Below are 144,179 nucleotides of genomic sequence, written 5' to 3'. Positions count from 1 at the left end.
ACTTTTGGAGATGAACGTCGTAATTCCGACGGCAGTGCCAATATACGCACCACCTCCATTCAGGATCATGATTCTGATCACCGCCCCGTCGGGATCAGGAGATCTTGTCAGAGGCAGCAGTCCGTCCCCCGACAGTCAAGGATCTGACTGCCTGCATCGTTATGCGACGGTTGGTCCGAAGGGCTGTCTGTCAGTGGAACTGCCACCAACAGCCTGTCAGTGGCTGTCCCACTGGCATCGAAATAATGCCCAGAGTACTTATTCTCCCAGTAAGCTACCTCTCTTGATGTTAAGTTTGCATCTTATTGTCAGCCTGGTAAACTGACCTACCGTCAGATCAGTCCCATTGTAAGAGATTATTGACAAACTGGAAAGAAAGAAGTTCAAAAACTAAAACGAACATAAAGCTGAGACTTCAGATATGGAAGAAGAATTTTTAACAGCACTCCTGTTTCTTAAAGAACAAGCTCCTCAAGAATAGGGTCTCAACAGAGCTCTCTTCTCATTATGTCCCCTCTCCCATGTGTTCTTCCCCCCACTTCCCTTTTCCGGTTCATCGCACGTGATCTTGAATTTCCCCTATCAGGATGCAGTACCATAAAGATAAATGTATGCGTACGAGTGTGGAAATCTTATAAACATTTCCGTAAATTGATGTCACTTCAAACTTACTTAACAAATGTGCCTTCCTAAGTCGAAGAACATTTGCCACCATGTTAGAATATAGCGTTTTCACAACAACATCTTTTGCATTAGATATCCAGTCAATAAAGAGAGGTTTGGAGGAGTTTTAAAAGTTAATATTCTCATTAACTCCTTCGATGCGTGTGACGGAGCGGTTCCGTCATGCGCGTCAGTCGCGCTGTGCGGATGACGGAACCGGTCCGTCACGGCCCCGCCCGCGCACGAACCCTTCAGCACAGCGCGGTAATCCGCGCCGCGCTGAAGGGGTTAAGGGATTAGTCGATATTTTTGTTTCTTTTATTCAGTTTAGTCAGATCAGATCAATTACAGAAATAATCAAAAAGATTGGTTAGTACAGGCATTAAAAATAACAGTATTTACCAATCAGAATATAGTCCCCATTCTATTCTGAAGGACATATTCTAGCCGGCCAAGAATACCTAAAGAGTTCCTTCTGGAAAAGAGTAAGTAGAATTTTGAAGCAAAGTCAGATCACTAAGAAAAAGACTCAGCTGAGTACTACGGACAGTTGTAGTAGTAAATGTCTAAATCACTCTCAGCAATAGCTTATGGTATTTTAAGCTAGCACAACAAAGTGCTAAGGGGCAAGGCACAGTAGTAGTGCGTAAAATGCCTTGACTCTCTAGCTAGGAGCATGTACTATATAGAAATACCACTAAGACTGTTGCAAAAACAGATGAATATGTCATCATCATCCAATGGAGAAAGATCTGCTAATGGTGTGTCGTCTTCGTACTCGATTCCCATGGTCAACGTCCATATTGATATGAAGTTATTCAGCGGTGGCTACAAAGTAATTACAAAAAGTTACATCTACGAAGGTTCTCACAGGAACTGTTTGCAAGCCTACTCTATTAGCTGTATGGTGTCCCATTGTGTAACAATAAGCTGCTCTATGGAATGTAACATTTGAATTCTGGTATGTCCTGGTTAGATCATGAAATGTAAGCTGCACTAGGCATTTTCTCTTTATAAATACGTTTTTTCATTATGAATATGAGGCAAAGAAAACAATCTAAATACAATGAATTCATATGGTGCGAGAAGAAGAGAAATAAATTTTGCATGAAACAGCACATTTCACAAAAAGGTCAGGCTCTATAATTCAGTTATAACGTTAAATCACTATTTATGAAAGGCATTTATTTTTCTTAAGGGATAGGGAAGACTAAAATAATAGTGTGGCCTAGCAGTTGGAGAACAATAGTAATCTAACCATTGTGAAAATGTAAGCAGCATTTCCATTTGTGTACGGTTGATAATAGCACATTTTCTAACTTCTTCTTTACTATGCATTTCTAAGTTAACGTTTTAACACATTTCTGTGGTGCATTTATTCATGAATATTCAGCATTCCTCAGGGGCATCCAGAAACAGGGCATTTGCACGATACCAGCCATGAGTGGGGATAGCTGCAGAGTTAGCAGACAAGCTGTTGATTGTCTGCATGCAATTTTTTTTTTTGCAGAGTTTTTATATAGCACGAACTTTACCCGAATCGGGTATCAGAGCGCTTTACATAACACCAGTTACTTACACACATTCAGTTTTGGTTCGCCGTCATTGCCGAGACTCGAACCCAGTTCCTCAGATTCCGCCCTAGCCGTTAGGTCAATTCCTCATGTTGCTACTTTTACAATAAAGTGTTATGTGTAACGCACTCTAGATCTCTGTAATATCAAGTACATGGAATATAGAGCAAAGCAGCATCTTATTTCAACTACAGTCCAGGGTAAAATTATCTTTCTAGCCTAAAAGGTCCCCAGTATACTCTCCTATTTAACAAGCAACTCAAAGTCAAAACGAAGGAATGATACTCGGAGACACTACACAAAACACTTAAATACATGCAGGATAACCGAGTCAACCTTAATATATTTGAGAAGGCTCACAATGCTTCTTTGTAATTTGCTCGCAAACTGAGGCCATTCATGTTTTAATTAACTATTTGCTCATATGAGTAAAGTACTCCACACTGTATGCTGACCTCTGTAGGGAAAAGACGACCGCTTGGACTAAATCTGTCTCCGTGAGAGCCGTTTGATTTCTCGTACTTGGCCCTCAGGCCAGGAATCCTCGTACGTGCTTTTGTACTTTTCTTGTCTTAAATAATGTGATTTTGCAGACAGAAATCCTTTTAATCGAATTACAAATCAATAACGTATTAAGTTTTTTGGGACACTATTAATCACAGCATTGGATGCTGACCTAAGAGGCCAGATTTCTGCAGCTTCTTGCATCTTCCAATTGCAGGTAATAACTTTCAGCTAAATATCTCTTATTTATCTGCCAATAATGTTTGCTTGGAAAATGTCTGGACATTGTATTCCTGGCACAGAAAAGCTTGAATCAATCAACAGTTGTCTTACATCGCAAAGCGGATAAAACAACATTATTCACAGTAAAAATGGGGTGCATTGTAAAAATAAAACAATCCCCTCTTGTTTGAAATGATCAAAAGCAATATTGTGTAACTGCAAGAAAATGTTCACAATTGGAAAACTTTAGGTAGAATTTTAGTATTGGTACAAGTGATTTTAGGAAGCTACATGCAGATCAAATGCAGTGAAACATGGATGATGCAAATTTGCAGACCGTTTCTCTTGGTAACATTGTGGGATTGTATGAGAAACTTCACAAAAGTCTGCTAATATTTTGAAAAAAACATGACATGGAATAGTTTCCGTATATGGGCCTATGGGTGGGGGCGTGATTTAGCAAATGGTGGTTATGTGAGACAGAATTGTGAGCCAAATAAGTAAAACTCCCCACTGTTTTTTTTCTTCACTTTTTGTTAATAGAAAACACATTCACAAATAAAATGTATGATGGAGAATTTTCCTGCTGTTTTCTCAGTTTTTATTGTAAAAAAAGTTTTAAACTTTGGAATTTCAGAAAGTACAAAATACATTTAGAGCACACACATTTGGATATTATTAAAGACCATTTTGATTTGAAACAAACAGATAATGAATTGAAAAGGTATTTAATACTAAACTTTATCAACCATCAATCCAAATTCTTTATTTGGTCAAATTATTGACCATAAAAGCAGATATAAAAATATACATACAACATACAAAAACTAATCATCAAAAAACAATTGAAAATGATACTTAAAAAGTGATTACTAAACGGTTCTCTGCCACAGCGAGTGGATACAGAGAAACATGGTTATGTTATTCAAAAAATCTCATTTGTAGCGTAAATTATTTATATACCTTTAGAAAAGGAAATTTAAAACTAATTTAAGCAAAAAGCAAGACTCAGTCATGATCAATTAGCATACATCTTCCTTAAATCTTCCTTAATTCTAAAGTAGAAACAGTAAAATCAAAAAACGCATGGAGTTTAGGTTCTGAATATAGTTCAACCCTTCTTTATGTGATCTAAAACAGATGGCCCGTAAAAATAAAACGTTATCAAGTACCTTTGCTTACAAAGGTGGCAAGAAAGTTAAAGAACTGATAAGAGAAAAATATATCTAAAAAAAATAACAAACAAGTAGCAGTAGGAAACAAAGATTGGCAACCCTAATAAGTGTGGCGTTGTCTGCCAGCCTTTTGGAAATTCTTGTTTTGTCATGGCTTTTGCAAACGTTTATTCTTCAGAAAGCTGCCTAGTGTTCTTCATGAATAAACAGTGAATAAAATCAACAAAAGTTTTCGGTTTCAAAAAAGTGCACATTACCATAGCACCCCCTGGATCTTATGGGAACTATTTTGTGTGGATGTCCTCACTGTGAAAGGGACCCAATGCAAATGAATGATGGACAGAATGCTGAACAAATCAAACATTCACCCCCAGCCAAGACATCTGAGTTAAATCCATTGTTCTTTTGCTCACCATGCCACCTTATTTTGGACCCATCCATATGCAAATCAGTCTTGACGCTCCTCCTCATGGGAACAGTCCAGCCCAAACTGCCAAGCCAGGTCCTCCCTGGACCGGAAACAAGAATCCTAGGCCTGGACTGCTCACATGGGGAGTAGGGTCAAGTCTAATTTGTATATGGCTGGGTCCAATCTGGGGTGGCGAGGTGAACAGAAAAACAGTGGATTAAACTCAGATCTTTGACTGGGGATGACTGTTTGATTTGTTTAGCATTCCGTCCATCATTTGTTCCTTTTGATTGTGTTGCCCTAACTGGTAAGGATATGCCCAGAAGTGGGTCTCGTGCTCACTGTGCCACTGGATTCAAGATAGTGATAGAGCAGAGATTACATCAAAATTATTTTATAACAAATAAATGATTTATGACCACTTCTGTGAAAAACCACAGCAAACGTGTGCAAATTACAGAATATGAAAATGACTCAAATATATGGAGTATAGTTAGTGTATCGTAAAAGCATGCCGAAGTAAGATAGATATAAGACGTATGTTATTCTTTTAACTAATATAGATGTGATTTTAATAATGAAATTATATCCTACTCATTTACATGTGTTAGAAAATTGTAGGAGGGAAAAATCTCACATTATGGATTTTATTGCTAATCATTCCGATATTCATGTATGAGTGTGAAAACTAAACAACATGAAGTAGCATGGTTATCATGTGAAAATTAATGAAAATTATATTTCATATAATAACGTGGGCACCAAAAATTTAAAACGAAACGTAGGTGTTCCACAAACATATTAAACTGTGTCTTCATGAAACCTTTTTAGCATGTATCTTACATATGTATTAGTAGAATAACATATAAATGTAAAAGTTTAGAGAAATTATTAGTTATATGTACATGTTGATACCTACAAAATTTATGAGTACCTAATACTTACCTGTATTAATTTCAACCATACTGAAATGATTAATAATCTATTAATGATATATTTGAAATTATATGCTTCATTTCCCTTTTAATGTGTAATTCATAATTAACATGAATTTGTCATATATTAGCTCAAATTCATGTAGACCTCATTCTTTCAGTGAAGTCATCGACTGGAATTACCAAACCATATGAGAACTTTTCGCTGTATTGCCAGTAGCCTTGAAATAATAATGTTTTCCTTTGACATCTCCTGTCCTGAGAAGTGCACTTGCTACAATTTTTGCTACTGTCTGGGAAAGTGCCCTATCAAACTCTTATGCTTTTTTTCCTATATGTGCTACTGTTCAATGTGTTGCATGGTTGAATAACTTAAGGAACTGCGTAATCGATCCACCTGTTTTTCCCGATGTGTGCCCTTTTTACTGCTGCATCATGCTCATCCTATACGGACTAACCAATCAACTGAGTGATCTGACAAATTGAAAGGATGTCAGGAAGTGTCACCCAGGAAACTGACAGAGTATAGTTGCCTATCTTAAGAGATATTGGACGTGCTGTCTACCTGGATTGCCTTTTGTTCCTAGAGCAGAATTGATCCTTAAGGAGTGACGAGTCACTGTCTTGTTGCTGTGACTCTTGCTTTTACGGCGGCAGACTAAGACAGAGTACTGTCTTGACGGACTGAACTGGCTACTTGGAACTTTGCTGAACTCTCCTAAGAATTTTTAAGGGAGACTCACCTGGCTGCCTGTTCAAGGCTGAGCGAGTTTGCCCCACCTACTCACCTTATATTCCTTGAGTCTAGAAGCTTTGGTATATTTTCATTAAATCTTTTACTAGTTGAATTTTAATCTGAATGCTAAATACATTTGAATGTAAATGAGTTTTTCTTTTATCTGATAAACTAAAATGTACTACTTGATCTGACTCTGCTGATCCGATTTCATCAATACTTGTGAGGAAGCATTATTCCTGGATCCCCCTATGACTAGAGACAATTACGAGAGAGGAGCTTCTAATTCTGATGCTATTGTTTCTCTTAACTATAAGTGAGTTCTTGGGTTGTATTATCCTTCCTCGCCTCCATTTCTTTAGGAGATTTGGGTTTGTGATGTCCATATTTTATATCTATGGCAATTGTTAGAGATTCATCTACATGAATTTAATTACGAGTTTGTAGATACTGTTATCCTATTCCAGGTCCTCTTTGGGTAACTGTTCATTCCCTGAATGTCCAACCCTTTCAGCACATAGCTAGAGCCATCGGAGGACCAATTATTGGTAAGAGAGTAAAGAGTAATAAAAAGGGTCCGGTAAACGCTACAGCACTTGCATGGCTGATGAGGGGTGATACCCTGAAACTTTTCCCAGGATGCTTGTATTCAGTCCAGTGAGGACCTGTACTGGCGCTTTGGGCTGCACTGTTCCCATGGGGAGCAGGGTCAAGACTGATTTCCTTATGACTAGATCCTAAATTGGGGTGGTGAGCAAATAAACAATGGATTAAACTCAGATCTGTGACTTGGGGTGAATGTTTGGTTTGTTCAGCATCCCGTCCATCATTTGTTCTTTTTGCTTTTGTTGCCCTAAGTGGGAAGGGTATGACCAGACATGGGTCCTGTGCTCACTGTACCGCTGGATTAAAGCTAGCCTGGCTGATGAGGGGTGATACTTTGAAACCGGTCCCAGGATGCTGAAGACTGATTTGCATATGGCTGGGCCCAAACTGGCGTGGCGTGATGAGCTAAAAACAATGGATTAAACTCAGACCTGGGACTGTGGTGAATGTTTAATGTGTTAAGCATTCCATCCATTATTTATACTTTTTGCTCACTGTGAATGGGATCCATGCCATAACTCACTGTGTTGCAGACAATGGCTGAATTGGTCTGATGCATTGGCCTTTGATGCATGCTTAAGTGGGTTGGAGAAAGTGTAAATGACAATAACCACAGACAAATGGATGAAGAGTGGTAGAAACCCCTTTAAGTATCCATGTCATTCAAATACACTTAGTAAAACCAAAAGATCTTGGCTGACAGATACCTAAAATAGCAAATTGTTCTGACATTGGCAGTCAACCTCTTTCAAGAAAGAAAGAAAGAAAGAAACAATCAAACAAAGAAGGAAATGAATACAAGTGTTCTAAGTGCTGCAAATTCAACATGATATAAATGCTGATTTTACTCCTGAGCATTGTTTAATAAAGAACTATGGGTGAAATTGAGTCCAGGAAAATCGCATTCTCAAGAATTGACCACTTATGAATTCACAGGTATAATATTGTAGCTTTTTGCTTTTGCACTGCATCCATAGCAATAAGAGAAGAACTTAATACACAACAGTTTCAAATGGATGCAACCTGTTATGCTGTGAAATGCTAGCACTCAGATAAACAAAAGATATAACAAAAGGAATTTACAACAGCATTGGAAGGCGACGGGAACTGATGTGGCCTGTACTCTCACCTGGTAGGTACTATTCTTCTCTCACCTCTTGCTCTAAGCACAAGAGCAACACTAAAGTAAAAAAAAAAGTAAAACTCAAAACACTGGCACTGAAGGGAAATACACCAGCCGCCGATCCGTTGCTTGATGCTGTATACTGTAGTGGGCAGAAGCTAAATCTGACTGACAAAAAAACAGACCAATGAATGAAGAGAGGTTGCTTAAACCTCCTTTAAGTAAGTACATCATACATATAATTTTAGTAAAATCAAAAGGTCTTGGCTAAACTAATCCTAACAAGGACATGTTTTCATGCTCGAATTATGCACAGTGTTTCACAGTAAATAATGGAAACATAGTTATACAAGCAGGAACAAGAGAACATTTAAAAACATCCAGCTACCAGATATTTTCTATATCACATGCCCTTGCTGGTTTCAAAATGTAGACAAGGCAACCAGAAATGGCAGAAATCTCAAATGCCAAAAAGTGTTGCCCTGAATGCAGAAGTAACTGCTGTTTAAAATACTCAAAAACAATAACAGCAATCCATTTGTAACTAAATGATCCCACTATTAAACAAATTAATGTTCTGAATCTTGACTCACTAATACTCAAAATCCAGCAGGGACAGGGACAAAATCCTTTGACAGTGCAAAATTTACTCCAGAAAAGCGAAATGTATTGCATCCACATGGATTCATCAAAATGATTTTCACAGCTTAGCACTGCACTAAATGTAAAGAACATCCTACATAAGAGTCGATGCCACATAACCTATGGACTGGAAAAATGCATACCTTCTGGGCAACAAATTGTTTATTTAAATGTTGCAAGCAGATTCTGACTACAAAGAGGAGAACACCAAATTTTGACAATCAGGAACAGTTTAAGTTTAATTAAACAATAACGGCCGTTGCCGGGCATAGCAGCCACATCTCTTACAGTTGTGTGCTGAAATTCAACTTGTATTCAGTACATGCCTTGCTTAATACTGTGCAGCGGGTGCAATAAACATAAACTCACCCCCATTTGGGCAGGAAATACTGGCAGAATAGACCATAAATTATGTGTTAGATGTTTGATGTCAACCTGATTGAAGGGATCTAGAAGAGACCATAAATACCAACTGGAGGTCACATTCTGAGGTGGTGCAGGTGGCCAGGTGTGTCGTGCTTGTGTGTAATCTAGGGTGATGTTTACTATTAGGCATTGTTTAGGCTTTATCTGATGAGTGCAACTGGCCGGTTGCTCTGGTATCATGTCCTTGGGCTGAATGCAGGCCCTTTGCTGATCCTTTGTTTGTGTTTATGAGTTTGTGAATCTTTCTTGTTTCTTAGGCATTACATCCTTGGGCCATGTGTGATTTACTGCTGCAATCCTCCAGGTGTGTTTGAGGCTGTTCCATATCTGGTGTTTCATTCACATAAAGTGCTAATGGTGGACAGACGGTAGCTATGTTATGGTGATCTGATAATGGGTGACTGAAACTGTAACAAGTGTTTTATTGTGAATTTGGGTAGTGCAGATAACAGTTGCTCTGTGGTGTTCTCGAGTCATAAAAATGGGACCATTTTATAAGTCAATCTCATGCAAACACAAACCAAGAACACCCCACCTCAATGCACAGGACTTGTGAGAAAGTGAAGATTTCAGATACTTTTGATTTTGAGGTTTCAATTAATTCATATGCTAACCATGACTATGCTATTTAATATCTTTATGCATACTAATTGTTTCGAATTAAAACAGTAACTTTATTTAATCACATTGAAATATCTCTCAATGAAGACTTGTGCATGGAGATTGCAATGGGTGTTTACACTTTTTTGCACTGTTGAGTAACTATTTTTAGATTTCCCCTACATATTGTTACCAATTCTTTAAAATATACATGCAGTGAGCTTTGGCTGCACACAGAGAAATGTTACCCTCTCCACTGATGCCATTGGCTATGTGGTGTATCATTCTGCCTTCCGTAAATGCTTCTATTGGAATCCATGAGGGACTATTTTTCACGTGAAAAGTAAACTCAGTCACCATACTATTTGTTTCATTCAGTTCTTTATATTCTGTATGTTTACACACCACTGGCGAAGCCAATAAGACAGGTTTTAATGTAATTAACTGCATTTGTGCATTCAGTATAAACCTTGTTATACTAACAAAGCACTTCCAGCAAAACCCAGGCAACATGGTTAATCCCTGATCTAGTCCCTCTTGAAAGGTAATGTTACAAACTAGAAAGAAAGTGGTGCATCACACAGTAACAATGACAAAGAAGACCTACTGAGTTGCTATTACTACTTATCATAAGGCGATCAAATCAGCTAAAATGGCATTCTATGCCAATAAGATCAGGTCTACAAAACACTATTTTATGGAGGTTTTTGCAGCTATTCAAACCATGACAAATCCTGTGGGTAGCCAGTAGTTGCAATACTCACTAGACATGTGAGATATGTAGCAACCTTTTTCAAAACTCTAGTTGACCCACAACGTATGCTCTTGTGACAAGGATTTGCCATGCCTAAGAGAGTTCACACCAAATATAGAGAATGATCTTTGCACACTACTGAAAAAATGCAATTCCATCACCAGTAATCTAGTCAGTTGTTTCATTCAATCTGTGGCCCTACCCAGCTCGACAACTAGAATGGTATCTCCCATCGTGAAGAAGACCTATGCAGACCCTAGCAATTCTTCAAACTACAGGTCTATTTCTTTACTACCTGCTCCAACTAAGTTACTCGAAGTGCATGTAAACCTTCAGCTCTCCACTTTCCACTTTCCTTAAGTGTAATCTCATTCTGGACCCTTCACAGTTTGGCTTCTTTGCTGCTCACAGCATGGAATCCATACTTCTAACGACCTTGGAATAACTCAGACAGATCTTGGATGCTGGTGATACAGCCTCCCTTATCCTTTTGGATCTATCTGCAGTCTTCAACACCATATTTAATACCATTCTTATCCAATGCTTAACCAAGATTGTTGTTGAAGGACCTTCATTAATTTGGATGACCAATTTTCAAGCTAATGGGCAACAAGCATTCAGACTCCTCCCCCTTTGTGTCATGCCTGGTTTCCATATATTGTGGGTTGCCACAGGGGTCTTTCCTGAGCCACACACTCTTTAACACCTATAAGTCCTGACTTTGAGGTGCCGTCCTATGCTGATGACACACCATTTGTTGTGTCCTTGGTGGCTTGCAACCCCCACAGCCAACAGAGATTCAGGGGCTGTCTGGCTTCTGTTGCCACCTGTACAAATAAAAATCACTTCAAGATAAATTCCAATAAGACTGAAATGTTGATTCTGGGCAATAATCATCAAGCCTGGAACAGCCAATGGTGGCCATCAGAAGCTGGGTCTCCACCTTCACCAGTTGAAGTGGTCTAAAATCTGTTTTGTCAAGTTTGACACCCACTTTTATTTTAAACATTACAACAATACTGTCCCTTCAACTTGCTTTGGACTATTGAAAAATGCTTTGCAAATAGCTTCTCTTGCTACCTTTATCGGCAAATAAATGGTGATCCATGGTTTCATTACTTCCAGGTTGGATTACTCCAATTCTCTGAAAATTACCTTATAAACTTACTAGTAAGCTCCAGTTGGTTCACACTGCGGCTGCCAGGCTCCTCCTTAATCTCCCCATGGGTACTGCAATATACTCCACACTAAAATAACTGTATTGGCTTCCTATTGCCAAGAGGATAACATGTACAACTTTGATGCACATTAATAGAGCTGTTCATCTTTCTGTCTTGTGAACCTTCAGAACCTGTTCAAGCTCTTTGTTCCAGCTAGAGAACTGAGGTCTGCCTGCTCCTTCCGCACAGTCCACCCCAAAATCTTTGGCTGATGACTGACCGTCCAAGTTTTCTGAAACATCTTACCACATGGCTCTTTCAAACAAACACTGATTTAGTGCTTCCTGCCCTTGGCCATTTCCATAATAAATATTACAGTGCACAAACCTAGAGCCAGCATTTTTCAAAGTGGGCATTCCCTCATAGAAATGAGTGTTTGACTCACTGAAAATGAAGAAACACATATTGCTAATCATCCCAGCTATGGAACTGTTAACTGACATGCATGGTTTGTAAAAATGGGAAATTTTCCAGCTACATGTGATAGCCAGTGTTATCTTTTTTCCTCTCATTATATATGGACACCACTGCTTACCATTGCCTTGTCTAGAGTGTCCTAGATGGAAAATCGTGGAGAAGAAATTAGAAATGAGAAAGCTGCATCCTCCCATAGGACACTGAAAGATGCCTAGGTTGGCAGCCAGGATAAGGAAGGAGCTGAGTGACTGGAGGAATTGTTGTGGAACGTAGGGTGTTGGAGTGAATGTTTGATGGAATTCCGCATGTGTTTTTCACACATGCCTTTGGAAATCCGTCATTTGAACAAATGTGTCTTTAGCACGCATTTGTTCTGCACGCAAGTCGTTTCAACCACTTGCCTTAAAGGGGTGCTTGAGATTGGAAAAGTTTAATTTACTATTTCCACTCCAGTCTGCGTAACAGTAGGGAAGGTGTTGAACTTTAATTACACACACCACTCCACCATTGCACCCCCATAAAGCAAGTGATTGTAACGACTTGTGCGCAGAACAACACTTGGTTCTTCGTTCTGTTGCCGGCACCGTGAATGACCCTCGATTTTCATTCTATTGTCAGCACTGTGAAGGCACACAGTGATTCCGGCTTCGTTCGATGTATTTATCAGGTGGATGATTGGAAGACATTTTAAAAGCAGCGGATTGGGAAAAAGCAGAAACTTTTGCGAGACATTATTTTAGACCAATTAGGCATGTTTCAATGTAGTTTTTAAAGGCTTTGATCATACATTAATGGTAGCCTTCAATCTTGTAATGAAATGGCGGTTCTCCAAGCGTAGTGAAATGAGAATCAAGATATCAGTAATGTCGTGGAGGCTAACATTATCCCGCCCTCTGCAACCCAGATGGGTAATGAGTGGAGGGATTAGGGTGCAAGTTATGTATATCTTTTATTAAAGTTATTAATATTTTTGGAATATTAAAAAAAGAATAGGATTGATGATTTCTTGGTTTTAGTTAAAGCAGATTAACAAGAAAATATTGCAAGCAAGATGGAAGATTACAAGAAGAACTGTGTTGCAGAGGAAGTTTCAGTTTTCTGCATTGAAAGAGGAAGAAAGTTGGGAGAAAGGAATAATTATGAACTAGTGTGTTCCAGTTCTTGTGCTTGTATCTATTGTGAGGTCTTTAAAGTGCTGCAAGAAAACCTCAGCCCAAGTTCACGATCCAGAATACCATACCCTCCCCAAACAACCCTTCTCGTCCCAAGAGACTCCGACAATGACATATGTAACCTCCTCCTATCTTATTCAGGTCCATTAGACAATAGCGAGCTTCCTCAGAATAGTATACAAACCATTCAAATTAATCCTTACAGAGAAGCCACTAACAACCACAGATCTATAAATAGCAAAAACCTCAAAAATATCAACATAGTGCAGACAGACCTCACACACTACACTAGCAAACTGAAGTGCGTACTTCTCAACTGCAGATCAGCAAGCAAACATGCGTCCGACATCTACAACCGCATCCTCTCACATGAGATGGACATTGTTATCCTTAATGAAACATGGCTAAATAGCTCCTCCTCACCTATCCTAGACCTATTGGTCCCTCCCAACTATGACATAATCTACTTAGACAGAGCCGTGAAACCGGATGGTGGGGTAGCATGCATTCACCAAAACACAATCTTGGTTAATCAAACAGACATCATCTCTTTATCTACCTGTGAATATCTTTGCATCAACATTACAAACAAAAACTGCATCAGCAGCAAACTACACATAATATATTACCCCCCTGGTGATAGGCTTCCATTCATGGAGTCATCTCCTCCAACGACAACCCACAAGTGGCGCAGATTTACCTAGGAGACTTCAACCTCCATTGGAACAAGACAAACGATCACGCTGTAAACTGTCTTAAATCCTTCCTATCAGATCATGATCTGACCCAACTCTGTGACAGTCCTACCCACAACAAGGGAGAAACACTGGACCTCATCATAGCCAAAATGAATAATGTCACATTAGATTCCATTATTCCCTGCGATTGGTCCGACCATCACATCATCTTCTTCTATGTCAATATTAAGGTGACCCTGAAAATATGTCAACCTATGAAAACAAAACAATGGAAAAGGAATACTCAAAATATTAACCCTATAGAATTAGCAAATCGATGCAACACTGACCTGATCCCCCAAGCAGGCATGGTAGACGTCCATGACCTCACAGAATTTCACAGACTTCTACAAATCCACTATTCTTGAAATACTTGACGTAACAGCCCCCCTTCAACAACAACAAAAATGTCCACTAAAATCTCTAAACCATGGTTCAACGAGAATCTGAACTCTGACCGACTCAAACTAAGAACAGCCGAAAGAATATGGAGATCGGCACCCTCTATGGAACACCTAAATCCCCTTAGAGCACTGAGGAATAGATACAACAGAAAAATCTTAAAGGCAAAGGCGGTCTTCTTTAGAACTCAACTGAACCAAGCCATCCACCGTCCCAAAAAACTATTTCTAGACCAACACCAATCGGGTTACCGCCAAGGACACAGCACTGAATCAGCACTCACCCACATTACGAATGACATTAAAAATGCTAGACCACAATGAATCGTGTCTTTTGATACTGCTTGATTTATCCTCCACTTTTGACACGGTTAAACATGACAACCTATTGTCCATACTGGAACAAAGGATGGGTTTATCTGGTCCAGTATTTCAATGGTTTACCTCTTTCCTAAACAACAGAACCCAAAGAATCAATATGAAGCAATCCCTCTCTCAACCCTCCATGGTCACCCTAGGAGTTCCACAGGGCTCTGCACTTTCACCCATCCTCTTCAACCCCTGGCAAACACGCTGAACTCTGCAAACATTCTATATCACATGTATGCAGACGACACACAATTGTATATGAAAATCTCCTCCCCTGATGATTTCATCTCTCTCAACAGCACTCTACATAACACTCAAAATTGGCTCACCGGCAACCACCTCATGCTCAACATCATCAAAACGGAATTCCTCCTGATCTCACTCCCCAACCACACATCAAAAATAGACTTCTGGCTGAAGCATCGAACAACCTTTAACTGCTCTCTTCACATCATTGACTCCGCTAAATCATTTGGAATCACCTTAGACAAACACCTGAATATGCAGGCACATATCGGTTATGCCACCAAAGGAGCTAATCATCAGATGAAAATCTTAAGGAAACTTAAACCCTTCCTCCCACCGGTCGACTTAAAAATGACGGTACAAGCCCTGGTGTTACCAAGATTAGATTACGGAAGCACCACTCTATGCGGACTTCCCAAATACAAGCTGGCCCCACTGAGGGCCTCCCTTAACGCCGCGGCCAAAAAAGAAACAACCACGTTTCCCCGACTTTAAAAGCACCGAACTGGCTACCTTACGAGGCAAGAATACAGATAAAGATCACCTGCATGATCCATAAAGCCCTTCACATCAAAATCCCCAGTTACTTAGCACAAAAGCTAGAGCTGTCTGAAGGTTGCAGACATTTGCGAAGCGCTAGCTTACTACTACTGAAACCACAAGCATGCCACAAAAAGAGAACAGGCTGCAGAGCCTTCTCAGGTATCGCACCGAAGATTTTGGAATTCATTACCACCAGATGTTCGCAGGATCCCTTCCTCCTCCTCCTTCAAAAAAGAAGTGAAAATACTTCTAATGAACAACTCACATCCTAAGGCTTTAAGTATCACGTTACTGGTTCTCTACATATGTTATCTTACCTACCACACTCTACCTGTCAATTGAATGTATTTATATTACACTCCACCTTCTAATGTATCTGAACAATGTTATGTAAAGCGCTCTGATACCCTCTTGGGTCATGTTTGTGCTATATAAAACTTTATAAATAAATAAATAAATGCTAGCCTCCAGTCTTGTAATGAAATTGAGGTAGAGGATATATTGAGAGTGGTATAGTGTAACAAATAGGGTAGTGAATTGGATATGCTGAATTTGAAGAAAAGTAATAAATATATCTATCCATAAGTACATGGAAGCTATGTAGGTGCATAAAGGAAGGAAGTATATGTAGATTAAAGATGCATTAAATAAACTCCAGCTTTCAAGTGTTGTTGTACTTAAAATTAATTGTATTTATTTGTTTATATATAAAAAATAAAATGTAGTAATTCAATAGTGAAGCGATTGTAAATAAATAGTTATGATAAAGGATGTACTTATTTATGCAGTCACTTATATACATGTTAAAAGATAGAATAATGTAACTATCAGTAATATGTACATTTGTTTTGCCGAACTAATGAATATAAATATTTTTTAAACATAATTCTTATACCCGTTTTTACAAAGCAATACACATATATAAGTACATATCTATAGTACAAATAAATGCTCATATAGAGAGGGAGATGATGAATATTTCTGTTTGTTTATGGTGCTTATGTGGGGAAGAGCCAATTCTTGAGTAGTTTTGTGAAGATAAGTGTGGGGATTCCTTTAAGATGGAACGTAAAGGATGTTGCTAGGATACAATGTTATTCTTGGAAGTGAGAGCTGGAGTGGAGAATCTGTTGGAGTAAGTGCTGGAGGTATCTGAACTTTCTACTACTAATAAAGACTATCAACACTACCTTTCCGTTGGATGGATCTTTACATTGGCGACGAGTGAAGAATTCTGCGCAGGGGGCAGACAGCAACTACCTCCACCCCTGGAAGAAATTGACATATCATTTCCTGATATGCACTTCGTATCTTCAAAAAAGAAAGAACCCACCGTTTCTCAACTGGTATGTACATTAATTTCTTGGAATTCATAATCTCAAGCTCATCCCTATATTGTGACCATATGGAACTTAAGTACTTCGCTTATGCAGATTGCAGAAATTGATGTGTATGCTGTGTCTGGCACCCAAGGAATATATCTAATACTTTCTTAAGTACTTCGCTTATGCTGATTGCAGAGATTGATGTGTACGCTGTGTCTGGCACCCAAGGAATATTTCTAATACTTTCTTAAGTACTTCGCTTATGCCGATTGCAGAGATTGATGTGTACGCTCTGTCTGGCATCCAAGGAACATAAGTTGTGACATTTTCTGCTCGTGGTACTTCAATTTCACATTTTGAGTTAGGGAAATAAAAAGAAAAAAAAGAAAAAAAGAAGAAGAAACGAGAATTCACGTCGTTACCGTTTCGAATGTTAATCTGCATCTTTCTAAAAATCGCCAGCTCACGCGATCTATCGCCTCATCGAAGCTTCAGTTCTTGAAGTATCGCGTATATACACACGAGAACACAGACTGTTTTTCTCAAATTGTGCTCAACCGTTCATAGAAAATACTCCTTTTGCGTGAATTGACGCACGTATTCGGTGCGTGGCGGCCATTTTAGGAAGTTGGGAAGGTTTCGGGTGTGCCCAATTTCCTAACAATACACGCACACGAAGCATTTGACAATCCATTGGTTAATGAGAGTTGAATATTATCCATTAACATGCGGTTAATTCTTTAATTTCATTTTGAAGGAAAACTGTGGAGGAGGAACAAATTGGTACCACCGACTAACCTGAGAGGCAAAATAATGAGCATAGCTCATGAAGGGCACTTAGGGAGAAACATGACCAAGAGACGAGTTTGTCAATCTTTCTGGTGGCCTGGGATGGACAGGGATATAGAAGAGGTTGTTAAGGAGTGTCATGCGTGTGCAAGAAGTGATAAAACAAAGGTTGTGAGGCAACCTCCACTGGCTTGTGTAGAATTTCCTAAACGTCCTTGGGGGAGATTAGCGATAGACTTCCTTGGTCCGATTTCTAAACTTGGCTCACGTGACAAATTTTTCATGGTTCTTGTAGATTATCACTCCAAATGGTTTGTTGTAGAATCCACTGACTGTGTGGATACAGAAAAAGTGATTGGATTCATGGAGAGGACATTTATAAATGAGGGAATACCTAAAATTCTTGTATCGGACAATGGAGTTCAACTGATCTCTAGAAGGATGAAAGATTTCCTCTGCAAATTGGGTATTGTCCATGAGAGGGTTGCTATGTTCAGGCCGCAGGCCAATGGTTTGGTTGAAAGAATTAACCGCATGTTAATGGATAATATTCAACTCTCATTAACCAATGGATTGTCATGGTCTGAGGAACTTAAGAAACTAGTGTGGTCGTATAGAGTAACACCACACTCAGTCACTGGGGTTTCTCCTTTTGCTTCTCTCAAGGGACGTGAGCCTGGTGTAAAGGAGGTTCCTGGTTGGCTTAAGGACAAAGAATGTGTGTGGGTTGACCGTGATGCAGTTAGAAACAGTGTGGTGAAACAACAAGAAAGTGCTGCGGAAAGGTATAACTTGAAGAAAGGAGTGAAGGATACTGACATAAAGGTTGCTGATTGGGTTGTTGTAAGAAGGGGTGGTATTGTTATCAAGGGGGAAAGTAAATTTGCCCAACCTGTGCAAGTGAAAACAGTTAAAAGGAATGTCCTTACTTTAACGGATGGATCTGCTTGGAGTGCCGGGAATGTTTCTAGGTGTCAAGCTCCTTGAGTGTATAAATGATCTGTACAGTTCTGCATACATTTATTATGATCTTTTGAATGGTTATGTTTTGTTTATGATTAATGTAATTTTCAAATAGCTATGTTATGTTTTGCATATCAATATATGTTTCATGTAGGGGGGAAGATATGTGGGGATTCCTATAAGATGAACGTAAAGAATGTTGCTAGGATACAATGATTTTCTTGGAAGTGAGAGCTGGAGTGGAGAATCTGTTGGAGTAAGTGCTGGAGGTATCTGAACTTTCTACTACTAATAAAGACTATCAACACTACCTTTGAGTTGGATGGATCTTTACAATAAGGTCGTCATCCGTGGATCTTATGTTGGGGATTAAAGAGTTCCATAGTTTGGCTTCTTGAACAGAGAAGGATGTGCCACCCATGTTTTTGTTCTTGTATCTTGGGATTTTGAGGTGAGATGCAATTCTAGAGCAGAAGGTCCTTTGTTGAATGTGTTTGGTGATTTTTTTCCTGATGAAGAGTGGTCCCATTCCATGTATCTCTTTGTAGGTGATACAAAGCAGCTTGAACGTGGATCTTCTGGCAACTGGTAACCAATGTAGGGTTTTCAAGGCAGGGGAGATGTGGTCTTGCACTTTTATATGTAAGAGTAGTCTTTCAGCCAAGTTCTGAATCTGTTGTAATCTTCTATAGGTCGTTAAATCTGATCCATGGTAGAGGCTACTGGCGTAATCTGGTGCAACCTATGTGGAAATTTAGCGTGCAAACTGAACATTATCTGCGCCATCTTGCCTCTCCCCAGCGCCACGCACAGCGAATCCACGGCCACCATTTTAGGCACCCCACTCTCTCCCCGCTCACCCTCGACCACCAGCGCTTTCCCCTGGCGCTGCAAGCATCCCCCGCGCGCCGGCCACCCCCACTCTCTCATACAGGCCATAAACCCTCTCCTTCTGCGCGACCCTGCTACGGAACCACTTCCAACCGACAACCCATACATGGTCATGCCTCTCCTTTGATAACCCCCTTCCTCTGCGCCCCATTGTCTGAACTGGTCCCAGGCCATCACCTAGCCCTGCGGATGCAGTTTACGGCCCCTACTGTAAGGGAAACACCCCACATCAAAGGGATTACAGTAGATCAAAGCCCCTACCCCCTGAGACCCGGCCAGTTGCACACACCCCCGGGAATTAGCGGAATTCCCTGCTGCGCGATAGCCATCTCCCACTGCGGGTAGGGTGGGAACTTCTACTGTATCTATGTGTGGGATCGGATCTGAGCCGGGGCTTCAGGGGATGTTCTTTCAGGCATCAAGGGAATCTCAAGAATGTACTATATGTAATAAAGCAATAAACCAGTGTATAAGAGACCAGGTCTCAGAGATGCAGTTAGAGCACCTCGTGACGATACCTTGCTGTCTGATCTGATGTGTTCTGCTCCGACGGAATAAAACTTTGTTTCCTGCCTTCCAGTCTCCGGCGCCTGCCTCTTTCATTGGTAAATTATCGAGTGGTATAAGAGGCGATTACCGCCGGGCAAATACTTGAAAGGTTATCGACTGAAACTGCCGCTACCATTTAACAATTGGCGCCCAACGTGGGGCCCATCAGCGACACGTGGATCCAGTGGGAGAGGTCCCGACGACAGAGTGAACGACTGCAACGATCGGGAGAGCTCCTGCCCAATAGACCCTCGTCTGGCAGCCGATCATCCGAACTTCACTGGTTCCGAGCAGACCTCTCTCGAGTGATCTACGGTCCTGACTGGGAACCATCAGGAGTGCCGCGGCAAATACGGAGAATAGAGGACGATCGGGCGCTGGAGGCGGAAGACGAGAAACTGTCCACGCGGTCCGGGTAAGGTCGTGAAATACGACAAAAGTGCGAAATAATTGATTGATTGTTTGAATACTAGTATTGCTCATTGATTGTGCTCATTGATTGTTCTCTTTGAGATATTCGCTGTCTACAAACGGGGAGGAGTAGAAATACTCTCTCTCTCTCCCTTTGCAGATAGTGAAGGGTAGGTAACGCAGACTTTTGTCCCCGTTGAAACCCGTCGTGCCTATCTTTATCTCCCCATTGATTGATTGATTGATTGTCCGAACACTAGTTGTTCGATATTGGTTCTTTGGAGGTATTCTCTGCTTACAAATAACGAAGAATAGAGATATTCTGTCTAGTCTTTGCAAGCAGTGAAAAGATAGGTAGTGCTGACTTTTGTCCCCGTTGAAACCCGTCATGCCTATCTTCTCCCCACTGATTGGTAGTTGGTTCTGCCCGGACCGCTTATTAGAGGTGAACCATCCGGCTCCACTGGAAGGCACCCCTAATAAGGACATGTTCACTAAATATGGACTAGTCGCCGTAGCTTATAGCAAGCTGTGGCATAAATATACCAAGAAGGACCCCGAAAGTCAGTGGCCACTGATGGGATCCTTCGACGACCGCAAGATAGAAGCGCTAGAAGTAGCTCTGCGTAGCAATAAGACGACGCCTACTATGCTTGACAGTATTGGCATGTGGCGCAAAGAAGCGACGCAACGGAAAAAGAGGGAAGAAGTAAAAGCAGAAAAGGAATTACGAAAGGCAGCTCACCTTGCCGCTAAAAAGTTAGAAGAAGACATAAAGGAGAGAAGGGAAACTAAACTAAGACAGGAGCCCGAAACCTCGGGCCAGTACGCTGTTAGGACCCCTTCTTTGCTCTACCCTGAGCTGTCCTCCAAGCAGCGAACAAATGACGAATTACTGTTAGGTCCCCCGATCATTTACATGCCCCCTCCATATGCACCCTCCCAATCGGTAGTGCAACACCCACAACCCCCGAACACGAGCGAAAGCAGTACAGGGGCCTCGGCCCTCACGGCCTCAGCGCCGGCTGAGCCTCTTGTACTGAACCCAATGTCGACTACAGCGCTAGACGACCTTGAGATGGGAAAGAAAGAGTCCACCAGAATGAATCGATTAACTAAGGATGAACGAGCAGGAATCGATAGGATAGTAGGGACGCTGGTGGAGCGAAAGGAAAGTGAGGAGTATATAACAGACGTGTATAGCTCGTATGCCGACAGCCGCAGACGACACTTTGTCGTACGGCTCTGTTATCACGCCCTGAATGCATATGAGGACAGATACCACGATAAAGGTCCCGAAGGCTTAACGGCTCTATATAGGAAGGTAGACATTGGGGAAGAAGGAGAGGGCGATATCACGAACCTCTTCACTCGTACACTCGAGGTCTACCGACACCTTAAAGAACATGGACAGACCACCAAAACAGAAACCCCCATAGCAACTAAACCCCAGGGAGGAAGGGCCGATGCCATGATGCCCATTAAAGAAGCTGCCCCCTACTGGGTCCCCCCACGGGGTCAGGGAACACACGACGACATCAATCACCAAGATGCGAAGGGAAGGGTTGTATATAACTGGGTCTACCAGCCGTGGGACCGGCAAGATATTTTGACCTTTAGAAAGACTCTACCCGACTTGAGAAAGAACCCGACTGCCTTCTACACTGAATTGGGTACGGCCTTAGGCTCAACGATAATGACGTTAGCAGATATCGACCTGTTCTTTGGGCTATGCCTGCCGGCTGATGTGTGGAAACAAATCCGGAAGGTTGACCACGCTGAGCCGTTCGGATATACCTGGGTACAATTCGATACCATAGATAAACAACGAGAACCAGGACAGAAACCCCCGAAAGCCATCTTAGAGCTCCCAGACAAGATTGTACAAAAGCTGAAGACTCTAATCCCAGAAAGAAAGGTAGACTGGTCGATAGTGACGGCTTGCCGCCAGAAACCCCAGGAAGATGTGTCTGAATACTTCTCCCGATTCGAGACTGTGTTTTCCGATTACAGTGGCCAAGACATGACCACCGCAACCGGACACCACCTCTTTGTCCAGAATTATGTAAAGGGTCTGTCTCAAGAAGTTTCCCAGAAGCTACAGACCAGCGAGAGCAGTTGGGCAGCCTCCAAACCCGCAGCAATTCTCCAGATGGCCCAATACTACGAAAACCAGAAGAACGAGAACGATAGGGCGTCAGAGAAGAAGAAAAAGGAATTAAAGGAGAGGGTGATGATAGCACAGTTGCAAGGGGTGACCATAGGAAGAGAACCCCCAAAAGAGAATTACCAACCAACCGCCCCTAGAAAGCTACCGCCTAGAGACCATACACCCACACCCTACAACGGACGGAGAGACTTAGATGGGAACCAATGTGCGTTCTGTAGAGGGTTCGGACACTGGAAATCCCAGTGCCCGGTCCTCCTGGAAATAAACAAGAATAGGGATCCCAGAGACGCAGCATATGACCCCAGAAATAGAGGACAGGGACGAGGGCACACGAACAACACCATCAACGACAGGCCAGGCAGACCAAACACCTTTGATCGCCCCCGCCAAAACCAGTGTCAGCAGTCCGACTATGAGAGCACTCATGACTTCGCATAGGACCGCCAGGGGCAAGGGAGGGATCCAGTCGAACTCCGTGTTGACCAGCAAGGTCCTTACGTCACCGCTAAGGTCTTGGGCACAAAATCTCCATTCCTGGTAGATACTGGGGCGACACGTAGTGCGTTATCTAAACGACTGATTCCTAGGGCACCCTTGTCTGGCTCGCACGTAACCTCAATAGGCTTTGACGGAACGCCCTCCACTAACCCCTTATCAGCGCCAATCTCCTTTGACTTAGAAGATAACACCACTGACACGACCTTTCTGCTCTCCTCCAACACCCCCGATGCTATTATGGGACTTGATTTGTTAAAACATTTTCGAGCCACTATCAGATGCTCCCCAGGCGGAGTTCGAGTCATCCTACACGATAACCCAGATCTGTCCAGACCCTGTCACACACGGCGTATGCTCTCTATAACCGATGCTGATATGTCCCTACTCGACACATTGCCTTCACATCTATGGGCTAAAACCGACTCAGATGTAGGGCGCATGGTGATCGACCCGGTACACATAACCGTCCGACCGGACGCAGTGCTCCCAAAGCTTCCACAGTATCGGATATCACCCGAGGGCGAGAAGGCATTGGTGGAAATCATCGAGTCCTTGGTCGAGGCAGGAGTGGTAGAAGAAGTAGTGAGTAATGTTTGCAACAGCCCCATCCTACCCATTGTAAAGAAGCAAGGCGAGGGGGATGAGAAAGCCTACCGTTTCATTGTTGACTTGCGAGAGGTTAACAAAGTAGTCATACCCCAGTACCCCGTAGTCTCAGACATCACCACCATCCTCACTCTGATCCCATCCACTGCCACCGTCTTTACTGTTATAGACCTCAAAAACGCATTCTTTTCCATTCCCATCCACCCAGACAGCCGCTACCTGTTCGGCTTCACTTTAAAAGCCCGTTCGTACAGATTCTGCAGGGCACCCCAAGGCTACACTGAGAGTCCCAGTATTTACAGCCAAGCCCTCAAGAGGCAACTGGATGCAGTCCAACTACCCGATGGAGTGGTATTGATACAGTACGTCGATGACATTCTTTTGGCGGCCGACACCACTCCTCTTGCCGTCACAGCCACCATTCACCTCCTCCGCTTCCTTGCGGAGAACGGTCACAAGGTCTCCAGAAAGAAATTGCAATTCTGCCAGCCCCAGGTAACTTATCTAGGCCACCTACTATCCAAAGACGGGAGGAAACTTACCCCTGACCGAATTCAAACCATCCTAGAAACCCCTGTTCCCAAAACTCAGAAGCAAGTACGATCCCTAGTGGGCCTCACCTCCTTTTGTCGACAGTGGTTGCCAAACTTCAGTCTCACCGTAAAGCCTCTGCTTTCCCTGCTGGCCAAGGATGTCCCCTTCCCCCTCCCCTGGACACCCGAATGCCAATCCTCCTTCAAAGAATTACGAGACGCCCTCTGCTCGGCCCCAGTCCTAGGAACCCCAGACTACACTAAACCTTTCTCCCTCTACACCCACGAAAGGGAGGGATGTGCGTTGTCTGTCCTAACCCAGTCCATAGGCCCTAAGCAACGCCCTTGTGCCTACTTCTCTGCCACTCTCGACCCCGTAGCCAGAGCCTTGCCCGCCTGCCTTCGAGCAGTAGCCGCCGCTGCTGTCTCTATCCGACAAAGTGAGGGGATTGTGCTCTCGAACCCCCTCACAGTATTGGTACCCCATGCTGTTGATACCCTCCTGAACCAAACCAAGACTCAACACCTGACTAGCGCACGACTGACTGGGTATGAACTGACTCTGCTTGCACCCCATATCACATTGAAACGATGCACCACTCTGAATCCAGCTACACTACTACCTCTCCCTGACACTGACCCCAATGCATCCCCTATACATGACTGCGTGACCCTCACCGATGAACAAACCAAGAGTAGGGTTGACCTCCGGGATACTGCCTTCCCGGACCCTGACGGAGAACTGTGGGTGGATGGCTCATGCATCAAGCTCCCCGATGGCACCACCTCAGCTGCCTATGCAGTCACCACAGCTCGAACAGTTGTTGAGACAGCCCGCATCACACAGCGATCCGCACAGGCGGCTGAACTAATTGCCCTCACACGAGCCTGCATCCTGGCGGCGGGGACGACCGCAAACATTTACACAGACAGTCAGTATGCCTTTGGGGTAGTTCACCACTTCGGACTCTTATGGAAAGAGAGGGGATTCTTGACTTCTCATGGCACACCCATCCTGCATGGAGATCTAGTCTCTGCCCTGACCGAAGCAGTCCTCCTCCCCACACGGCTAGCCGTGATCAAATGCCAGGCACATAAGAAGGTGACAGACATTATAGGTCAGGGAAATGCACTAGCTGACATTACTGCCCGAACCACAGCCGAGAATAGGTCCACGACCCGCATGTACGTGACCAGGTCACAAACTGAGAAATGGAAGGATGCTAGGGAAACGATTAGGGATATCCAACTAGCCAGCACACCACACGAATTAACCGAATGGGCCCGAGTAGGATTGAAGGACGATGACGGTTGTTGGCGAACTAAAGACTCGAACAAATGGTTGCTACCCGACTCATACTTGATCCCCATGCTGACCATGGCACACTCCCCCGCACACATAGGGTCTGCCCCCATGATCGAACTCATCTCCAAAGTCTGGCACAACGACAGAATACCAGACTCAGCCAAACGTCTGGTCCAACAATGCCTAGTATGCCTCCAACACAACCCTGGGAAAGGAACTGCTGTACCCCGGGGAGGGTTTGGGGTCCCCAATCACCCCTTTGAAGTCCTACAAATGGACTATGTCCAGCTAGAAAGGTGCCAAGGTTTGAAGTACGTACTTGTCGTTGTGTGTGCCTTCAGCAAGTGGGTGGAAGCCTACCCAACCCATGACAACACCGCTATGACTACCGCAAAAGTACTACTGAAGGAATTCTTCCCCCGATACGGCCTTTGTCGAATTTTGTGGAGCGACAACGGCCCCCACTTCGTAGCCGAAGTTATCCAACTCATCTTAAAAGGGTTGGGTGTAAAACAGAAGTTCCATGCGGTCTTCCATCCCCAATCTGCAGGCCTGGTTGAGCGACACAATGCCACATTGAAGCTTAAGATAGCAAAAATAGTCGCCACCACAGGGCTAAGATGGCCAGACGCCCTCCCACTAGCATTGCTATCAATGCGTTCCACCCCCACCAAACACCACTTAACCCCCTACGAGGTCGTCTTCGGGCGGCCCATGAACCTTTGGACTGCACCAAAACCATCATCCATCCACGACGTCCCGGACGTCCTCATGTCTGACTATTTGTATAACCTAACTAAGACGTTGTCTGTTATCCATCAGCAGGTGCTGCACGCCATTCCAGATGTTTCCAGGGGCCCGGGACACGACATCCAACCCGGTGACTTCGTCTTAGTGCGCAACTTCCAGCGCACCAAGAGTCTGGAGCCCCGGTGGACGGGCCCCCTGCAAGTCCTGATCACCACCCGAACAGCTCTTCGAGTGGAGGGGAAACGCAATTGGCTGCATGCACACCACTGCAAGAAGGTATCACCGACCCTGACAACCACGGACAACATCACCGCCCGAGAAGAACTTCTGGACAAAGACCGACCATCCCTGAGCCGCTGCCCGGATACAGAGACACTTGAATTGATTGAATATCCCGATCCCACTGTGCCATCCAAAGAAGGGTATAACTTGCGACGAAAGGAGAGGACTTCGGCTAAGCAGACCACAGGCTAAGTGGGAATCTCAGAGCGGTAGCCTAGTCACCTAAAAGGCCACCAGGAGAGAAACTAAGCAAAGTCTGTGGTTCTGCCCGTTACCGAGTCTCTCGAAGGTGATGGAAGCGCCCGACATGAAGGTGATGGAAGCGCCCGACACGAAGGTGATGGAAGCAACCGGACGTCCGAAGATCCACTACAGAAACCCAAAGACTGACCGAATGCACAGCTTAAAGACTATTGCACTTTTCATTACCCTTCTCTTTTGCCTTCTCCTCATGGTCACCTTCTGGATCATGGAGGAGAGCACACCCGCTCATAAGACATTGCTGACTACCGTTCAACCTACCACCACGAAAGAACACCATCTGATCTCACTTTCACCCCAACTCCGAGAAAGGCGTAAGGAATTCTGGAATAACTCTTTTGTGCAGTTACTCCACCAACACAATCTTGCCACTAACGCCACTAACTGCTGGATCTGTGGATTGCTACCACATGCCACTGGGCACTCAATCCCTTTCATCCCTTCACCTTTTTCTGTCCATGGTTCCTGCCTCGCCTGGCTGATCCTCCTGCAGGAGAGCTACAAGGACAATGCCACTTCCGGCAGAACCATGTCACACTTCTACCATGGGTTCTGGCTGAACAAAACTGGTAGAACTTCCGCCCTCTTCTGCCCTCTGAGATCGAACACTTCCTTTCACATGGACATCCCTGCCAAAGAACGAGTTGAAATGCAAGTGTTCAACAATCCAGCCAGACCCACCTTCTCTTACCTCCGAAAACGGACGGCCGCCACCCTAACAGTGGCCCTGTCCGTCATCAACATCACTGGATCTGTATGCCTCGAAGGCCTGGGGGCACAACTGGTGGGCCACAGCTCCTGCCTCATCACCCGGACATTGGATTCAGTTGACCCACCCTCCTTTGTTGCCTCCCCGAATATGTACTTCGTCTGTGGTACTAAGGCCTACACCTGGCTTCCAAAAGGTTGGGGAGGCACCTGCTACATCGCCTTTGTCCTTCCTCCAACGTATGTGGCTCCAGCAAACCATCACCGACAGAAACGGGCCAAAGACATTGTGCAGGCCGACTCCACCGGAGCACAGTTCATGGACGCAGTCAAAGGCCTTGTTCCACTCTGGGGTCCAATGGCAAACAGCCGTGCCATCCGCCACTTAACCCAGGCAGTCGAAACGGCAATGAACATTACAGCTGGCGCCCTCGCCAACAACACCGCTGAGCTTCAGGCCGTCCGCCTGGTGGCTCTCCAGAACCGCCTTGTTCTAGATGTGGTTCTGGCTGACCGCGGAGGAGCATGCCGCATCATTGGGTCCAGCTGTTGTACCTACATACCGGATAACTCACCCTCAGTCTACAAAGCAATTGAACACCTCCACAGACTGTCCACAGAGGTCCATCAAGAACAAGAGGAATGGTCACTGGGGAGTTGGTTTTGGGACACTATTAAAGGTTGGGGATGGAGGTTGTTTTCATTCATCCTCATACCAATCATGATACTATGTGGATGTTGCTTGGGGAATCAGTGTCTGCCACCTTTATGTTCGCTTTTTATGAACTGCATCTGCCCTAAGACTTTGGACTTTGAAACTGAGCGGATGAAAGCTCTGAACGAGGTGGAGGTACGGGGTATTATGGGGATAGATCCAAACTAGGCAAGCTGGCGAGACATGTTAAAAGGGAGGACTGTGGAAATTTAGCGTGCAAACTGAACATTATCTGCGCCATCTTGCCTCTCCCCAGCGCCACGCACAGCGAATGCACGGCCACCATTTTAGGCACCCCACTCTCTCCCCGCTCACCCTCGACCACCAGCGCTTTCCCCTGGCGCTGCAAGCATCCCCCGCGCGCCGGCCACCCCCGCTCTCTCATACAGGCCATAAACCCTCTCCTTCTGCGCGACCCTGCTACGGAACCACTTCCAACCGACAACCCATACATGGTCATGCCTCTCCTTTGATAACCCCCTTCCTCTGCGCCCCATTGTCTGAACTGGTCCCAGGCCATCACCTAGCCCTGCGGATGCAGTTTACGGCCCCTACTGTAAGGAAAACACCCCACATCAAAGGGATTACAGTAGATCAAAGCCCCTACCCCCTGAGACCCGGCCAGTTGCACACACCCCCGGGAATTAGCGGAATTCCCTGCTGCGCGATAGCCATCTCCCACTGCGGGTAGGGTGGGAACTTCTACTGTATCTATGTGTGGGATCGGATCTGAGCCGGGGCTTCAGGGGATGTTCTTTCAGGCATCAAGGGAATCTCAAGAATGTACTATATGTAATAAAGCAATAAACCAGTGTATAAGAGACCAGGTCTCAGAGATGCAGTTAGAGCACCTCGTGACGATACCTTGCTGTCTGATCTGATGTGTTCTGCTCCGACGGAATAAAACTTTGTTTCCTGCCTTCCAGTCTCCGGCGCCTGCCTCTTTCATTGGTAAATTATCGAGTGGTATAAGAGGCGATTACCGCCGGGCAAATACTTGAAAGGTTATCGACTGAAACTGCCGCTACCATTTAACACCTATTTTATTCTATTCTGTCAGGAAACAATTCCCCAGAATTTATGTGATGACACTGCTATTTCATTGATATCTGAAGCCAAATCAAGACACTTTTGCAGTTTTTGCAGTCCTGTCAAGGAGTTTCCTTGCTAAACTGTGATTCCACGGTCTTCTTGAACATCCTTACAAAGAGGTTAGGTTCTATGGTCGGGGATAGAACTTACCTCACAATACAACGCGGCTATGACCGCCATGCTGGACCAAGTAGCCCCCTCGAAACGGAAAAAAGCCAAGTCCCTAACATCAAGATCGTGGTTCAACACTGACCTTAACATGGAAAGAAGGCAACTAAGACCTGCAGAAAGAATTTGGCACAATAACCCTTCAACAACCCACCTTGAGCAACTCAAAAAGGAACGTAGGAACTGTAAAAAGCACATCATAAATGAAAAATCCACCTTCTTCTGTGGTGCACTCAAAAATGCTAAAAATCGCCCCAAAGAACTATTCAACATCATTAGACAACAAACATCCAAACCACCACCTTCTGCAATTCTGGCTTCCAAAGATCTTTGCAACAAATTTGCCAATTTCTTCAATGAAAAAATAACAAAGATCGAGCTCTCACTCAAAGACCACCTCCGTCCTCCCAATGAAGACCCGCTACTCTACAAAGGTGACATGATCCCACTCAGACAATCCACAAAAAACTGGATAACATTCAAACCCATCAATGAAGCCAAATTATTGAACGGACTACTGGATCCAAGCCTTCTTCTCACACAGAGGACCTCATCCCTGCCCACCTGGCTAAAAATCTCAAACTCTACCTAGTCCCACGCTGGTCGGAGATTATCAACAGCTCCCTGGAAACAAGAATCATGCCTGACTGCCTGAAAATCGGCCAGGTAACACCTTTACTGAAGAAAGCAGGCGCTGACGCAAGTGATCTCAACAACTACAGGCCTGTCTCCAATCTCCCATTCCTAGCAAAACTACTAGAAAAATGTGTTCTCCGTCAACTAACCCATCACATGGATATCAACCTTCTCCTCGACCCCCACCAATCGGGCTTCAGAAAAAGATGCTGCACAGAGACTGCCATCCTAAATGTCATTGACGACATCCATAAATCACTGGACATGGATCGCTGTTGTCTACTCTTACTCCTCAACCTTTCAGCGGCCTTTGATACGGTTGACCACAATCTACTCATCAACGTACTCAGTGAAAAGGTAGGAGCAGATGGGGTGGTCTTACAATGGTTCAGCTCCTTCCTGCAAAACCGCTCCCAAAGAATAAAAATCAGAGACTTTACGTCCGACCTACACCCTATAACCACAGGCGTCCCCCAAGGTTCAGTTCTCTCACCCGCACATCTACATGGAGCCACTCACCATCATCCTCCAAAAATCCAACATACCCTTCCACCTCTACGCCGATGACACCCAGATCTACCTCGAAACCTCCTCCATAGCGGACATGCAAAGACTCAATGACACCCTAATAGAAGTCCAAAACTGGCTGTCCCAAAAATATCTGAAACTTAACCAGGACAAAACGGAAATCCTCCTCATAGCTAACAAAGAACAGACCCCCCGAATCACGGAATGGATAAAATCTATTGATTCTCTCAACTGCTCTCTCATCCCGGCAGACTCCGTGCAGTCACTGGGAATAACTTTAGACCCCAACCTTGACATGATCAAGCACATCATAAACACTGCAAGATTTGCCTTCTTCAACTTAAAACTACTAAACAAAATCAAACCCTTCATCCCTCCAAATGACCTGAAGCAAGTCACACAATCCCTAGTGCTAGCCAGACTAGACTACGGGAACGCCACCCTCACAGGCACAGCTAAGCTACACCTTGCTCCTCTTAGATCTACCTTAACCCCTTCAGCGCGGCGCGGATTTCCCGCCACGCTGAAGGTTCTGAGCGCGGGCGGGGCCATGACGGAACGGTTCCGTCATAAGCACAGCCCAACCGACGTGCATGACGGAACCGTTCCGTCATGCGCGTCGAAGGGGTTAAATGCCGGAGCCAGAATGGTGACGGGGTAAAAAAATACGATCACATCTTCCCTACTCTCAAAGAGCTCAACTGGCTCCCAATAGAATTGCGTGCCAACTTCAGGACTGCCTGTCTCACCCACAAAGCTCTCCACACTGGCAAACCCTCCTATCTAGCCGCCAAACTCAACAAAGCGGGACAGACAAGAAATCTCAGGAGCACCAACACTATGCTACTCATCCCCCCGAAAACCCATAAACAAAAGACCTTATCTCGATCTTTCTCTGGAAATGCACCCAGAATTTGGAATGCCATCCCTGTACATATCAGGACTAACCCTTCCTTCAAAGAATTCAAATGCCAGCTCAAAGTGCTCTTCCTCAATTGAGCTCTCCCAAAATGACAGAGGTCCTACAATTTACCGATCCGACATCAACTGAGGATCCAGTCACAGACCAACTCCTTACAGCATCTTACTCTTACCCCACACATTACTCTCCCCGACTATTATCACCTCCACTGCTATTCTGCATTCGATTTATATATGACTTATACCGAGTAATGACCTATCTTTGAACACTCTTTTGTTTACTCAAATGTTATTCAACAAATGTTGTAAACCTCTCCGATACCTTCGGGTCTGGCTAGCGCTATATAAAACTCCGAAATAAATATCATTTATAAGGACGAAAAAGGGTTTATTACTGGTAGACATTTTAAAGAGTTGACATATTTCTTGTTCGTGATTTGGTTGATCGATCAGCAAGCTGTGAAAAAGATTCATTTGAAAATCTATACACTAGATGCTGCTAGAGTAGCGAGTAGCTTTATAACAGCTTTGCAGTCTCTAAACAGATTACCTACAGCTAGAAGTTTAATCAAAGATAATTTAATACATGTAATTAATATAGAGGGGGTGCTAGGCAGAGTTACCCCATCACCTATTTTCGTTCACTTATTCATTGAACCGCTGGTACAACTACTACAAAATGACTAATAAGTAGTGTCCTTTTACTGATTCACTGAAAGAATATCGAACACACAAATATCGTGTGGACAGAATATCGTGTCAAAAATATCGAAGACAAGAATATCGAGTAGGTAAGTGCAAATAGGTATAAATTTACTATTCTTAACTCCAGATCTACATACCTTGAAGATATATATATTGTCAAAGTACATATATGTGGAGTTATATATAGTAAACCTTTACTTACCCACAAGAAATGACCTTCACGATATTCTGGTCCTCGATATTTTTGACACACTATTCTGTCCCACGATATTTGTGTTTGTGATATTTTGTCCACACAACCCTTTTACTATCAGAGATTTAGGAATAAGGTAGCCCTGTCCACAGACAATCTTATTGTGTACACACATCTGGGGCATAATCACCTCCCCCACTCCCTTTAGCAGCTTGAGCAGGTGTGGGTGTTATGGGACAGTTATCTGTTACATGAAACATTTAAGTTGTTTATGGCTCCCTTAACAGGAGACCCTAGTCTGCAAGAAGCTTATAAATATGACGTTTTACAATGGAGGAAAAGGAGGCAGGAAAGGCTGGAGACATGTCAGATGAATTGGGAGACAACGGATGGATGAATGCAGAGATGGATGGTAGGATGGAGAGAGTAGAATGGATGTTGAGAAAAGGACTGATGGAGAGAAGGATGAATGGAGAGAATGATGAATAGCAAAGAAATAAGACTAATGGATGGAAGGAAAGAAGGGTGGTAAGCTGGTGGATGGATGGATGGAAAGAGAGAATGAATGATAGTGACACGGCTAGATGGGTAAATGGCAAGGAAGAAGGATAGGTGATAGATGAAATGGGAGAGAAGGAAAAAGACAGACGGATGGAGAGAAGGATGGATAATAAGGAAGATTGAGGGATGGATGGTTGGAAAAATACTGAAAGGGTGTAGAGAAGGAAGTACAAAAGACTGAAAGGAAGATGGAGAAAAGAAGAAAAGAAATTTAAGAGTTTCAGAATACCCTCAGAGGGGGTTATCTCATTAACAACTGCTGGGTTTGCTTGCCTCACCCAATCTCTCACAGATATTTGGGACATTGTTTTAAGTGGGGAATATTTTATTTTTCAGCCTACACTCAAAATTCCAGGCCTGACCTACACAGAGGACGATATTAATGAAATCCTCGCTGACCCCCCCTTACTGGCTGACTTTAATATATCCTAGACAATTGCACAAACCACTGACTGGGACAGACTTACTGAGCAGAAAAGGAACAGGATTCGCACCATTCTCCATGGTGTGATCCTGATCGAGTATCTGCGCAGATACAGCACCAAAAGGCCTACTTGTGACAAATGTCCCCAGGATCTTCCTGGAGGATCCCTCCTTCAGGAAGGACTGGACGCAAATAACATAGCATTGCAGAAGAGACTGGCTAGTCTTAATCATCAAAACAGCCAAGAGACTGTCTGATGCCATGCTCATTGAGATTCAAACTCCAGAAAGCAACTTCAAGACGACAATCATGTCGTTTAAAAAGAAACTGGACAAAACCAACAAAGAAATGACGGAGTATAAAGAATACTTGACCCAGTCCAAGATCACAAAATTCCAGAAAGATCTCAAAAGGTTCTCATATACCAAGGTCTACCCCAATGACAACTACACTGCTCCTAATAGGCAGGACACATCATCGGAGGCCTCAGGAGATGACACATCCCTCTCCAGCTGTTCCAGCAAAGGAAGCACTCAAAGAACAAAAGGCAGAGGAAGAGCACAAAGATGGAAACAACCATGGGATACATACCCCCACTGGGCCAGAACTACCGGCACCCCATGTACAATCACCCACCCCAAAACCCTTTCCTAGGATGGCACCCCCTATACCACCCAGGACCCCCAAACTATTTCCCGCAAAACCAAAGACCACCTCCTTTTTTAGGGAGAGGACTGAGATCAAGAGGAAGGAGAAGAGAACAACAGTGGGTGCACTCGGCAGAAGAAACAGGCCCGGTGAGTGCAAACACATGGAGCAAATCCAAAAAACCACAACCAGGACAAAGCAGACTGCGATAACAGATAGCATTCACCAGACACCCTCCCTGGTATTCAACCTATCAACGATCCCTTTAACATCCACGGAGGAACAAGTACTCAACAAGGGACTTCTCTTCCTTTGTCCCAACGACACGCCTTGACAAATTCCAGTTACACATAGAGCTTGCTGAATTCTTCCAGAAACTCAAGCTCAAAGCTTTTTTTGACCAACAGACATCTAGAGAACAAGCTCCTAATATCAATGAGACTGGTTTGAAATTGAAGTCCACATTCTGTCCCCCCCTTCTGGCCTCCCTGGAGAAATAGTGACATTTGAACAAGTAGTCTACAACCAGATAGAAGAAATCCAAGAACCAAGAACTTACAACAACTTCACTGCCAAAGATAGAGAGGCCGTGCGCAATCTCCAGAGCAACCCTAACATCATCATCAAACCTGCTGACAAGGGGGATGGCATAGTTATACAGACTAAAGCGGACTACACCAACGAATGCCGACGACTCCTCAGTGACGAGAAGAATTACAAATGACTCAGGGAAGAGGGACTCATCAATTCAATCATCTCCCTAGTGGAAACAGCGGAAGCCAGGAACCATATTTCCAAACAGAAAGCTGAGTATCTATGAGCAAAAAAATTAAGAACACCTTACTTTTACACAATGCCAAAAATCCATAAAGAGACCAGACCACCCTCAGGATGCCTCATCGTATCAGGGATATACTCCTTGCTGGAGCCCTTATCACGCTTTTGTGATTTCTACCTTAACGCCTTGGTAAAAAAATCTTCCACATATATCAAGGATAACAAGTACCTACTCAACCTTATCAAGGACATGAGTTTTGATTCTAACACACAACTCCTGGCAGGACTAGACATAGAAAGTCTTTACACCAGCTTGCCACAGGATGATACACTACGAGTCCTCGAACATATGCTGGAAGGCACCACATGGGAGTACACTACCCCCAGGGAATACATCCTACAATGTGCCACACTTGCCCTCAAAGATAATTATTTCAAGTTTGAGGGAGATTTTTTCCTCCAAGTGAATGGAACATCTATGGGCAGATCTTTTGCCCCGAGCGTTGCAGGATTGTAGGTATATCACTTTGAGACTACTCACATCCTGCCCATGACAAACCCCTTTAGTCCCAACATTAAGTTCTGGCGTTGTTACATCAACGACATTTTAATGATTTGGACAGGAACAGCAGACTCCCTAGCCACTTTCTTAACGTGGCTCTACAACTGGGATCCATACCTGAGATTCACTAGTTCGGAAAGCGCCACCAGCTTGGCCTTTCTGGATCTCACTATTTGAAGCCAAAGAGGGATCGCTACAAAATACAACATTCGACAAACCTGCAGCAAGGAAGTCCCTTTAGTCCCAATATGTGACACAGTATTGTGGTTGGTAGAACTTGCCTAGGGCACGTGTGCCCAGCCCCTTTTACTGTCAGGGTCACATGTCCTGTGATGCCTGTGCTGGATGGGGGTGGGGTGGGGTGTAAGCCAGCCCTCCCACTACAGGTGGTGCCGGCAGTGGAAGGGAAAACTGAGCTATACAATGCATACTTTTACCCAATTTTTTAGTGGGAACTCATCTTGGGTAAGGTGGGTTCGTAGTGACTGAAAGTCAAGGTGGGTATTACACCTGCATTTGGACAGATTTGATGCAAACAGTGGCTGGTGCCAGTGGTGTTGCCAGTGGTAGAAACTTTTGACCTTTGAGAATAATTTTGGCCACTGGCTTGTTGCTTTTATCAATTAAGGGCCTAATTTATGGGAATTTGGCATAGGGCAGTGCCGCAAGTGTTCTTGTTGCGCTGCCCCGTAGGGCAGTGCCGCAGGTCTTGTTGCACTGCCATATGCCAATGTGAATGGGCAGGAATGCATAATATTTATGAATTATATGGGGAATTTATGTCCTTTCCCCCTGTGCTGACCCACAATTTGCTGCCTAGCACCAATGCAGTCACCCTTGCAGCATTGTTTATGGGTGCCTGCATTCCATGCAGGATTGATTTGTGCAGGAAAGTGCACCCTCCTGCACAAAAACAATAACAAAATTAATTTTTCTCTTTCTATGTGTGTTGCAGAATGCCACACGCATGGAAAGAGGAAAAAACAAGGAGAAAGAAAATGATTTCACTTTGTTATACCTTCTCTGGGGAGGAGTAAGGTGTTGGCACTGCTCCAGGTTTACGTGACTGATTAAATCTGGGGCAGCATTTAAATCCATGGGTGTTGCATGGGAAAACCCACTGAAACGCCCATGGAACGACTCCCTGGTGCAGAGTAAGGCAATGCTGTGACTTGCACTGCCTTGCCTTACTCCCTATCTATAAAGCCATGCAAAGTGACTTTGCGTGGCCTCATAGATATGTGGCACAGAAAAAGTGACACTCCGTGGTGTAAGCATCTCATAAATAAGCCCCTAAGTATTTGTCTTTGCATCAAAAACTATGAGTGGGTACACACGAAAGCCCATGTACCATGCTTTGGGGGCCCCTTGACACAAAGTAGCATAAAGAATCACAGAATACCACTTTGCATTATTTTAGGGCTACTTTCCAGCACAAAACAATATTTGAGCTTGAAAATAAATTCCAAATCACCACTTTACGTCACTTTCTGTAAGTGCAAAGTGTCGATAAATGTGTCTCTCTTTGTTTCCATGCTCATTCTCTACAGCACCTGCTATTTATGAGAGGTAGAGCAAGTGCCCAAGACAGGAATGTTTTTAAGTAATGTGACTTTGCAGCGAGGTAAAGCTAATGTAATCAGGTTCAAACCGAAACCCTTGATTGGGGTTTGTAATATTTCCCTCCCATGGTGTCTCTCGCTCTGCATCACACCCAGTATCCATGTACCAGCCCCAAAGTATATGCTGGAGTGAGACATGCAAACAAATTCCCAATAATTATTATTTTGCCAGCAGTTTAAACGTCTTATTGAACCAAACTCTTTCAAATGGTGGAGACACTTCAGCAAATCAGGGACTTTTGTGATATCCATGTTAATTCAGCTTACATTTTGCCGGCATGTAGTTATTCAAATCTTTGATACTCAGTCCCTATGTCTTTTATAAACTCTAAAGCAGGTTCACTAAATTGCACCAACATGCTTTCTACTTTAAAGTTTAATTTTTAGGTGTTAATAATTTTCTTGAGATTAGTGCAGGCAAAATAAACATATAAATAATTGATATTGAGCATGTAATGGTAAGTCTGGTGAATAAACTGTTATTCTGCAGGATTCTGTGACCCATTCACACTAGTTAGAATCTTCGAATGAGCACACATAGGCATTGATATAGCTTTCTAACAGTGTCTTGAGAAACACGCCTTCTACACTCACCTTCTGTGGTTCCACAGGTGATCCTGGTAGCTACAAAGTGCATTGTTACACCAAAATGAGACCAGATATATCTTGGATTGTCTAAGGCTAGAGATACAATCCAACAATGCATCACTTCCATTTAGGCTGCAGGATGGTGCATGCAGGCTCCTTCTCAAGGCCAATCAAGAATGGGGCAGATTTGCTAAATTGTATTGCAGGCTTTCCATCCTTTGTGGAGGCAGAAGTACTGCCATTAGTATTCTATGGGCCACCGCACACTCACTGCCAGACTCCATGACTCCCGCATACAGGACACCTTCCTCACTTGCCGAACCCAAAGAATCAGACTCCCACCCTTCCTCTCTGAACACACGGAGATCAGCTGCGGAGTACCCCAAGGATCGTCTCTCAGCCCCACGTTCTTCAACATCTACATGGCCCCCACACCACCACTGTCAGACAGCATGGACTCAGCATAGAATACTACGTCAATGACACTAAGCTCCTCCTCTCCCTCACCAAGGAACCCGACACCACCAGGCTCAACTTCCAGGAAGGAATGAAAGACGTCACCTCCTGGATGATCAGCAGCTGCCTGAAGCTCAACTCGGAGAAGACAGAAGTCATTGTCCTCAGACCCATCCCCTCTGCATGGGACAACACCTGGTGGCCACCACCCTCGGCAACCCCCTCACACAAATGGACCATGCCCGCAACCTCCGCATCATACTCGACTCATCCCTCAGCATGACCCGACAGGTCAACGCAGTCTCCCCCACGTGCTTCAAGACCTTCAAATGGAATCCAGAAAGATTGCCACCCACACTCTCATAACCAGCAGACTGGACTACAGAAACACCCTCTATGCTGAAATCAACAAATCCCTGTTCCGAAAACTCCAGACAATCCAGAACAGTACCGCCAGACTCGTCCTCGGCCTCCCACGACAAGACCACATCACCCAGCACCTGCAAGACCTCCACTGGCTACCTGTCGAGAAGAGAGTGAACTTCAAGCTAATCACTCATGCCTACAAATCTCTCCACAACACCGAACTCCAATACCTCAATGGAGGTGTCTCCTTTTATGCACCCAAGCCTCCACTCCGCAGACCTAGCCCTGGCCAAAACCACTTGCATCCACCAATCCAGAAAGGGTAGAAGAGATGGAACGAACTCCTGCTCAGCTGTAGATGTTCCCCCACTTTGCATGCCTTCAAGAAGAGCCTCAAGGCCTGGCTCTTCAGGCAAGATGCTGCTGCTTAACTCTCCCCCTCAGTGCCTTGAGACCTTCATGGGTGAGCAGCACACTTCACAAATCCCTGATGGATTGATTGATGTGGAAAGATCAAAGCCCCCACAGATTGGGAACTTCACCTGCAGCCTGAAGGCCTAATCATGTACGTTCATTCACCAAAAAGTCAAGGGTAGTGGAAGTGACTTCACGCACCATTTTACCATAAAAATATCACAGGAAGTGAGATCATATGACATATGATGCCCAACTCTTCCTAGAAAGTGATGTCACATGACCTTAAACGGGATGATGCCACAGTAATTGTCATTGCTGAAGTTCCATAATACTGATGATTAATATAACACAACACTGACAAATGTGTGTTTTGGATACCAACTATATTCGGGTGCTGGCATGATGTTTGAAAATGGTTGAGATTAAGGCTTGCCTTGATTTATAGCAAACGAGTGGAGTGAGTCAGACCTCCACCAGCACGGCTCAACTGGGTTCTACCCCTAGACCATTTAGAAATAAATGGGGTCACATGGTGCATTTGGAGCACAGTTGTCACATAATTGTGCTAAAAACCCACAGGCTCTGAAAGGGTCCTCATTAAATATACAAGTCCTTTCACGGTCCGCAGAGTGTTAGAAATGGGGGTCGCTAGTTGGGTATGTTATGCACTCTGCCCAAATAGGAACCCTTCCTTCTAGTCAGGGTAACGGGGTCGCACAGCTAAGATAACCCCTGCTCACCCCCTTGGTAGCTTGGCATGAGCAGTCAGGCTTATCTCACAGGCAATGAGTAAAGCATTTGTACCTAAACACATGGTTACACAGTGAAAACACTACTAAATAGACACCACACCTGTTTAGAAAAATAGTCAATATTTATCTAATCAAAACAAGACCAAAACATCCAAACAAATCCAAAATACAGAACTTAAAATATCACTTTTAGAAAGATTACTGTAAAAATATAGCTCTTGGAAGACAATAGCTCCAACCGTGGCTATCTCAACATCAGGTCAGGTACAAATCCACACTACAGCACCGACCGTGAGGTAAGCTGGCCTTCCACGGAGTCACTTGGACCGTCAAAGTACCAGTACCTTTATGGTGATGAAAACAACAACATTGCTCGGCATCAGGGAGGTGAGGCGTTGTTGGTGCGTGGGCGGCATCAATTCCTTACTGTAACAGGGGAGGTGAGGCATTGGTTCCTTACTGCCACAAGGGAGGTAAAGCGTTGGTTCCTTACTGCTGTACAGGGGAGGTGAGGCATCCGTTTCTTACTGGTGCAGAAAAGGTGAAGCGTTGGTTCCTTACTGGTGCAGGGGAGATTAAGTGGGGTCAGTTGCTTACGATGGTGCGGTGTCGACGAGTTTGGGAGGTCACCCACGTCAGTAATTGACTCCACCATGATGCTTGTGATGCTCTGCTCTCAATAGGCATCGGGCCGGTGGGGTATCATCTCCTTGCGAGCAGTTCCCTCGGATTCGGTGCAGGCAGAGGCCTCAATGACAAAGTCTGTCGATAAGTTGCAAGCGTCGGAAGGCGTTGGGGCTACGTTGTAAGTCAGGCGGTGCGTCATGTTCTTTAGAAGCTGTGCCCTCTAATGGCATAGATGTTGCTTTTCTTGAGTTGCAGCACCAACCACGTGATTCTAAGGTCCCAGGAACTGGGTTTGGCACCACTTGGCAATCAGGGTTCCCAGCAGAGAAGCCCAGGAGCTCTTTAGCAAGATTCTGGTGAAGTCTGTGGGGTCCTGAAACTTCTTTACAGGAGTCTAGCACACACAAGCCCTTGGAGAACCTTGGAAATCAGGATTCAAGAAAGCAAAATCCAGTCCTTCCACTGGTCACAGTCAGAAGCAGCAACTGCAGGCCAGCCCAGCAAAGCAACACTGCAAAGGGGCAGTACTCCTCCTGACAGCTTTTCTTCGTGGAAGAGTCCTCAGTTCAGAAGTGTTCTAAAGGTCTGGGGATTTAGGTTAAATACTTATACCCCTTTTGGCCTTTGAAGTAGGCATTATTCAAAGGATTATCTTTGTAGTACACAAGTTCTTGTCCTGCCTGGTCTTGGCTCCAGACACCCTCAGGGGGCAGCATTATGAGAGGCCAGGCAACAGACCTATTGAAGTGTGTGTGAGAACTCCTCCCACCACTCTAGCCTAAGAAGGCCTATCAACCTGGTGATGGACCATCAGGATAATCAGGGCACACCACAACACACTTTGTGTGACAGCCTAGAGTGAAGCACAAACAGGCTCCTGTCAGTCTAAACCAGACATTGATTCCACAGTCAGACAGAGGCACAGAATGGTTAAACAATAAAATGCCCACTTTCTAAAAGTGGCATTTTCAAACACACAATTTAAAAGCCACCTTTAATAAAAGATGTGTTTTTAAATTCTGTGGTCAGGGAGCCCAACCTCCAAATCAATCTCTACCTTTTCCCAATTGTAACTTGCACTTGTAAGATGTTACAAGGCAGTTTCAGTGATAAGCTTTGGGAAGGCTAGTACTTGAAATAGTGAAAAATTAAATTGGCAGTATTACACTATTAGGGCATGTAGAACAAACCAGTACAAGCCCTACCTTTCATGTACAATGCACCCTGCCCATGAGGCTACCTTGGTCCTACCTTAGCGGTGTCTTGCATGTGGAAAAAGGAAAGGTATGGGCCTGGCAAGCTGGGACACTTGCAAGGTTGACATGGCAGTTTAGAACTACACTCACAGACACTGCAATGGCAAGTCAGGGTCAAGTTTACAGGGCTACTTATGTGGGTGGCACAACCAGTGCTGCAGACCCCCCATTAACATTTGATTTACAGGCCCTGGGCACACATAGTGCACTTTACTAGGGGCTTACCAGTAAATCAAATATGCCAATCCTGGATAATCAAATACAATCACATTTTACAAAGGGAGCACTTACAATTAAACACTGTACAGCAATGGTAAAGTGTGAAGAGTTCTAAAGCCAGCGAAAACGAAATGCAGCACACAGTTGAAAAACTGGTCAGAAGCAAAAAGACAGTGGAAAAACACATCAAAGATGCCAGGTCTTGGACAAAGGAATGTTCCCTCTAGTTATGTCTCCCAGTGTGTAGTAATGCCTTGCCCCCACATGAAACACGTCCACTTCCAGATCCAGCTCAACCCCAAAACTACGCTCCACGGAATACTCGCCTACAGACCTCCCGGACCCCACACCCCCTTCACCAATGTCATTGCCGACCACATCGCACCCCACGGCCTTGCCTCTATGGACTACATACTACGCAGAGACCTGAACTTCCACCTGGACAACCACAGCGATCTCAACACCACCTCCCTCCTGGAGAACCTCACCAACATTGGACTGAAGCAACTTGTCTCCATCCCCACTCACACAGCAGGACACACACTTGACCCCATCTTCACGAGAGGAAACAACATTTGTCTCAGGCACACCACGGAACTTCTCTGGACAGACAATCACTGCATCAATTTCTCCTTTACGAAACCCACCACACACATCATGCGGTAGCTGGAACAAAGTCTTTGAAGAACACCTCACCTCCGCCCTCACATGCACTCCTCCCCAACTTTGATGCCAACACTGTGACAAGCAACCTCCACCAATGGATCGCCAACTGCGTCAACACTCTTGCAGCCCTCCAGAACACCACAGGATGGCACAACAAGAAAGCCAACTGGTTCACCACGGATCTCCGAGAATCCAAGTGCGCCTGCCGATGACTGGAGAAGACATGGAGAAACAGAAAAACCCCGAAAGCACACTCTGCCTATAAAACAGCCATTACAGCACACCACCAACTCATCAAATCAGCAAAGAAAAACTACATCCAAGACAGATCCTCTCCAACATCCACAACTCCAAGGAACTCTTCGCCATCATGCAGAAATTCAACAAATCCAGCCACGAAACATCCGACGTCCCTCCCTCCCAAGACCTCTGCAACAAACTCAGCTCCTTCTTTCACCTCAAAATCAAGACACTTTACGACAACATCAATGACCAAGACCTCGGCACCGCCTCAACTTCCACCCCAAACGATGCCATCCAACAGACCCTTCTCACCTGAACCCATCTCACCACAGAAGACACCTTAAAGACAATGAAGAGCATCCACTCTGGAGCACAGTCTGACCCCTGCCCGCCGCACATCATCAACAGGGCTGCCACTTCCTTCGCACCCGAGCTACACCGAACTATCAACTACTGCCTCGAGACTGCCACATTCCCCTAGAACTGGAAGCGTGCCAAAGTGAACCCCCTCCTAAAGAAGTCCTCGGCAGACCCAAGAACTCAGGCCCAACTCACTGCTTCCTTTTGCCGCCAAAGTCATGGAAACGGCCGTCAATACCCAGCTAGCACACTTCATGCAACCCAACAGCTTCCTAGACACCTCTCAATCTGGATTCAGCAGCAACCACTGCACCAACCACAGCACCGAAACCACCCTCCTTGTCGCCACCAACGCCATCCGTGCCCTCCTTGACCAAGGCCACTTGGCAGCCCTCATCCTCCTGGACCTATTGCCACCCTTTGACACACCGTCTCCCACCACACACTAGCCACCAGACTCCACGACGCTGGCATCCGAGGAAACGCCTTAGACTGGATACGATCGTTCCTCTAAGGCAGAACACAGAGAATAAGACTCACGCCCTTCTTCTGAGACTCGACAGAGATCAGATGCGAAGTACCCCAAGGATCCTCCCTCAGCCCCACACTCTTCAATGTCTACATGGCCCCCCTCGCAACCAATGTCAGAAACTACAGGCTCTTCATCACCTCCTATGCCGAAGACACCCAGCTCATCCTCTCCCACACCAAGGAACCTGACATCACCAGGCGCAAAGTCCAAGAAGGGATGAAAGCCGGAGTGACCTGGATGAGCTACATCTGTCTGAGCTCAACTCGGAGAAAACATAAGTACTCATCCTCAGCTCCACCCCCTCCACATGAGATGACACCTGGTGGCCCCTGCTCATTGGAAATCCCCCCACCCCAATGGACCTTGAACACAACCCTGGCATCATACTCAACTCTTCACTCACCAAGAATCCCTAGATCAACGCCGTATCCTCTGAATGCTTCAACACCCTCCACATACTTCACAAGATGTTCAAGTGGCTCCCTACCAGCTCCAGGAAAACTGTCACCCACATACTCATCACCAGGAGACTGGACTACGGCAACACTATCTACGCTGTAATCAACAAAACACTCCTCCGTAAACTCCTGACCATCCAGAACCCCACAGCCAGACTTATCCTTGATATGCCAAGATACGATCACATCACCCAATACCTCTGTGACCTCCACTGGCTCCCCATCGAAAGAAGAATAACCTTCAAGCTGCTCACACACGCCTACAAAGCACTCCGCCACACCAGACCCCAATACCTCAACGGTTGACTCTCCTCCATGCCCCCAAGAGGAACCTCTGCTCAGCTGACCTCACCCTAGCCACCGTTCCTCATTTCTATAGGTCAGATCAAGTGAAAGATCCTTCTCCTACCTCACAGCCAGGACCTGGAAAGAACTTCCCCTTCACCTCCGACGAAGCCCGACACAGCACCAATTCAGAAAGGACCTCAAGACCTGGCTCTTCAAATGACTCCAATGGAGCTGCTCCTCCCACCCCCACTCAGTGCCTTGATACCCTCAGTGGTGAGTAGTGTGCTCTACAAAACCCTGATTGATTGATTGATTTAATGCAATGCTCATGCACACACTAAGTGGTGTGAACAACTGAGCCAAAATACAAATCACTGAGTGATACTACTACCAGTAATGGTACTATCCTCTGAGAACAGTGCAGCAAAACAGTTATTTCAAACTATTGTCTAATAAAAACGAGTATCTGAATAAATAAATATGATAATTACAGAGAATATGTGACAAAGCATGCTCTGAGCTACTGAGCCAGTCCATCAGTTACACAATTCAGAATGCCTTCCAGGTACCTTACAATAGGATTCTTGCGTTTACTGAGCTTAGACAAGGTGAGCCTGTAATGTATGCTATGCACATTCACCAATTTCTCACTCAACAGTATCTCTATCACACTGTTCTTCACTCACTGATTTATGAGTGTCTCATGTGCAGCACCTGTGTACTTGAAGTGTTGTAAGATCAGTTAATTATGCTTGTGAATTGTGACTGTCACTGTAAGGTTCCTGCTGGTTGACCAATGGGTGGCTTCTTGCTAAAATGTGTATTTACCTCTATATTGTTGTCTTAGCCATTTTAGCTCTTGTGTGATGAACACTCTTCTCACACACCCTCCACAAAAGTATTTGTGGGTAGCCACTTCCAGGATGGAGACGGAGGATCTGATGCATGTGGGACCTTGGAATGTCAAGGGCAGGACTGGAAACCAAATAAGCCCTAGCAAACAAGAATTATCAACCAAGTTCCACACTGCAGCAGGCAATGACTTGAATGGGGCTATAGGGCCCATCATAGTGTGCAACTAGCCCATCCACTCTAAAATCAGACTTCTAGACTAAAGCGCACAATAAAAATGCCAGACTGACAGAATGTCCAGTCCAGCCATAGGTATTTCACATGTGCCTAACCAATAGGCCTCAGCAATAAAATGCCCACTTTCTAAAAGTGGCATTTTCAAACACACAATTTAAAAGCCACCTTTAATAAAAGATGTGTTTTTAAATTCTGTGGTCAGGGAGCCCAACCTCCAAATCAATCTCTACCTTTTCCCAATTGTAACTTGCACTTGTAAGATGTTACAAGGCAGTTTCAGTGATAAGCTTTGGGAAGGCTAGTACTTGAAATAGTGAAAAATTAAATTGGCAGTATTACACTATTAGGGCATGTAGAACAAACCAGTACAAGCCCTACCTTTCATGTACAATGCACCCTGCCCATGAGGCTACCTTGGTCCTACCTTAGCGGTGTCTTGCATGTGGAAAAAGGAAAGGTATGGGCCTGGCAAGCTGGGACACTTGCAAGGTTGACATGGCAGTTTAGAACTACACTCACAGACACTGCAATGGCAAGTCAGGGTCAAGTTTACAGGGCTACTTATGTGGGTGGCACAACCAGTGCTGCAGACCCCCCATTAACATTTGATTTACAGGCCCTGGGCACACATAGTGCACTTTACTAGGGGCTTACCAGTAAATCAAATATGCCAATCCTGGATAATCAAATACAATCACATTTTACAAAGGGAGCACTTACAATTAAACACTGTACAGCAATGGTAAAGTGTGAAGAGTTCTAAAGCCAGCGAAAACGAAATGCAGCACACAGTTGAAAAACTGGTCAGAAGCAAAAAGACAGTGGAAAAACACATCAAAGATGCCAGGTCTTGGACAAAGGAATGTTCCCTCTAGTTATGTCTCCCAGTGTGTAGTAATGCCTTGCCCCCACATGAAACACGTCCACTTCCAGATCCAGCTCAACCCCAAAACTACGCTCCACGGAATACTCGCCTACAGACCTCCCGGACCCCACACCCCCTTCACCAATGTCATTGCCGACCACATCGCACCCCACGGCCTTGCCTCTATGGACTACATACTACGCAGAGACCTGAACTTCCACCTGGACAACCACAGCGATCTCAACACCACCTCCCTCCTGGAGAACCTCACCAACATTGGACTGAAGCAACTTGTCTCCATCCCCACTCACACAGCAGGACACACACTTGACCCCATCTTCACGAGAGGAAACAACATTTGTCTCAGGCACACCACGGAACTTCTCTGGACAGACAATCACTGCATCAATTTCTCCTTTACGAAACCCACCACACACATCATGCGGTAGCTGGAACAAAGTCTTTGAAGAACACCTCACCTCCGCCCTCACATGCACTCCTCCCCAACTTTGATGCCAACACTGTGACAAGCAACCTCCACCAATGGATCGCCAACTGCGTCAACACTCTTGCAGCCCTCCAGAACACCACAGGATGGCACAACAAGAAAGCCAACTGGTTCACCACGGATCTCCGAGAATCCAAGTGCGCCTGCCGATGACTGGAGAAGACATGGAGAAACAGAAAAACCCCGAAAGCACACTCTGCCTATAAAACAGCCATTACAGCACACCACCAACTCATCAAATCAGCAAAGAAAAACTACATCCAAGACAGATCCTCTCCAACATCCACAACTCCAAGGAACTCTTCGCCATCATGCAGAAATTCAACAAATCCAGCCACGAAACATCCGACGTCCCTCCCTCCCAAGACCTCTGCAACAAACTCAGCTCCTTCTTTCACCTCAAAATCAAGACACTTTACGACAACATCAATGACCAAGACCTCGGCACCGCCTCAACTTCCACCCCAAACGATGCCATCCAACAGACCCTTCTCACCTGAACCCATCTCACCACAGAAGACACCTTAAAGACAATGAAGAGCATCCACTCTGGAGCACAGTCTGACCCCTGCCCGCCGCACATCATCAACAGGGCTGCCACTTCCTTCGCACCCGAGCTACACCGAACTATCAACTACTGCCTCGAGACTGCCACATTCCCCTAGAACTGGAAGCGTGCCAAAGTGAACCCCCTCCTAAAGAAGTCCTCGGCAGACCCAAGAACTCAGGCCCAACTCACTGCTTCCTTTTGCCGCCAAAGTCATGGAAACGGCCGTCAATACCCAGCTAGCACACTTCATGCAACCCAACAGCTTCCTAGACACCTCTCAATCTGGATTCAGCAGCAACCACTGCACCAACCACAGCACCGAAACCACCCTCCTTGTCGCCACCAACGCCATCCGTGCCCTCCTTGACCAAGGCCACTTGGCAGCCCTCATCCTCCTGGACCTATTGCCACCCTTTGACACACCGTCTCCCACCACACACTAGCCACCAGACTCCACGACGCTGGCATCCGAGGAAACGCCTTAGACTGGATACGATCGTTCCTCTAAGGCAGAACACAGAGAATAAGACTCACGCCCTTCTTCTGAGACTCGACAGAGATCAGATGCGAAGTACCCCAAGGATCCTCCCTCAGCCCCACACTCTTCAATGTCTACATGGCCCCCCTCGCAACCAATGTCAGAAACTACAGGCTCTTCATCACCTCCTATGCCGAAGACACCCAGCTCATCCTCTCCCACACCAAGGAACCTGACATCACCAGGCGCAAAGTCCAAGAAGGGATGAAAGCCGGAGTGACCTGGATGAGCTACATCTGTCTGAGCTCAACTCGGAGAAAACATAAGTACTCATCCTCAGCTCCACCCCCTCCACATGAGATGACACCTGGTGGCCCCTGCTCATTGGAAATCCCCCCACCCCAATGGACCTTGAACACAACCCTGGCATCATACTCAACTCTTCACTCACCAAGAATCCCTAGATCAACGCCGTATCCTCTGAATGCTTCAACACCCTCCACATACTTCACAAGATGTTCAAGTGGCTCCCTACCAGCTCCAGGAAAACTGTCACCCACATACTCATCACCAGGAGACTGGACTACGGCAACACTATCTACGCTGTAATCAACAAAACACTCCTCCGTAAACTCCTGACCATCCAGAACCCCACAGCCAGACTTATCCTTGATATGCCAAGATACGATCACATCACCCAATACCTCTGTGACCTCCACTGGCTCCCCATCGAAAGAAGAATAACCTTCAAGCTGCTCACACACGCCTACAAAGCACTCCGCCACACCAGACCCCAATACCTCAACGGTTGACTCTCCTCCATGCCCCCAAGAGGAACCTCTGCTCAGCTGACCTCACCCTAGCCACCGTTCCTCATTTCTATAGGTCAGATCAAGTGAAAGATCCTTCTCCTACCTCACAGCCAGGACCTGGAAAGAACTTCCCCTTCACCTCCGACGAAGCCCGACACAGCACCAATTCAGAAAGGACCTCAAGACCTGGCTCTTCAAATGACTCCAATGGAGCTGCTCCTCCCACCCCCACTCAGTGCCTTGATACCCTCAGTGGTGAGTAGTGTGCTCTACAAAACCCTGATTGATTGATTGATTTAATGCAATGCTCATGCACACACTAAGTGGTGTGAACAACTGAGCCAAAATACAAATCACTGAGTGATACTACTACCAGTAATGGTACTATCCTCTGAGAACAGTGCAGCAAAACAGTTATTTCAAACTATTGTCTAATAAAAACGAGTATCTGAATAAATAAATATGATAATTACAGAGAATATGTGACAAAGCATGCTCTGAGCTACTGAGCCAGTCCATCAGTTACACAATTCAGAATGCCTTCCAGGTACCTTACAATAGGATTCTTGCGTTTACTGAGCTTAGACAAGGTGAGCCTGTAATGTATGCTATGCACATTCACCAATTTCTCACTCAACAGTATCTCTATCACACTGTTCTTCACTCACTGATTTATGAGTGTCTCATGTGCAGCACCTGTGTACTTGAAGTGTTGTAAGATCAGTTAATTATGCTTGTGAATTGTGACTGTCACTGTAAGGTTCCTGCTGGTTGACCAATGGGTGGCTTCTTGCTAAAATGTGTATTTACCTCTATATTGTTGTCTTAGCCATTTTAGCTCTTGTGTGATGAACACTCTTCTCACACACCCTCCACAAAAGTATTTGTGGGTAGCCACTTCCAGGATGGAGACGGAGGATCTGATGCATGTGGGACCTTGGAATGTCAAGGGCAGGACTGGAAACCAAATAAGCCCTAGCAAACAAGAATTATCAACCAAGTTCCACACTGCAGCAGGCAATGACTTGAATGGGGCTATAGGGCCCATCATAGTGTGCAACTAGCCCATCCACTCTAAAATCAGACTTCTAGACTAAAGCGCACAATAAAAATGCCAGACTGACAGAATGTCCAGTCCAGCCATAGGTATTTCACATGTGCCTAACCAATAGGCCTCAGCATAAAACTCAACTCTGCTAATGGAGTTTTCAGAATTCTGCAACTCCGTGTTCTGCTGAGAACGAGGAGTTACCAATAAACTCTACACTCTGCAAAGGAGCAGAGTTTTTTCCCATTGGCACACTCGTAATGTTATTTTGCATGCACTGGGAGTGTGAAAAGACTTACTGGGTACTCACGACTACCCATAATATCTTCTAGCTATACGGAAGTTCCCATGAGATTTTGCACCAGTTAACGTGGCCTTAGGCTGCACCAGTGACTTCTGGTTCTTCCTTTGCGTTGTAGACGAGCACGAGTGAATGCGATCAACCGCTGCTGCAACCTGGAGAAGATTCTTTCGTCAAAAAGCAGCTAAATCTCTTCAAAAAGATCATTTGGAGTTAAAAAACTTCTCAAATGGCCCATTCGACTTGTTTTTTTGTGTGCAAAGTCCTTTTTTTATTATACTTTTTTTCCAACAGGAATGAAGTGTCCCAAAGACTCTAACTTCCGGTCCCTGTCCAGGAGGCTCCTTCCAGTGCTCTGTTCACCTCCTGGTCACTTCTCATTTGGATTTGGAGCTGGAAGGCTCACTCTGTTTGTATGCTTTACATATACCATTGGATTTGATTACTTAGTTTGTTGTGCTACCAGAAGGAAGCTCAAAAACTGTTGTATAAGAGTGTTGTTTGTTTGATAGAGGGAATGCACCAGGATTTATTTATATCTTTATTCGATTTTTTTAAATGTATTGTGGTGGGTTGCCTACAGTTTCAGCAGTGGCCTAGTTATAATTTTTTGAATGAAATTGTTATTCTTTTATAATGGATATATTTTGCATCGTTCAGTATATTTGCACCGCTTTTTTTTAAATAACATTTTTTATTGGATTTTCATGGTACATTCTGGGCCGTGGCCCTAAACATTCAAATTGGGGGATAAAATAAATCAAGTATACCCATACATGCACAAAATTGTAACTCCTGCACAACCTGCATATAAAACAACATCGCACAGATAGACTCAGATCCTCTATGCCTTAAGGAGTCCAATAGCATAACAATAGACAGTTTCATGTCCTCGCTCGGGTTGCTCAGTGACTAGTAATATGTGTAGGTAAGGCATGCCGAGGGTCCGTAGGTGGAAGGGGAGGTAGGTCTATGCCTCGATAAATAGCCCAGTGGGACCATATTTTCCTGTGCTTCTGGGGACAGCCTTGGGCCTGAAACACTGCAATCTCTGTGCCCATGCATTGGTCTAAGGCCTTTTTCCATCCACCCATCTTCGGAGGGGACACCCCTTTCCACAGCTGAGCGATATCATGCTTAGCAAGAGTGAGAGCCAGAAATAGTAAATGCTGCTTATACAGATTCCAGCCTATCCCATCAGTGCTACGGAGGAGGAACAGTTTCAGGTCAAACGTGATATCCCATGACAACACCCCACCCAGACAGGATGAGATCTTTCGCCAAAATGGCTGTATTGCTGTACAGCTCCAGACTGTATATATAAAGGTCCCCTCTACCCTTTCACATCTCAAACATAGGGGGTACTGAATAGCACCCATCCTCCATAGCCGGGATCATGTATAATAGGCATGGTGTAAATCCTTGAATTGTATGAGGTGGTAGTGTGATGACACCACCGCACCCAAGGGCTCGCCAGAGCCTCAGTCCAATCATCGTCGGTCAGATCTTGTATGTCCTCTAACTATGCCTTTTTATTTTAAGTATTGTCGTGCGGGTGCTTGTAGTCAGCATTTCGTAAATCTGGCAGATCTTCTGAGTGCCTAGGTCCCCCATTAACAGACGGCCTTCAAGGGGATGGAACTCGAGCAAGGTCTCAGTTGAGTGAATCAGGGGAGCCAGTGCATGTCGTAACTGGAGATATTTATAGAATTGGGTCCTGTGAAGATGAAACTCTTTCTGCAATTGTTGGAAAGACTTTAGTGTGGTACCCTACATCACATTCCCCAGAGTAGATATGCCCACCAGGTCCCATTTCCAAAACCCTGCTTAGGCCGTCACAGAGCAAAGATGTGTACCAAACCATAGTGGGGTCGCCTGTGTGAGGCGACCATGCCATTCCATCTGTTGGGCCATGTACCTCCAGAGCTCAACCACTGTTTGGCTGGCTGGAGACAGGGAGTCCAAATTTCGCGTGCTATAAAGGAGCTGAAGAAGGGAAGTATCCTTCATTGCCATGTGCTTGAGTGCAAACGCCGGGTCTGTTGGGGAGTTGTACCACCATTCATTTATAATGAGCAGGTGAGATGGTGCACAATAAGCGTACATGTCAGCCGCTGCAATGCCCCCCCAAGTACGTTGACTGTGCACATGTATTTAGTGCCACCCAGACCATCCCGTCATTCCACAAAAATCTGTTCTGTATAGCATTAATCTGAGCAAACTAAGCTTGTGGTGTATTATAGGGGAATTTCTGTAGCCTGTATAGTATTCTGGGTAGTGAAACCATTTTAAAAATTGCTGAACGCCCGTGTAGTGGGAGCGGGAGGGGGGCCCAAATTCCCATCTCATCCCAAAGGCTGGGGATAGGCGTGTTGATTGATGTGCCCACGATGTCTTTGGACAGGGCAAAATGAAGATGCCCAGATATTTAAAGACAGTTGCGTCGCCCAGGCACCACAACCCTGATCTCCGCATACCGGAAATAGCACCAATTTGACGGGGTTGGTCGGTGGTCTCGCGGAACACTCAGGGGATCTGTAGGATTCAAGGTCCTGAGAACCATGGGTCCATCATAAAGAAGAGCACATCTTCCGCTTATAGCACAGTCCGATCAATTCGGGACTTTGACCATTCGAAGCCTCTGACTGCCGGGTCGTTGCGCACCAATGCCACCAAGTTTTCCACGGCAAGGGCGAAGAAGAGCGGAGACAGGGGGCAACCCTGTCTCGTACCACGGCAAATCGGGAATGGGGCCGACCTGTGTCCCGTGATCCCGATTGAAGCTGTCAGGTTTGTATACAGTAGGCTTACATATGCTAGAAAGTGGGGCTTCCAGGAGTTGAAAGAGGCTCACCCAGCTGAGGGAGTTGAACGCCTTGTCTAAGTCAGCTGATAAGATTGCCGCAGGGTGCCCCAGCTCCGGAGCTTTGGCCATGGCATTATGAACCCGTCTAATATTGTGGCGGGTGGCACTGTTTTACATTAAGCCGGACTGATCCAGATGAGCCAAATACTGCATGCAAGTCTGCAGATGATTGGCGAGGATTTTGCCCAGGAGTTTGGGCTCAAAGTTAATAAGGGAGATGGGGCGGAATGAAAAAGGTTCTTCAGGTGGGCAGCCCAGCTTCGGGAATAGGACAATCTATGCGTGTTGCCAGTCCTAAGGCAGAACGCGTTGGTCAAGCGCTTCCTGTATTATCTTCAGGAGGTAAGGAACCAAAGAGTTCATGTGTGGTCTGAAAAACTCCATGGGGAATCCAGTTGGGCCAGGGACCCACCCTGGGTGCATTGCAGCCAGTCCTGCACTGAGCTCATCTGTTGTGATGAGGGCGTCTAGATGGTCCCGTCTGTGATCTGCGAGCTTTCATGGGGTAATATCGCTTAGGAATTCACCTAATAAAGCCTCAGATATCTGTTCATGGCGCGCATAAAGTGAAGAAAAATAGCGAGCAAACTCCCCCACAACTGCCCCAGGGGAGGAATGTAGGACCCCATCTGTGACATGCAGTACTGGGACGTTCGCTGGGGACCACCCAGCTGGCATAGCCCATGGAGCATTTTTCTTGACTTGTTCCCCCACTGGCAGATTCTGTGTTGTGACGCCAGCCAGATTTCCTTTGCCTCACCTATGAGATGTTGCTGTATATGTTGTTGTGTCTGAAGCAAATTTTGTTGAAGGAGTGGTCTAGGGTCGAGGACTAGCTGCGATTCCAGGGCCCTCTGGAGGATTTCCAATTCGACCAATTGCTCCAAGCGTTTACGTTTTTCATGGGCACAATAACTAATATCCACCCCGCGGATGGTAGGTTTTAGGGCTTCCCAAAGGGCACACTTAGATGAGGCCGAGGCCACATTGAACTCAAGGTAATCTGAGACCGCACTAGCCAACATCTCCTGGTAATGGGAGGCACGGAGGTGCCATGGGACATGCGCCACATAAGGGGGGGGGTTAGAATGAATGTGTAGTTTAAAGGAGACCAGAGAATGATCTGAAAGACCTCTGGACAGGTGGGATACTTGAGAGAACTGGTGGATGTAGCTATGTGGTGTGAGTATATAGTCCAGTCGGGACAGAGAGCCATGGACGGCCGACACATATGTGTAACTTAGTTCGGTGGGATGGTACTCATGCCATACATCCGACCATTCCAATGTAGTGGCTAGGAGGTGCAATTTGAATCTACCCATTTGGGGTTCTCGTCCTGATCCCCGCCTTTTATCCAGGAGCAACATGACATTGCTCCAATCCCCACCCAGGAGTGTTAACCCCTCTGGAAGTTCTCCCCATAGTTGAGTAATTATATCCATAAATGAATCCCCCAGTGGGGGGGCATATGCTGCCTACATTTATGTGCTCTAGATGCAGTGTGCCCGAAAGTATGATGTATTGTCCCCCGTGGTCAAGCCAGTGTTTAGTAGGAACAAAGGGGACACATAGAAGTATAAAAATGGCTCGCCCTCCTTAGGTACAGGGGTAGAGTAGCGCTGACTTCCAGAGATGTATGGCCCCCTTCATAATCCTGCTGTCACTGAGCCCGGATAGGACTGGCGCACTCTGCTACACCAGACACAGCAGCAGGTCTCATGTGACTCCCTTACCCCTCCTTGGATTAAATTGTCCTCATTTTGTTGTACCCTATATCCACAGTTTGGTCTAAGATGCACCATGTCTGCATGTCTGAAATGCCTACAAGTTGCCCAGTGGTCAGACTCTTGGGCATTGCTATGCCCTATACACAGACACTGTCACAAGTCTTCTCTCAGTACCCTGTTGAACAACTCATCTGTCTTTTCATAGTCCGGTGCTGGATATCGTAGCATTTGCAAGCAACTATACAAGGTACCTATGCATTGTTCTTGTTGTATGCTTAAAATGTGAAAAATGTCTATACAAAAAGATTAAAACAAAAAAAATGGCGGTCCTATGAGACCCCCTGGTAAACCCTGCATGCTAGATCATGTGATATCCGAATCTGGCCAGGCATGTGGCCTTGGTGCCCAAGAGGTAGGTATCCTATAGGAAAAGGATGTCACCCCATTATCGCTTGGCTTGACGAAGGATAGCGCCCTATTTAATTTTGTTGGACAACCCCCTGCCATTCCAGGATACCAAGGTCAACTCCCTGAACGGGGAAACATGTGTTGGTGTGGTAATCTATCATCTATTTTTGTAATCTTTAAGACCACTATGGCGGGCCCTGAGTGTAACATCTGGTGTATATAAAAACTGAAAACAATCTAACATGGAACCCTTTGAACCCCTCCTCCCCCATCCCCCCGATACGGCCATAAACAAGAAGCATCTGTTGCGATGGAGGGTACCCTTGACCACCAACGGGGTGCCTAGAGCACCTCCTCAAATAGTACCCAAACTTCCCATATAACATTAACATAAAATATGAATGTCTGAGGTAAGATGGTCCTGTGGTTGGGCGTTCACGCCAACTCATTGTTCAATGTGGAGTAGGATTCCTTCTGAAGAATGACATACAACAGCCTGTGGAGGCCGAGGAGGTAGTGACAACCATTCATTCTTAAGATGCCTGCCCCGGGCTAGAGGAGCACCAGTCGGAACCAGATCTGTGTCTTCTCTTTGATTTGTTCCTCTTTGGTCTATTCCACTGAGAGCCCCGGGAGGAGTACGATTCCAACTGTGGTGGGGTATGTGGCTTCAGGTGGGAAGGTTCATCCGTCCAGGCAATAACAGCCTTTGGTAAAGCAACGACAGCCTCTAGTCAAACACGCTTTCGGCCGGATGAAGGAGAATATATTACATGTTGAGGTCTTGTAGTCTACGCTTTGCCGCCGCGAAGGATTGGCGCTGCTGTTCTACCAATCGGGTATAATCTGGAAAGATAATTTTAGGCTGCAAATCAAATAGGAGTTTGTCTCTTTGTGAACTGGCAAATTGATATATATATAGCGTCCTGTCGGCATAGTTTAGCACCCTGGCAATTATTGGCCTCTGGCTTTCTCCTGGGGGTGGTTTCTTTGTTAATACCCATTCTGCTCTCTCTACCCCAAAGCAGGTGGAGAGTTTCCCGGCGGGCAAGAGATCTGTTAACCATTGAGTGATTAAATGATTCATGGAAGAGCCCTCACAGCCCTCCGGGAAGCCAACAAACCGTAGATTATTACGCCTGGAGCGGCCCTCTGCATCCTCCACCTTGGACGCCAGTTCCTGTGACACCATTGTTAGCTTAATGACCTTCTTCTGTAAGGTAGATACTGTATCTTCGACTGTCGAAACAAGTGTCTCTGCTTCAGTAATGCGGTCTAAAGCTTTCCTAAGATCCTGTCGCATTAAGGAGACCCCGGACCCCAAAGCGCTGATCTTGGTGTCAACCGTGTCTCTGGCCTCGGTGATCGCCAATCGGAGCGCTGCATTATCTGGCACCATGCCACGCATGTCTCCCCCGTGGCGCTGCCCAAGGTTTTAGTGTAGTGCACTGCTAAGTGCCTGCTCCTCCCGGCATGTCTTTACCCATGACAGTAGGTAGGAGGGAGCCACAAGGGTCCTATGGTTGGGGGCGTCACTTGGTTAGGATATCACTGCAAGCCACTGAGTAGCAGCCCAGGTGTTTCTTTTGTTGAGTCACAGAACACCTCCGCAGACTGGGCCTCACGGAATCCGGGGTGCCCTGGGCCACAAGCCGCACTGAGCCTACCCCGGCCATGTCCACTGCTCACGAAGGCTGGCCAAGTAGGCCCCTCAGTGGGACCAGACTCGCCGGACCCCCAGCCCCTGGTACGCCCCAGCCCATCCCCAGGCCTCCGGCGCTGCACTGTATAGATGTTCTGGACCACTGGGCTCTTCACTTCAAGCTCAAATATAAAATCAGAGCACACAACTGCGCAGTCCTCCTCAATGTCTCCTTGAGCCCCCAGCCCGGGCCAACAATTCAGGGGCAACAATAGCAGGCACTGGCCGGGGGCTTGTACCACCCCATTCAGTGTAGGGAACCAAGAGAAAGAGGGGGGAGAGGTCCCATGGTGTCCGATTACTTCAAGTGCTAATGTCCCATCTAGGCCACGTGCCACACCATCATGACTCCCCCACCGCTGCCGCCCCCTGGGGCATTCGGGTGTAGAGATGTCCAAGGGCACCGCGCAACATGGGGACCCAGAGGGCGAGCCGGGAGAAATGCACACCCAGGGAGATGTCTAGGGCACACCTGCTACCAAGCGGTTCACTCTCGTCGCAGGCCGGTCCTGGTGCCCAGATCGCAGTAGCGGCCACAGCCCGTCTCCTCAGCGCAGAGCCTTGTGTGTTCCCCCTCACCTTTGGGATCTCGACCTGGCCCCTATCTCTCCCGGCTGCTCGGCAGATCAGGGGCTCAAGCCCCAGGCATGTGACGGCCTCCGATGGGCCCGACTGCGCCGCACCTCCCAATGTGCAGTACGCCGGCAGGGTGCCGCCGCCTCACACTCTCGGGCCAAGAAGGTTTGCTCCAGCCATCTGCCCAGTCTCCACCACAGCTTTATGTGCTACACATCACAGGATTAGGACGGATTAGTTAATTTCTTTGGTGTGGATGAGCAGAGCTTTACAGAGTTGTGTCCGCCATGTTGGCTGTCCAAGCCTCGCCACTTCTCCACGTTTTTTAATAAAGTTTGCAATATTCATTTAATTCACTATGTGGCCCATTCTGGCAATGGGCCTTCCATCCAGTAGGCCCAGAATTAGTCATGGGTGTATAAAACAACTGTTTCTGTGGTGTCAGTTGAATTGAAACATAATTTAGGCCATAGATGGCACTGGATTAAATTACAAATGGTGTTTTTTTGGAGTATTCCACTTTTCTTCTGTAAACAGTACATAGATGTGGTAATATAGCTGATGCCTTTGGAGGATGTGTGTTGTTGTAAACATTTTTACACCAGTTAATTTTGGCATTGCTAAATAAATGCTGTTTTCTCTAGTGTTACCATGCCTCCTTTGTCTGGACAGACTGTGAGTATGTTTACCATAGGCCACCATTTGTCTTTGTTCCCCATGCCATGTAGCCAGGGGCCATTTTGTATAGTAAGTGTCCATAGGCTTGCATATGTTCTTTGTTTTCCATACCTCCTGCTTGTTGTTTGTCAATGTGGCTGGTGGCCATTTTGTGTAGGCAGCCAGTGTGCTTTCTTGCCATAGGCCTGAATGTGTTCTTTGTTGTGGCCATGCCTCCTTGCTGGTTGTTGTTGGTATCTGACGACGTGGCTGGCAGACATTTTGTGTAGCCAGTCAGTGAGCTTTTGCCATCGGCCTGCATGTGTTCTTTGTTGTGGTCATACCTCCCTGCTGGTTGTCGTTGTTGCTTGACCATGTGGCTGGTGGCCATTTTGTGTAGCCAGTCAGTGTGCTTTTGCCATTGGTCTGCATGTGTTCTTTGTTGTGGTCATGCCTCCTTGCTGGTTGTAGTTGTTTTTTGACCATGTGGCTGGTGGCTGCTTTGTATAGCCAGCGAGTGTGATTTTGCCATAGGCCTGCATGTGTTCTTTGTTATGGCCATGCTTCCTGCTTTTTGTTTGGCTACGTGGCTGACATCCATTTTCTGTAGCCAGTCAGTGTGCTTTTGCCATAGGCCTGGATGTGTTCTTTGTTGTGGCTATGCCTTACTTGCTGGTTGTTGTTTAACCATGTGGTTGCTAGCCATTTTGTGTAGCCAGCCAGTGTGCTTTTGCCATAGGCATGCACGTGTTCTTTGTTGTGGCCATGTCTCCTGCTTGTTATTTGACCACGTGGCTGGTGGCCATTTTGTGTAGCCAGATACTCTGCTTTTACCATAGGACTGCATATGTTCTTTGTTGCAGCCATGCCTCCTCACTGGTTGTTGTTAGGGTTTGACCATGTGGCTGGCGGCCATTTTTTGCAGCCAACCAGTGTGCTTTTGCCATAGTTCTGCATGTGTTCTTTGTTGTGGCCATGCCTCCTGCTTATTGTTTGACCATATGGCTGGCGGTCATATTGTGTAGCTAGCCAGTGTGCTTTTGCCATTGGCATGCATGTGTTCTCTGTTGTGGCCATGGTTGTTGTTGTTGTCTGACCGTGTGACTGGCGGCCATTTTGTGTAGCCATGCCTCCTTGCTTTTTGTTTGACCATGTGGCCATTTTGTGCAACCATCAGTTTTCTAAGCTTTTCTAATTTGTATGTAGCGGCTGAAACCTTTTTATTTGTGCTCATTTAAAAAAACGTTTACCTGATATCAGTTTCATAAATTAATATGCTAAAGGCTTAGTAGCTCAATACTCATACTCAATGTACTGTATGAACAGTGTTTTATATTATTATATACTTTTTTTTGCATTTTTCACCTGCTTCACTCCTTGCCTTCCAAATCCCAATGGGTTTCTCATGGTAGCCCCCAGTACACCATCAATAATATTTTATCAATTTTTATTCTTTTAATAATTTTCCCGCAGATAATGTTTTTTTAATTGTCATGTAAAAGAAATGTCTTCAATGTGTTTGCAATTTTAAAAATTATTTTGAATACACATTTTTAAAAATTATTTTGTTGTTTTCATTTTCACATTTTTCTTAACATCCATCAACTTTATGTATGTGATATGCGTACAACTGCACAACAGTATTCATTTTCTAAGGATTATTCCATTGTCACCTGCACCTCCCTGAGTGCCACATCCCAACTTGATGCATGTTGGACTTCTGGCAAGTTCACCCCTAGAACTTTTTGCATTTATCCTAGCCTTTTTCCTATGTTGCATTAGTGGTTTTAGGCCTCTAGGCGCTTTTACACTGTGTCCCAGTGGAAAGTGCATGCGCTCTGTGTATGTTTTAGTGAGACTGACCTGTCCTCCCATAGGAATGCATGGGGGATCTGAGTGACCGTGTTAAGTCCTGATGTGAGACGAGTGCAGGGTCGAGTTTGGTATGTGCAAACTCGTGAGATTGAATGCTGCGTGATGATGTGTGCGGCGTTACTGTGTCTAGTGTAGAAGTGCCACTTCTAGAAGCTGGCATGTCTGTGTAATAAATGTGAAGTGACTGTCTGGCTTGTGATTGGCTGGTGTGCCTGGAGTGAGGATGGGTCTGCCCCTGTGGTGAATGGAGAGATCTGCATGTTGATGGCAGGGAGGAGTATACCTGGGACCTGAATAGGGCTGGGCTTTCCCTCCACAATGCTGGCTCCACCCCCTGTGGTGCGTCTGATGTCCCTGGCCTGTCCTGTGACTAGGGAGAGGGGCTAAGCAAAAGAAAGTGCTCAGGAACCAGTTGCATCTGGTTTGCCCCTTCCCTGCACCTTTTCGTGTATAAAAAAAGGGGCTGCGACCCCATGAAAATGTTCAGTTCAGTGTGCTGTTCTTACTGGGGCGTGCTGCTGCTGGGGGGGCCAGGGGAGAGCTGGCCTCCCTGGGCCCTGCATTGCCCTTCATTCCTAAGGACTCAATTCTTCTTTATGGCTGAGGACTTGTGCTTGTGGAGCTGGGGCTCCTTGCACCCTGTGTGTGCTTCATTTGGATTCCCAGGAAGAGCGCATGGGCTCTGCGGCGCTGAGCTGCAGTCTTTGACGAGACGCAGGACGTGGGGATTCCCCCGTCCTGCGAGAACGCGGGTGCCCACCCCGCTTATACTGGATGGATCTGGCATTGTCTTTTTATATACAGCGGGTGCCCACCCCGCGTTTGGAGCCTCATCGCGAGTGCCTACCCCACTTTCACATATGTAAGTAGAGGGAGCCTACCCCTCATTGCAGCCGAAAGAAAATCTCCCGGGCCGCGAATTAGCGCGACCCGGAAGACAGGCACCGTTGCCTGGTTGTGGGCAGGACATTGCGGCCAGCTGACCAATCGCAGCGTGGCCGGAAAGAAAGTGCGGCCGGGAGCGTGGCTGCATCCTTCAAGGAGGGCGGGAGCCCACCCCGCCTCCACGAGCTGAGAGGTAAATTCCCGGGTCCCAGGAGGGGGCCCGGGTGCAGTTGACCTAGAGTCCAGGCGGGAGCCCACCCCGCGCTGGACATGGTGAGGAGAGAGTCCTGGTTCCCAGGAGGGGGCCCGGGTGAAGACGGCAGCGCGGGGCTCCCAGGAGTGACTCTCTGCAGCGGAGCTCCTCTTTGCCCAGGCGGACCGGCCCCGCGCCGCAAGAGGAGTGCTGCCGGTCCGCCTGGGCAAAGAGGAGCTCCGCTGCAGAGAGTCCCGGTGAGTCAGGGGCTATTTGGTGGGTGCTGCCCGAGGCACGATCCCGGTGAGTGGGGGCTCGCTTTGAACACAGTGTGGGGGGCAAGAGCGGTCCTGCCGTTGCAGGCCGCTCCCACGTGGGCACGATTGTTTTAGAGCCCCGTGTGGCTCCAACACTGAGCATCGTTGTATATATGTTTGTTTTCTGAGCCAGATGGCTCCAACGTGGGGCACATTGGTTTCCTCATATTTGACTTCCACAGCTGCGCAGCACTTAGTGCCAGCTGCAGCGTTTAGGCCCTGTTCTTGTCCCCAGCTGCCCAGCAAGTAGTGGGCAGCTGCTACGTTTAGGTTCTGGCGCAACCTGGACCCTAATGTGATTGAAGTACTAATGTGTTTTAATGCTTTGGGTGTTAGGAAATGTACTGTGTGTAGTATGCTTTGCGCACCCTGTGTTAATGCTTATGGTGCTAGGAAATGTACCGTGTGTAGTATGTTTTGCGCACCTTTGTTTTATACCTCTAGATATGATTTCTGCATAGGAGGTTGTTTTACCTTTTTAGGTTTATGTTAGGGAGATTATACTTCCCTGTGTGATGTACGCCCCTAGTGTAAATATACTTAGGAGGTAGGGTCTAATGCGTTAGACGTGTGAGAGATTGCATAATGTGTTTATGCCCCTGGGATGTATACAGGATAGGTTTTATACCTGATTCTATTGTGATAATGCTGAGGTCATTATTGCGCCAGTAGTTACTGGTTGTGCTCTACAGTTATAATGTGTGTTACAGTTGGTATATGTTCTACATTTACAATTGGTGATTTGTGCTAATTCTGACAGTGGTCCATGTGGCCCTGTCTTGTGTAAATAGTCCCCTGTAAAATTCTGCACAGTGCCAGTTGGCACAGTGTAAATTATGTGATTATCATCTAATGTGTTTATTATAACACAAAGGCTATTTTTTATATATAACCTTGTGTGGAGTTTCTTTTGTGGGGGGCCTAGGGTGTTGTTGCTGTGTGCGCCTGCATACGCTTTACACATTGCCTCCGGGATAAGCCTGACTGCTCGTGCCAAACTACCAAGGGGGTGAGCAGGGGTTATCTTTGGCGTGTAACTCCCCAGCCCTGACTTGGAGTGGTGGTCTCTGCCTGGCTTTGGCGCATGCCTTAGCCAACCAGAGATCCCATTTCTAAAAATGCACATAATGCAAACTGTTCCATCTGTATGTTGTTGCTCTTTCTTATCCTTCCTCAGTGTACATGAAAGTTTATGTTGGTGTGGTTTTACGAATAGATACACTGTACTGCTGTTAAATATTACTTAAGTAATCAATCAATCAATCAGGGGTTTTATAAAGCACTGTACTCACCCGTGAGGGTCTCAAGGCGCTGTGGGGGGTGGGCAGCTCTGGGTCAGTCAATGAGCCAGGTCTTGAGGTCCTTCCTGAACATGTGCAGGGTCGGGGAGCGTCTGATTTTGCATGGGGAGATCGTTCCAGGTCTTGGCTGCGATGTAGGAGAGGCTCTCCTGCCTGCTCTGTTTCTGCGGATGCGAGGGACCTAGGCCAGGGTGAAGTCGATGGAGCGGAGGTTCCTCTTGGGTATGTGGAAGGATATTCTCTCGTTGAGGTATTTAGGTCCGATGTTGTTGGGGGACTTGTAGGCGTGGGTGAGGAGTTTGAACGTGATTGTCTTTTCTACGGGGAGCCAGTGGAGGTCTCATAGGTGTTGGGTCATGTGTTCATGGTGTGAAGTCCCGAGGACGAGTCCGGCAGCGGCGTTCTGGATTGTTTGGAGTCTGTGTAGTAACATTCTGTTGATACCGGCATATAGGGCGTTGCCATAGTCCAATCTGCTGGTTATAAGAGTGTGGGTGACGGTCTATCTGCAGTCGGGGGGGATCCATTAGAAGGTCTTGTGAAGGATGCGCATTGGAGCTGCGTGGAGGCGATTCATGGAAAGGGAGATGTCGAGGATGATGCTGAGGTGACGTGTGTGGTCTGTAGGGGTGGGTAGCTTTCCGAGGGCAGAGGTCCACCAGGAGTCGTCCCAATCGGAGGTGCAGGGTCCGAGGATGAGGACCTCGGTCTTTTCTGAGTTGAGCTTAAAACAGCTTCCCTTCATCCAGTAACGACACTAAATGATATTGTTTGTACTACTAATTTAACTGCAGCAATGCCACTTTTCACTGATGTTCTTCTTGCTTGTTTACTTTTAGGTGCACAACAGAAGAGACATCACCCACATTACTGCCAGACCAAAGACCTCTGCACGATGTGACACATGACCACACCACATGGGCATCCCTTAGTCTTCAGCTTGTGAAAGTAAGTGCCACTGCCAACTTCAAGATGGGGCCTCAAAGAAAGTTGCTACCAAGAATGTGGCCAGTGATAAGGAGCTTACCACCGCTGGTGTAGTGTCCCAGACATTTCTCAGGGGGAAACATGTGTCTGCTGTACCTTCATCTGGGGGCAAGCTGTGTGCAGCACTCTCACATCATCAACCTTATCCCAACTTAAGCTCAAGACCATGTCTGGCACAAAGGCAGCCCCTCTAATAATGACAACGTCGCTGAGCACTGACTTTGAATTGGAGTTATCTCTTTTGCAAAGTAGTAGCCAATTGTTGCCGGAAGTTCAGCTAAATGGACAACAACAGCAGCAGCCAGCAATAATAGTTGCTTCCGACGGGGCCGGCCCTGGCAAAGTGCTCGGCTGCCCCCCTCCCCACCCGCGGGGGGTTGGGAGTGCCGCCGAGCTCTTTGCCAGGGCCGGTTTTTGGCCGATTTTGTTACATGGCCGATTTTGAAGCTATGCTGCAAAAACGGCCCTGTAACAAAAACGGCCCCCAGGGGCCCAAAACCGGCCCCCACCCATGCGGCGCACCGGGGGATTGCCCAGTGCCTGCTATGGCCAGACCGGCCCTGGCTCCCGAAGTAAGAGCACTTCAGTATATTGAGCTTCAAGATGAGAACGTAGAAGCCCCTCTTTCAGAAGATCCATTTCCTTCCAGATCTCCAGCAAGATAAGGAAGGGTACTCCACCATCTTCTTCTACATGCCACCCTTATGATAATCAGGGGTCCACTTGGATGCCACCTCAGTCTCAGACACCCCAGGAGAGGCTAGTGAAAGGGAAGGTTCTTGAAAGCCTTAGAGTTATGGATGAAAAAGAGGAGGATGACAAAGACACAGTCATCATGGATATTAGCCCTGCCCCAGTGAAGACCGACGTTACCCCATCTCAACCTGCTCTGAAGGATGTGGCACAGATACCACCACCGCCAGCTTCCATATTTTCAAGGCCGTGGCTACATCCACAAGCACCTCAGTAGAAGTAGGCACTGCAGAGAGGCAAACGTCAAAACACCCACCTATCACCACTTTGTCGGACATTGGCTGTGGCGCCAGTGTCAGAAAGTTGACTGCCCCAGTTTGGGACTTCTTTACAGTTAGTGATAAGGAGCTGAACATTGCCATAAGCTACATCTGCAAAGCAGGTGTTAGTTGGGGTAAGCTTGATACAAACTATGGTACCGGAGGCCAAACAACCCATTTGCAAAAACGCCATGCAGTCCCCTGGGAGGCGCACCTTATCCAAAGTACTGCAAGTGGTGTTGGTGAAGGTAGTGAGTGCAGTGAGTCTGATCTGATCACAGTGGAAAGTGAAGCTGAAGAAGAGAGTGATACATTTTGTGATGCAAATCAGTACTGTCCCCAGAAGTGCAGTAGTATTGCCCACATCAGTAACATCGCAATGGCACAAGACTAAGAGTCAGGGCATGACACCAAAAGCATGCAGTGACTGTCCCGCTGAGATGCACATTGAGACTATCACCTTCTGCTCTCAAGAAGTCACCTGCGTCAGTGGCACCAGAAAAGAGAAAAATCCAGGCTACTATTCCTGGCATATTTAGGCATTAGGAGCAGTACAAATGCAATCATCAAACAGCATGTTTGTACAATGGTAAGCTGGCTAAAATGTTAGCGCTGGACCTCCTCTCTTTTTATTTTGTGGAAGGAGTTTTCTGGACTTTGTTGTGGCCATATGCCCGAAATGGAAGACTCCCAGCCAGACCTATTTTGATAGAGCTGCTGTTCAAGCTCTGAATCATAATGTGCTGGATTTGATTGGACCTGCTTTGCAAAAGTGCTGTTGACACTATCTACCTGACGACAAACATGGACCAGTTGTCAAGCCACTGATTATATGTGCATCACTGCACACTGGATCTCTTTTGTGGAGGTTAGAGAAAATATATCTGCAGGTGTTGACACTGCCGAAGTTTGTAATGGCGCTTGGAACCATGCAAATATAGCCATGTTCACCATGGAAAAATCCCATACAGCTGTAAACACTTGGATGATTTTAACAAAAAGATCTTTAATGGCTATGACCCAGAGGGCCTAACATTGGATTTTTTGCTTGCCACGGACAATGGTACTAGTAGAGTTAAGGCCATGTGAGATGGTGGCTATTTCAGGGTCCTGTGTTTGGCACACTGAATCAACATCAACATCTTTGTACCTCACTTTCTCAAAAAACAAGACAGAGTCATCAACTTACTGTCCACCTGAAGAATGAATGAATGAATGTGAGTTCTTATATAGCGCTCGACTTACCCTTGGGCATCTCGGCGCTTGCATTGGGAACCCGTCCTGGTTTTTCCCTGTGAGATAGCCCGTACTGGGCATCCCCAAGGTGAAAGCCAGGCATCCCGCCGCGGGGGGGCCGTTGTGGAGATTAAGCAAGCTTGTTGCCCAGAGCTGCATAGTGTGAACTCGTGCTTAGAGTGAGCACCGAAGCGAGAATTATCAAGTCCGTGGACAATTGGGCTCCGGACCCTGCCGCGTCGGGTATCGAACCCTGGTCCCGGGTCTGACCTCTGCTTCAGGGTATGCCTCCTCTAACCAGTGAGCTACACTTCTCCAAGAAGAATCTGCATTCATTTCAGTCATTCTTTAAAAGCCCGTAAGCAGTTGAGGATCATTTAGCGTAATAATAGAATGCCAGTTAAAGAACTCGTACAGGAGGTGCAACATGTTGAAACTTGACCTATTACATTTTGCAACATCTGTTTGAGCTGTACATACCAATCAATGAATATGTCATGCAAAGAGGGGATGCAACTGTGAAAGGCATGATCATTGAGATGGACCAACAGGGCCTAGTAAAATGCCTGACAGAGATGCTGCTTCCTTTTGAGATTTTCACACAAGAAGTCATCAAGGAGGGCAATACCATGGGACAAGCTATCCCGTTGTTGCATATGCTACAGTAACAGGTAAAGGAGTTATTTGAAATGTACAAAAAAAAAACATGCATGAATTGGTGGAAAATTGAACCCTTGCCTTATCTGTTAATACAAGGCTGCAAAGGGACATGGTGTCATGCAAATCTGTGCCACAATTCTTGATTGAAGGCACAAGCAATTACTGCCCACATTTTCAGATGGGGATGTTTCAAACTCCAAGACATGAATTGCTAAGCAATTCAGCATCCTAGAAAAAGAATGGAAGCCAATTAGAGGCCACTTCTAGGCAGAAGTTCTGGGGTGCACCCTTTATCTTCCATAGACCCTGAAGGTAGTGCTACTGGCTCACAACAGCCAAAACCAACAACAAGAACACCAGCAACAGCAACAGGAACAGGAGCATAAGCCCAAAAATCTGCATTTGATTGGTTTCTAAAGTTAGGGCTTAAGTCCAGTGCAGAGGTGAAGGCAAAGAGGTTGAGCAAGGTGGAGCACCACTGGCTTTTGAAAAGATGGTCCAGGCATATCTGGATGACCCAACATAGGTCTCTCTGGATCAAAACCCATTGCTGTATTGGTATGGGAAGAGGCGCAAATGGCCAATGCTCAACAGACTGGTAATCAAGTATCTGGCTTGCCAGGTAGCTAGTGTGTCTGCTGAGTGTGTGTTCAGTGCAACTGATGCAGTTGTCACAGTGAGAAGGACCATTCTCTCACCCAAAATGTAGAGAGATTAACATGATCAAAATGAACCACCACTTTACAAAAGTATGACAGGATGAGGATGATTGGTCAGACTTAGGTCATGGTAGTGTGCTAGCTGAACAACTTCTGGGTGAACCATCTGAGTTTGTGGACAGACTCTAGGTCCCCGACTGCTGAGTAGGCTTGGGCCACAATAGAAAATGCTATCATCAAATAGTGCTTTGACAAAAAAAAGGATATAGCTAGAGAATATTATATTATTTTGTTTGTGTCTGACTGACTAATGCAGCCCCACTGTTTTAGATACATGTATGGCCAGATTGGATTTGGACCAGTCTACAGTGAAGAAGCCCCCCTCATTCCCTTCAAGGACACTGAAGAGACAATACCTGCCCCCCACCCCATGCCTATCCTTTCTTTAATACCCTAGTAGGATGCCCCACAATATTTGATTAACAAGAATGGCTAATGTGTGTTTCGTGAATCAAATAGGATTGGCAATATACCACCGTGCTTGAATTGGACCAGGTAAGTAACGCACTAATGAGTGACAGTTGTTTGTGAGTATACTGAGATAATTCATGCGGTGGCAGACAGTGAGAGTGGGTGTTCAACTATAATTATTAAGCTTGAATGCGTTTGTGATTATTTATAATGTTGGTGGCCTAATGGGTGATAAAAAAAATTCCCGAAGGTGAATTTTTTTCTGCCCCTTTCCCAGATTTGTTAGTCTGGATCATACTCATCAAGGACCCGACCAGTCCATTTAGCTAACAAACACAAATCTAGTCTACACCAAAAATTATTCAATTTTTCTCTTGTTGATCATCTACAGCATTGTGCTACAGGTCGACCTCTCTCATTTGGGTCAGAACTGGATTCTGTATGGCGGTGGACATATTTGTTTCTCGTAATCAAGAGGCTCATAGAAGGACTAAGGGTGTGACCACTTCAACAACTGCAAGAAGAAGGAAATTATCACCTTCATAGAAATCAACATGGTGATGACTCTAAGAGGCCTATGTGACTGGTGAGAGGTACATTGAATATTTGATTTGGGAAATGCAGTGCTGCTGAGTGTATGTTGGCTAGCTCAAATTTGAAACTATGTGGTTGGTTGGGTTGCCTGGCATTGTAGGTAACTGGAGACAGACATGCGATGACGATGTCACATCATCACATTATGTACACACTAGGCTAATTGTTATGATAATGATCATGACAGTTGCGAGTTTTATCATCCCCATGCATGCAGCCCTTGTCTGTGATTGTTGTAATTTCTCTCACTTAATTGATCACACATCAGTCATAAAGTGAATGATTGCAAATGACTATGCTCTTGCTCTGTCTCAGAGTCTTCTTAGTACACTCCTCATGCAGCTTACCTTCTGTCCTTCTACTTGATTCTACAATATTTCTGTTTTACAATCTACAGGTCTTCTCATCTCCTGCAGAAAAGGTAAAAGCACGTTAACACCTATGCTTACCTTACCTAGCACTTCAGCTAGGCAGGCACCCAAGAGTGACGGGCAATCCAAGAAGAATGCAGATGCCTCTCCCACTTTGGCAATACAGTACCATTTTTCTTTTTATAAATATTTTTTTGAAACTATAAGTGTTCGCTTCACTCCTACATAATTTGTATTTACTATTTTTCAAACCTAGGTGACAGAACATTTAGACATACACTAATATAATAACATCGGTTTCTATGGGCTGATGGACTGTTAGTAATGTATTCAATGTAACTGTCTCATAGTTATTCCTTTGTTTCCTCAGACAACAGATTGATAATGGCTGGCAGCTCAACACCCAGTTCAATATTGTCTTTGTGTAGTTTTATTTTTGTCACTCCTTTCCCCAAATCCCCTTTCCTATCCATTCATCACTCCCCTAGCACTCTTCCCTTGGCATATGTGATTGGGAGAAGAGGTGTGGCGCCGTGGCCAGGGCAACTGACTCCAGAATCTGGGTTCACGGTTCGATCCCCGGCGCCGGCGGCAGATTAGCCCAGCACCATGTGACTCTGGGCAATAGCTTGCTTTATCTTCCCGACGGCCCCCAGTGCCTAGAGACCCATACGGGTGATTGTTTCGGCTTTACAAATGTGGATTATTATTATTATTGAGTTGTGGCTTAATAATTTACACCATTAATTGATCACACACTTGGTGGGATCGATGTATTAAAAGCAACACCAAATCTATGCAGGATCTTCAGCTCTATTACTTCAACAATAGCCCACACTGGCCCTATTCACCAATCCATGCATAAAAAGTGATCGATATTTTTAGATATTGAAGAACATCATTCATCAGCATCATCATTTAGGCATTGTGTTGCGTAAACGCTTAACCTTGTCCAAAGCAAACTTTGAGTCCACTTCACAATTTTTGTAATTCATAACTTTAGTTTTAATTAAAATACTAACTGACCATTGCTCTGAATAATTTAGTATTGCTTGGTATATTTTCACTAAAAGGTATTCTTTGTTGTGTAGTAGTCTCTAGTCTGCCCACAATTCTTTGTAAAGCTATGATGTAATAATATATCACCCACTAACTCAGTTTTAATTTTAATTTTGTTGCCTGCGATGAATAATCCTTCGGATTAATCATACAGTTGCAGTTCACCTGGGTGGGAGTGGGATTCCTTCATTCTTCATTGCTCCAGAGGGCAGCACGCAAAATTGTAAGGCTGCTATTTTAAATATTTTTAGAAGCGACTTTGGGATAAGAGAACGCTCGTTTTTAACTTTTGCTCTCCTTTGTTTCTCCGCATTGTTTGTTTTACATATTAAATGAGGCTTACCGTTACGCATCTTTGTTCTTCCTGCACTTTGCTGATTGTTGCACGTTGAACCAGTTCTGGGCTTGGTTGGCTGCCGGTTCCCGGCTGAGGGACATGGCTCCTCCCCCCTCCCCTCATTTCCGCTTCCTGGGGGCATGGTTAAATTCACCATAGGTGCTCGGCAGCGCAGCGGGCGCGCCGGTGGCGCGCCAAAGGCAAGCCCATCTGCGCCTGTCCGCGCCGGTCTGCCGCCGGACGCCGGACATGCTGCCAGTCCAGCTGGACCGAGGAACGCCTACTCTCAGTCTGAGCTGCTTGCAATTGGGAGGTAGGTAACGAAGTGCTCACAACCTCGGCTGGATGTTTTGGAGGGCCCATTTGGGTGCTTATGCTGCGGTTTTTCATCGTTAGTCCCGATTGGAGCTAATAACCCCCCCCCGTTCTTCGGTGACTGTATTTTTGCTTAACTGTCGCTCATTAGTTAAGCATTTTGCTGATGTTCGTTACCTCTTGGAAGACAGGTCTCCTGATGTTCTTGGCCTGGCTCTTGGGTGGCTGTCCTCCTTTCTTGCTGATAGGATGTTTCAGGTGGCTGCTTCTGGTGTTTTTCCTATTGGCCAGGGGGTCCAACAGGGCCTTTATGTTCAGCCTCTAGCGGATGTAGCCAGGAGCAGAGGGCTAACCATGGTTTCCTATGCCGACGACAGTCAGTTGGTGGTGGCTCTCTCGAGTGACCCCGAGCAGGACGCCAGGAAATTTCAGGGCGACCTCTCAGCGATCGCCGAGTGGATGTCCGCCAACTGCCTTCAACTGAATACCAACAAGTCTGAGGTGTTGTTGGAGGGAGGGAACCATTACTGCTGGAGTGAACTGTGGTGGCTTAAGAGTCTGGATGTGGCCCCTATGCCTAAGCCTGTAGTGAAGAACCTAGGGGTTTGGATGGACAACTCACTTAGCTTCCAGATTCAGACAAAAAGGGTGGCAGGAACCTGTTTCGGTCTGCTGCGCGAGCTCAAATCTATTCTGGCCTTTTTTGATGCTTCGACCAGACAGATCATTATTCAGGCCCTGATTTTGTCCAGGCTGGATTATGCCTACTCGCTGTACCTGGGAGCGAACAAATCTGAAATTCAGAGGCTACAGAGAGTCCAGAATGCGGCCGTAAGATCTCTTTTGGGCTTGCGCAGAACCTGTTCAGTGACCAGTGCAATTCGCCGCCTTCACTGGCTGCCTGTAGGCAGGCGAATTGAGTTTAAGGCATTGTGTATTGCCTTAAAAATTCTGAAATTGGCATCTCCCCAAATTCTGTCTGACCTTCTTCTACCTTACACTCCTACATGATCACTTTGATCTATGGGACAAGGTCTGGTAGTGATTCCCCGGGTGAGAAGAGTCCGTGTGGGTGGGCGCTCTTTTCGCAATAGAGCTGCCATTCTGTGGAATTATTTGCCGCCCCGCATTCATGGGCTTACTAACTACTTTCATTTTAGGAAAGCCATTAAGACATTTCTGTTCCCTTCTCTGTACGCCTTTAGTGTTTTATGTGTACGGCTCTTTTGTTGCTCAGCGCCAGGACGCCTCTTAGCTGAGGCAGCTGTCGCGCTCTATAAAACCCGTTAACATAACATATGCAGCAAGCCTGCTACCACTTCCACCACCATTACACATTTGGAAACTGTTAGACCTGGCAACTTTGGCGTGGTTTCCCCTGACTTTTTGCCTCTACCTCCTGTATTTTTGACGCTATGCTGGATTTAGTTTTTGCTGGTTTAGATGCTTTGGGCACTTTGCCACTGCTGATCAGTGTCAAAGTGCAAGTGCTCCCTACGTAAATTGTTATTGTAATTGGTTATCCATTATTGACATATTTGTTTCACTTGTCAGCCCCTAGTAAAGTGCACTGAGTGTGGCAGGGCTGGTGATGCAAATGCTACTAGTGGGCCTGCAGCACTGATTGTGCCACCCACATGAGTAGCCCTAAAATGGTGTCATAGGCCTGCCACTGCAGTGCCTGGGTGCAGTTGCTAGCTGCCATGCTGACCTGACCAGTGTCCACACTGGCCAGGCTTAACCCTTCCCTTTCTGTACACATTGGACACCCCTATGGAAGGCCCTAGGTACCCCCCTGGGCAGGGTGCAGTGTATGTGAAAGGTAGAGCATGTATTGGTGTAGGTGACATGCTCTGGTAGTGAATTACAGCCATTTTCGTTTTTCACTATTGAAAGGCTATCTTGCCCATAGGCTATAACGGGGAATGCGGAGTATAATGTTTACCTGCATATCTTCCCATAGGAGCCAGATAGAAAGCTAAAGTCTGGTATCCCTGAATTCAGAATTTAATAACACATCTTTTAGGAAGGATGGTTTTTAAATCCTGTGTGTGAAAATAGCACTTTTTAGAAGGTGGATGTTTTCCTTTTCTGCCCTTTCTGTGTGCCTTGGCCTGTTTGTGAATTGACTGTCTGGTTTGTGAGTGACAGGGACAGGGGTGGCTCCCAGAGGCTGGATGAGTCAGCCCAGGGCTGAATAGGGAAATTCCCCTGTAGATGGGTGGGAGGAGTAGCACCTGGGCCTGAATAGGGCTGTGCCTGCCTTCCACAATGCTGGCTCCACCACCTGCTGGGCGGCTGACGACCCTGCCCCTCTCTCTCAAACGAAAGAAGAAACCAAGCAAACAGAGTGCTCCAGGACTGGCCAGAACTGGTTCTGACTAGGCCAAGGCCCCTCTGCCTGCAGAGGACAAAGGATTTTGGGGTATAAGTATTGGTACCCAGACTACAGAAGATTAGATCATCCTGGAATCAAGAAGGAACCTCTGCCAAGGAGAAAGCTGGAAGACTGAAGAGGAAGGACTGTCCTGCTGTGTGTTTGTGGGCTGACCTGCAGTTGCTTTGCTGCCAAGGAGAGGGGAAGGACTTTGCTTTGGCTGTATCCCCTTGCTTGAAGAGATCTCCAAGGGCCTGAGAAGAGCTGGCCTCCTGTTAAGAAGTCCCAGGAACAAATGAACTTCACCCCCAGCTTCCTCCTGAACTCTGCTGAGTGAGTTCTGCCCTTCCTAGAGTGCTTGATCCAATTATGGGACCTCTGGAAGTGGTGCCTGCTGTTGGGAAGCTGACCAAGAAGAAAGAAGCAAAGGATCTACACTTTTTCACGCACAGCCGGCTTAGCGAGAAAATTTCCGTCGCTCCGCTTGTTAGCGGGCAGAATTTTATCGCTGCGAACATCGTCGCAGAGCCTGCTGCTGCTGAGCTGGATCATCGCTGGTGAAATCGTTGCCCAGCTCGTTAGCGGGCCGAATTTCGTCGCTGCGAACATCGTCGCAGAGCCAACCCAGATCCCCGCTCCGCTCGTTAGCGTGCAGAATTTTATTGCTGCGAACATCGTCGCAGAGCCAGTCAAAATCATAGCACCGCTCGTTAGCGTGCCAAATTTTAATTGCTGCGAATAGCGTCGCAGAGCCAACCCAGATCATCGCTGGTGAAATTGTCACCCCGCTCGTTAGCGGGCCGAATTTCGTCGCATCGTGCCTTAGCGAGTAAATTTCTACCGGAAAAGCTACGCCTTGGAATCCATACAAGTATCGCCTCACTCCCCATACAGACCGTATTCGTCGCCCACGCCCGCTGCGTGCAGCAGGGTTGTCGCCTCGCCTCCCCAGGGCCTCAGGACTGACGCTGTTGCTTGTTTTTCGACGCCTCAGCGCCGCTAAGAACTTTTATCGCATCACCAGGTACTTTTGGCTAAAATTGACGCTAAGGTGAATGATTTTGTCGCTAAGCTAAGAACTCTTTTTTTTTAACCCGTTCGACGCGCATGACGGAACGGTTCCGTCATGCACGTCGGTTGGGCTGTGCTTATGACGGAACCGTTCCGTCATGGCCCCGCCCGCGCACGGAACCTTCAGCGTGGCGCGGAAATCCGCGCCGCGCTGAAGGGGTTAAACCATATTCTTGAACTGTGTATGTTGGATTTTTGTCGTTTTGGTCTTGTGTAGTTTATATAAAAGTACTTTATTTATCTATACTGGTGAGGAGTCCATTTGTGGTGTTTTCACTGTGTTACTGTGAGTGTGGGTACAAATACTTTACACATTGCCTTTGATAAGCCTGTCTGCTCGTGCCAAGCTACCATGGGGGTGAGCAGGGGTTATCTAAAGAGTGTATCCCCCTTACCCTGACTAGAAGTAAGGGTCCCTATTTGGACAGTGGTACCTACCTCTGCCAACTAGAGACCCCCAGATCTAACAGAAACCATGCAGCTCTCGCTTCATCTATTAAGGTACGAGAACAATGGAGCATTGCTGTACTTGTAGGCAATATAGGTAATGGCAAAGCCATCCCCCTTGGTGGTCAATATAGTTGCAGACTGCAGATACTAGGAGGGTAGTAGGACAAGGGAACCACATAACGAATTGTTTTACAATATCAGGAGATTTTAAAAACAGGCTGTGAAAAAAGGCAGCAGTACAAAGTAAAGCAACCCATAAAAAGATTAGAGGCATAAATAATGGGAAAAAAATATTTACTACACTAACAATATAATAAAACCCACCCCTTCCACACAAAACTGACCAACACTTATCCCCAAACACTAATCCCCACCCCCAACTAATGTCAAAAATGTCCATTGTCCAGCACCTACATTTCAAACTGTTCCAGTCCTAACTCCCACATTTCCACTATCTCTACCCACAACAAGTCCCACCCACCAAAACAAATGTTAAAAAGGGGCAGCAGAGGCCATTAAACATGGTGGGCCAGGAGCTTTCTGAGGTGCTCCTCCATCTTTATCTGCCTGTCTTCTCTGCATGCTAGCCTCAGCAGGCCACGACGGAAGCTGGGGTCATAAATTAGGGAGGGGCAGTAGTGATGGAAGAACGACAATTGGCGGCTGCTAGCGGACTGCAGTGTCGGTGTTGTTGAGAGGCTGAAGGCACTGGAGGCTGGCTGGGATCCTGGGCAGCTGCCTCCTCCCCCTCCTGGGTCAACAGTTGCTGGTTCTAGTGTATTTGGAAGATTGTTTTGTTTGGGTTGTGGAAGGGATTTCCAGTTAGAGGATTCATGTCCGGTTCCTCCAATTGGAACTCCAACTTATGGGCCCCATTGCATATAATGAGGTATGGATCCGATACACCAGAAAGGACGGTGTTTTAAAATGGCCCCAAAATGGTAGTTTCGATACAGATATCTTAGATAATTTGGAAGTTAAATTGTTTAAAAAGAAAGCCCGGCCGGCGATGTTTGATTCTTTCCGCCTATGGCGAAAGGAAGCCAAACAGAAGGAAATTAAGTTAGCGAAAAGGAATAAGAGAGAAAGAGGTATGTCTGTGATGCAAGCAGCTGTGCAATTTAAAGATAATGAGGAGGAACAAATGAATGAACAGTTACATAGACAGTGCAAACTAGGGATCGATAAATGTTACCCTGTTTTGTCACCCCTTATGCAAGATGAAACAAAAGAGAAAGAGAAAGATTCCCTAATGTCCCATTTGCTAAGTTCGCCACCCCCGTATGCGCAAAATGCCACAGCGCCTCCACAGCTTGTAAATGTGCAGCCTCCAGTTAATATGCCGCAAGCCTTCCCACAGCCGCCAGCTCCTCCTCAGCTGGCTCCTATCCCTGCAGTGCAGCCCTCTCAAGGGCTGCCAGTTTTGTTACCTGTTGCCCCTGTGCTTCCTGCGACTTTGCCTAGCACCTCAGCTGCCTCCCCTGGCGCTCCTTCTTACACTACCCAGGTACCTGTATCTGAATCCGCTTTTCTTCCCTCTGTCTATCCCCCCGTTTTCGCCTCAACTTCTCCTTCAGCACGACAACGACTAGCTAATGTAGTTACTAGTTTAATGTCGCCTCTCTTTGGGTCATCTAGTGCGACTCCTGGTTTACAAAGTAAGCAATTGCGCAGTCAGCTGCCTGGTCCTGATGAGAAAGAGGTGTTAGATAATCTGGCGCGTAGGTGGATTGGTTTCCCTTCACTCTATAATGTGGAATCAGTTGTTAACGTTTTCGACCAATGGGATGCCCCAAAACAGAGATATGTCTTTGACAAAATGTGTGAATGCCTCTGTGAGGAATTGGAGGATCATGGTTCAAGCACAATCCCGCAGGAATTGTGTCGAGTACGATTTGATTTCGACAAAGGTATAATTGTGGGTCCCGATGTAGATGAAGCGGTTGCGATTTTACTGTCCTTCAGAAATGGCGATTGTCAGCAATCATTGTTCGAGCAGGAATTCCCTGTGGGGAAAAAGGTAAAAGCGCGCCAATATCCGATGCGTGAGGTTCCCCCAGTTTGGAGACCTGCTGATCCAAATGCTAATCCACCTGTCTTAGCACATTTTCAGCGTGTTTGGGTACATGTCCCTTGGAAACGATCTGAAGTAATAGCGCTCAAGCAGACATTGCCTGACCCCCGTAAAAACCCTACAGGATATTATAAGGAGTTATCCCAAACTGCAGAATCGTGTGTCATGAATTTAGCTGACATAGATATGTTGTTCGGGAATGTTGTTCCACAGCCTTTATGGGGATCCATCCGTAATACGGATCATGCTGCGGAACTAGGGGGCACATGGGCTAATATCATTGCTGCAGATGCTAGACAAGTTGGTGGCGCGAACCCTGACCCTTTGGTAGCAGAACTCCCTGGTAGAATTATTACATACATGAAAACTTTAATGCCCGCGATGCGCGTGAATTGGGATAAACTATCCGCATGTAAGCAGAAGAAAGATGAGACAGTGTCTGATTTCTTTACAAGGTTTGAAGAAACGTTTATCGACCACAGTGGTCAAGACATGAGTACTGAAGGTGGCCAACGGTTATTTGTGGATAAATTTGTGCAGAATCTACTTCCCGAGTTGTGTAAGAAATTAAAAGATTCAGAAATTTCTTGGGCTGTTTCCTCCTCAGCGCAAATACTGGCTACTGCACAGTATTATGAAAATAGAGACAAAGATGAGAAGGATAGAACAGATAAGAAAAAGAAAGAACTGAAAACAAAGGTCCTCTTGCAGCAGGCTTATCCGCCACGTGGAGGACAGAATAATTATAGGCAAACCCAAGGTATCTATCAGCAACCCCAACAGTTTCAGAATAACCAGCAAATGAATGGGTATTATCAACCACGTATCCCTGTAGGTCCCAATCAATGCTCATATTGCAGAGAGGAAGGTCATTTTAAGTATAGTTGTCCTAAATTAATGCAGCGTACTAATAATGCGTATGGCCCAAGAGGCAGAGGTGGTCAGCAAGCTCCTAGAGGTAGAGGGCGTGGAAATGCTCCCAAGAACGCGCGTCCTCTTCCGCCTCAAAATACGATAAATAGCTTTGATCAGCAAGCCAACGCGACTGGTAATACAGCTCAGTACTATAATAATGATTATTATGCAGAAGACGACAATGTGGAAGGTAATGATTACTAGGACAGCCGTAGACAGAGAGAGGGAGTTGTTTCCGTGCCAGTGAATCAGAGGGGACCATATGTTAAAGTAACTACAGCGGATGTGACAGAGCCCTTTCTGCTGGATACTGGTGCTGCAAAGAGTTCAATCATGCATTCAAAACTCCCTGGCGCGCCTTTGTCTGGCGAAATGAATGTTTCAGTAGGTTTTTCTGGCGCCCCTGTTAGGAACCCGATTTCTAGTCCTATGCCACTTTCTGTTGGACCTTGTGAGCTAAGAGCACCCCTCATCCTAACGACAGGATGTGGTGAAAATCTGCTAGGATTAGATTTGCTAAAAAGATTGCATGCGACGCTATATTGTTCTCCCTCAGGACTACAACTTACATTAGGTAAGAAAGTGATTTCCCCAATGTATTTGTCTAAGAATGCAATGCCACCTGAATTGTCATCCCTTCCGGATGTCCTTTGGGCTACTGGTCCCAATGATGTGGGTCTTTTGGAAATACCACCATACATGGTCACTTTAAAAGCCAATGTCAGATTACCACGTATTCCCCAGTACAAGATCTCCAATGAAGGTCAGAAAGCGTTGTTAGCAATGGTCAGTGATTTGATTAAAAAGGGTGTAATTGAAGAGACAAGAGGCAACGTTTGCAATAGTCCTGTTTTACCTGTCTTAAAACGAATGGACCCTTCACAGCCACCTGTTTACAGATTTGTGATTGATCTTAGAGAGGTAAATAAGATTGTTGTGCCACAGTTTCCAGTTGTCCCTGATATAACTGCCTTGTTAACTATGATTCCAGCCTCCGCTGCATGGTTCTCAGTGATCGATTTGAAGAATGCTTTCTTTAGCATCCCAATTGCAGAGGAGAGCAGAGACATTTTTGGCTTCAGTTAGGAGGTCAAAGCTTTCACTTTAAACGCGCTCCACAGGGCTACTGTGAAAGTCCATCAATATACAGTCAAGCTTTAAAAGCGCAGCTTGACGCACTTGTTTTACCTAGTGGTGCTACCCTCATTCAGTATGTGGACGATTTACTAATCGCCGCGGATACTGAAGAGATTTGCAAAAAAGCTACATTGTCATTGTTGCGTCATTTGTCTGCCTTTTATCACAAAGTGTCTCTCTCAAAGATGCAATATTGTCGACAAGAAGTGACCTACTTAGGTCATCTCTTATCGAAGGAGGGAAGGAAACTGACCCCAGAAAGAATTCAAGCCATTGCACAATTGAGCGTGCCAAGAACACAGAGAGAAGTGCGTGCTTTCTTGGGCATTACTTCATACTGTAGGCACTGGATACCAAATTTCTCTTTGCTGGCAAAACCTTTGTTAGCATTAACATGTAAAGACACACCGAATCCTATTCCATGGTCTGAGGAATGTCAGAAAAGTTTTTGGGAATTACGTGATGAATTGTGTTCAGCCCCTGTGTTGGGTACCCCCGACTACAGTAAGCCTTTTACATTGTATGTTCACGAAAAGAACGGTTGCGCATTATCAGTGTTAACACAGCCTTTTGGCGACAGACCGCGTCCATGCGCATATTTTTCGTCAACATTGGACACGGTAGCGAGGGCATTGCCAAGTTGTCTGAGAGCCACAGCCGCCGCAGCTATGTCTATTCGACAGTCTGCCGGACTAGTAATGGACAATACATTGATTGTTATGGTTCCACATGCTGTGGACACATTGTTAAACAGGACCAAGACACAGCACTTAACTAGTGCGCGATTGTCAGGATATGAATTAACACTGTTAGCAAATCATATACACATAAAGAGATGCAACACGTTGAATCCAGCTACATTATTGCCGATTCCAGCAGACCTAGATGAGATTGAACAACATGATTGTCTGTTCAGAACAGAAGAAGAGACGAAAGGAAGAGTGGATCTTAAAGATACTCCCCTGACCGAGTATGATGGTATCTTATGGGTGGATGGTTCGTGTTTCAAGCTTCCGAATGGTGATACGACCGCTGCATATGCTATCACGACTTTGCACACGATCGTTGAAACTGCACGTGTGCCACACAATTCGGCTCAAGCAGCAGAATTGATTGCCCTTACAAGAGCATGCGTGTTGTCTGAAGGAATGAAAGTGAACATATATACTGACAGTCAGTACGCCTTTGGCGTGGCTCATAGTTTTGGGTGATTGTGGAAAGAACGTGGGTTCCTGACTTCGCATGGAGCTAAGATTCAGAATGGCAAGTTGGTGAATGATCTCCTTGAGTCACTGACCCTACCGTTGCAAGTTGCAATTATGAAATGCAGTGCGCACAAGAAAATCACTGATGATGTTGGTCGTGGTAATGCGTTTGCTGATGAAATCGCGAAAGAAACAGCAAAAGAAGTGAAGACTCGAATGTATGTTGTGGGCCCTGCCAGATGGGTTGGTGATGTTGGAATGTGTGAAAACACGATAGAGAGTGTGAAGTCCCTTCAAGCTGAAGCCACAGAGAAAGAGTTGAGCAAGTGGAGAGAAAGTACGGGTAAATTGGATGAGAATGGTTGTTGGATTGATTTGTCAGAACATCGGCGATGGTTGTTACCTGATGCATATGTGCTTCCAGTGGTTACTATGGCACATGGAATGGCACATATCAGTATGAAAGGAATTTGTAAGTTGTTGGCCCCAGTATGGCAGAATGCTGGAATTCCCAAGTGTGCAGAGAATGTAGTCAAGAATTGTATGGTATGTTTGAAATACAACCCTGGTAGAGGAACCCCAACTCTAGCTGGTCATTTTGCACCTCCATCATATCCATTTGAAGTTTTGCAGCTAGATTTTATCCACATGGAAAGGTGCAACAACCTGAAATATGTATTGGTTGTTGTTTGCGCTTTTTCAAAATGGATAGAAGCATATCCCCTAAAAGACAACACTGCTTTATCCACAGCCAAAGACCTTGTGAAGGAATTTTTTCCTAGGTTTGGAATGCCAAGAATGGTGTGGAGTGATAATGGGAGTGAATTTGTGGGTCGAGTGGTTCTGGGAACTGATATCTGCCTGGGGTTGGAAGATGTGTGTGAGGGGTTAGGGATCAAGCAAAAGTTTCACGCTGCAAACCACCCCCAATCAGCTGGATTAGTAGAGTGCTACAATGGCACTCTAAAACTCAAGCTGACCAAAATCCAGGCGAGCTCCGGTCTTAAATGGTCTGACGCTCTGCCTCTAGCACTCCTGTCCACCAGAATGACTGTGCACTCACGAGTGGGACTCAGTCCATACAAAGTGGTTTTTGGCCGCCCGGCCAATGTATGGGGTGTACCAAGACCGACGAAATTCAGCAAAATCGAACATCCAGTACTGCTTGATTATTTGTATGAATTGACGGCTAAATTGCGTGTTTTACACCAACAGGTGCATGATACTCTTCCCCAGGCCTCTGAAGCTCCAGGACACCCTATTGACCCTGGCACGTGGGTCCTCATCAAGAACTTCCAGCGAAAGAGCAACGATGAGCCCCGTTGGATTGGCCCTCACCTCGTACTTCTGTCCACAAGATCAGCTGTTCGAGTAAAGGGGAAAAAGAATTGGATTCACGGCGCCCACATCAAGAGGATCCCTTTGCCTCTACCATATGACCAGTGGGTCCAGGAGGGTATCGCCGATTCTGAAACAGACACTGTACCCCGTTTTGTACCATTTAGCGATGCACGCGTAAGAGGCACAACTTCAGCACAAGAAAGTGACGATATTTTGCAAGAAGCTGTGCCACCGTCAATTCGATTGGACACCACAGAGCCTGAACTCTTGTTTCAAGATCAGACAGTACCTGGCCGTTTCTGCTACAACTTCAGACCAAGGCCTATGGACTAATAAATATTCCCTTCCCTTACTATTTTTTTGATATTATAGCTCTCCCATCTGAAGGACTTTCTTGATTTTTGTTTTTCGAACCACCATCCAGGTTCAGCCGCAGGGTCGCGGTGCCAAGACTTTGGGGTACAGGCCGAAGACGTTAGGTCAACGGTTCTGGTTGGTTTAGGGCGTTCCCTGGACCGACAGGCGTACTCCTTAGCAGAAGATACTCACCCGCCGCGAGCGGCACGATTAGAGGATGGAGTTTTTCAAGATGGAGAGACCCGCTGAGGAAATGAACTTTAAAGCAAAAATGTGTAAAATAATGAAGAGCAAACGTTTTGTACTTTTATGTCTGTTTATACTATGTAGTATGATGGTGTTTACTGTAGGATTTGTATTCTTCTCCTCTCAAGAGCCCTATGCACCCACTGTACAGCCTATACCTCCTCCTACTGCCTCCTTGCACTCTTTCCACCCTCTGCCCGAACACGAACAAGCTAGACGATCAGAGTTTGTAAACAACTCGTTTATTCAGCTCCTGCACCAGCACCAACTAGTCATGAATACAACCAATTGCTGGGTGTGTGGGTTAATGCCACATACCATTAATAAGGGTATTCCTTATCTAGTGCTGCCGTTTAGTTACAATGGATCGTCATGGGCATTCCAGACCATGTTTCTCTTTGCACTAGATGCCTACTCCCCGCGACAACCGCGTTCCATCAGACCTGGCACAAATAATAAAGCTTTAATGAAAGGAGTTGCCGATATGAGCAGAGATATTGATGCATACTCATCTATTCCCAAGGATGAATTGAGAGCATATGTAGGGTGGAACGCGACGGGGTATAGTATTAGTCTGGGTGAAAGACAGCGGAAAATTTCATCCCCAATCTGGGTTGTACCCCACATAGGTCGGTTCTGTTTACAAGGTAATGGTCAGAATCCAAGAGCTCAACTGGGGAAAAGTGACTGTACTGAAACGTACACTTTTCCATCGCAGTTTTCCCCTGCGCTTTTGGCTGCCAAGGGTACATATTTTGTCTGCAATGACCGAGCATATACATGGTTGCCCCCTGACTTCTCGGGCACATGTTATATTGCAAATTTGCTACAGCCGACATTTACTGCTGCCTCTGACTATCACAAGACCAGAGTTGTGAGAGGCGTGATTAGTAAGGAGGATACTGCCGGTCAGGAAGTGGGAGACTTCTTTTTGGGTTTCCTGCCGTTTTGGGGACTGATGGTCAATAGTAGGAACCTGAGACAACTGACTCGTGTGGTTGAATCCACTGTTAATGTTACGGCTGGTGCCCTTGGTAATTTGACAGCTGAGCTCCAAGCGGATCGCCTCATGACTTTGCAAAACCGTATGGTTCTAGACGTCATACTTGCAGACCGCGGTGGGGTATGTAAGGTCATCCAATCTAGCTGTTGCATTTTCATACCAGATAACGCTCCAACAGTGTATCAAGCCATCTCCAAGCTGCATAAAATATCTGAATCCATACACGTGGATAAAGGAGATTGGTGACTGGTGGGGTGGTTCTGGGAACTGATATCTGCCTGGGGTTGGAAGATTCTGATGGTCATTGGAATGATCTTAGCCATTCTTTTCCTGTTCTGTCTGTGCATACAGTGTGCTCCTGCGATATGTGGCCTTTGTGCTACATTATGTGTAAGGAAACCTGTATCAAGGGACGAGCTAAGTAATAGGATGATGCTACAGCAACATCTCCATGACTTCGTGAATATTGACCTAGATTTGGATTGATGTGAGTATAGTTATTGCCTATGTAAGGGCAAAAGGAGGGTCTGTGGTACTTTGAAATTTGGGACCGCGTAGGAGACAGGGCCCTACCCCTGTCTATTCTGGTATTAGCGAACCGCGAATGGTCAATGCGGTATGTACAAGTGCTTTGTATAACGTTTTAGCTATAAATGCACTGTGTATACGATGTTATACATCACTACGTGGGTTCCATTTTAGAGCGGTGGCCATCTTATGGTTGCCCTCACATAGGCTACATAGCATGAAGCAAATATGGGCCTTTTAGAGCACATGTGCCTTTCTTTGACTTTTCTTTGACCTGGGCAGCTTGGCTCCGCTGCCCCAGGTCAGTCCGGTCTCACGAGTTCCCCGTCCTCTGGCCACCTGTGATTAGCATCAGGGCTTGACACACCATAAAGCCTTTACGTTAAACACGAGCCTCCAGCTAATCTCTTTCACACCTGACTCTTCCTGTTTTATGGCTTGTTTCCCAAACAGGAGATGCCCGTGTTTATTGGGGCCTGTTGATATCTGATGTGGGATCTGAGCCTCGCTGGGTAAATAATTGTGGGCTGGCTTAACTGGAATGTGGGATGGTCATCATGACTCTGCCTTTTCGTTTGTAATGGATACATGTCGATGACCATATCGTAAAACAAGGAATGTATGCCTGAAGCATGATATTTTGTATTTAAGGAGAAGCCCGTCTCTGTAACTTTAAGCAGTCTCCTGAGAACATATATTGTGTTGTACTTCTCGGATACCTGTAATTGGTCTGCAGCCAATAAATCGACCTAGAAGACTCTGTGTTTCTGTTGGTCTGGAACAGGAAGAACCCGAAGTCTTAGGGTGTGTTCCCCTGCACCGCTGGGCTTAAAATTCCCGGTACTTCAGTAGGGGAGCCTGTCCCAATCCTGAAGAGCTCTCTTGTTTCTTCATCTAAGCAAGTATCTATTAATCATTGCATTGTTCGTCTAGTATTCTTAATCTTCACCCTTGGCTTTGATACACACCATAAAAGCTTTACATTCTCTCATCCAGTCTTTCACCATTGAAAAACATCCATCCTTATATATCACGCACTTTCACTCATTTGCCCATCCTGCTTTACCCACTCGAGCATTCCTTTCACTCATCCAGGCAGGCATTCTTTCACCCATACCCTTTCACCAACCCAGGCAGACATGCTTTCACCCATATACCCTTTCATCCATCCTTCACCCATCCATGCATCCTATCACCCACCTATGTGCATTCTTTTACCCATGCATCCTTATACTCATATTAGATTTCACCATCCTGTCTCCTTCCATCCTTATTTACCTTTTCCATCAACCTATCATTGTGAACATTTGTCTGCTGAGTTGCAGATAGAAGAGTCTATTAGTTACTCAACTCATGCTGCATCTGCTAAAGCGGGGTGTTCACGAGTCAATGACATTGCAGTGAGTATATTACTAATTGTCAATAAGCAAACATTGTGACTTACCACCACCTATCCCTGCCTCTCTGGCACTGGAAGTCTGTGGGGCTACAAAAAACATTACACATTTTAGATGACACAAATGCCTCCCCCTATTATTATTTGTTTAGCAAAATTACAACTAAAATACATCACTACAGTTTGGTTACAGTACCTTATATCAAAATATCACATTGAGCATTTTGTTGGTTGGCAATGTTTGCAAAGCCAGGTAGTCAAGCCAACCAAAACATTTTGTAATATAGGGGCAGAGTTTTGATGAATCTGAGTTATTGAAGCTCAATGAAGTGGTGCAACAATTGGTAAATGAAGGACATATAGTCTTGGTTGGCAAATGCAATGAGGGTGTCCTCATCATACTTCCAGACATGCTGCACTGTCATCAGTTGCTGGTATACTGTTATAATAATAGTTATACATACACAACATTGGGGTTCCACCATGGCCATGGCCACTCTCTCATTTTACTGTTTGAGCATGAGCAAGAAAAAAAAAGCCTTCTCAACAAACATGCGTAGAATACCTTACTTGGGCATGCAATCTTCACAGTAGGGCACCTGTCCTAAAATGGGTTCTCTGAGTCTTATAGTACCAATTGGCCACAAGATATATAAAGGGAAAGGGAAAACTTACTGACAAAGCAGAAGAAAGGAAGCTACAGACATACTAATACAGATAGTTTGAAGTCAAGTACAGAAACCTGAAAAATAGAAAATAGGTTATTAGGATAATGCTGGGATAAGAAGAATCTAGGAAACAGATAGAACACAGAGAATTTGGATACAAATTAGGAGACAGGGACAGTGAAAAGGAAAACTAATTTTAAATGTAGAGCTGTACATGTTAGGGAAATAATAATAATATTACCAACAGGAGGACTTACTTGGGCCAGAAGACTCATTTGCTGTAGCACTTTTGGAGGCACCTCCGGCTACCTCACTCATTTCGGTGGTTCTGGGCCCAGCCCTCTTCCTGCCCCTGGATGTTGGTGTAAGAAATAAAGAAATTTAAATAAAATAAAACAAGATTAGTGGTACAGCTAGTAATCCCCCCAACAATATTTTGACAGGGAAAAACAAACACAGTAATTTTGAACTTTTCTAAATCAGATTGCCTATAGTACTAGCATCATGGACCTATTCATAATTTCCTAAACCTATCCTAAATTTCCTAAACCACATTTAGGAACTACATATAAATTGAAGTAAATTGTCCTTTCTTCTCATCTTAGTCTCAATCGCTCAACACCCTTTGACGGGCCAACTCAGTCTGCATTTTATTTAATGCATTCATGCATGCATAATACACATCACTGTGGGGTTGGGACGATACAAGCTGTAAAAAAGAAAGGCAGTGAGGCACAGAGTAGTGAGAGAATGCTAACTCACTAATACTAAAAACTATCACTATCTTAGTAAAAGGACAGAGAAGTCTCTGCATGACTTCTTAAATAATCAGCCCAAGCGAGTGCCAACATATAGGATTAGGTAGCTCGGAGCACCTGGTTAGATGATGATCACATAATATTTGTAACATAAACTTAACTTACCTCTGAGTGTGAGCAGCATGCTTGCTATTTGGGAAAAAAATATTAGAACACAACAAATAAATAATTATTACTCACCAAGTCCCGCCATCTCAATGCCCAGTAGGTCGAGCAGGCCCTGTTCCCTGTCCAAGATGCCAGCCCACCAGTGCGTAAGCTATTATTGGGTGCTCCGGATCACAAAGCAGCGCTGCCATGCTCCAGGAGGCCGTGCCCACTGCCAGACCTGCCACCGGCAGTCAGGTTGGAGGGGAGGTGGCGCTGCACAAAAAAAACTAGTGCAGCCATCTCTATCTCTTAATGCAACAAGGCTGCACCCCTTTGCAGCGCCGCTGACTGCAAGCTAAGCGGCTGGTGCTATGGCTGGTTTCGGGGGGCACCTGGCGCTACCAATCCTCTGCTCTGCCATGATGTTGGGTGGGGGAAGAGAAGATAAGATCAAAACCAGGAAAGGGAAAAAGGGAAGGAAGGAGAAAAAATGAAGTAAAGCAAAAAATGAAAAAAGTACAAAAGTCACAAAAAACCACAAAAGAAATGACAAAATATATAAAATACACAAACAGAAAGACACACAGAAATATAGTAAACAAAAATGAGGGGTAGCTAAGTTTAATAGGGGAGGATAAAAGAGATCAAGGAAGGGTTGAAAAGTAAGCCCCAGCACCATAAACAAGATGGCAGAGCCCATGTGATCACGGGTTGCTGTTCGTGCAGGATTTCCGGTGAGGGAAGGCAAGTCGTATTGTGTTTGACGTAAAACATCACGCAAATGGGTGAGGTGAGCAACTCGGCCCGCTCATGGAACTCCCCATAGCAAAGTGAAGTTTTTGTTGTCACTTCACGGAGTTCCATGTATTGCGACTACACAAACTCATCCCGGGCCTACTATCCAATGGTTATGTAGTAATTGGAAGCTGACTGTGCTCTCACTTTCAAACATGCTCTTTCACTCAGCCCTCCCTCGAACACAGACTTTCAATTATTCTAAGTCACGGTTTCCCACTTTGACTTTTCACTAACACTCTTTTACTCTGCCTCACCTAATTTCTGTTTTGGTCACTCTTTCAATCTGAAACACTGGTATTCTCTCAAACTCTTGAGAAATGAATGTGTTAAGGTAGCCTGGTCAGACAGTGCTAGGTAAAGGTACAAATGGGCCGTTACAGTACAATTACACTACACAATAAATTGAGAACCTGTTCTCTGGACCAGCCAAAAATAGCATTCTGACTGTAAAGTAAAGTTGGTTGTTAGTGGTTTGCAAGCCTGATTGGTTGAAGTCCAGGAGGTCAAATATGAACAAGCAATATTAATTTGGTGTTTACACATGCACACAGCAAATACATTGCATTGGGAATAATTATCAATCAAGAGGGCAAGAATATCTATGCAACAGATTTGTGCTGAGGGATACACAATAGGACGATCAGATAGTGCAGTTTCCAGTTTCTCCTTTATGTTTATGCCGAGGAGCTCTGGGGTCAATTTGACACTGATCAAACAGCAATTCAGTAGCAAAGGTTGGCAATCCAGCACATTAATACAAAGAGTCAAGCCAGAGATGTGCAAGGGTTTCAAATTGGCCATGAGAGCAGAAGGTGAAGGTCTTTGCTCAGTGGACCTGAAATCCAGAGCTGAATCTGGTCTTTTCAAAGGATTAATACATCCACTCCAGTAACCTGTGTTTGACATTATGATCGCAAGTTCCAATTGTGGAGGTCCACTGAGCCCTTCATCCTTCTGAGGCTGATAAAATGAGGACCATCAAGTTGAGTAGAAATAAAAATCTGTTATTCAGTGTATTATGCACCGTTGGTTCGACTCCATCAATGATGCATCAACCCACCCAGATTCTGAATGACTTCCTCACCACCGTCACCTTCCCAAAAACCTTAAAACCTGCAGAATGATCTCCAGCCTCTCCTTTCCAGTTAAAAGTCCTGGAACAACTCCTCAAAAATAAATGGCTGACTGCCTCATCAATGACAATCACTTCCTGTACCCCTCTCAATCTGAAATGATGCCTAAACACAGACCAATGTTATCACTAACACCATGCTTATTATCATGGACAGAGGAAACACAATAGCACTCATCCTGCTCACCCTCTCAACTCTTTTCGATACAGTCTCCCACTCAATACTCATCCAACGCCTCCGCAAAGCTGGGATACACTGACCCACCCTCCTATGGATCTGCTCCTTCCTCACTGCGCACACTGGATCAGTCAGCCTAATGCCATAAACTTCTACCAACTTGATCTGTGGAGTCCCCCAAGGATCATCGCCAGCCCAACTCTGAACAATGTCTACATGGCACCGTATGCCAACATCATTTAAGCCCACTTAATCAGCATCCATTTGGTACACTAACGACACCCACCTCATCCTCTCCAACCAGAACACCTTGATGAAGTTTGCCACATGCAAGTCCAAAGCAGCCAACTAAAGACCTGGGGACATATTTACATGAACTGAATCATCTGCATCGATGAGTCATATTTCTTGCACCTGTGGCAAATCCACTAACAACGCCATGGATGTGCTGTATTTACAATACAGTGTTCCATGGCGTAAGGATTCACAGAATCTGATGCATATTTTGACACTAACATGACGTACTGCTGGAGTTGGTTGCAAGACTGACGCAACTCCAGCATTGCGTCAGAACACAGAGGCAAGTCTCATGTTAAAAGCTGTGCATTAATTCTTATGCCTGGTTTGAGAAGGAGTAGGGATTTTGAAGCAGTCACGTCGTAGAGTAACGCAGTGAAAAGTTGTACATTTCACTGTGTCAGTTGTGCATGGAATTTAACGGGGGAATGCCTACCCTGCATACATTATACATGGCGCAGGTATAATGTGATGCAAGCCTCTACAAACTGATGCATTGAGCCCAATGCATCAGTCTGTAAATATGGGGAAGTGTGGAACAATGATTGTGCTGCCGCTGCATCAAATCAAATGATGCTGCAGTGGTGCTAGCTTCTTTTAAATATGCCCCCAAGTGTTTGAAGCTCAAGTCCAACAAGATAGAGGTGGTACACATTGGAAAAGAGACTTCGCTGTGGACTGGAGTCTGGTGACCAACTGAAATAGGTTCAACATCCAAGCCACATCATATCAACTTAGTCATCTCCTCTTGTTTACACACCCTTTAGCTCCTCAGAAAGACTTTCAGATGGCTCCTGCTCAACACCCGTAGAACTGTCACACAGGCCCTAATCACCATCAAGCTGGACTATGGGAATACTCTCTACATTGGTATTCCCACACATCTCACCAAGAAACTCTTAGTCATCCAAAACACTCAAACTCCCACCCGCATCCATATCTCGCAACATTTCAAAGACCTCCACTGGCTCCCAGTTCACAAGCGCTCATTTTTCAAGCTCCTCACACACATACAAAGCACTGCACAATCAAAGCCCTGCACCCATGAACAGAGCATTCAGCTTCCACATTCTTGCTAGAAAGGTCCGGTTGGCTAGTTGTGGAAGGTGTTTTTTAGTAGGTACAGGTAGGTACCTATACTTAATATTAACAGCACAATCACCTATAAGGTCCAGTCAAGTGCTCAATAAATTAATCATTACTCAACCCTTGGTTGAAGGGAGACAGGCTTAAAGTAGGAGACAGGTGTGTAATGCATTAAAAAAACAATACATTAAATAAGTAAGACAAAACACACAATAAAAGTCCAACAACAATGTATACAAATAGGAAATATTTGTATGATTAGAATGACACCAAAATGACAAAAATCCAATATAGGGAACCAGAGATATAATTTTTAAAGTATACATACTTTCTAGTATCTAAAAGCCAGAAGCACCAACTTGGGACATCTGGTTGCGCTTGTGCAGGATAAATTAAAAATTTCAGGCCAACCACGATGCAGCATTAGTTGGATACCATGAGCAGTTGGCCCTTGTCAAGTTTTTTACATTCTGACATAGTTAATTTTTTGGAGCTTTTTCTCTCGATGTCGAGCGGGGGATCCTCGTAAGGCCAGCTTGGGAATCGACAACAGTGGCTTCCCTCAGCGCAATGCCTCGGTGAAATCCTGGAGGTCTTGAAGCTCCAGAACTTACATTGGGATGAACCTGAATTTCAGGCCGGGTCGTGGTTCGACGATGGCAGTTTGACTCGACCACGGGTTGGTCATTTTATTGTTTTGCAAATTGATTCCAATCTTCTTGGTCTTGTTCCAGAAGGTCCTTTAGGGGTCTTGAAGGGTCCATAACACCAATCCAAGGTCCCAGAATCTCTGAGTTGCTCCTTGGGAAGTTGGAACCACAAGAACTCAAATGCACCTGGCAAATCCTTAAAAGTCCAATGAACACTGTCCAGCTGGGTTCTTCTCGGTGGAGATGATGCAGATGAAGCTCTTTTAACCTGTTGCTTTCAGGGAGTCCACTCCTCAAACCTTTAGAATCAGGCAAAGTAAAATTGGAAGAATAAAACTAAAACGTTTGCGAATGTGCAAATAGTGATCATAAAACAGGACAAAGTGCAAAGTATCCTGCCTCGAAAAGTTATCGGAGGAGCAGGGTCCCAGATCCTCTATCTTTCTCCAGCCCAGGGATTCAGCCAAAAGAAAGTGCAGATAGTTAAACCTCAATCCTGTTAAGAGGAAATGATGTTGAGGCTTAGTAAGTATATCTAAATAAGGCTCCATAAGATAAGTCATTTTTATAATCTGGTGAGCCCGAACAGTGGGTTTTGATAACTCAATTGCCTCTCTTTCTGCAGACGCTAGACGTAGAAATGAGGTCTTAGCCCATGCCAGATCTTTTTTGTGTAATGTTTCCGGGTTATCAAATACCTCTGGGTGACCTAACAACCTTGCTATGTTTTTTACGTGACTAAGCCACGGGATACTGCTAGCCCTATCTAGTGCGGTACAGTCTCGTATGATCGCTTGGTTCATCACAAGTTCTGAATTAGACCAGATGGAGATCCATTTAAGAAAGGGGGACAGTCTGATCAAATCAGCCACAAAACCAACACCCACTTCTTTATGGATAATATAAGAAGGTATGGATTGGGGGACTGAAAGCAAGCTTCTCAAAACTTTATTTTCCACAATTGGAGCTCTGCACAGTTTTTATACCCCCAAATTACGGAACCATAATTTGCAATGGCTATGCTCTTGGCTTTGTTTACATTTACCATTGCTTACACAGGCTTAGCACCCAGCCTCCGAGCAAAATCAAGCACCGTACCTGTGGATCTTAACATGGCGTTTCTCTTCGCCCTCCTTTGTAGGGCTCATTAGCTCCTGTCATCAAATGAAAACGCCTAGATACGGGAATGTGGTAACCCTAGTAATTCCATTTCCATCATAATACTGCGTTTTGGGTTTTCTTGGCTTCAATCCCATAATCATGGTATGTGATTTGGAAAAATTTACATTCAGGTCCAGTGAGCCCAAGAAGTCAGCAAAGGAGTTCAGTAGACGCTGGAGACCCACGGCTGGGTGTGCTAGCAGAGCAGCGCCATCTGCATAAAGTAGTGCCGGGATCAATTGATTCCCCACACGAGGAATATCCTTACTGGCTCCGCACAGGGCTAAATCTAGATTATTAATATAAAGGGTGAATAGCAAGGGAGCCAAAACGCAGCCCTGTGTGACTCCTCTTATAATGTCAATCTTTTGCGTGAGATTACCCTTTTGGTCAAACCTTACTGTTGCCGAAAGATCCCTGTGCAGGTCTGACAAGAAATACACAATGTTTTTATCCATATCCATTGCGAGCAACAGGTCCCAAAGCTTGGATCTATTCACTCGGTCGAAAGTCAAGGATAGATACATGAAAGCAGGATGAAGTGTCCCTTTCTGTGCTATAGTGTATTTCCCTACTAAGAGATAGAGGTTAAGACACGGATCCAAGGTATCCCTGAAGTTCCTGAAACCGTATTGGAGGTTTGACAGGACATTACATTCATTAATCCAGCCTGTTAATTTACAGAGAACCACTCTGCCCAACACCTTAACCGTGGAGTCAATTAAAGATATTGGCATATAGCACCTAGGATTACCTCCCTCACCTTTCTTGAAAACTGGTACAATAATTGACTTTGACAAGGATTTTGGCAGACCCTGTTGGCATACCGTATTTAAAACATTGGTCAATATCTTTGACCATAAGATGGTAGCTGCCTTAAAGAGATCAGCAGGGACCCCATCCGGGCCCGGTGCTTTGTTGCATGTCATTTGGTCAATGGCCGCTGCCACTTCTTGTTCTGAGAAATCTATACTATATGCTGCAGCCGTACACGTGGGGCCTATGTCACCATGATCTGGCAGTTCACCGTAAATATGTTTAAAATGATTAAACCACAGCTCTTCCGAAATATTTCCCTCAACAGTGGTACCCCCCCGAGACCAGAAAAAAATGTTTTTATAACAATATTCCAGAATTTCGTACTGTTCTTGATCACCTCTACAGTTCATCCCAGGCTTCCTGTTTAATTTCTGCGGGTACGCAATGTCTGCTTATACTTTAGCCTTGCCGCAGCTATTAGAGTTCTATCTTGGGGTTTTTGTTTCAGGGAACAAACTTATTTCTGATGGGCAGCTGTGCAGTTATGACCAAACCACCTCTCTTCTTTGTGAGCACAATCCTTAATAGGTAGGGAGAGGGCGCTAGCTACCTGCTTACAGATCCTATCAAATGCTGTGATAATCCAGGACAAGGGGAATTAGAGTTGTGTTAACAAATATGTAGTCTATTGTTGAGAACATACCCATGCCCTTAAAGAAGGGAATACCCGCCCCATTTTCTGTCAGGTTTGGGTGGGCCAGTCCAAATTCAGCTAGAAAATCCTCTAAATATCCCCCTTGGGTGGTGTGTTCAAAATGATTCTCTAAATTACGACCTGGGCCAAGTTCGTCAAAGACCTGGCAGTTTTTTTTACACAAATAAATATTAAAATCTCCAAGTAAAATAATCGAGAACTGAGTGACTTGCTTCTCCCTATACAAGTCTAAAAAGTGATTTAAACTGCATAAATGTTCATTTATATATGACTTTTCAAAAGAAATTAAGGACAAGTATCTTGGGTGCATAAACAGGATTAATCGCGACCGCTAAACAGTTTGTGGTCCCTCTATCCAATTTACTATGACTGCCCCTCACATTTAGGGAAATCAGTGTTAATAAACCACCCCTCGGACGACCCGCTACCAAAGGTCGCGCGACCTCCGTATAAGTTGTGTAGCCATCAATGTCACAAAACCAGGTAGGTTGAAGGGTCTGAGGGAGATTTAAAGACCAGCGCGGACAAGTCCCCCTGCCATAACTACAAGATCCAAGAATCCGCTGGTCTCTTAAAGAGATAAGTGTGAAATGACTGGTACTACTCAACAGGACGCAAAACTATAAAGGGAGTCCTCTTAAAGAGGACAGAATCCCATCACCCACGAAGTGGCATGCTTCATAATTTGGAATCTCCTCTTAACTGCAACCTGGTGCATCTAAGGAGCTACAACTTCTTGCTAGTGTCAAAGGAGGAGATGCGGATGTTTTTGGTGTACACAGAGGACTAGATCTCCTAAAGATCGATGAAGCTAGACATGGTGTGGTGAAAAATGTGTAGTGCATTGTCAATGAGAGTTGTAATAAAATTGGCTACCAGGAGAAAAAAGGTACGTATATTGGATATCTCGAGGTGTCAAGGTTAAAAAGCAGTAAAGGTCTAAACAAATTAGCGAATGCGCTAGTGAAGAAGAAATGAGGTCTACATGCTTCAGCCAATTAGGATCAAAAATGTGATCATGGCTTTCTTCAGGACCATAGTTATTACTACTGCAACAGTGCTTGAGTAAGTGAAAATTACCACAATTTAGATTTAATGGAACGAAACAACCAAACATATACCTGTGTAATATTTGTAGTAAAAACTACAGTGATACTTGGAAAATACCTGTTGAGAAAAAGAAAGAGAAAAGCACTCATTCACAAGCTGCAAAATGTATTACCAGTCAATTTGACACACAAACTTGTTAATAATAAACATGCTGTCAAAAAAAAGGGGGGGGGGAATCTGAGATCACCCTTCTTACACATGTTGAGGTACTGCTGATTTTCATTCTCATGGTAATATAACAAAGAACTTGGCAAAAGAAGCTGAAATATGAAAAAGACATCTTTATTAAACTCAATTGAGTGAGACTACGTCACACAGAAGCCTTAGCAACTGAACGAGGCAGTCTCCAGAACAAAAAACAATCTTCTCTTTTATACAGAATATTACGCTTTGGGCAACACCGCCCCTGTTTTACAAGTGGTCATTCACATATTTTCGCTTCAAAGAAGGAACAGAGTTATGATGACAATCCCACATTTCAGCTTGTTCAGCCCACTATCATTTAACCCAGCAAGGCTCAGAACCCTCATCAGATATCAGCAGACCCCGATAAAACGGGCACCTCCTGCTCGTAAAACAAGCCATAAAGTAGGAAACAGAGTCAGGTGTGAAATAGCTTAGTCAGAGATCGTGTGGGAACAAGGACTTTATGATGTGTGAGCCCTGATGCTAATCACATTAGGCCGCGGGTAATAGGAACTGGCCGGACAGGATTGACCTCGGGCAGCGGAGTCAGTTTGCACAGGTCACAGAGAAGTCACAGAAGGTGTACGTGTCCTTTAGGCCTAGGCATGGCCTCAGAGTGCAGCCTATGTGAGGGCAATCACAAAAATGGCTACTGCTGTAAAATGGAACCCACAGATACAATACATAGTATCATCATATACGCGGTGAATTTATCGGTGAAACATGACGAAAACACTCGTACATACCGCATTTGTCATTTGTGGTTTGTTGATACCAAAATCGGCATGGTGGGGGCATGCCTCCAATGTGATTCCAAATTTTACAGTACCACAGACCCTCCTTTTGCCCTTACATAGGCAATAACTATACTCATACTAATCTGAGTCCAGGTCTATATTCATAAAGTCATGAAGATGTTGCTGTAGCATCATCCTATTACTTAGCAACTCTCTCGGGACACGTCTCCTTACACATGTAGTAGCACAAAGGCCACATATGGTAGGACAAAATAAGTAATACCTCTATCTGTAGTAGGTGGCATAAGATCACACACCCAACAATTAGTGATGTTCACTACTAACTAGTGTTGATGCAGAAGCTGTACAAAAGAATTGCTTACGAATTCTGATCTTTTAACCTGCTCATGTTCAGCTAAAGGGTGAAAAGAGTGCAAAGAAACAGTAGTAGGAAAAGACATAGGTTGGGAAGCGGGTGCTGAAGTCAATTGGGTAGAGAAAAACAATCCCACCCATAAATGACAACGTCATGTTTAAAAAGACACTAGAAAACACGTTATTAAGAACATATAGACAACGGGAGAAAGTAGTGACCACTATTACAAATGAAATAATAATTGTTCACAACCCTAAGCAAAAAGCAAATCCCAAAATTTTCTAGTAACATTTTTAGGGCTCCTATGCATTTCAGTAATTCTTGTATGTTTAGGTGAAACAGTGGTGACCCTCATCAATGCTCTAAGGTGAAAATACTCTTTCCACAGAAAATGGACTTTATTCTGCTTTTACTAAACAGAATAGTACTTTAAAACAATGCCAGCAAAACAATCAGTCTCCTAACACCTAGTCTATACAATCACACGGAAACCTCTTGTGAAACCAACTATGCCCAGAGTCCGTTCAAAAAGCCTCTCTGGCAGGCTTCTATTGTCCATCAAATCTTCTTTTGTTGTTTTCTTTCGCATGGGCCTCTTCATTCAAGCCTTTCATGAGAGAAGTACTATTTAGTTGGAGTGCCCTCCTGGCAAACACCCACAGCTCACTCGAAAGTCTCAATGTCTCAAGGCAGTGCACCAGTATCTCTCCTTTGCGGCAGGCACTACAGGTAGTGTGCTCTCCATTGATCAAGGGCACAGGTCATCTCGTGCAGACCCGGGACCATTCTCAGGCTCCAACACTCATCATTCAGTGTCAGAGGACGCTCAGGCTGCTCTTTCATGGGCACCAGAATGTAGTGCCTTTTGTCAATCTTGGATCCGCCGGTGCACTGCACTTCCATTGGAGCAAAGAAGAAAAAAAGGGGGGTGTGTGGCCAAAAACTCAGGCCAAGGGGCTCAAGGGACTGCACACTGTCAGAGGTTACCAGCACATGACCGGCACTCTTTTGCACTGAACTTCTAGTTCTGTGGCAAAACCAGCTCCTCCTTCTTTACTGATGTTGAACGCCTTCTGATGAAGCAAGTGCGATGCTTTAAACAGTTCATTGTATAACAAGGGGACTGCAAACAGGTGGCCTGCGGTCTTTCAAAGGAGTGGCCACACGCCACGGGACAATTTTGGTCTAGAATACACTGTCATTCTCAAAAAGCAATACAAATATAAAGGCAGTAGGCAAAACAGTGTCTCTAATCTTTTCAATTGGGTTTCCGTGTGAGAGCCTCCATCATCTAAGGGTAGATAACTACACGAGAATTCTATCTAAATGGATGTCTTCACATATGGTGGCATTGTCTAATGGGGCAAACACATTTTTTTTTCCTCAATGATTTCATCTAGGTGTTCCTAAATTCCTTATCTAGAACATCTCAATAGAGATATCACATGGTACAGATTATCATGGGCATGTAGAAACCTCCCTTTAAAACTGTGCATAATGCACTATGCAATACACAGGCTAATGATCAAATGTGGAAACAAAAGACAAGAACTAGAGGGTCCTGATATTTGCATGATTAGAACACATCTGATCCCACCAAAAATTAAAGCAGCATGGAGCAAAAGGGTAAAAACCACATTAAAAATAGACATTGAAAATTCGTCATGTTCAAAAGGGTAAACGTAAAATATCTCCTATTGATATGGAAAACTTGTCTTACTATAATATTGAGTCAGTTAACCAGTCTATCGCTACCCTGACAGTCAGGCTGGAAAACATTGAAGCAGGCCTAAGGAAAATTCTTGAAAACCAGTCTGGCCATACAAAAGGGAATTATACATAACATGGGGGGTCCCTGGTACATCACTGCAGTCTGGAAGTGTGTACCTGAACAATACACCTACAATAATAAATGGGCTGACTGGTGAAAGGAATACGGAAAAGTGGAAAAGGGAATTGGAACTAGGACACAACTAAAATCCCCAATAGCTAAGCATGATGCGACATCGGTCAGGGGAGAAGCAACAAAAGAAAAAAAAAATCTATAGGAAGAACAAGAAGTTACTTGGGTGATAGTCAGGCATGTGACACAACACCAAGAGTACGGGTGATACACAAAAGGCCAAAGTTACACAAATTTTAACTCTACCGCTGGCGACTACACCATATACGATACTCCTAGGTAATATTCCAGTTCCTTCTTCAGGAAAAAATGAAAACCTGGTTTTTCTTTTAAGGAACAAAAGCCATATGCTACTTAGGAAACAGAACATCATTAACTAATGTAATATAGAAATTAGGCCACCTTGAGTCACAGATCTATAATTTCATCCTTAGGTCCAATCAAGGATACATAAATGTAAGGCTGCCTGTTCCTTTAAGGGAAAGGGGCAGTAACATGACTAACTACAGGTGACACACTTTGATCCTGTATATCTCTTTTATTTTCCTTCAAAACCATTATAGCCAAATAGACATGCACTGGTGAAGTGTTGTCTCTCATGTTCACAGCATGAAATATCATTAGCTGTGGAATTTAGTAACCAGAACAAGTTCAACCAACTGTTGCGTAGCGATGGGCATCGTCATGACCATCCCCTCACAACACAAGTAACCACAAGAACAAAAACATGCATAAAAATAAACAAAATAATAAAAACGCACAAAACGTCAAGCCATCAGATATACTTGCTGTATATCAAGCACAAAAAAGCATAGACAAAACAATAGCATATGTGAATAAGCGGTGACACACAACACCATGTCATGTACTTTTATGCACTGTAAACCTGCAGCCCAAAACCCAACATTTGGGCCTGTTTAATTTGTCAGGTTTAAAATCCTTACCCTCCTTTTGACAGTGGATCACCAGGCAATGGAAATCTGCTGTCAAATATAACTTTACTGTCTCTCTTCTAACATACAGGACCAGCAAGAACAATTCATGATAGGACCAAATGCACAAAAATAAATTTCCATTACTTAACTGTTACCCTCTTGGCAGTCCTTGCAACCTCAAGCCACTGTAGTTTTACCTTTCTAAAAGTAAAAATTGTTACACTGACACTTCATATTAATTTGGTACCTACAATTTCCACTGTGAAAAATAAGTCTTAATTGGCAATTCGTTCACACTTAGGCATGTAGCCTTCAAAATTTTAGAAGGGCTGCATCTTATTTTCTGTCTAAGACTTAATGCAACACTTCGTTTCCTGTCAAATAAAAGCAACTAGCAGGCAGCATTTTATTTTTTTAGAGCGAGACACAAATGTATCAGCTCTGCAAAGCATTTAACATGATGTTTGGACTTTCAAAGAAACCCCTTTTCTATATTTTCCCTTTGGAATTAAGTTCTTTAGTTTTATTGATGTTGTTATGGAGAAACCGGAAACCCCACCTTTAGAGGCCCGTGTAGTAAGGTCATTCTGCATTCCACAGAGACAAGGCCCTAATTTAAAAGGTCATAAATGTCAACGTGGCAGCCTACTCCATAGTTTACGGGAAAACTAAAAATAGCATCTCAGCAGCGTGACTTGAGCCAGCCTCTGCAGCTCTCCTAGCCCCCAGCTTCTGCCACTCTGAATTTGTCAAAGCCAGAAGGCCTTCCTAATTCCTCCTAACTTGCAATAATTCACTCTATTTTGAAAAATAATTTCTCCTTTTTAGGCGTTAAAAATATTATCAACATTCCCAGATTATTAAACTACATTTACTGTGAATAATTCACAAAACTTAATAACACACATACCAGTTTTTAGAATAAATGCTTGTTGCAACCCTATGCAATGGTACACATTACATCAACCTTAAATGAATGAACGTCTCAGTAGGCCCAGCTGAAGTTAGAACCTTCAACCCTGATATTAAAACAAGCCTTTGTACTGGCACATTGACTCATTGAACCATAAGAAGGCACAACCTGCAAATATATATATATCAAACCTAAATGTATGCATTTACTGAAGCCTGAGACACTTTACAAAGTACTCTGAATGAAAGAAAATGCAGTTTAAACAGTGCTTTTACCCAAATTCGACTTTGATATTTTAGGCATTAAAAAATGAATATCCTACAATTTTCTTGCATAATATGCATTACCAGAATATCTATTACATAACCCATGAGTCAGGCATTGGAAATAATAACTTATACTTTATAAAAATGAGCTTGTTTGCGCCTGCGCCAAGGGAAAATTGTACACGCGAATGCTTGTCATTTTAGTGATGCAACACAACTTAAATCAAATTTTAATGCTAGGAGGTCATAGTATGAGTATTAAGCTTTATGAATATCAAAAAACGATTTTGAAAAGCACTTATTTTTTGAAAATAATTTTTCCATGATTAATAATTTTCTTTTAAAAAAATCCCAATTATTCGTTTTTATGATAATTCCATGTATAAAAAGCAAGCTGCATCTCTTGCCTAATATTTTGGACACATTAACTCACAAGCCTAAGCGCATAAGCCCAACTTGAAACGCGTCACATTTTTGCGCCACTTTCATTGAAAAGGACGGTTATGCAAAATTCCACCCGTGTTTAACTGGGAAAGTGCTGGCTGAATGAACATTCCTATCAAATATACTGCAGCTGAAAAGTCTGCCTGTGAACATCTAATACAATGCATCTAAGGAAAATGCTGTAAATTTATTTACTTTTGCAAAAATAGATAATTTCGTTTTTGGGGCCTTATTTATATCTATTGAATGTGTTTCTAATTTTATCCTTTAAGCATTTAACGGCAGTTTTGTATATGTGCACAACTGCTCATTCTATAAATTAAAGAGCAACATTTAGCTATTTTAGCACATCACATTGTTCATTTCTGGATTTTTCCTAAGTTTCTACTTAACATTAATTAACCAACATTTTTGCTTAACAGACTGAAAACATCAGAAGACCCACAAACACATATTGAGCTCATTTCAGACATAAACAGAAAGGGGTCAAACACACAATACAGCGCGCTTTAGCCATTTTTCATAAATAGCGCCGTCGCAATTTACTTACAGAAGTTGCACTAATGGGAAAACCACACAGACATTTAAACACACGTTTGACTTACAAATCAATACTCAGGACAGAAATAAAGAACAGCTCACAGACTGTACTTGAACCAAACCATTTGCAAATACTAGTTGTAAGTCATATTTACAAGACACGCTTCTCAATAGTGTTCCAAAAGGCTGCATAAACAGCCCAACAGACAGATGTATGTCCAAGAAGTAGTGAATGCGCTCAATTCACTAGCTTTGCCTAGCAGAACACCAAACAAAATCGTTCTGCATATCTTTATTCATAAAACTGCGCAGAACAAAGTATCCTTGTTTTGTATTATGTCATATTTTAATTCCCTGGGGATACAAAATCACCAAGGAAGAAATATGTTTTTAAATCTAACCTATTCAGATATTTCCCACACTATGGTACCTTCCAAAAAACAACACATTTTTGCATGTGAGCTTACAAACAGGCATGCCAAAAATACTGCGGAAAACGCAAGTATTATAATCAAAATGGTGCTTAAGGTACTTTTCGTACGTGCACCGTTCAACTAAACCAAATGGAGAAATATCTCCTCATTAACTGCCTACACAAATTGCAATTCGCATATCCAAACCTATACAAACCAAAAGTTGGCCAACACAAATTTCAAAGTTCCAAAGCTACATTTCCAAATTTGCTAAGATCAGGCATCTTATAGCTCACTAATCTAGCTTCAAACTTCAAGGGGTTATCTCTACCAATACACTCGCAAATATACGAGACCCATGGCTATGGTAATTGCAATGACCAAATCAAAAACCAAGAAACCAACCCCTCGGCTTTGGTAATTGCGATAACCAAATCAAAGACCCAAAGAACAAAAGGACTGGGAGAGACCCACTTATACTTAACTCTTACTTTTACTAATCCAAATTCTAACTGTCAAGTTCTACATGACCTAACGGTCTTTTATAATACGCATGCCAAAAAGGGTTCTCAGTCAGGAGTGACAGCAAGCGGAGGATCAAAATCAGGAAGATCAGAAATATACTGGGCTGCAGAATCAAAGAATCTCCAGAATCCCTGCGCACAGAGTACCTTCTTGGTAGAATCCTGTTCTGTCCTCCTCAGTAGATTTCAGTCTTCTGACAAGATCACTCCCGCAGAAAGTCAGAAAGTCACTTCGCTGATGAGCCACCGTTGTTGGGCGCCATTTGAGGTACTGCTGATTTTCATTCTCATGGTAATATAACAAAGAACTTGGCAAAAGAAGCTGAAATATGAAAAAGACATCTTTATTAAACTCAATTGAGTGAGACTACGTCACACAGAAGCCTTAGTAACTGAACGAGGCAGTCTCCAGAACAAAAACCAGTCTTCTCTTTTATACAGAATATTACGCTTTGGGCAACACCGCCCCTGTTTTACAAGTGGTTATTCACATATTTTCGCTTCAAAGAAGGAACAGAGTTATGATGACAATCCCACATTTCAGCTCGTTCAGCCCACTATCATTTAACCCAGCAAGGCTCAGAACCCTCATCAGATATCAGCAGACCCCAATAAAACGGGCACCTCCTGCTCGTAAAACAAGCCATAAAGTAGGAAACAGAGTCAGGTGTGAAATAGCTTAGTCAGAGATCGTGTGGGAACAAGGACTTTATGATGTGTGAGCCCTGATGCTAATCACATTAGGCCGCGGGTAATAGGAACCGGCCGGACAGGATTGACCTCGGGCAGCGGAGTCAGTTTGCACAGGTCACAGAGAAGTCACAGAAGGTGTACGTGTCCTTTAGGCCTAGGCATGGCCTCAGAGTGCAGCCTATGTGAGGGCAATCACAAAAATGGCTACTGCTGTAAAATGGAACCCACGGATACAATACATAGTATCATCATATACGCGGTGAATTTATCGGTGAAACATGACGAAAACACTTGTACATACCGCATTTGTCATTTGCGGTTTGTTGATACCAAAATCGGCATGGTGGGGGCATGCCTCCAATGTGGTTCCAAATTTTACAGTACCACAATGTAAAATCAGGGATACCACCCACCGCTCCTGGTAACAACTCAGGGCGTGAGGCAACTCTCTGTGAAAAGAAGAAAAAGTAAAAAGAACTGGTACTGCAAAGGCATGTAGTTCGTAGGTAGAGGTACTTCTAAATGGCACCACCACTAATGTTAAAAGGTTAGATAAAAGTCACTATGAACGGCTGTCATATATATATATAGCTGTAAAAAAGCACTAACTTTCCCAATAAGTTGAAACATCGCTGATGGAAAGGGGGCTAATGACATTTTGAATGCTATGGCCGTGCTACACACTGAGTAAGTAGGGTGTAGAAGGCAGTCAGAATACGCAATCATTACATGGACCTTAACAGCGATCTAAACAGTGTCAAGTACACTTTTAACTTGTAAATTTCAGTCGTGTGAGCAAGGAACATAAGAGATTTATAAAACAAGTCCTATACCCACACCGATAAAAGTGAAACAGTAGAAAAACAATGCTCATTGGCAAAGGCACCAAGTGTACCATGCAACGCCTATGTTGAAATAAAGGAAGCGGTAAAGTCTGTGTGCATAGAGCACAAACAAGCTACCCACTGTGACTAAGCAATTAGGGTGTTGAAGGCAGTTAGAATACGTAATGAATGCATGGACCAAAACTACGATCTAAACAGTGTCAAGTATACTTTTAACTTTTAGATAACAGTTGTGTAAGCAAGGAACGTGAGAGATTATGAAACGAGTCCTGTACCCACACTGGAAAAAGTGAAACAGTAAAAAACCAGCTAACTCAGCGGTAGGCGAGAGAACGGCATTTATACACAATCAACAGCCATCTTACCTGTAGGAAGCCGTCTGGGGCAGGCGCGCGTAAAGTGACGTAGAAGAGATTCATCTTGTTATGTCTACATCAGTATAGCAGCGCCGGGTGCTAGGACCATGGGATATGTAGTCCCGGTCCGAACGTAATGTATAGATGAAACTTAAGCGTCACAATGATGCTCGCTCGGCAAAATCATGCCAATTACAAACATCACTCAGTATACACGCGCTAAATTAGCGGTAAGGTGTGTGCAAGGGCGTAGGAGACACTACATTTCTGGGGGGGACAGGGACAACCTTGTGGACTTTCGAGTGACCCTATACAAATCGCCCATTGTGTGAGACCGTACGCGCGTTAAATGTATACAATGGCATAGTTATGAAGTGAAATATTAAGAAAGGCAGGCAAGTAGTCACAGTCTGCAAGTATGCTTTATTTTTATTTACATTCACAATAAAGACCAAATGGGAAATAAATAAATATATGAATCTTGCATCTTCATGCACCAAGAAAACAAAGGTGGGACTAAAAAAGGAATAATAAACGAAATGCTCTTAGCGACATTCCTACATCTCAAAATGCAATTGGACAAATTAGAAATTGTTTTTCTTGCTGCAGGAATCTGTAATAAAATTATGAACTTAATTTTGAAAAGCCAAACAATTTCTTGCGCCGTTCAGTGCAGAGGACAAATTCTTTCGCTATTGTATGTAGGTCAACTGAGTCCATCATCTCTTTATGTATGTTGCATATGGCAACATGATTCAGTCTTTTTTGAGACATAGTTGATCTTAACCAAGTTTTCAATCGGCGGAGGCCACTGAAACTTCTCTCAGCCTCACAAGACGATACTGGTATAACTAAAAGAATCTGTAATAGCTTCTCAACCTGTGAAAAGAAAGCTCTCTCTCTTGGAAGCATTTTTCGGAGAATGTCTGCCAGTTCTGGGACTGAAGAGTACTTGAACATGCTTGATAACATAGTCAATTGAGCAGAGAGCAGCAAAGGGTCCGTTTCTTTGTACTGATCAAGAGAGTCAATGCCATTGCCTGTTAAAAGCACTTGTTCAAGTTGTTCATATGTTTGGATGCCTTCCTGGTCAAAACGCTGAGTGAGATGAAGAGAAACAGTATCTAAAAGTTCGAAATACTGAGGGCGATAGTAGTCCCTAACGGTTGCAGGATGAAAAGTTTCTGCTGCTCCATCATCTATCTGTTTAGGGATTCGGCGTAGTCGTGGTACTTCAATGGCATTAAGATGGTACTTAGCAATCATGTGGTTATTGGCATCAAGCAGACTGTCAAACGACTCTTCACTACGGAGCTTTAGTATTGCACTTTTTGCTACATTAACAGCAGCTAGTAGCCCTGATATAGTTTGCTGGTATCCTTGTAAGGCAATATTCAAACATTCCAGAAGCTGCAGTACTTGGAGAGCAATCTGAAGACCTAGGACAGTTGTTCCTCTCTGAAACTGTGCCAGCATACCACGAGCACGAGCAGACACATCACCACTGGACTTGGATGTTGATAAGTGTTCTAGGGTTTCCAGAATAGGTTCATAACTAGCCATTACTTTTTTTACAGCTTTTACACGGACCGTCCAACGTGTTGGACACAGAGGCTTTATTTTTAACACATTTGCAGGGCCTTCTACACTGTGTTGGATGAGGTCTGAGAATATTGTACGGCATGTCATAGATTGCCCAAACAGATTACCAAGTTCGTGGACATAAAGTAGTGCATCTTCCATTATGGAACATTTATGTGCTGCAGCCTGCATCACCAGATTTGTACAATGTGCTCCACAATGGACATAAAGAGCAAGTGGCTGTTCTTGGCGTATTAATGCTTGCGCACCATGGTATTTCCCTGCCATATTTGCTGCACCATCATATGTCTGTGCTCTCAACTTTGACAGAGAAAGACCATGACGGCATAAAACATCTTTGACAATTGTATCAATTGCAGTACCAGTGGTATTATCAGCCTGATACAGTCCAATGAAATCGTCATGAGGATACAGATCTTGGTCAATGTAACGAATACAAAAGCTTTCTTGTTCCTGACCAGATATATCCTGTGTGCCATCAACAATTACTGCATATGGATTGTCACCAATATTTTTACGGATTTGATGCAAAATTGCACGGGACAATAATTGAAGAACTTCATATTGGATGTCTGGGCTGAGATATTCTGCTCGATTTGCTGTAATCCCCAGTTTTAAAGATGGTACATCTTCTGCTTGTGCACTAAGAAATTGACGGAAATTCCCACTGCTGTCATCATGACCTCAGAGTGCAAGGCCTTGTTTTGCCAGAAGAGCTATGGTATGAATGATTTTGTTAAGACAAAGCCAGGCTTCTTTATGTTGTTGTTGGACTTGCTGTGATAACTGTTGATTGATTGACTGGCCTTCTCTATACTGTACAAGTTGACTCACAGCATATGAATGAGCATAACTGTTCTGGTGCTTTTTGAACCTTTCAATTGCCTTCTTCCAGTTGGTGTAACCTGTGTTGCAAAATGCCTCCTGTGTGTTCTTGGAAAGCTCAGTTAATTTCAGTGACTTAGCCTTTGCACAGTGAAAGCATAGTACTCCTGCCACTCTACTGCTGTAATGAAGCCAGGGGAAATCCTGGAACCATCTTCCTTGAAAATGTAGAATGCGCTTTTTCTTCATATGGGACTGTGTTACAATGATTTGAACTGGCAATGTGCTCTCGTGCGGTTGGTTTGGTGCCACTGTGCTTTCAAATGTTTCCTCTGTATCCTGAAGACTAGTTGTTGATGCATAAGAACTGCTGCTTGATTCGTCTGAGGCAGTGACAACTCCACAAAATGTTCCTGGGAGCGGTGTGCAATCACTTGATATTTCTAAAGCTGTGGCCCCAACTCCATATTGAATTGCAGACTGCAGTTCTGACATATCATCACTATGAATCGTGTTAATTTCTGAGTTGTCTGAATATAGGTTCACTTCACTTGGCTGTTTCTTGGCAAAGAATTTCCGGATGTCCATTCTAAGAAAAAAGGAACAAATAAGTTTGTAGCAGTTACAATGTGGGGACATAAAGAATATTTAACTGCAGTTCAAAAGTTGCAAACAGTCTTTTGTGTGCACTCCCCCCATGTAATCAACACAGGGAGTGTTGGGGGCAAAACCTACCTCCAGTATAAGGATCCTCTTCCAATGTAGTGCGACAGTGAGGGGAAATTATGCATGTGCACAGGCTTCCCAGTTGTTTTATAACACCTTTAGGTTTCCACAGCAAGAAGAGCATTCTAGTCAGCATCTTACCTGACTAAAGTGTTACAGCAATACATAAGACACTGCAGTATATGTTTTATGGTGGCAAAGGAACCTACCTGCGACATTTTATTTTAGCTGAAGATGACAGGCAATGTGGGCAAGCAGGTTTTCAAAAGCGAAGTATTGTTGTACTTGTAGCAAAAAGAATCTGTTGGGGAAAATTATAATACATTGTAAGGCTTTTGGTCTGAGTAATACAAGTACTGTACTACAGAATTGTTCAGAACATAGCATAGAAAGAGAAAATGCACAAATAATGTGATGCTGAGAAAGGGAGTACATTACCACAATCTGACAAAAAGTATCCAAACAGATTGGCCAAGAAACCATTATTTTTCTACGCTAGACAATACTATAGTGCACTTACTTATTAGCAGTAGTAGTGGCAGCCGTAGCCCTCTGTTGCGATTTTCTTGATCCACTCACTGGCTGTGAGTTGCTGGTCGGACTGACTACTGGATTCCGATGGCTGATAGTGCTGCGTTTCCTTCTGCCCTGGGACTCTGGAGACTTACCAACAGGCAATGGTTCAGGTGAGCCGGAGCTCAGTCTGTGGACTTGGAGGAGGTTCTGGCTACTCAAATGCGGTACTAAGATGACCCCACTCAGTTGCTAAATGGTGACAAGTACAAAGAAATCAAACTGAGGGACTTGAGACAAAATCTTCACTAGCAGTATCCTGAGCCAAGATACCAGCAGGTGTAAAACTCCACATTAAGAGCAATAGAGAATTGTGAAACACAGAACTAGGAGAGAGTGTGAGTGTGTGTGAGATGCACGAAGGCTCAAACATGGTGCAGGTAACCTCTAGCCTCTATTCCACCAGTACTCTGCCATTGCCTGCCCTTGCTTTAAAAATATGTAAAGGAGTGAGTACCAAATTGCCAGTTCCCAGACTTAAAAATCAAATAAAAAATAGTGCAAATACTATGTTCATTGTTTGTACGATAGGTGTGACCCCCTGCAGGTGGAAATTTTACACATTGAAGAAACACCGCTTTAAAGAACACTACTTCACAAAGCATTAATAGCCCATAAACCAGCTAACTCTAACACCACTGGTTGCCTTTCAGCTGCACTATGTAAGGCTAGGTTTCAAAGTCCATGCCTATAGTAGAAACATAAAACTACAAGTACCAGAATGCAAAGGGCTGCTGGCTAAAGAGCCACAAGTGGCTGGTGACCTCATCTATAATTTTTGTCCACTTGGAGCTTTAAAATGTAAAGTCACTATGCTGAAAATCTAATTTGCACAGTCTTCAAAAGCATAATTTTTCCTGAAATCCCACTTGAGTGTCCCTAATTCAAGATGACCCACAGCTGTCACATACAAACACAAACAGAAAGCTCGGAGGGCATGTGGCACTTGGCACACATTTTATCAAGAAGATGCCCTAGCAGGCCTGACACTTCTAAAGGTGGACAGGTGTTGACTGGTGCAGTAGGGTAATAAAGGCTACTCACATTGCAAATGCTGGTTCAAGACTCTGAGTAAATGTCTTACACTTTTTGTTAATCACAAACACAAGCACAAGAGGCTTAAGTGGGAAAATCAATTTTTAATTTGGGACCATTGTCAGGCCATTAATGGTAAAAGACTTGATAATGTGGCAACTCAGTTTACACTTGCCACGCCTGCAAAAAGGGCCCTCATATTTCTCTCTGGGTTCAGAGTGGTTCTGCCTGAATAAATGTAGCTTACTTACTATTAATGTTATCAGCGTACTCTATAATATCATTAGATACACAGTGGTCAAGCCATGGGTCTTCCCTTTTCCTGATATTGCTCTCAGGTACATTAGTCCACTTGGTTAAGCTGATGTAATGCAAGACTACACATCCCAGGATGCATTAGTTTTTCCTGATAGTGACATCTGGTACCCTTATTGGGTTACATTAGTAAAATGGCAAGGCACAGGGAAAGTGCCCTTGCCCCTATGCAGCCCGTGATTCAAGCCCCAGTTCCCACCTGAGCCAACTGTGATCTGCGACTGTCGCGCTTAACCCCAACTCTGATAATACTCCAGTTTCTGGAGCCTCAACATTGAAAACATAATAAGCTGAAAGTCATGGCCAGTGTGGGGGAAAAAAGTAGGAGAACTGTGGGCAGAGAATCAGAGGCCCAGAATAACCTGAGGATTAGATTTATGGGTGGAGTCAGAGGTGTGGCCAGAAAGAGCAAAACTTCCCTATTTTTAGTATTTGTTTGGCATTTCACTCACCAGTTACAAACTACTACGCTATCGAATTCAACCAATAGCCGCACATGATTGTTTAAGGTTTAATAAGAGTTATTGACATTAAAATACATTCACAAAGTGGGATATGTTTCCCATCACAGAATGTCCCAAATACGCTTAAAAGTGGAATCACATGCCCTTTGTGTCTGAGCCAAGCAGTTAAGTCATCAGTACTTTTCTCTTTTCCGCAGTTCAAATATGAATAGCTAAAGACACTATAGCATGATAGCTGGTTGTGGTAACTATTGCCAAATTGTATTGTAACAGTGAAACATCCAAGATTCTGTAAATGACTGCACTATGGGGGCAGAGCTTGTTTCTTCCAAACAGCGATACAGCCCAGCTCCACTGTGCACGAACAGCAGAGTGTAGTCCTGAGAGTTCTTGAGCGAATACTCTAAAATGTTCCTCGAACTGTTTAAAGAGGTAATGTCTTCCATGTTGCTCTATGCCACTAAGGTCCTTATTAGGGTATACCTTATGGTACCTGGTCGCTGCTACCCAGAGTTACCGACACCGGAGCATTTATAAATGTAGGGGGAGAGATGGTGATAGAAATAACCAGGGGCGGCTGCTCCACATGGGCGTCGGAGCGTCGCCCCACTACTTTCGCGCAGTGCGAGAAGCATAAAAACAAAATGGTAGTTTAAATACCATTTTATATTTCTCTTTCTCGCACTGCGAGTAAGCAGAAGGGTATGCCTGGTTGGGGGCGGGCGGTCCTGCAGGAGTCAAGGCGAGGAGTGGCTTGACCACGATGAGTGCGCTGACAGTTTGGTCGGCCCCAAAGGGCAAGCTTCTTTGTAAACACTGGCTTGACTTGATAAAGAGCCCTGGTGCATGCAGATGACCAGAGGGTACGGACTCTTTCAGTGGAAGCACACACCGTTGGCCAAATCAAATGCTGTGCTTGGGTAGGTCAACACTGAGCAGAGCCACAGCCCCTCTCTGTATGGTTCCAAAAGCTCGCTTTTTCATCCCATCAAGTCCGGTGACGGCTGCGCTCCCAAGCCAGACCTACAAAGTGTGTCCACAATTGCCTGAAAACAACTGGGACGTCATGGGAAGACCCCTGCGCCTTACTGCACAGCCTAGGATTTGAGCGCTATATATATAGATAAATAGCTCATAAATACATGTACCTGAGAGTTTGTTGCCACTTTTTGTAGCTCCTGGGATAGAGCAGATGTCTAAAGCTTCAAATGTAGAGTACCTATGTGACACCTTGAGAATCACAGATCTTTGTCCCAGGCACGGTTGTTTCTCCTATTTACAAACTGTAATTGGTTAACAATATTTATGTGCAAAACAAACATGTAAGGTGTTTTGCAGCATATAACAGAATTAATGATAAGGAAGATGGCTTGGTCTGGTGTCTGGTTTGGAGATCATAGAACCCTGAGGCCTGACATCACATCCCAGCTTCCCTTTGTGACTCACTACTGTGATCCTGGACACATCCTCATAGTTCCTGTCTCTGTCAGTTATTGGCAGCGTTGCATCGTATGCACGTACACGTGCACGACATCACATCCTCCCAAGACCTCTGCGACTCTCTAGCCTCGTTCTTCCACAGCAAGATCGCGGACATACATAACAGCTTCGGCGACCAGCCCACTCCCCTCACTACCGAACTGAAACGCCCCACCACCACCCTTTGCGCCTGGAACCCGATCAACACCGAGGACACCACCCGCTTGATGAACTCCACTCACTCCGGATCCCCAACCGACCCATGCCCTCACCACATCTTCAACAAGCCCGACTCAATCATCGCACCCCAACTCCGGGATATCATTAACTGCTCCCTCGACACCGCTACCTTCCCGGAAAGCTGGAAACATGCCGAACTCAGTGCCCTCCTGAAGAAACCTACGGCAGACCCCATTGAACTCAAGAACTACGGTCCCATCTCGCTCCTCCCTTTCCCTGTCAAAGTCATAGAGAAGGCCGTCAACACTCAGCTCGCCGCCTTCCTCGAGTCCGACAACTCTCTCGACCCCTCACAGTCCGGCTTCCGAGCCAAACACAGCACCGAGACTGCCATCATCGCAGCCACAGACGACATCCGAACACTGCTCGACAACGAGAAAACAGCTGCCCTTATCCTCCTGGACCTCTCCGCGGTGTTCGACACAGTCTGTCACAGCACCTTGATACAACGCCTCAGCAACGTCGGGATACAAGAAAAAGCATTGGATTGGATCATATCATTCCTAACCGGAAGAACCCAGAGAGTCCGCCTCCCCCCTTTCAGATCAGAGGCCACCGAAGTCCTCTGCGGCGTACCACAAGGTTCATCGCTCAGCCCTACCCTCTTCAACGTCTACATGAGTCCCCTCGCATCCATCGCATGCCAGCACAACCTCAACATCATCTCCTACGCTGACGACACCCAACTAATCCTCTCCCTCACCAAAGACCCAAACACCGCCAAAAACAACCTACACGAAGGGATAAAAGACGTAGCCGAATGGATGAAGAACAGCCGTTTAAAACTGAACTCAGACAAGACGGAAGTCCTCATCCTAGGATCATCACCCTCCGCTTGGGACGACTCATGGTGGCCACCGGCTCTAGGCAGCGCACCTAAACCAACGGACCATGCTCGCAACCTGGGATTCATCCTGGACTCCTCCCTCTCGATGACCAGACAAGTCAACGCCGTCTCATCATCATGCTTTAACATCCTATGCATGCTCCGAAAGATCTTTCGATGGATCCCCACCGAAACAAGGAAGACGGTCACCCATGCACTGGTCACAAGCCGACTGGACTACGGAAACACCCTCTACGCCGGAACCACAGCCAAACTACAGAAAAAACTCCAACGCATTCAGAATGCCTCCGCAAGACTCATCCTCGACTTACCCCGCCACAATCACATATCCAGTCACCTGAAAGACCTTCATTGGCTCCCCGTCAACAAGAGAATTACGTTCCGCCTCCTCACCCACGCGCACAAAGCCCTCTATGACCTAGGACCCAAATACCTCAACACGCGCCTGACCTTTTACACCCCACCCGCCAACTACGATCGTCCAATCAAGCCCTCGCCACAATTCCACGCATCCGAAAAACAACCATGGGAGGAAGATCTTTCTCCTACTTAGCGGCCAAAACCTGGAACTCACTCCCCACCCACCTCCACCTCACACAAAACCACCTCTCCTTCAGAAAACAACTCAAAACTTGGCTATTTGATAAATAACGAACCCCCCCTCAAGCGCCTTGAGACCCTCCGGGTAAGTAGTGTGCTATACAAATTTTTTAACTTAAACTTAAACTTATAACGTGCTTTTCAGCTCCTCAACCCCAGTGGGCCCTTCCAGAAAATCATGACGTTTTGCGACAGCTGTCAGGTGCACTGAGGCTCTCTCTGCCTGTAGTAGTGGTCGCTATTTATAGACAGCCTCGCCCATGGGGCCTGAGAGATCTTTAATGAACCCTTTCTGCAGAGACAGACAGGCTGACATGTCTCTGATGAAGCTCCGCAAGAGAGTGGTCGCAGACTCCATTTAGATGGGAGAAAGCGGGTTGAAGCCCCCCATATCCTTGTAATGTTCCCAGAATGCCCCGCGCCTCATCTCACCTGCGACTGGACCCTGGCAGCATGGATTTCAGAAAAGCATCGGACTCTGGGGCCCTCACCGACCTTTACCCAAATCCATCTGTCGGGGCTTGGCCAAGCGACTTACCGACCCTGCTCCCCTAATAGCGCCTCGTGCAGAGTCAGGGCGCTGCGTGCTCTATAAAATAGACGTTGTGGGGAAGGCGGCTATCACATAACACAAATTTGCACCAAAAGTGTCTCTAGGTTATGGAATACTTGTTGTTATTAATATATAACTCAAAGATACTCATTTTTTCATCCTCTCAAAGTTGAAAGGCTGAGTCAGCGCTGCCAGCTGTATCGTGAAGGGATGTTACCCTAGAACCAATAATGTGTCTTACAATTTGTTGTTACCAGAATTATGCGGAAAGGCAGGACCCCGTTACACCAGAGGGGCCGCATAACATTTTCACTGTCATATCACACCTGGCTGATCACATGTCAATGTCACTTAAAATAAACGTTCAGCAAACAGCAAACTTAACGTGGAGTCACAGAACAGAAGAGAGGGAGAGGCGCAACGAGAAAGCAAGAATGAGGGAGGGGGAAAAACGAGTACAACAGCCCGACAGATGAATGCAGTGTAACAGCCCTTGGCTTTACTTACAAGTTAACCGAACTGAAAGTCAGTCACTTCGATGGGATAGGTACTCACGCAGGAGGGACCTCACACTTCGTGGGAGCATGCTGCTGCAGCCCTTCCGTCTTCAAGCCGTCAACAGACACGGGGGCGAGGAGTCCAAGGAGAGGTCAGTCAGCAAATCAATCCGTGCACTGGCTACAGGCAGCAGAGGTGAGAAATAAATAATTCCCGGAGCCTCAGGGGTGCTGCGCCACACAAAGAGTTAAAAAGGGCATAGGCAGGGGGGCGAGTGGCCTCTGACGTCACATTATGCTGTGACTATCGGATCATTGGCGGCTCACAGACAGGTAACAAGAGGCGCCAGGTCAAGTGCAGGGCCATTAGGTCTCGCAGCTCCGCCCGCACTCGTGAGCTAATAATGGCCTGCTAATCTCCCTCTCAGGAGGGATAAGGGAAATGTGTTTGTCCCCTCATCCCCCCACCCTTGTCCCCTGTGTCCCCCCCCCCTCCAAAATCTGGAGGGGGATATGTCCCCCGCATCCCCCACAGTTCCTACGCCCATGGGTGTGTGTATGGCAAAATAATGCGATGCAATCGCGATAGTGAAACGCAAAATGCACGCTGTGGGTGCCAAATCTATCAATAAGGGTAAAGTTGGTAACCAAGACCAAGCCTGACACTAAACTTATAACAGGGCTAGTAAACGTCATGTACCCTATGACAGCGACCAGCCTAATGATACTGGGCTAAGAGTATCTAGGATAGGGTTAGAAAAAATAGTGGCTGTTTTTACTAGTGCAAGTAATGACACAACTCTGTAGTGGTACATTAATGAAGAGTCACTATTATTCTTGGTATATGTGTGCATTATATATTACACAAGAGTCCAGGGAATGACGTCATTGAGCCCCTCCACGTCACTGTGTAACTTATATACCCAACACTGTTCTTTTCTAAAAAGAAAGTTAGACACGTCAGTGATATGCGAAGGGATATAAGGTTGCTTGAAAATGGTCCAAGACACCACATCTGGTTTATGATTTGACTCAAGGAAGTGATTGGTCAAGCGAGTAGATTGTTTCCTGCACCTTATTGTGCTTTTAAGTTCCATGATTCTCAGCTTGATCTTTCTAGTGGTCATCCCGACATACTTTTTCTGACATGGGCACGTAATTAAATAGATCACCTTATCACTGTTACAATTAGTGTGTTTGGTTTGTCACCAAGGTTTTTCAGTTCCAATGTTGATTTCAGTTGTGTGTTTGGTTTGCGGACACACTGCACAGTTACCACATGGATAATGTCCCTGCACAGCCGGCAGGTTCCAAAGTGTAGTTAGTGGAGGAATCACTTCATTCCTGGACCAATGTGTCACGCAAGTTCGTGCCTCTCTTAAATGAGAACAAAGGAGGGGGTAATTTGTCCTGTCCTATGTTCAAAATGCGCCAATGTTTTTGCACAATCTTTTGAATCTGGTTGGATTTGGTGCTGAAGGTGTTCACACAAGTCAGTCTCTCAAGTGGAGCTTTTGGTACAGTGGGTTCTAACAAAGCTTCACAATGGTTATTGGCAGCTCGTTTGAAGGATTGCCGTATCAGTCTCTGAGGGTATTTCCTAGCCCGTAAATTGCGGGACAGTACATCAGAATGTTTCCTAAAATTCTCAGTAGTGGAACAGTTTCTTCTCAACCGAAGAAAACTGTCCAAAGGGCAAGCCTGCCCAGAGTGCCTTAGGATGAAAGCTATCATACGTCAGAAGAGAATTTCTAGACATAGGTTTAGTGTAGAGTTCGCTTTCGAGGCCCCTATCTGATGGAAAAATCTGAAGATCTAGGAATGGCAAACTCATTTTGCTGGATTCCATGGTGAAATTGAGTCATTTCACACTTATCTCTTTAAGAGACCCGTGTAGCAATCAAGCCAAAATGTGTTCTCAATCTCAACCGCAACATCATATTCCCTTACCAGGCCAAGCCACCTAGGATCATCACGCTTGTTCTTTAGACTCGCTATATTCCAGCTAAATATTTTCGAAGTTTCTGTCGATCTTTCTACTTCCCTCGTTGGTATACTTATATTAGGGATGTCCTGATTTGGTTGAATCACACCAGTTGTAGGGTTGTGATTGGATAGTCAGTCAATGGAATCTAACTGGCTCAGAGGGAAAAATCTATTAGCCAATTCTAAAGTGTTCCCTTCTGCACTTCCACCAGAAACAACCTCAGGTGTTGACAGAATTAAAGATTGTGGGCTTGGGTTCACGGGTAAAAAAATTACTCACTCTGTTAAAACGCCTGAAACCCGACCCTTCATATGTCCTTTCTGCTGGGTGACCAAGCAGAGATGTAAAGTTACAAGCTTAGTTTCTCACAGGTGCACGGTAGAAAAAGCCCAGGGGAAATGCTTTAATATCCCCCGGACCATGATTAAAACACCCTTTGAAAAGGAGACAAGCTACATCTGCCTGATTAAAATTGATGATCGCCATCATCCGTCTTTGAGCCCTGACCAACCCACTCCACTTGCCTAGCCATAATGATGTGTGATGCTGCTGTAGCCCCACATTCAGACAGCTTTGTGCTCCAAAATTTGACTTTACGGATCAATTCATCAGGGGTCTCATTTGTGTTATCTTTGAGGTGAGGAACCCCTACTAATACTGCTGTTAGAGGGGTGGCCTCTGGGGGTAAATGGAGCCTACATTTATTTCCACGCCCATATGAAGAAGGCGTGCTCCACTCTCTGTGAACAGAAGTTTCTAACTGTTCAGGCGGTAAGTGGGATCTCCTGTAAATTGATTTGGCACCCAACTGCTCAGGGTCATTGCTATTGTTAGCTATTTTGTTGTTGTCAGGTTTTGGGTTCCTAGGGTGTTGAGCAATATGTTGCACCCCCCGGATGGTCCTGCCTGTATGTGACATGTACCAACTTGATCACCCAGTAACACGTTACTTGGTATGGTATCATCATTTAATCCAGATTTGCGCACAATCAGTTTACTTAGATGTGACTCTATGGAAGGGAGTTTAACTATAATGACATCTAAAACATTTTTGATACATGTGGTCGAGTCCTCTTTGAGAGTCCCAAAAAAGTTCCAAGGCATGTTTGAATTGAATGTGCAATGAGAGTCCTATGATCCCCACCCCGGGCTAAGAGTCAGATATAATAGACCCCTGCTTCATGCCCTTTTTCCGCTTTTTCTTGTTTGAGGCCGCCATTGAAGCAATGGGTACATCTCCACTCGGTCTACCCCGGTGACTATCACTGGATCATGAGCAGTAATCAAGGAATGTTGTGACATTCCAGTAGAAACTCCCTCTTCCACCTCAGAGTCTGAATCAATATTGGCACATGGTATTTCGAGTCATGTGGCTTCCATGGGGAGGTTATGTGAGTTGTTGTCGGGTCTATATCCTCCCCCTGGGTCCAAACTCCTCCTCATCATGGATTTCCTCATTTAACGCCCCAACAGCTGTCGTTAGATATGAAATGATGGAGGCACAATTTCTTGGGATCTTGGGTTTCACTTTGCCCCATCACAATTAGAGGGTCATTTTCGCTTACCCATGATGATTTTACAGCTGTACGGTGGCTGGCCCAGCCCAGCCTCTGTCAGGAGTTGATGGGCGCAGATGGGCCCCCCCTTGGACCAGGCTTTACCCGGGCATGCCCATGCATGTCCCACGCTGCGGGAGGCCGACATACATTTTATAGCGCCTCCAGGTGCGGGATGCTGGCGTCGGTGGTGGCGGCTGCAGGCCGCAAAGGAGCCTGGGACTTGCGGTCCTGGTGCCGCTCCCCCTTGCAAGATAGCAACAGTGGCGGCACAAGTACGGGCATCAATCAGAGTCAAAAAACCAGCATCTAGTAGTCACAAATGGGGCCAAAAAGTGGGGGGACACTGCGGAAAGCTCTGGTTTCTCACAGCTAGCATCCTGCTTGCCTAAGTTCCCCACATCCAAAGAGCCTGAGCCGATGGGCACTTATTCTCTAAATGACTCACTCATTCTCCTTAATTCATTAAAATGTACTTTCTTAGGGCATCATTTTGATGCAGGATGATTGGACCGTCAGTAGACCGCCAACATACATCTAGGTGGTCTGACCACCATATCAGGATACGACTGCCAGGCTGGCAGTTGGCAACATGGCAGGGGCATGCTGCGGCCATGGGAAACAGCTGTAGCACCTGCCAATGCCATGAAGGCACATCCTACACATCCGTGCACTGCGTGCCATGCACCATGCTTTGCATGGCACACAGAGCATGGAGGTGAGTGGGGACACTACATGTGCCCCAGGACAACTTTACAGTGGGCCACGATGGATGGGGGCCTTGTTTAGGGCCCCCAATATCCCTTTCCAATAACATTTACATAGAGGTATTTCTGCCATGAAAAGGCTGTTGTAAAGGGTTATCCAAATACCCAAGGTGGTGCCTGCCTTGGCACCTCCGCCATTAGTGGATGCTACTCCGACCGCCACTCCATTCAGATCTCTGATCCTGGTAGAGGTGACAGTCTGTTGTCTGACAGATGTGGATCTGACCGCCTGAATTGTAATGGGCTGTCGGTGGTCGGACTGCCACCGACGGCGTGATGGAGGCAGTCCAACCACTATAGTAATGAGGCCCTTAGTCTTGCTCAATCATACAGTGTCACTTACAATCACCTGTATTACCTGTTACTCTCATTCATTTTCACTTACAATTACATTCACTCATTGTTGCTCACTCTCTTGCATTCTCACTCTCTAACTCTCCCTCACATTCATTGGTATTCATTCATTCTTATTCATCCACTTCCCTTGCAGTCACTCTTATTCTGACTCATTCTCACTCACACTGACTTATACTAATTTACTGAGGATCAGTCTTATTCATTCTCACCAGGATTTGCAGAGGGCTTTATGCTATGCACACCTTTGCATCAAGGGGGCGTTCCGTGGGTGTTACATGGGTGCTCCCATGCACCAACCCTTGAGTTTTGATGCTAATCCCTATCCAACAACACTCATAGACAGAGTTTTGCACCAAAACCTTGTGATTAGTCAAGGCAGTAGTAACAAGGAGAAATATTTTCGTTTCTCCTTATTTTTCCAACATTCCATGTGTGCTGCACTGTACAGCAGATATGCAAAGTGTTTTTTGTATTGGAAGGGTACCCTTCTAGTACAAACCTATGGTTTAGAGACAGCACACATCCTTGTACTGTAGCACAAGTGTATGTACGTTGGCACATGGCAGTCAAAAGTGAGCCAGAGTGGTAGAGAGACAAAATGGGCCCTATTTTAATTGATATTTTTCTCTTTGCCTTTGATGCAATGTAGCACAACACTTTGGTTGTTGTGCTCCCATCAGTAAAATATGAATACATCTGGGCCTCTGTCTCACTCATCCAAACAAACTCTCACCCATGAACATGCACACAACATATATTTAAAATAATTGTCCTACTTCCCTTAGCTGCCAATAAAGTCTTGTTCCAGCTCCTGTTGCTTCAATAGTGAATACCATATTAGAGTGGTCAAAAAAAGTTTAGTAAACGAAGAGGGCGGAGATCCAACAACCAAAAGAATGAGCTGTCCCTGTGTTCCTGGCACTAATTATGCTACCTCTGAGGCCAGAAACAGTGCCAAGGGCTGCAGGGGGCAAACCAGTGGTCACAACTGCAACCCCTGGCGACCCCTAAAAGATGCCAATGCTTCCCCAAGTAAGATCCAATGTATGAAGCAGGTCACTCTACAGGTAGGAGAAAATGCAAGAATTGTCCTGCTAGAGGTGTATTACGAGGGGCACAGCCTCCCTAAATCATAGATGCTCTGTAAACATGTATAGCCAGTCAAACAAGCTTTATTCGACAGCTAGCCATAAAAGAGAAATACAAAACATGTTACTAAAAAGATAATTCATTATCATTGTGCAAAGGAGCTAAACATTATTGAAGGACTTGTTTAAAAAAATGCAATTTGATCATCATAACATTTTAAAAACCCTTAAAAGAATGGTAAAAAAGCGTTAATAGCTATCACTAAGATCAACCACTAAAAGCAAGCACCATAAAGATTCTCTGCTACGAGGTTCTAAGCTTTGGTCCTAACGTGTGGGGCCAGCATTACAAAACTAGATACTTTTTGGCCAAAGTGTAGTTACGGATCTCCAAATACAGGTGCAAAATAGCATATGTTAGGTGGAAAGGGAGTGTGACCTTATGGCCCATGACCAACCTAAAAATGTTGTTACAGCTGTAATGATTGGGACAGAGGTATTTGTATGCAAAGAGGAGCATGTACCACCTCATTAAAATGTTGTCTACTCCATTGGTCAGCAATGTCAGATTCGTGACCAAGGAACTTCTACTATGCATTTTGCTCGTATGTGATTTCATTCTTAAGAAAAGGTCATGTGGGCCCATTCATTTTTTTGGGCCCATTTGTGTGCATGTCAGTAGCCACTATGTTTTCCCTTCTGCAGTTCATAGCATTGAAATCTGTACCACCTGCAAGTATTTTCTGGTCTTCAGTATAGCATGTTAGCTAATCTCAGCATGCGTATTGGTGTCTTGCATGTTTCATTGCCATATGACTGTGCAACAGTAGGGAAAGCGTTGGACCTAGGAGAGGTTACATTTACTATTTCCACTCCAGTCTAAGCAAAAGAAGGGAAGGTTTTGGACTCCAAAAGGGTTGGATTTACTATTTCCACTCCAGTCTAAGCAACAATCCGTACAGCGTTGGACTTCAGAGTGGTTAGTATCACTACTCCCTCATCAGTCTATGCAACATTAGGGAAGGTTTTGGACTTTGCAGAGGTATTTACTAGTCCCCCTCCAGTCTAAGCAGCATTAAGAAAAGCATTGGACTTAGGAAGGTTTAGATTTACTAAGAATATATGATGTTACAACGCATACCATTACAACACATACTTTTACATCACAATTTTTACAACGCATACCATTACAAGGCACGGTTGTTTCTCCTATTTACAAACTGTAATTGGTTAACAATATATATGTGCAAAACAAACATGTAAGGTGTTTTGCAGCATATAACAGAATTAATGATAAGGAAGATGGCTTGGTCTGGTGTCTGGTTTGGAGATCATAGAACCCTGAGACCTGACATCACATCCCAGCTTCCCTTCGTGACTCACTACTGTGATCCTGGACACATCCTCATAGTTCCTGTCTCTGTCAGTTATTGGCAGCGTTGCATCGTATGCACGTACACGTGCACGACATCACATCCTCCCAAGACCTCTGCGACTCTCTAGCCTCGTTCTTCAACAGCAAGATCGCTGACATACATAACAGCTTCGGCGACCAGCCCACTCCCCTCACTACCGAACTGAAACCCCCCACCACCACCCTTTGCGCCTGGAACCCGATCAACACCGAGGACACCACCCGCTTGATGAACTCCATTCACTCCGGATCCCCAACCGACCCATGCCCTCACCACATCTTCAACAAGGCCGACTCAATCATCGCACCCCAACTCCGGGATATCATTAACTGCTCCCTCGACATCGCTACCTTCCCGGAAAGCTGGAAACATGCCGAACTCAGTGCCCTCCTGAAGAAACCTACGGCAGACCCCACTGAACTCAAGAACTACCGCCCCATCTCGCTCCTCCCTTTCCCTGCCAAAGTCATAGAGAAGGCCGTCAACACTCAGCTCGCCGCCTTCCTCGAGTCCAACAACTCTCTCGACCCCTCACAGTCCGGCTTCCGAGCCAAACACAGCACCGAGACTGCCCTCATCGCAGCCACAGACGACATCCGAACACTACTCGACAACGGGGAAACAGCTGCCCTTATCCTCCTGGACCTCTCCGCGGCGTTCGACACAGTCTGTCACAGCACCTTGATACAACGCCTCAGCAACGTCGGGATACAAGGAAAAGCATTGGATTGGATCATATCATTCCTAACCGGAAGAACCCAGAGAGTCCGCCTCCCCCCTTTCAGATCAGAGGCCACCAAAGTCATCTGCGGCATACCACAAGGTTCATCGCTCAGCCCTACCCTCTTCAACGTCTACATGAGTCCCCTCGCATCCATCGCATGCCAGCACAACCTCAACATCATCTCCTACGCTGACGACACCCAACTAATCCTCTCCCTCACCAAAGACCCAAACACCGCCAAAAACAACCTACACGAAGGGATAAAAGACGTAGCCGAATGGATGAAGAACAGCCGTTTAAAACTGAACTCAGATAAGACGGAAGTCCTCATCCTAGGATCATCACCCTCTGCTTGGGATGACTCATGGTGGCCACCGGCCCTAGGCAGCGCACCTAAACCAACGGACCATACTCGCAACCTTGGATTCATCCTAGACTCTTCCCTCTCGATGACCAGACAAGTCAACGCCGTCTCATCATCATGCTTTAACATCCTACGCATGCTCCGAAAGATCTTTCGATGGATCCCCACCGAAACAAGGAAGACGGTCACCCATGCACTGGTCACAAGCCGACTGGACTACGGAAACACCCTCTACGCCGGAACCACAGCCAAACTACAGAAAAAAATCCAACGCATTCAGAATGCCTCCGCAAGACTCATCCTCGACTTACCCCGCCACAATCACATATCCAGTCACCTGAAAGACCTTCATTGGCTCCCCGTCAACAAGAGAATTACGTTCCGCCTCCTCACCCACGCGCACAAAGCCCTCTACGACCTAGGACCCAAATACCTCAACACGCGCCTGACCTTTTACACCTCACCCGCCAACTACGATCGTCCAATCAAGCCCTCGCCACAATTCCACGCATCCGAAAAACAACCATGGGAGGAAGATCTTTCTCCTACTTAGCGGCCAAAACCTGGAACTCACTCCCCCCCCACCTCCACCTCACACAAAACCACCTCTCCTTCAGAAAACAACTCAAAACTTGGCTATTTGATAAATAACGACCCCCCCCTCAAGCGCCTTGAGACCCTCCGGGTAAGTAGTGCGCTATACAAATTTTTTAACTTAAACTTAAACTTATAACGTGCTTTTCAGCTCCTCAACCACAGTGGGCCCTTCCAGAAAATCATGACGTTTTGCGACAGCTGTCAGGTGCACTGAGGCTCTCTCTGCCTGTAGTAGTGGTCGCTATTTATAGACAGCCTCGCCCATGGGGCCTGAGAGATCTTTAATGAACCCTTTCTGCAGAGACAGACAGGCTGACATGTCTCTGATGAAGCTCCGCAAGAGAGTGGCCGCAGACTCCATTTAGATGGGAGAAAGCGGGTTGAAGCCCCCCATATCCTTGTAATGTTCCCAGAATGCCCCGCGCCTCATCTCACCTGCGACTGGACCCTGGCAGCATGGATTTCAGAAAAGCATCGGACTCTGGGGCCCTCACCGACCTTAACCCAAATCCATCTGTCGGAGCCTGGCCAAGCGACTTACCGACCCTGCTCCCCTAATAGCGCCTCGTGCAGAGTCAGGGCGCTGCGTGCTCTGTAAAATAGACGTTGTGGGGAAGGCGGTATCACATAACACAAATTTGCACCAAAAGTGTCTCTAGGTTATGGAATACTTGTTGTTATTAATATATAACTCAAAGATACTCATTTTTTCATCCTCTCAAAGTTGAAAGGCTGAGTCAGCGCTGCCAGCTGTATCGTGAAGGGATGTTACCCTAGAACCAATGATGTGTCTTACAATTTGTTGTTACCAGAATTATGCGGAAAGGCAGGACCCCGTTACACCAGAGGGGCCGCACAACATTTTCACTGTCATATCACACCTGGCTGATCACATGTCAATGTCACGTAAAATAAAAGTTCAGCAAACAGCAAACTTAACGTGGAGTCACAGAACAGAAGAGAGGGAGAGGCGCAACGAGAAAGCAAGAATGAGGGAGGGGGAAAAACGAGTACAACAGCCCGACAGATGAATGCAGTGTAACAGCCCTTGGCTTTACTTACAAGTTAACCGAACTGAAAGTCAGTCACTTCGATGGGATAGGTACTCACGCAGGAGGGACCTCACACTTCGTGGGAGCATGCTGCTGCAGCCCTTCCGTCTTTAAGCCGTCAACAGACACGGGGGCGAGGAGTCCGAGGAGAGGTCAGTCAGCAAATCAATCCGTGCACTGGCTACAGGCAGCAGAGGTGAGAAATAAATAATTCCCGGAGCCTCAGGGGTGCTGCGCCGCACAAAGAGTTCAAAAGGGCATAGGCAGGGGGGCGAGTGGCCTCTGACGTCACATTATGCTGTGACTATCGGATCATTGGCGGCTCACAGACAGGTAACAAGAGGCGCCAGGTCAAGTGCAGGGCCATTAGGTCACGCAGCTCCGCCCGCACTTGTGCGCTAATAATGGCCTGCTAATCTCCCTCTCAGGAGGGATAAGGGAAATGTGTTTGTCCCCTCATCCCCCCACCCTTGTCCCCTGCGTCCCCCCCCCTCCAAAATCTGGGGGGGATATGTCCCCCGCGTCCCCCACAGTTCCTACGCCCATGGGTGTGTGTATGGCAAAATAATGCGATGCAATCGCGATAGTGAAACGCAAAATGCACGCTGTGGGTGCCAAATCTATCAATAAGGGTAAAGTTGGTAACCAAGACCAAGCCTGACACTAAACTTATAACAGGGCTAGTAAACGTCATGTACCCTGTGACAGCGACCAGCCTAATGATACTGGGCTAAGACTATCTAGGATAGGGTTAGAAAAAATAGTGGCTGTTTTTACTAGTGCAAGTAATGACACAACTCAGTAGTGGTACATTAATGAAGAGTCACTATTATTCTTGGTATATGTGTGCATTATATATTACACAAGAGTCCAGGGAATGACGTCATTGAGCCCCTCCACGTCACTGTGTAACTTATATACCCAACGCTGTTCTTTTCTAAAAAGAAAGTTAGACACGTCAGTGATATGCGAAGGAATATAAGGTTGCTTGAAAATGGTCCAAGACACCACATCTGGTCTATGATTTGACTCAAGGAAGTGATTGGTCAAGCAAGTAGATTGTTTCCTGCACCTTATTGTGCTTTTAAGTTCCATGATTCTCAGCTTGATCTTTCTAGTGGTCATCCCGACATACTTTTTCTGACATGGGCACGTAATTAAATAGATGACCTTATCACTGTTACAATTAGTGTGTTTGGTTTGTCACCAAGGTTTTTCAGTTCCAATGTTGATTTCAATTGTGTGTTTGGTTTGCGGACACACTGCACAGTTACCACATGGATAATGTCCCTGCACAGCCGGCATGTTCCAAAGTGTAGTTAGTGGAGGAATCACTTCATTCCTGGACCAATGTGTCACGCAGGTTCGTGCCTCTCTTAAATGAGAACAAAGGAGGGGGTAATTTGTCCTGTCCTATGTTCAAAATGCGCCAATGTTTTTGCACAATCTTTTGAATCTGGTTGGATTTGGTGCTGAAGGTGTTCACACAAGTCAGTCTCTCAAATGGAGCTTTTGGTACAGTGGGTTCTAACAAAGCTTCACAATGGTTATTGGCAGCTCGTTTGAAGGATTGCCGTATCAGTCTCTGAGGGTATTTCCTAGCCCGTAAATTGCGGGACAGTACATCAGAATGTTTCCTAAAATTCTCAGTAGTGGAACAGTTTCTTCTCAACCGAAGAAAACTGTCCAAAGGGCAAGCCTGCCCAGAGTGCCTTAGGATGAAAGCTATCATACGTCAGAAGAGAATTTCTAGACATAGGTTTAGTGTAGAGTTCGCTTTCGAGGCCCCTATCTGATGGAAAAATCTGAAGATCTAGGAATGGCAAACTCATTTTGCTGGATTCCATGGTGAAATTGAGTCATTTCACACTTATCTCTTTAAGAGACCCGTGTAGCAATCAAGCCAAAATGTGTTCTCAATCTCAACCGCAACATCATATTCCCTTACCAGGCCAAGCCACCTAGGATCATCACGCTTGTTCTTTAGACTCGCTATATTCCAGATAAATATTTTCGAAGTTTCTGTCGATCTTTCTACTTCCCTCGTTGGTATACTTATATTAGGGATGTCCTGATTTGGTTGAATCACACCAGTTGTAGGGTTGTGATTGGATAGTCAGTCAATGGAATCTAACTGGCTCAGAGGGAAAAATCTATTAGCCAATTCTAAAGTGTTCCCTTCTGCACTTCCACCAGAAACAACCTCAGGTGTTGACAGAATTAAAGATTGTGGGCTTGGGTTCATGGGTAAAAAAATTACTCGCTCTATTAAAACGCCTGAAACCCGACCCTTCATATGTCCTTTCTGCGGGGTGACCAAGCAGAGATGTAAAGTTACCAGCTTAGTTTCTCACAGGTGCACGGTAGAAAAAGCCCAGGGGAAATGCTTTAATATCCCCCGGACGATGATTAAAATACCCTTTGAAAAGGAGACAAGCTACATCTGCCTGATTAAAATTGATGATCGCCATCATCCGTCTTTGAGCCCTGACCAACCCACTCCACTTGCCTAGCCATAATGATGTGTGATGCTGCTGTAGCCCCACATTCAGACAGCTTTGTGCTCCAAAATTTGACTTTACGGATCAATTCATCAGGGGTCTCATTTCTGTTATCTTTGAGGTGAGGAACCCCTACTAATACTGCTGTTAGAGGGGTGGCCTCTGGGGGTAAATGGAGCCTACATTTATTTCCACGCCCATATGAAGAAGGCGTGCTCCACTCTCTGTGAACAGAAGTTTCTAACTGTTCAGGCGGTAAGTGGGATCTCCTGTAAATTGATTTGGCACCCAACTGCTCAGGGTCATTGTTATTGTTAGCTATTTTGTTGTTGTCAGGTTTTGGGTTCCTAGGGTGTTGAGCAATATGTTGCACCCCCCGGATGGTCCTGCCTGTATGTGACATGTACCAACTTGATCACCCAGTAACACGTTACTTGGTATGGTATCATCATTTAATCCAGATTTGCGCTCCATCAGTTTACTTAGATGTGACTCTATGGAAGTGAGTTTAACTATAATGACATCTAAAACATTTTTGATACATGTGGTCAAGTCCTCTTTGAGAGTCCCAAAAAAGTATCAAGGCATGTTTGAATTGAATGTGCAATGAGAGTCCTATGATCCCCACCCCGGGCTAAGAGTCAGATATAATAGACCCCTGCTTCATGCCCTTTTTCAGCTTTTTCTTGTTTGAGGCCGCCATTGAAGCAATGGGTACATCTCCACTCGGTCTACCCCGGTGACTATCACTGGATCATGAGCAGTAATCAAGGAATGTTGTGACATTCCAGTAGAAACTCCCTCTTCCACCTCAGAGTCTGAATCAATATTGGCACATGGTATTTCGAGTCATGTGGCTTCCATGGGGAGGTTATGTGAGTTGTTGTCGGGTCTATATCCTCCCCCTGGGTCCAAACTCCTCCTCATCATGGATTTCCTCATTTAACGCCCCAACAGCTGTCGTTAGATATGAAATGATGGAGGCACAATTTCTTGGGATCTTGGGTTTCACTTTGCCCCATCACAATTAGAGGGTCATTTTCGCTTACCCATGATGATTTTACAGCTGTACGGTGGCTGGCCCAGTCCAGCCTCTGTCAGGAGTTGATGGGCGCAGATGGGCCCCCCCCTTGGACCAGGCTTTGCCCGGGCATGCCCAAGCATGTCCCACGCTGCGGGAGGCCGACATACATTTTATAGCGCCTCCAGGTGCGGGATGCTGGTGTCGGTGGTGGCGGCTGCAGGCCGCAAAGGAGCCTGGGACTTGCGGTCCTGGTGCCGCTCCCCCCTGCAAGATAGCAACAGTGGCGGCACAAGTACGGGCATCAATCAGAGTCAAAAAACCAGCATCTAGTAGTCACAAATGGGGCCAAAAAGTGGGGGGACACTGCGGAAAGCTCTGGTTTCTCACAGCAAGCATCCTGCTTGCCTAAGTTCCCCACATCCAAAGAGCCTGAGCCGATGGGCACTTATTCTCTAAATGACTCACTCATTCTCCTTAATTCATTAAAATGTACTTTCTTAGGGCATCATTTTGATGCAGGATGATTGGACCGTCAGTAGACCGCCAACATACATCTAGGTGGTCTGACCACCATATCAGGATACGACTGCCAGGCTGGCAGTTGGCAACATGGCAGGGGCATGCTGCGGCCATGGGCAACAGCTGTAGCACCTGCCAATGCCATGAAGGCACATCCTACACATCCGTGCACTGCGTGCCATGCACCATGCTTTGCATGGCACACAGAGCATGGAGGTGAGTGGGGACACTACATGTGCCCCAGGACAACTTTACAGTGGGCCACGATGGATGGGGGCCTTGTTTAGGGCCCCCAATATCCCTTTCCAATAACATTTACATAGAGGTATTTCTGCCATGAAAAGGCTGTTGTAAAGGGTTATCCAAATACCCAAGGTGGTGCCTGCCTTGGCACCTCCGCCATTAGTGGATGCTACTCCGACCGCCACTCCATTCAGATCTCTGATCCTGGTAGAGGTGACAGTCTGTTGTCTGACAGATGTGGATCTGACCGCCTGAATTGTAATGGGCTGTCGGTGGTCGGACTGCCACCGACGGCGTGATGGAGGCAGTCCAACCACTATAGTAATGAGGCCCTTAGTCTTGCTCAATCATACAGTGTCACTTACAATCACCTGTATTACCTGTTACTCTCATTCATTTTCACTTACAATTACATTCACTCATTGTTGCTCACTCTCTTGCATTCTCACTCTCTAACTCTCCCTCACATTCATTGGTATTCATTCATTCTAATTCATCCACTTCCCTTGCAGTCACTCTTATTCTGACTTACTCATTCTCACTCACACTGACTTATACTAATTTACTGAGGATCAGTCTTATTCATTCTCACCAGGATTTGCAGAGGGCTTTATGCTATGCACACCTTTGCATAAAGGGGGCGTTCCGTGGGTGTTACATGGGTGCTCCCATGCACCAACCCTTGAGTTTTGATGCTAATCCCTATCCAACAACACTCATAGACAGAGTTTTGCACCAAAACCTTGTGATTAGTCAAGGCAGTAGTAACAAGGAGAAATATTTTTGTTTCTCCTTATTTTTCCAACATTCCATGTGTGCTGCACTGTACAGCAGATATGCAAAGTGTTTTTTGTATTGGAAGGGTACCCTTCTAGTACAAACCTATGGTTTAGAGACAGCACACATCCTTGTACTGTAGCACAAGGGTATGTACGTTGGCACATGGCAGTCAAAAGTGAGCCAGAGTGGTAGAGAGACAAAATGGGCCCTATTTTAATTGATATTTTTCTCTTTGCCTTTGATGCAATGTAGCACAACACTTTGGTTGTTGTGCTCCCATCAGTAAAATATGAATACATCTGGGCCTCTGTCTCACTCATCCAAACAAACTCTCACCCATGAACATGCACACAACATATATTTAAAATAATTGTCCTACTTCCCTTAGCTGCCAATAAAGTCTTGTTCCAGCTCCTGTTGCTTCAATAGTGAATACCATATTAGAGTGGTCAAAAAAAGTTTAGTAAACGAAGAGGGCGGAGATCCAACAACCAAAAGAATGAGCTGTCCCTGTGTTCCTGGCACTAATTATGCTACCTCTGAGGCCAGAAACAGTGCCAAGGGCTGCAGGGGGCAAACCAGTGGTCACAACTGCAACCCCTGGCGACCCCTAAAAGATGCCAATGCTTCCCCAAGTAAGATCCAATGTATGAAGCAGGTCACTCTACAGGTAGGAGAAAATGCAAGAATTGTCCTGCTAGAGGTGTATTACGAGGGGCACAGCCTCCCTAAATCATAGATGCTCTGTAAACATGTATAGCCAGTCAAACAAGCTTTATTCGACAGCTAGCCATAAAAGAGAAATACAAAACATGTTACTAAAAAGATAATTCATTATCATTGTGCAAAGGAGCTAAACATTATTGAAGGACTTGTTTAAAAAAATGCAATTTGATCATCATAACATTTTAAAAACCCTTAAAAGAATGGTAAAAAAGCGTTAATAGCTATCACTAAGATCAACCACTAAAAGCAAGCACCATAAAGATTCTCTGCTACGAGGTTCTAAGCTTTGGTCCTAACGTGTGGGGCCAGCATTACAAAACTAGATACTTTTTGGCCAAAGTGTAGTTACGGATCTCCAAATACAGGTGCAAAATAGCATATGTTAGGTGGAAAGGGAGTGTGACCTTATGGCCCATGACCAACCTAAAAATGTTGTTACAGCTGTAATGATTGGGACAGAGGTATTTGTATGCAAAGAGGAGCATGTACCACCTCATTAAAATTTAGTCTATTCCATTGGTCAGCAATGTCAGATTCGTGACCAAGGAACTTCTACTATGCATTTTGCTCGTATGTGATTTCATTCTTAAGAAAAGGTCATGTGGGCCCATTCATTTTTTTGGGCCCATTTGTGTGCATGTCAGTAGCCACTATGTTTTCCCTTCTGCAGTTCATAGCATTGAAATCTGTACCACCTGCAAGTATTTTCTGGTCTTCAGTATAGCATGTTAGCTAATCTCAGCATGCGTATTGGTGTCTTGCATGTTTCATTGCCATATGACTGTGCAACAGTAGGGAAAGTGTTGGACCTAGGAGAGGTTACATTTACTGTTTCCACTCCAGTCTAAGCAAAAGAAGGGAATGTTTTGGACTCCAAAAGGGTTGGATTTACTATTTCCACTCCAGTCTAAGCAACAATCCGTACAGCGTTGGACTTCAGAGTGGTTAGTATCACTACTCCCTCATCAGTCTATGCAACATTAGGGAAGGTTTTGGACTTTGCAGGGGTATTTACTAGTCCCCCTCCAGTCTAAGCAGCATTAAGAAAAGCATTGGACTTAGGAAGGTTTAGATTTACTAAGAATATATGATGTTACAACGCATACCATTACAACACATACTTTTACATCACAGTTTTTACAACGCATACCATTACAACGCATGTTCATTTAAATATATTAAAACTACCATTACAAGGCATTCCATAACAATGAATGATATGTTTTCATTTTGTGTATTACTAATAATTCGGTAAGTTAATTTTTTTGCATCCATCCCCTCGGACTGGATGCAAGGGAAAAATGTTTTTTAGGTGGGGGAGATAATTAATACTCAGGTATTAATTTTAATACTCGGGTATTACTATAGTGCCTATCCATTACAATTCCTGGGTATTAATAATAAAATCTAAAAATAAGTTTGAAAAAATGGCGAAAATTACAGATATTATTACAACATTTTAAAAAAAAATACAGACTAATGTCAGAGGCAAAAAGATATTATACATACAATGAATTGGAAGCACATAAAACAACAGTCCTTCAACGATTTTTATTACAGCCCCAGAGCCAGCATCCACTCAAAATGGCTGACCTTCCAAGAAGAAATCTTTAAACAAACATTTTTACACAAGACAAAATAAATATACATTCAGTCACGGTATGAATCACTTGAAAAAACTGTTTCCAAAACAGATTTTCTTTTAAATTTTTGTTTACCCCCAAAAACGTATCAAAGAACCTGTCCACCATGTTGGGCTCAGTGGAAAACTGACTTCCATAGTGACCACACACAGCAGCAGTAACAGGAGAATTTTGCCGACTTTCCAGTTGAACACTGCCATCTACAGACCGAAGTAAATGTACATTTATAAGTAAACAGCTTCCAAATAATTACATCTAATTCCTAAGTACTTATAATATATTTTTAACATATTTACAGCATTTACTGAATTTGAAAAGCAGCCCCAAATCTACAGTGGTTATTCATAAGTGAATAATAGAACTAAATATTTTTTGTAAGTAAAAAAACATAAAAACAAAAAAATATATATTAAAACTTTCCTTTTGATATTAACAGATATTGGACATACAACAACACCAAATACCTACCAAGAACAAAGAAACCTTTACTGAATCAAATGTAAGTAAACTGTAAAAGATTATCTGAAACAAACAAAAAATTTTCATTAATGTCAAAAATAATATATTAGCAGGCACTGATGTATAATATGTTTTAAAATTACTATTTTTTCACCTTCATGACTTTGCCTCAGGGAACATGCTCATGTAAAGTGCTGGATGGTGGTTGGGGCAAACTTACTATTCCTACTCCGACAGATGCATGCCACAGGGAAAGTGTTGGATGGTGGTAGGCGCAAATTTACTATTACAACTCTAACAGGTGCATGCCTCAGGGAAAGTGCTGGATGTTGGTGGGGGCAAATTTACTATTCCTAGTCCGACAGGTGCATGCCTCAGGGAATGTGTTGGATGGTGGTGGGGCCAAATTACTATTTCTGCTCCGACAGGTGCATGTCTCAGGGAAAGTGTTGGATGGTGGTGGGGGCAAAATTACTAGTCCTACTCACACAGGTGCATGTCTCAGGGAAAGTGTTGGATGATGGCGGGGACAAATTGATTGTTCTTAAATTAGAAATTAAAAATTTTAACTGTAAATTTCACACTTTCATTTCTGTTCTTTGTCAAGCATGCAATCAAACAGCTTCTTTTCTTTACAATTCTCAACAGATAAAATCATAAAACCCAACAAGAGTAGAGGAACACATCCAAAACCACAATAATACAAACAAGCCCTTCAACTTTAAAGAAGCAAAATTATACAAGGTAAAAATTATTCAAAACCACAATTATTATTTTTTTCACAGGTTTCAAGTAAAGAAGCATTTTTTTAAAAAATGTTTCATTGCATTAAAAAAAATAGCCTCACAAACAAAAGCAAGATTACTTTCTTCTAGTACAAAGGCACTAATCTATTTTTTGCAAGCTATTTGCAAAATTCAAACTTCTCCAAGCACAAAACTTATAACAATTCTTAACTTTTTCAGAACCAAGAATCAAAAGCTCCAAAAACCACATTAAGAACAACAGATAGAATAATTAGAAAAAAACAACATCTACACAAGAACTTTCCCACCACACAACAGAAAAAACTAAAAAAGGTAAACTTTTTCATTCTGTCAAGTCTATCCAAAATTAACCTTTTTTCCAATGAAAGGTATCATAGCAGCAAACAATTCCAACCCAACGTTATCAAGCCAATGCAATTAAAACCTGGCACGATTTTGTTAAAAAAAGCTCTAAAATAATTAATAAACACTAACTTTTCACTTACCTTACAATGCGTTGTAATGGCATGAGTTGTAATGGCACATGAGTTGTAATGACATGCGATGTAATGTCACCTGCATTGTAATTGTTGTGTTGTAATGGCATTACGATGTAATGCCTGTGTTGTAATGAATCTTTCCCCTAAGAAACAGTAGGGAAAGAGTTGGACCTGGAATAGGTTTGATTTACAATTGCCACTCCAATTTAAGCAATAATAGGGAAAGTTTTGGACTTTGAAAAAATAACATAGGTCAATAATAGTTCAAACCATGTATTAAAACTATTTCAATACATAATAAAACATAAAATCATTATAATACATAGAAAATACTATGGAAATTAGAAAAAGTAGAACAAAATGAAATATAATTTAAAACTGTTAAAAAATTATTAAATTATAAATTAAAATGTACCTTATAATTAACAGAATAAACTAAAAACATAACCCCACAATTAAACAATTAACATAATTAATAATCAATTGAATATTCAATTTGCAATAAATAAATACTTACCATTAAATGCACATTAATTATAATTTATTCACATTTTCACCCTATATCATGGAAAAGGTGCTACTAAAAAATAACATACCAATATTAATAATGAAATTAAAATATACTTTCAAATTGATCCATTAACATAGATAATAATCAATTAATATATAATTTACAACAAAAGTCACATGGGCCGTTAAATGTTTATTATTTATACATTAATTATCTTCCCAACCTATTCCCCTACAATCCCATCGGTCCGCTACTAAAATATGAGATTCTATTACTTTAAAAAAATTCACTATCTATTAAAAAACTTAACATAAATATGAATCATTTAAACATTATAATAAAATACATTTACCATTAATTTAATTAAACATCCAATATTTTTTACAACTATATTAATGAAAACAATAATAAAAACAACAATGTTTTTTATATTATATTTCTTACCCAAAAAACCAATATGCTTTTGATATTCTATATCATGATACTTCTGTAGTAAAAATATTTTTTGATGATATTTCTGTATTACGATAATTTAAACTCGATATTTTGTCTAAATAACTCTTGCACATGTAGGATCTATCTCCTAAAATTACAGGTATGTTTTCAGGTGATTCCTCCGTAACCAGAAAACTAGATACCATGTCTGAGATTTAAAGTTCACCTTCCAAGAACGCTTAATACCAGTGCATTCTTTTAAACCCATATTGAACATACCTGGAAGAAATTGTTTGAAAATGAAGCTAAGGCTATACATAGTTCTGTTTGCTTAATAGAGCGACTAAAAGGAAATGTTACTCTATGAAGATTAGTTTAGAGCCTAATTCTTCGCTAACAATATTTAAAATATTGCAAACTCTTACAAATCCTAACGTGTCTTCTAGTACTGTTCTCTCTTCTCAAGTTCACGCTGAATACTCAGATGATTTTTTTTGCAAACAACGTCAGGGATGACATTCAGGCAGACAAATTCCAGGAACCTGGACTGCAACCATTTCAGAAAAATATTCATATTAGTTTTGACTCCTTTGAAGAGTTTATGATCTCTGAAGCATTTTAATGTAAAACATTGGGTTTGCTCGGGGAGAGTTTTCAAGAAAATTAAAAGTTATTATTATTTGAGGTGTTCAAAATATTATTAATGTGTCCCTGGTTCCAGGTTTTATTACAGATGCGTTTGAAGCCAGGATAGTGAGGTCTTTACATGAAAAATCCTTAGATTATTCTGACCCTAGCAATGCAAAATAGAAAGGAACCTATATATTCCGCAGAAACACCTTGGGGCATAATCACAAGGATCTATCGCGGAGTTAACGGCACTTTATCGCAGCCAAAGTAGCGATAAACTTATCGCCCCAATCACAAGCTGGTGTTAACATCTCACAGCACCAGTTTAACCATGATAGCAGCCGCAAATAACATCGCCGCAGATGACCCCCGCAACTATTGCTAATGAGATGCAGAGTAGGCATTACCGTGCCAAAAGCCCCAACAACACCACTCCACAGCATTCACAACGACCAACCAGATCTGCGATAAGAGCACAAAACAGGTGATAAGGCGCGTTAGCAGCAGGAAAATAACACCTGCTCTGACCTGGTGCAAAGTCGGACGACAGCCTGCAGCACAAAAGGGAGCCCAGCCAAGAGCCACACCTGAAGATCAACAGATGCACCCGGGCAACTGAACATGCAGCCCTGAGGGCCGAAAGGGCAACAACACCCACCGCCACCACCCCCAGGACTTCCCCTCCCCGGCACCCCACGACCAAAGACATGCCACATCAGCTAAACATAAACATGTACAAAATATTCCGCATGATGTCGCAAAATCACAACTGGTGACATGCATGTGTCGTCACAAAAATGAGCATCACACATTCACTTTCGAAGCAACAAATGAAACTTTATTAAAATGAACACTGAACTGAAATAAAGACACATGGCGGCTCCCCTCAGGACAATCCGCAGGTCACAGCCTGCAAGACAAAAATCATGATGAGAAGGTGTGTCCTGCACACATCAAAGGACAGAGAGAGACCAAAGGAGAGAGAGAGGAAGAGAGGGAGAGAGAGAGATAAGAAGAGAGAGGGAGAGAGAGAGAAGAAGAGAGGGGGAAAGAGAGAGAAGAAGAGAGGGGGAAAGAGAGAGAAGAAGTGAGGGGGAGAGAGAGAGAAGAGGAGAGTGGGAGAGAGAGAGATGAAGAGAGGTGGAGAGAGAGAGAAGAGAGGGGAGAGAGAGATAAGAAGAGAGGGGAGAGAGAGAGAGAGAAGAAGAGAGGGAGAGAGAGAGAGAGAGAGAGAGAGTGCCGGCCCTGCACACCCAGGCCACACTGCTCACCTGCTGCCACATGTGTGTCTCCAACCACTTGTCGGTATGTATTGCAGTTCACCAGGTCACACATCTGAGACAGACCCGTCATCTGAAACAGAGTCCAGATACATGATTGGCACAGTACACACAATTGCACATGACAACATCGCCTGCCCGCCCATTCACACCCAGGCAGAGGCACCCCAGCCTCTCCCGCCGCCCATCGGAGCATGCCTGCCCATGCATACCCAGGCCTCACTGCTCACCTTCTGCCAACGGCATGCAGACAAGAGGTCCCACCACATGCCGCTGCAAGCCATAAGCCCGGGCCCATGGACATGGCACCCTCCACATCATGCAGCCCCGCTCCGCAGGTCACCAGGTCTCACGTTTGGTGCTGGGTCTTGAATGCTCCATGGCAGAGGACATACCAGTGCACCCAGCCTCATCGCAGGCTGCACACCCACTCAGCCCAATAGGTGCCACTAACTCTGGGATCCCAGAAGCGATGCCACATGGCAGTAGGCCCGCGCTGCCCGCTGGTTCTGGTCTACACTGCGGTCCAGCAGGGCACACAAAACCTTAGCTGTCCGGTCCGCCGGGACGGGGCATCATCGCAGGCTGCACACCTGCTCAGCACTTAAGGTGCCCCTACCTCAGTGCACCCAAAGTCACCGTCCCATGGCGGGGTGCCTGTGATGGCCACAAAGCTTCGGGTGCCACTAACCCTGTGCGCAACAACTCATAGGCCCTTTATGATTGAGAACCGTGGAGTGTCCGTCATCCAGTCACCACCGGCAGTGGGGAATGTGATGTCGTCGGCCCCTTATGTTGGCGGAGACACATGGCCTATGATGCCTGTGCCGGATGGGTGTGGTGTGTGTGCAAACCGGCCCTCAGGGAGTGGCTGTGACATGCTGACAACTAGACCAGTGACCTCCACACCACCAGTGAGTATGCCTGCGATGGGAAGCAATGAGCCCCCCCCCCACGGAGCGTAAGCGGAGTGGTATGGCCTGCCGTACGTCAGACCAGCACAGGGCTTGCAACAATGACTAGTGGGCTCTGGGTGTGGTTCAGTCCATGTCCGGACATGGAACTGACTGATGCGTGTGTCCCTGTTGTAGTGTCCCCGGCACCTGGAACACAATAGGCAATGTAGCACCCTCTGACTGGCATCCCACAGGATGAGCATCATTGATGCAAGGCAAATAACTGTCCCTGCATTCATCCACACATTCATACATGAATGATGAAAGACATAACACAGCAGTGCGTTACTGGATGTTCATTGCAAATCCAGTGCAGTTTTGCAGCAGGAGCGTTACAGGGCAATGCCAAGCACATTACACAATATGGGCCCGTGGAGGGCCAGCCAGAGTTCATCCGGGGATGACAAATACTGCAGGAGAGGAAGGGTCCAGTCCGCAGTCTGCTCCCGTGTCATTGGTCATCAAACAGGATATGGCAGTCCATGTTGCTGTCCAAGGTGAGTGCATCGGAGTGTATCGGGGGTCAGAGGAAGGTCATGGGGCCATGTGCAGCACCAAGCAGAAACAGGCCATGTGGCAGAAATGAATGCTAGTGCCTCCTGATCACAAACCCATCCACATCCTTGTCCTGTGGGTGTTGCAGTACCGGCTGAGGCACTGTGTGCCACTGACACATCAGGTGCTGGAGTGGATACGTCTGCCGCACTGTGAGGCAATGGCACACCAGGAGGCGGAGATGTGGATGGTGTGCAGCAGCATTAATCATCTCCACACCTTGTGGCAGCAATGCCATGATGAGGATCTGCAGGGCATGGTAGATCCAGATACATTTTGTTGGTGTGCAGCGGTAGCTGCCATCCTTTCCACCTCCATCCGCACCATGTCCTCCATGACCCTCCGCATGTGTGCCAGTTCACGGCTGGTATCGATGGAGCCCCTCTGAGCGGACAGGTGTTCTTCTCTCCGCGTCATGACTCCAGCGATGTCAGTCAGGGCTCGTTGGAGACCATGGAGTGGGCCTAGACACCCAAGGATGGCATCCTGTTTGGTAGCCATGAGGTCGACCCCACCCGCACCTGCTCAGCTGTCTCCCTCTGACCCTCCAGCACACGGTGTTGGAAGACTGTGTGTTGTTCCTGGGGGTCTTGGGAGACTGCCGGGGTCGTGGGTGCCTCCTGCTGGGTGGTTTGGGTGGTGGGTGGGGTCTCCTCGATTCAGCTGGGCAGCCCTGATCCTGGAGGTGAGTGGTGGATGATGTCAATGATGTCTAGGAGGGCTTGTGCATTGATGCTGGGGTTGTCTTCCTTCTCATCAGTGAAGAGTGGCTGGGACTGCTCTGCAGGGGGTGTTGACGGTGGCCCTGCAATGTGAAGGAGAGATGGTGTATTGCAATGTATCCAATGTGTGTAGCCGCATGTTACATGTTGACATTCTGACGGCATGGCATTGTACATTGTGTACATTGTGACATTGTCTATAGATCTGGGCGATGACCCAGAGTAATTGAGGGTGTGCACTGTGCTCTGCTTGATTGTGCATGTGTCCCATCGTGGCCATCACCACCCATCCTCCCAGTACCTGGTGGTCACTCACCCTGTTGCGGTTGTGTTGTGTCCTGTCGAGCAGTGTCCGGTCCCCCGACTCCGGCCACAGTATCCACACTGATGACTGTCGACACCAGCTCCTCCATGTCCTCCAGCTCGAGCTGTGGTGCTGGGCCCCCACCTCCAGTCTGCATTGCTGCCTTCTGGTTGGCTGTGAGTTTCTCCTTGGTCTTTCGCTTGATGTCATTCCATCGCCCCTTGACCTTGTCCATTGTCCTCTTGTGCTCTCCGACAGCATTCAGCTTGTCCACGATGTCCCGCCATATTCAATTTTTGGTGCCCAATGACACATTGGAGATGACGAACAGTTGTTGATGGTGTTCAATCACCTCCGTGACTATGAACCTGTTTGCCTGCGGACTAAACTTCATCTTCCTCTTCTTCTTGTCCTTGCCCTTCCCTGTCTTCCCTGTCCCCGAGGTCCGGGCTGGTCGTCCAGGGTGCTTGGGGGGTTGCGCTCGTCCTCTGCGCCTGCTCCGGCTGCCTCCATGGTGCTTGGGTGTTGGTCAGTTATTGTTTGGGTGTTTTTCTACTTTTATGGTGATTTTTCCCGTCTGCCAGGTGTGTGTTGCAGGACTGGCGCTGCTTAGCGCTGATTTCCTTATTGCGCTTTGGCCCATCACAGGTTTTTTTGCGTTGGGGTTTGTGTTTTTATCTCCATCGAGGTGGTTGTATCGCGGGCATTGGCTGTGGTTTCGCCAAACTATCGCATGGGGCCACCTTGTTGTGAATTCCACGTTGACATGGGTTATTTTCCCGCGATAGGCTGCAATGTGTAAAGTTGTGTTAACATTTTTTGGTGATGTTTAGCACACGTTCTTGTGAATATACCCCCTTGTTGTTAAACGAAACTGAGCTAGAAAGAAAAATGGGGGATGAAGCTACCCTTGTTGATTGGTGGTGGGCAGCCAGTATGGTCCCTCTTACATTTCCACTTTACACTAAAAAGCTGTCTGCAGTAAGATAAGGGTAACTCTAAAGACAAGTGCACCGAAAGTGCTCCCTATGCTATAATTTGTATGCCAATTATTATTGCAAAACCAATGCATATGATATCTACAATCATCCGAACGAGAGGTTAATGGGCCAATTTTACACGTGAGCACCAATTGGTCAAAGCAATCCAAAAACGATATACTGCTTTTTGGTAGGTTCACGCAATAGAAACACCATGTACATTCAGTAAATTCATCCAGCCTTGCACACAGAGCTTCTAAGTCCATACACAAATGCATCTCTTTTTACTTGATTATTTTCTAGAATGAAACATAACAGCTGCCCAAGCCATTCACATGCTTTTTCGGAATGTAGGAGTATATAGAAAGAATACATGCCTTTGTTAATGGAATGCGGAATAAATATACATGCATTTGACACAATTGCAAAAAGTGTTTTTAAAAAGAACAGTGAGAATGAAAGTAGAAGGTAACGACTTACAGTTACATTTGCTTTAATTAGCCCCATAAAAAGTACAAACAATAACAAAACGCTATTGTCGTTCAATAAAACATGGAAGAAACTCAGGGGCTTATTAAGAAGCCATGTGTGCCGCAGGAACGTCACTTTTTGTGATGTTCCGGTGGTGCACATGGCTCAGCCATATCTACAAGGTTGTAATGGCCTTTTAGATATGGAGTGAGGCAGCACAGCGCAAGTTACTGCGTTGCCTTACACTGCGTCGAGGAGGCATGCCATGGGCATTGCAGTCGGTGTTCCTATGCAACGCCCATGGGTTTTGACACATTCCCAGATGTACAACATGGCATAAATCTGGGAATGTGCTAAAACTGTGTGCCTCCCCAGGGGTGGCGTAGCGAGGGAAATTAACATTATTTCTCCTTGTTTTTCATCTTTCCATGTGTGACGCATTAGAAAGAGGAAAATGCTTCCAATGATTGTTTTTGTGCAGGAAGGCATGGACAGAAAGCATGTCAAGAACACAAACACCATTGCACCATGGTGCAAGGGTGCCTGGTTTGTGCACGGCTGCTAATGGTACACTACTGAAAGGAAATCTTGCAAATATGGTGCATTCCTGCCTTTCTAATTGGCGTAGGGAAGCACAGCAAAATGACTTACGATGCTGACCTCTGCCAATTTCTTGTAAACAAGCCCCTCCATATGTATTGCTGTAGTAGATTGTCTAACAATCATATGAATTGCTAAATAATGTCTGAGGGCAAACAATATTTGTCAGACCGCAACGAAGTAGGGCATGATGTTTAAACCATATGGTCAATCCGAAAAGAACGCCACAAGGGTGAACACACATTATTTAGATGACATTTTATAGCTGCCTTTGTTAAGATCCTTTCACTAGATCTGTATGGAAAATGTACTCTCCTTTTTTGGACACTACAGTCTACTGCAGTTGATGTATTTTTTGGTCATATATTAAAGTTGCTGCAAAGCGATGGACTACAGATTTTTGTTTCATTTTCCAATCAACCTAGTAGGGTCTGTTGCTAAAGGTTTCTCGCTATTAAATAGGCACGATTTAAATGATCTGAGGTCAGGAAATTCAATGTTCAACTTGCTTTCATTTGAACCTTGCTTAATTTATCCCTCTGTTTGAAGGTTTATTTTTGTAGTTTTGGAAATATCTGTCTTATCACATCTTTGGACAAGACAAGGACCCATCCTCCTCCTTCTGATTCTCTACATAGTTCTTCCCCACATTACTTTGACTGTGCCATACATGTACAGTCTTCTAGTCTTTCTCTAACAGCATCATTTAAAGTGTTTTAAGCAATTCATGATATTATCAACTGCTAAACAAAAAGAGATAAAGTGGCTGAACTGTTATGATACTACAAATCAGAACTCAAGATCAACTGAGAGGCCAATACACAAACCATATTTTGTAACACAAACCTTCAGAATCCTACTAGTGCAAATATCCACCTCTCCTATCTTTTCTATGGGGAGATCTTAACATTAACAACTGTAAATTTACTACTTAGGGCGCCATTATGATGTCAGTAGGAAAGCATTCTGACCGACTCCTTCGACTCGGGTTCGGAACGTCCGACTGACCGATTACGATGTCTGCGAACTTCAATGGGAAGCCTGTGTTCCAACCGACAACAAAGGCTCCCATTGAAAAATGGGGTGGTTGCATACAACCTTGCGCCCTGTCGCAGGCACCCCATGGTGTAAAGAGGGCCATAGACCTGTACAATTCGGCTCAGACTGACTCGGAGTCTCCGAATGCCAATCGGAACTGAGTCGGCAAGAACGAATGGTTACCTTCTATCGGAATCGGTCAGTCGAAAACATTTCCCAGTTGGTCGGAAGCATGGGTTCAGGCACAGGTTTGGAAAATCCAAATGCCGTTCGGAGCCTTTCCGACCGACCTCGCAATGTGGCCCTTATTCGTAAATGTGGGAGGGACCAGGGGAATGCCTTGAAAAAAGGTAATGCTTATTACTAAATTGGAGGGGTTTAGAGAGCAGTAAGGAGGGGTTTAGTAAGGGACAAGTACCCACCCATAAAAGATTAAGCTCATTGCTATCCAGAAAGTGCACTTAAAACGTTTCTACAGCCAAAAATAACCCAAAACCGCAGTAAATGCACTCCGGCTCAGGACCTTTTGTTATTTTCCGTTAATCTTTGATTTCTTTAATGTAAGGGAAGATTTTATTACCATATCCAACTGCAATGTCACTTTAACCTTTGTTTTTTTTCCAGTAAATATTTGGGGGTGGGGGGGTTTGATCATACTTAGCCAACTAACCCATTGTGCATGAACTTTGACCTTGTACAGAAGGAGTTGGGCATAGGGTCTTGCCAGTATACGGTCTTAGGGAAACTCCTTTTTAGAGACCAACACCATGCTGCACATTTTCTTCAGCCATGTACAGTGTGTGTGGGGGGGGTTATCAGCACCTGTGCACAGCCTGCAACTCATGTTGTCATTTTGTTTGTTTTTACATTTTTTCGTATACAGTGGTACTTCTTCATTATCCTACAGCTCAAGTTTCACCCCAATTGTAACACAGTACCATGCAAAGTTCCCCAGGTTGAAACTTGAGTGGCAGCTCCCAAAGGCGTAGTGCGATACCTCACCGGAGGGCTATTCTGGTTTCTACAGGAATACAGTGGTACCTGGAGTACTATTTTATTTTTACATTTTGCCCTCTAGGAGTGTCCCTTTCTAGCCCCCCAGTTACCTTGGGTTCTGGGATCCCCTACCCTGCTCTCTTATATTCTATTTTGCTATAATTTCAGGACACAGAAATCAAGTTACTTTGTTCTGTAATAGAAGCTGTAAAAAGAATTTTTGGGTTGTGGCTTGTCAATCCGATCATTCACTACCCTGGTACCAGTTCCTTAATACCCTAGGACCCATGAAAGAAAAAGCTTCTTTGGCCGATATAAGAGCCCTAATTTTCATTTACGGTACAGCAGTATTTCCACAGGAGTCCTGTTTGACAAACCCTCCATATGTACATACTTATTAACCCCTTCAAGTCTAACTCGAACATCTCTTTAAAACAAGAGCAGCAAAAGGAAGCCAGCATGAATAGGAGGTATAAAGTTCAAAAAGGAGCTGGAATAAGGGAGAGACTTGATACATGAAAAGAGAATTAGAGAATTCAAATGGCATGGGTAGATGAGAAATAGGATTGTATGATATTAATCACATCACTGGTGTTAAGGCTTTGGGAGGAGTTTCAAACTGGGATTACCCAAGATGGTAGGAAGAGATGCTTGGAAAAAATGTATGTGGCTAATAATTTTGAAAGACTGTACTTCTGCACACTTAAATTATATACATATTGGTTAAGTCACAGCACAGTTCTAAGAGAGTTTTCCACACCCTCGTATCAAAAGCTCTAGAAGCAATACATTCCACATGGAAATGCATATTAATCAGTCCCAGGAGGAATTTTTAATTCCAATAGCGGAATTGGTACACTTTGACAACTTCTCGTTACTCTTGTAACACAGATTTCTGACCGAATTCTGCCAAATGCCGCATAGCGGAACTTTTTCTCCTATGAGACTCCAGAAATGTGAGCTGGCAAATGCAAGTGAGATTTGGCATCCCCTAATGTGATTCCTGGTTGCTGGGAGGACTTCCGCTGATATTGTCTTATGCACCATATCTCTGATCATTTGCAAAACTGCGCAGAATCTTGCAGTTTTTTAATAACTCCAGATTTCCTTGGAGTGAAATTGCCTGAGTGTTTCCCACCCTTAAAATACTGAAAAGTAATGAACATCAGATAAGGACAGTCAGAGACATGGGTTTTTAACGGTTTACTGCAAAGAGTTCCAAGAAAACACAAAGGGGCTATTAGGATGGCGGGGGGATCGCCCCCACCGGGCCGGCGGTAGCATGTCAGGACTACTACAGAAAATGAACATTCTCTTTGTTCTATAGGTACCAAACGACCTCTTGCAATCAGAAAAGACGGAAGAACTCTGACCTGGAGCGAGGCTTGGAAAACGAGGAACTCCAAGATGGCCGACGCTCCGGGTGACGTGACATACTAGTCTTTTTGGAATACGTCTCAGAATTCCGACTCTCGCTTCCTTCTCTGATGGTAGCGTTCAGCTCAGGCTCATGCGCAGAGTCGACTTCAGTGGAAAAGAGGACTGAAGAATAATATGCGGTTACAAAAGTCCGCATTGCCGCTACTAAGAACAGGACGTTACAATAGAAGGAGCATCAAAGAAAAGCCAAAGAAGCGAACTCTGAGAGAGATTCCAGTCATGAATTACAGGCTCCGCTGCAAGCTAAACTAAGTCTTAAATAATATTGCTTAGCATAATCTGTTAATCTTAGAGTTTGTAACCTAGCGAAATAAGCTTTTGAATTGAACACTCACCTGAAAATGTTGCCACGTTCTCCTACCTGTAAAAGAAAGGAAAAGAAAAAGGATGTTAATATTTATAAGCAGAAAATAGAAAGACACAACTAGGTACGTTTATACATTCTTAGACAAGATATAGTAACTACCAATTATTGATAAGATCATAACGATAACAATTTGTTGATTATTCTACACAGAGAAGAATAAGCTAAAACAGATACAATTCACTGGCTAGTAAGAAAAGTGAAAAATAGAAGAGAAGCAGAAGCTAAGGGTTATATTGGTAAGTTACATTTAGTTTTTTAATAGAGAATAGAAAAGAGTTAGTCGAGGTCAAGTCTAATGAGTGTTGTCATTATTTAGCCTCCTGATTGTCCCAACCAAAAGCAAGTGCTGCTGAAAGAAGATTGGAACAGAAGGCAGAGAACCATTGGCAGTCTCTTCTCTCTTGTTATTATTTTATCAAATCCCCCTGCCCCCTTTTGGGAAGACCTTTGGTGCAACTTCTCACAGTGTTGCGCTGGTGGTTCCCAGAGTTGCCATCGGGAAAAGACATCTCTGTTCCTGCACAAGTACTATTGAAGTGGCTCTGACATAGCTACCGCCGGCCCGGCGGGGGCAATCCGCCCGCCATCCTGCCATGAATGACCCACCACCACTTTAGGATGGCTGGGGGGTCCGCGGCGGACGGAGAGACCGTCCGCCGCTTTTCCGGCGGTCGACTCATCGAGCGGGCGGAAAACATGAATAATATGGTGGGGGTGTCTGCAAGACACCGCCATCCATATTATGATGTGGTTGGAGATGAGCCTTTCCATGGCGGTGTTGCCGCTATGGAAAGGCATGCGGTCTTTGCTGTTGGGGGCCCGTAGCGGGCCCCAGGATGTTGGGGGGGTGCACATGGGAGGTACCTATGGTCCCCCCCTGCATTGGCATGGACAAGGTGGCAGGCACTGCTCGGTGCCTGTCACCTTTAGCATGCCAATGCACAACGTGCATTCCCAGCATTGTGGTGTGCGGTGCTGTGAGCACTGCCCGCCAAAATTCTGGGAATGTGGATGCCACCGCCACGGTGGCGGTGGCATCCTAATTGCATGTGCGGGACCGCTGCACCCCTGGCGGACGGTCGCTCATTCCGTTACGGTCCGCCTGCCATCGTATTAGACCCATAAGTGTCAATTGAACGTCACAGCTTGCAGTTGATGCAGACATAATACTTAAAAAGCATTCTTTGTGGGTATAAATTAGCAAAATAAACTTCTAATCACAATACTATCATTGCATTGGA

The 144,179-nt window shown here is 44.9% G+C and overlaps 1 long non-coding RNA gene and 1 pseudogene across 1 annotated transcript; one reads left to right on the top strand and one right to left on the bottom strand.

Annotated features, from left to right (window-relative positions):
* Positions 1 to 68,024: 68,024 nt before the first annotated feature.
* Positions 68,025 to 131,151, top strand: LOC146870184 (uncharacterized). Its single transcript, XR_014969799.1, has 3 exons — positions 68,025 to 68,073; positions 130,385 to 130,447; positions 131,056 to 131,151. It is a non-coding gene; the product is annotated as an uncharacterized LOC146870184 (long non-coding RNA).
* Positions 103,474 to 105,864, bottom strand: LOC146870185 (zinc finger MYM-type protein 1-like; annotated as a pseudogene).
* Positions 131,152 to 144,179: the final 13,028 nt, after the last annotated feature.

This window comes from Triturus cristatus, chromosome 1_1 (assembly GCF_964204655.1).
Source record: "Triturus cristatus chromosome 1_1, aTriCri1.1, whole genome shotgun sequence".
NCBI classification, from domain to species: domain Eukaryota; kingdom Metazoa; phylum Chordata; class Amphibia; order Caudata; family Salamandridae; genus Triturus; species Triturus cristatus.
The sequence above is the reverse complement of the archived record's forward strand: the minus strand, read 5'-3'. Positions and strand labels throughout refer to the sequence as shown.